We start from the raw sequence: 144179 nt of genomic DNA on the forward strand, positions 1-144179 counted from the left end.
CACATGGCACACTTACGCAAATATTTTGGATCTCCCTTCTTGAAAATGTTCTAGGTAAGAACATCCAAGATTGATATTGGACCTACCTTGAACTATGCCACATAGTTTTCTATAGGTAGGAGGACGGTGATGCCAACAGAGTCTGTCTATTCGAACATATCTAAATCAAAATCAACAGTGATTTGCATACTGTAGATGAATGCAGTGATTTTCATTCAGCCTCGAACCTGCATCTTCTCAACCAGGTGAAGGTTGGGCTGTAAACTCCCTCAACATTTGGTTTGTTATTGTAAATTGGTCCACTATCAGTTCATTCTTTTCAGCAAAAGAACAAAGACCTCTCCATAAAGCACACGTTTTCCAAACATTCAGGCTCCAAGGTCACATGGGGCATTAGCAAGTCATTAGACATACTTGGAAGTCTCATTTTCAAAAGTACTCCAACCTGAAAGGATGTACACTAAACTGCCCTCTCCAATGACATTTATATTTTATCTTGCAAAAAAAACTAATCTCCTGCAAACAAGAGGTAGCAAGAGTGAATCCAATTCCATTAACACAGTAATTGTATCCATGCACCATTGAGAGAGGTCTGGGCTGTTCAACATTTGAACAGCGTCCTCCTAATGAAGGATATCTGCAGCAGATTGAGAGTGGCAAAGTCACACTTCTGCCCTGCATCAAATGAACAGTTATGATAATTACACTTACAGTTTTTACAAGCGTGAAAAGCAAGGGAGGGCGGCCACCTCCACCTCCTCCCCTGTCTCCTGCATACAAATTGGCTTCCAGTGCTAGATACAAGGAAGTAATTGGAACATTTAAACTTTTTGTGATAGTAAAGAAAAAACATGTGTCAACATCAAGCAACCAGCCCCTGTCTTTCAAGGAGTATAACAAATAGAAACTTATACATCATTACCTGTTACAACTAATTTGTTCATATCACTGAAGAGAGAAAAGACTAAAGAAGGGCTACAAAATCCACATGGGTATAGTTATTTCTATTGCACACATCCCTAAAAGTGATGATTCTCCTTGTAGTACTCTTGTTTAAAACATTGTGTAATATTTTTGTTTTAATTTCGTTACTTTAAAAATTCGTTTGAAAATTGCAATTTAACTCATTGTGTTATGCTACAGCGATATTTGGATATGATGTGTTTCATTTCTTTAAATCAAATAAGAAATGTTCTAACTAAAAATATTTATTTAGCAAAAAATGTTAACACTGTCATAATAAGAACGGTGATATACTTTTATATATAATTCAGAACCGGGCAAGTCATTCTGCTACTCTGGCATTCTCCTGGTGGGCTGCCATGACCCAAACACGAAAACTCACATCTCCTTCTCCTGTCGGACTTCCTGCAGTGTGGGGCTGATTTGACCTTTTGTGGCTGTTCAGTTCTTTGGGGGATTTCCAGAGGAATTAGGCGATTTTTGGTGATTATGAACTTATGTGTTTTGAATGACAGTAAATTTATTGGCCATTTCAGTGGAAAGCGTGTTGTCTGTAAGTGACAGTGAGCTACCACCCTCTTGTATTGTATTTGTGACCATGTGAGAATGTACTCCAAATGCACCAGCAGCAGCATCCTAAGCCCGTAGCACTCTCATGATGAATGCTTTTGCTGCATTTATTCCCACAATCCTAATGATTTCTGTGGTGTAACATTGATGGCAGCACTCCCACTCTGAAACTTGTCCCAGCACCACTGAGCACAGGGAATCAAGTTTACCAAATTATTGGAAGAGCTGAGAAACCTTGCATTAGAGCTTGGCTGCATAATACCCCTTAGACGGATACAGATACTGTAGACCAGCTGCAGGGATCCAGTTACACAATCTACTTTTTGTTGCGTGCACCTGGAATGAGCACAGCATTTGTATCATCATGACACCTCCATTTCTGTGAGACTCTACCTGCACCAGTGTGACTAGGGAACCCTGACAGGATCGGGGAGAGCATGGGCTCCAAAAGGGGGCTCGTGGTTCCTCGCAGGGAGCATTTCTTCTATTCTAATGTTGCAGTACAGAAGCTTATGGTATTCACACTCTACTTCTGATCACCAAATATTATACCAATGGTGGCAGAAGTATCTGAAAGCTCGAAGACATGGTGTGTGTGTGTCTTTCTTTCTGTCTGCACTTTTCAGATTCCACAAACGTGACAGCATCAGTAAAGAGGCTGATAGATTCAGTGCTATCACCCCGGCACACCTGGATTGATGGTCAGGTCAAGAAGTAGCCAATCTACTTTCTTTCTCTCATAAATGCAGACCTATTTGCCAAAGTGCTAGTAAATATGTTCAGCACACCTTGATGTCTGGGTGCTCGAGTGCCTATTCTGGTGCCGGTGGTTTTGGCTTCCATTGTCCATCCAGGCTATCATTTGGTTCAGGAGTTTTGCTTCTGCCCTGGTTGTAGAAGCTAGCACCAGAATCTGAGTCTTAAAGAAAAGATGCCTGACTTTACGCTCTATATTAGCCCCCACTTCACAGCATTGCTTACCAGACAGAATTGAGCTCAAGATATACCTAAATAAAAGCAAAGCAATTTAATGTCATTTTTTTGCTCATTTAGGGCACAGTATGCACACACCGATATTTGTTTGCCGATAGGCATGCTTATAGTTATTTGATTAATTAGTCACCATGCCAATGAGCTGTTTACTATCAATTGCCCACCACTAACACATGTATAGCACAAGACTCCATGGTCAGATATTGGCATACATGCCATTTTCTTGCCCATCTGCATATCATTCACTGAATACCCTGCATATACACTTGCCCAGCACTGTGACCTCCACGGTTGCCCCCTTTCTCTTTCTGTTCAGACAGCAAACCTATCTTCAGGCTAATGCTACTGAGCTCCTTTCTAAACAACAATGGACAATGCCCCTTACAGTTCAGGGTAGATTGAACAATGCCAGAACCCCTTTCAAAGGGCCACTGGTTACTGGGCCCAACCGTGGGGTTTGCAGCCTTTAGCACCTGATGTCCCAGGCACAACCTACAATGGATCTTGAGCAACTGGGTCAATACCCCTTCTGGTCTTGTCTCTCAGAGGTAGCTATGTTTGAGCAGGGGGAGTGAGAATACAGATTATTGAACATGACTCATCATAACTCAAAGAGCATGCAGAAATTTCAATAAATCGATAACCAGCCAAACACTTTTTATATCAAAATAGGTATTATATTTCTAAATCTATGCATTCAAAGTGGTATTATAACATACATGAACAACAACACATTACCCTTGAGGTTGGGGCTCAAATGTTCCACTGACAAGTTCCTTTCACATCTGCTCTTCATAATGTGGTAGGAGTTATTCCCCATTCACTGGTGAATACATGTAGGAAATGCTCACTAGTAGGCCTTAACTCAAGAGTCCATGCCAACTCTTAGCAAAGTAGTGAAAAGTGTCTTGGTACCGCAGCGCCATTAGCAGTGAGTCCCCTAGGATCGAAGAGGCCCATAGCCAGTGTTAATCACTCCAGCAGCGAGGAGGCTTGCAGTGTCTCAGCGGATCACTCGACCGTGGGCGCTCACATTGCAGCGGTCCTGATGGAGGAGTCAGCTGCACAATGGAGGCACAGCGGCACCCTTTCATGGGCTCTCTATCCTGAGCTTACATGGCCGGCTCCAGCAGCGATGTGAGGTGCTCCAGTGATCCTCCTGCAAGTTAAGTCTGATGCTCCCCAACAGGAGGGTGGACTTGATTCCGATGCTTCCAGTGGGGACCGCAGTGATGTGGCGATGCACTCAAGGTGTCCTCCTTTAGCTCATGGGGGAACTCCGGCACAATCCTCAATGCTCAGTGGTGACCCACAGGTCACACGATTCACAGTATTTGGATGACGGGCCGGTCTTCGGCCACCCTTAATAGCGGCAGCCCCTCCTGGCATACAGGGTTGCCATAGCGCTATTTGTGCCAGCCCTCTTCACAAGTAAGTCCATATGATGACGGCCCCTTCTGGTGTATGGGGTCACTGCTAGACTTCACACAGTACCCTGCTTATTGCTATTTTCACGGCAGCCTTCTTCTGTCATACGGGTGTTGCCGACAAGAATCTGCACATGGGCAATGACCTGATTGGTGCAGCAGCTGTTTCCTCACCAGCAGTCTATTTCTAGGTCTAGTTGGATCTCGCAGAGTTTTGCTTTGCGGAATTCCATGGAGTGACACACAAAAAAATATGCGAGCGAGCGGAAGTGCTCATCTGCAGTGCTGCTTTTTTACATGCCAGTAGAGCGTTCAATGCTGAAAAATCAGCACAAATAGCACCACCTGATTCACATGGGCATGGCCATTTTGTTTTACATGCTTTCTGTTCTCTGCAATCCTGCCCCTATCACACTGATCCATGCCTCATGGATCTTTTTTTGATCTCTTTGTGCTTGTGTACTATCCTCGTTTTCTTTTTTACTTTTTCTGTGACTTTAAATACTTTCGTTGTTTTATTTCTACTCCCTTTAGTTTTATCTTTTTTCTTCTGTTCCATATTTTCTATTTTTTGTCCTACCCAGAGCAATTGCAGAGCATCTGGGAGCAAGCGGAGACACTAGTGCTGCTTCTACAAGCCCCTCCCCATTTTTTCTGTGGCGGTGGTGGCCGCAATTGTTTTCTATGGGCAGCACCACCTCCTCTCCATTCTGGCAGCAGGTGGCAGGCCTGGGACCGGCACAGTGGGATGCAGCACACCGTGCAGCAGCTGACACACAACTGGGGATATATAATTGACTGAACACAGGACCTGCTTGACCTTCTGGGTGTCGAGGTTGCGGGGCTCGGCGAGAAATTAATTATTGTTTTCTAAATTGCTTATATTATTTATTTCAAATAGCATGCTGCTCACACTCAGAGGTAAGTTAAGTTTACGTAAAGTCACAAATATTATGTGATCCAGCTTGAGCTAACCCAGTGCTCAGTGCTACTTAATCATACTCATAAGTGCTTGCTTGGGCTAATTATTTCAGAAGCCATGCACACTCCTCTGTCCTGTCACTAAGATAGTGTTAATAATATTAGTGAGTTAGTAATCTCAATGCCTTTCATATGTAGCTCATACAGCCTAATCTCCCAGTGATGTGTGCTATGCATCTATGCAATGAAAAGGGAGACTAGGTTGGCCCATCAAAGGGGGTTGAGAAGCAAACATCATTCATTGCAACACATTAGTAGTTCCAAATGCAGTGTAGGAAGTTTGGAATAGGTCAACTTAATACTGGTAATACTATAATCGATCTGATATAGAAAAGTAAAATGCTACTGCGTTTGCCCATCAAAATATTTTTGGGGAGATAAAGTGTACCACTAATCTAATTTCTTTATCTTTTTTATTTCTTACATTAGTACCTGAGGGCAATAGAGCACCATCCAAGGTGGGTGAAGGAGGGACTGCCACCACCAGTAAGTCCTGTTATTATTCATTTACTTACTTTTACCTCTCCCCACATTTAGAATAATTTAAATTTTGCCTTGTTTATTGTTTTAATACTGTCTCCTTTTATTTCAAATCCTCTATCTAATGTTTGTTAAATTCTTGTTATCCTTGCATTATCCTATTTTCCTATATTTCATGTTTATGCAGCTGACTTCCTCCTGTCTATACTAGTCTGTATCTTTCTTCTTTGTTAGCAAGCTTTCCCTCTCCCCTTATATATCTTGTGGTACTGTAAGAATACATTTGTTATACTCTACTGTGAAGATTGCATGCCCAAAAAAGCTAGTATTATTGTTCCCCATGCATGTTTATTGAGAAGAGTTTATTTTTCTTGCTCATGATCAAACAGTTAACATGAGAGAATGGACCACCCCCAATGTTGTGCTATAATTCATTTGTATACCAACAGTTTCCAAGATAGTGCAGCATGGCAGTAAAGTATGAGGCCCCATTTTGCATTTGCCAACCAAGACGATATGACCTTCATTGACCCTTATTCTACCCCTTCATTGCACCTCAATAACTCAGTTATCATAGCTCTGCCCCCCATTACAAAAAGTTGTTGGTTGGCTCAACTACCTGGCTTTTCCAACAAGGTCAACCAGCAGGAACAAACGCCCAAAGCAATAGTTTTGATTGAAGATACTGCTAACCAAACTGTAGTGAGGTATTGAGGTTGTATTTTTTGTTAATAAAAATAATAGTACAGGGAGGTATATCTGGCTTCTAAAATGTGGATTTTTTTTCTAACTGCACAGATCACCTGTGCCAGGGCCAGCGGCAGTGCCAGTGTGCCATAGGCGGAAGAAGCAGTTGGAGGGAAAGTCCTAGCAGCAGCAGAGATGGTTGGTGGTAGGTCTCATTGTCTGCAAATTGGCAAATTAAGTATACTCACTGTGATTGTTAAGCCAGGCTGATATCCCCCCATTATCATTCATCACCTCCCTGCCCATGACATTTCACCACCTGCAACCTAACTGCAGCATGGTTCAATTCAGCACTGCACTTTTGGCTGTGCAGTGTTCATCTGATTCAGTTAAGGCAGCATTTACAAAGTTTTCAATGCATTACAAGCCAAAATCAGGATATGTTTATCTGTGCCCACTGAGTCACATCCTACTAGTACTTTACTCCTTTATTCTTTCCTAAGTTCTTTCCCAGCCAGTCAAAGAAAATTGAAAAATTCTTACTTGGCACATGCCACATTTTTCTGGCCGAGTGATTTATGTATGTATATTTCACGGCCTCCATCACAAATTTACGCCTGTTAATATGTTTCCCATTCGTCAGCTATAGTGACTGTCTAATCCAAAGCTTAGCACATGATGATCAGTGACACCCCACTATTGTTATAGCATAAACGTGTTGGGCCTCATAAATTATTTTAATTTATCATTTTTTTCACCTGACTTTGAATATCCTCAGCCACCTCACTAATCTCATTAGGTTGTTCTGTGCTGAAAGGGACCAGAATACTTAGGGGATAAACAATTATCATATGAGGACCTGGAATAAGATAATTGTTAACATTCATTCATTACGGATGGAATTTCTTATATTAAATCTACCCTTTAAGTCAGTAATATCTGTAGCAAATAAATTGGCTACAACAAATAATGAAACAAAATCAGCAGAGCAATTTATCTGAAATTATATCTGCATCAACTTTGAAATGATTTCCATAGCAATCTAATGTAGAAATTAAAAGGATTGAATAGGCACTAACAAACTGTGAAATTCAACAAAATGGTGATATCTTCCTCAGCCAAGGGAGATGATATCCTAAAGAAAGTAGTCTATAGAAAGCATCTATCTATTATACAAATAATAGGGGTGAAAGTTCAGTGAATCACCCATTGACCAGTTCCAGTTCATGGACAGGACTTCCTGATCCCTGTCGTACCACAGCTTCAATGCCATAGAGGTTGTCGGAAACCTTCCAGCAGGAAAGATTCCACTACGCAAGCATACCAGCCGGCAGAAAACATAGTATTTCATCACAGTTTGCGTTGTTTCTGGAAGTCCAAATCATCAGTCTCTGCACTGCAAGATGGCTAGAGAAGGTGGACAAGATAGGGACCACCCCTGTGAATAATTTGGGCAATTTCACTTCATCGATTTCTGGTTTACACCCCTTGACATCACCAATTTGGTTGGATCACAGTGTCCCATTGGCCTTTTTCAGTAGGATGAGACGATGTAGTAGGTAAAAGTATACAAACCCAGAAGAATTCAGTAATACATTACGTTGCATTTTTCTTAAGATCACTGTACTTTAGTCATTCGATTGGTTGTGACCTTTTAGGACTTGTCAGTTCTTTTCCAAGCATGTGATCTAGGAAGTAAGAATTTTGCTGCAAGTCCAGTTAAGTAAGTTACAGACATAAAAGGAAATCATTGAGTGTTAGAGCATAAGTAGAACATTTCCGAAAGGTTCCCATAGGCTTCCGACTATTCAGTTCCTAAGTTCATACTAGGAAAGAAAAACAAGGTATAGGGGACTTGATGAAACGCAGCCTGGCCACTATAAATTTGTGCTATAATATGAATTACACACTTTTGAATGCATTGCTTTAGTTCTTCAATTAAGCAAATTAATTATTCTCATCTACATCATGTACGTATTAAGTACCCCTAATAAAAACGTAAATACTTCATTATTATTTCGCATATAAATTTGCGAGTCTCTTTTTAACGTTATCAGTTAAAATATCATTAAGGATTTGAAAGCGCATTAAAATAAAACTTTGCATGGCACAAAATATTATAGCATCTGTTTTTTCATCAATATCAGTGTTTGCATTTTTCCTTAACGCATAACAGTTTTATTCTTTTATAAGGTTTTCTATGTTACTGTTTGTTTATTACGTTCATTTATGCATAAAGAAAAACATATCTATATATTTGTGAAACTTCGCATTAGCTTGTTTTGCGGTTAAATGTCATCACAAACCTACGTCTAACATTATGCATTCTTTTAAGATGTGGAATATAAATTACATTTAATTCATGCGTTTTCTAAAATGCGGTAACTTAACACACATTGTCATGTTCATGAAATAATGTCACAACTTTTTTTGGGGGGGTGAATTCACAGAGATAGATGTAAGATAACATCCATGCTCTATCACTATTCTAAAGCAAACCTTTACCTACCCTAATTCCTCTAGTTTACGCTGCAGTAGAGTACGTTTCCTTACTGCCAAGCAAAGGTATTTGGTGAAAAATAACTTGTTGTGGAGAGAGAGGCCTGGGATACTCGGTGACGAACGTGACCAATAAAAGCTAGCTCCTGTTCCTTTTCCTGTACTGCAGTGCATTGCTCTTCCCACTGTCTACTTATGCCAGACAGGATATCTGCATTTTAGATTTGACGTGTGTGACATATTAATATTCATTTGCCTCTTTGGAGTCAGGGTAGAATTGAAAGGCAATCAGAGAAGATCAGGGCCATTGGAATTAAAGTAAGATAATAAACTGTCCATTACAGCTGACCCAGCTGCAGACTGCAGAGAGTAGTAAAGTACCTGATGCGCCAGCATGCTTCCATTAATTTAGCACAACAAGAAGAATACAGGTGCTGCATAGTGCACAATGCCTTACTCATTAATGAGAGGTAATTTATTTTTCTTTTTAGTTTTTTGCACACAAAGTGCTGGTTTTGCTTTTTTACTAGGAAATCCTTTAAAAGAAATTAATCACTTAGTTTGAATCTGGTGGTATAGTATTCTGGCTGATTTCCTTGCAGCCGGTTAGTGCTTCTTTCATATGAGGCATGTGTGGGGGAACCTTGTCTCTGTGATTAATCACATACAACTTTCCAATGGCCATAGTTGACCAGCAATGTACTGCTGCTGTACGACTATAAAAACATGTGTTTGTACAGAGCATTATTGAAAATTTGTCTTTTTTCATTTTTTTCTTTCTTAATATAGCTACTCTTGCTGGTCCACCATCTTGAGAGGACATAGTAGCCCAGCTACGCCAGCAGCCAACAGAGGCCATCCAGGCCGAATATCACCAGCTGGTGGCTCGGGAGGAGAAGGAAGAGGTGGTTTCTGACAACACTGCCCCAGGCCCTAGTTCCTCCAGCCAGCCACCAGCACCTCTATCCCAGACACAACATCAGCAGTGCCGCCAGCAGCAGGGATCCATGTCCCATGATCTGGATCCACGACTGCTGCCACCCATCCTACCCAGACTGCGTCTAACACCATGCACCATGGCACGGATTCACCAGGAGGTGGGAAGCCTTCGCTAGGAGGTGGCAAGCCTTCACTCCAAAATTGATGCCCTCTAATGACCATTTTAATTTTTTGCTTTGGTGGGAGGGACTTTATTGTGGTGGAGATAGTGAGAATTAGTACGGGAAAGTTGGACTTTCTGACAATTCTTCTTTTGGACATTGGTTGGGGATGGGGTGATGTTTGGGGAGAGGGGTGGGCCTGTTGTGGGTATAGAGGGTGGGCTTTATTGTTGAATTTTTTTAAAGGGAAATTAGTATTTTACTTTATGCCTCAAATATTTTTTTGTGTTTTACTTTGCACTGCTGCTTCTTGGCACAGCCTGTTTTAAAAAAAAAAACTCTGCTTAAAAAAGTGTTTACCAGTTAAACCCCTGTCCTAATACCTTCTGTAATTATATTGACCAAAAGGGGGGATTGCCACTGCCTACAACAACCTAGATAAAAAACATCTTCAGTAGAAGTTAGTTTCTAACTAAACTAGTTCACTTCATCCCATAGTTCTCTTACCTGTATGGGTGAAGCGAATCCTGCTACCCCTCTCTTCCAAAACCTTACTGTAGGGTTTCCCAAAGTGCCTTCTTAATGGCAGTCGTAGTAGCAGCAGACTAGTGCGCTAACAGGGAAGGTATCACAAGCGATGTCCCACTCCCACCTAAGTGAACTCCAGCTGCAGGATTAATCAATGGATTATCCATCACAGGCAACTAGATTGAAAGAAAAACACAGAGTTAGTGGGTTATATATTTATATCATAACTTTAGAAAGACTGAAACAAGACTACCGCCATAACACAACAAAGGAGACCTGATATTATGAAATAAACAACCAATTGCAACTTCTGAGCAATGGGTAGCTAGTATTTAATTCAAACTAAACGTAAAAAATCCTTGAATTAGGAGAAGTGGACTCAGAATCAGGAGTGTGCAAGGAAAAGTATTTATGCAACACAAGGCCTGAATGAGGATGTTGACAAATGATGTTCTATATCTAAAATATGCATCCCTTTAATGCATGGGTGGGTAAGTGGGGCTGGTGTGGGCTGTTGTTCAGGTAATAGAAGATCCCACAGTGAGTTGATGTCATTTGGGGAAAGGTGTTACAAAGATAAACACTATACGACACTGATATTCATCAGGGTTATAAGCAGCGAATCATCATTAATCTGTTGTGGAAGGAAATTAAGGAATGTCACAGTTCTATTGAATGCATTGCAAACAGTCCTTCAGCCCCAGAGATCTAAGTCATTAGCCGGGTCTGGTCGCTTAGTGGACTAATGCGTCCACTACAGGGACCAGTGTTCGACCTCATGGTAACAGGTTCAAATCCCGTCTGGTCTCCTCAGTCTTTCATCCATCCGAGGTCAACAAAATGAGTACCATTGAGTTGGGTAACAATAAACATCTGTTATTCTGTGCCAAGTTGCCTACGGGTGAATGTGCACTTTACAAATACACATGTTATGTTATTATATATCTAAATGTTTGAAAAACACAAATTATGGAGGACTGAATTGAATCCATACAGTTCTAAAAATTATAATTGTTCAAAGAAAAATAATACTGTATTGCCAAATTCAGTGGTGCATCTGCATTCTTCACGGAATGCTGTCACTCTTGGGTGCCTGGCTGAACTGGTCCAGTAAGGTAAGCAGGAGTGTTATGGAACTTTCGCCTTACATGCAGAAGAGGAGGCCTGCACATTTTAAAACAGAAATGAAACCTTAGAGTCAAGGATAAGGATAGAAAGTAAGCTTCAGGAGTGTACCAAGAAGACTCGGAGCAAGAGCACAGGCATCTGCACTCATTAATTTCATTTTATGACTCATGTGCGATCAATTATCTGAGAAGTGAAAGCAATTTATAAACAATCACGGACAAGTATCTGCATGTACCGGGCTAATCAATCACACAAATTTCATCATAACATTTAGCCTAGTAAATACATCATGAGATTATGTAGCAACACAAGTCTGTCTCCAGTTACAAACGACAGCCCCCCGACCACAACCACATAGGAGGAGTTTCAAATTTGAGCCAGCACAAACACTCAGGAGCATTTCCCAAATCAACACACCTCACTCCAGTTCACAAACGGAGTAGGCCTCAGAGTCATCGTTGTCATGGTTTCGAATCAGTTCAACTCCGTCCCCACATAAGCAAGATAGACTTGTAGTACACTGCTAATGAAAAACAAGAAGAGAAACAGACTTTGAGTATTTTGTGTAGATTGGTGTCTGTTAACTAAAGTGGCTGGTCTGGTCTCTTAAGAAACAGAAAAAAGTGCGAAAGGGCCAATCATCATCAAGAAAAATGATCTCTTATAAGGCCTCAACTATTGCAAATCATCAAAATGAAGTTTACCAGTTAATTGAACACCCTCCCTCACTGTCTGTCACCACATGAATCATCAATCCTCACTCACAATCACTTAATAATATATCACTCATAGTTTCCTGTTCCAATCCAAGAACAGTGGTAGGTACACAATTGTATTTCCTCTCCTCCTTTGATACAGGATGCACATTGGAACTTGGAAAACTTGTAAATCAAATTATCTTCTAGGGCAGCCCTGCTAGGTTATGTAAAAAAGAAGGATAGACATGGGAAGGAGGCAGGCACTGTCTCCAATGCCCTAAAGGGAATAGGGATGCTGCTTCACTGCACTGCACACTGGTCCAATGTAGTCATACATGTGTCTTAAAATGGTGGGGCTGTAATAAGTAAGACACAAACATAATGTTTCACCAACTATTTCCTTTTTTTCTTTCTTTGTGAAAGCAGTTCGACAATAAATATTTAAAATGTTCTATGGTAGCCTAATCAGTCAGAGTCAGGGTACTAGAGTTCATCTTCAAACTCAGGTGGTCCACTCAGACGTTGGACAGCTAACACACCAGCTAAAACACTTGGGACTGACCAATCAACTTAATCCTCCTCCTGTGGTATTTCAGGAACAGCTTATTTTTGTGGTAGTAGTGTTGGTTAATTTTGATCATGGTCAATGTCATTTTAAGGTGAGAGACTGCTCCTTCTTACTGTGACTACTGTGCACATTGTACTGAACATACACTCAGCAGACACACTGGCTACCAGACAAGCCCGATACTTTATTGACAGCCAGCTGAATGTTGCCCATTGGTGCTTCTTCCCTCATCAATACACCAATTGGTTTTGATCAGCATAGACCTCTCTTTTCCTGTTGGTGTGGTTGTTGCCAGTGTGCTTGTTGCTGGTGTTGGTTGCTGTAAGACAACAGGACTGCCCTCTCTGTAAGTTGAAGGCAGCACCCCGGAATCTCTGCCCAGGAGTGGGACTTTAATTTCCAGCCATTCTTCTTCTAGGTCTCTGGCTTGTTCAACCATCCACGCCTTGTATTCTGAAACATACCCTTTTGAAAAAGGAATGAAAGTGGCCAGTATTTTTTTGTACCATGAACCATGTATTGTGGCACAGATGTACTCTTTGGATGACACAATGTCTCTTTGCAGCCTTGTATTAACAGCCAAGCGAGAGATTAACCTCTCAGCCAAGGCATGTGCATCTGTGTTTTCGTTCACACCTGAGAACCTTTCAGACACCTTTTTTAACATCTCCTGTAGCAGATGCAATAATGGGATAGCTTGGCCCATTATACTGCCCTCCTTGCTGACTTCTCATGTGAAAACCTCAAACAGAAGTAGCAGCTATGCCAGGCATTTGACTAGGCCCCATTTGTCCACCTCCACAGTCATGCTTTTCCCAGTTGCATCCCCTCTTCTTTGAACGACATATTCATTGATCGATTTGTAATGCTCAAACAGATGTTGCAACATGTAATAGGTTGAATTCCAACATGTTGGCAACTCCTATATCAGGGTTCTAACTGGTACTCTATTACCATGCTGATTGATTCTCAACTGCTTCTGGGCTTTAAAAGAATGGCTGAAATTAGTGCAGATTCTTCCTCAGGTATTAGGTTGCTGACTATATCTTCTTTTTTGAGAAAGTCCTGCACAATCAGGTTAATGCAATGCACAAAACATAGGACCTAGAAAACATCACTATCTGCCAAGGCCTAAACTATATTACAGCCATTGTTTATGGCAACTAATCCAATTCTGAGACCTCTGGGTCGCAGCCACTCCAACACCTTGCTGCTAAAGTCTTCCAAGATGTTTGCAGCTATGTTTGATTTCTCCATGGCGAACATGGCTATTGTTGAATGCTGCCAAATGCCCTTCTGCAGCACAGAGACATGTAGATAGTTGTTGCCTAACCCCACAAAAGGGATCCAGTGTGCAGTGATACACATTCAAGCAGTGGTTTGATAACTGGTCCACATGTCTCTCGTAAGGTGGATAGTATGAACCATACTCTGCTGCAAAGCTTGGCCAACCTATTGCAGCACATCATGATGGAGCGCTCGAACAGCAACTCTGGCAAAATAGGTCCGGCTGGGAACCTTCTATTTCTGGGCAGATGGCCACCACAAATTCTAAAAAAACCCACTCCTTCCACAAAAGAAAATGGGAGGAGGTCCACCGCTAACATTTTAGACAGCTTCCTGTTATACAATTGTACCATTGGGTGGTTGGGTTCATAGGGCTACTCCTGCCTAAAAATGCCAGTAATAGTAGCCTGAATTATTTTCCTTTCTGACGCCACTGATGCAGCTGACTTCCAGAGAGAAAAACCCGCAGGTAAACTCAATGTGCACCCTGGGGCAATCACTGTATGCTGTTGATGTGGTGTCTCCATCTGACTCTTGTGCTATTTCAAGGTTGCTGATGTGGGTGATACTGGTGCACTACTGGGGAAAGGGCTGCTTTGCATAAATATGTCACCCTCTTCTTGAACACTTTCACCTCCCACTGTCATCGGAGCAGATTCCCCCCTCCCATCACCTCCACCACCACCACCACCTGCAGCTATTTTTTTAAGGTGGACTTCCCAGTGGATTGCATGATGTTCATATTGGTCGTTTGGCCTCCAACACCATAGTGTGAAAAAGGCTAACCACGACAAACACTTGCACAGCAAATGGATATTGCAATGTTATTCTTCTCCTTAATATTTGTAAAGAAGTCCCAAACTTGGGAGGTTAACTTTTTTCATTGGCCACTGGTGCCACCGTCAATGCCCGAAGATCTGGAGGTAGGTGGGTGTGTTGACAAATCCTTCTCTACAGTGCATAATTCTACTGAGGTAGCAGTGGATGCAGGTTTCAACGGGGGCCTGTACAATTTGGGTGCTAGTGCTGGTGATGATGGTATCAGTGCCACATCCCTTGGAGCAGGTTGAATAGGAGGGGTAAGGTCTGTCTCCTCTGGGCCAGCTTCCATGACAATGACTGTCTCGTCATCCTTATCCCCTTCCATAATTGTAAGGCTTTCAGGAACTTTCCTTTTCCCTTGCCTATCCTGGTGTGTCTCGGACTCATCTGGGGTCCAATCCATATCCAGACCATCAGCATGGGTGCTTGGAGAAGATGGTGGTGTACCATTCCTTTTTCTTGCTGGAGAACTGGAGGCCAATAGTTCTAAAAGAGGAGGTTCCAGGAAGCTCAACCTCTTGTTCTGCTCATACTTTAGGAAGATCTGCCATTGCTGGGTGTGGCCGTTGTCCACTTGGCTTAGTTTCTTATGACGTTTGGGTAGTACTTTGCGAAAGAGACAAATCCAATTCATAGTCACTGATCAGCGGTGTCACCAAGATTGCAGTGGCTGCCTCGCTCACAGACATGAGCTTGGGTTGAGGTGGTGCCGTTGATGCGGAAGTGCTGCTCCCAGCTTGCTCCCCGGAGGCTGGTGTGACAGGCACACCTTGCCTGAAAAAGGTTGTGGTCAGCACACCAGTGGCAGAAATGTGCTTCTTCTTTTCCATACTGGCCACTTTCTAGGCAGTACCTTTCTTTGGGGGCCACCTTGAAGCTGTCATTTGGCAGTGGCACAAGCAGAAGAGATTAGAGGACTCACGTCACATGTTGTATATTCACATCACTTTGTACAGGCCTTCTGTCCGTCTCTTGTGCACCTAGAAACAAACAGGCAAGCAAAACATTTCATGAAACATGCCATTGTAATTGTTGCAGAATGAACTAGTACAGACAAAACCAATATAATTGAATGTGGTTACTTAAGTTATTATCCTAAATACTTAACAATAGAGTATCCATTCCAAAGTCAAACCACATCACCATAATATAATATTTTTCATTTTCAATCAGCATAACAACATAGAGATGTAACTGGTTGCTTTACGTGCATCTACGGGAGACACTTGTGGTCATGGAGGTGCAGGGGAAAATGGAATAATCCTTACAAAATCAATGCTGGTGTGAGTGCATCTATGGCAGGCAGGGGGTCCAGAGGAAATTGAATAATCCTTAAAAAAGAATGCTGGTGTGTGTGCACCTATAGCAGGCAGGGAGAAATCTTTTAAAAAAAATATCATTACTTTTTTAAAAATTAATATTAATTAATTAATTAATTAATTAATAATAAAAAAAACCAAATGAATTCCTGGTGTTGGGAGGCAAGGAAGTGTAGGTGAGAATAAAATGCAGATTATATACGAAACTGTTCATAATATACATATACTACAATGATACTCAAGCATACTATTAAACTGATATTAAGGAAAAGTAAAAAACTGACAAAAACAAAAAGGTATAGCCCTCTCCTATCAATCTCCCTAGAAAATAGTGGTGACAACTGGAAAAAAAGAGGGTGGCTACACAAAGTGGCTCTGGTACACATGGTCAACCAACAACAACAAGCAAGGACGCAAGGCCACAACAAAGAACACATGCGGGCCTATGGCAAAAGCACACTGGCTGGCTACACAAAATGGCCACCAGCCACATGGTCAAACAGCAAGCAATGAGGCATGGCCAAAACAAAGAACACATGCAGGCCTATGGCAAAAGCACACTGGCTGACTACACAAAATGGCCACCGACCACATGGTGAAACAACAACAGCAAGCAGGGAGGCAAGGCCACAACAAAGAACACATGCAGTCCTATATACACTGATGACACAAAATTCCCCCTTGCCATATGGTATGGAAAACAAAGACAAATGGTGACGTATGGTAAACACACACACTGGCCAGACAAAGGAGGTATGGAAACACTGAAGAAAATACTACCATTAGTTCAGCAATGCCAAAAATGAACATTAAGTGAGCTATAAATATTTGACAACAACACACATCCTCCCCAAGGTATCAAATATTACCCCACCAAAATACACTTTATGCAGAAAAAAGCACGAAGTACAAAAAATAAACCCCACATTTGTAAATTAATCCATTGTCATCCCTCCCCTAAATGATGTTTTAAAACAACATATGCAACAGAAACATTTGTTTCATGGGCCCATGACTAGTACTGGGCCTACTCGCTGGATGGCCCAAAAGCAGACTAAGTCACATAGTCAAATAAATGAATTTAACTAACATGAAGAAAATGTACTGAACTAGGCCCCTACTTAAACTTCAGTCCACCCACATCGAATTAAAGTACAATTAAATTCTGGTGCATGCCCTCTATCTAACAAACAACACCTTTATAGAAAACTTTTCAAACTTACTTGTGATATCACAAAATCAAATTCCTTAAACCCAATGGTATATATGCAGCAGACAAAGATAGTGATCCTTCCAACTCAAAATCCAAATGAAAAGTGACCAGGAGATGGACAAACCACTGTGAGGAGCCTGCTGGACAGGAAGCTGGAGTCTCTAGGACACTTCCTTTTTGTTAAAAAAAAAGTAAAATAAAAAAAGGCTTCTTGCACTAAAAAAACAACTTTTATAGTTGGAGAAGAATATTAACTCAAAAACGTCTTTTCAAGTAGATTTGCTACTCAAGTACAGAATCTGCTCAAGATGCAGCCGGAGTCGCTAGTAACACGAGAATTGTGCCGAAAAGCCCCATCGCGACCCAAAGCCTCACTTGCGCCTGCTAATCTCATGTGCGCTTGCGAGCGGCTGGCAAGTCTTGTCGCCCTTTGACAACTTGCACCAAAGCAAGTCTCACATGTGCCAACTGAAAATAATTCCACCATGCGCCAGATGATGGAATTTAGCTGGAACTCGGAGCTACACGCATAGCACGAAGTTCCCAAATTCTGCCAACTTTATGAGCAGAGTGAATTTTTCCATTCAGGCCTATCAATTTCCAGACACCAAATGAGATTTCAGGTATGGGTCTTTGAAGTTTTATGTTGGGTTCTGTTTCTTGTGAGTACACCCTTCTCTTCTCTCTCTTCTTCTTGAAAGCCTGTCTGTCACAGCAGGCAAGAACTGGAAGTTGGTAGTCCAACAATATAAGCCATGAAATTGACTTGAGTTCACACCTAGATGTCAGCCACAGTGAGATGTGCATCAAAAGGTTAATCGCGGGCACCTAACACTGCTCTGTATGGTTGCCTTATCCACCCAATCTCCTTTCTGAGATGTGTCCAGGTCCCTTCCTGGTGATCTCTCGCTGAGTCAAAGGGCAACATTTGAAGTGTACAGAGGGAGTCTCTCTCTTCCTTCTCCAGTGTGTCCCACCCAGCTCAAAAGAATGTAGCAATACACAAATCTGTCTGACGGAATTCCTTTAAACCTCATGTCTTCACCATGCAGCCTCGCCATCCCAAAATGGAACTCAATGTCCTTCATACAATGTACCATTACAGGCACACACACTAACTGGTACTATTAATTCCATGCATTGTGCCACCTCAGGCACACATACAATCAGCACACACATTTATTCAGCACATGCCACTCAGTGCTGCAGCCTTCCAGTGTTATGCCATGGTTTTCTACTTGCAAACACAAACACTGCTAGCACTGCTAGCACACAGATTCACCAAGCATGCTGCACAACACTGCACAAATACTCCCAGCACATGCTTTCACTGCGTAAGCACTGCACAGAAATACATCTCTCATGTATTGTATTCCTCTTCAGTGCATGTGCACCAAGTACACACACTAACCATGCATGCACTACACAGCACTGCTCTATCACAGATATGTACCTTTCCCAGGAACACATACATTCGGAGCAGAGTCACCACTCCTGCGCAGCACTTTACATCTAACTGATGTAGGCCATGGGTGAGTTAAGCATACAGCAGCAGAACTTTAAAAAGGTGATTGAACTGGTAAGTCTCACTCCAGTGACACTGGTTAAAAAAGGCCTGTTCACTCCTACTGATCACACCACAATATGCTAACACCACTGAGCTTGTGCTGCTTAACTCCTGGTGAAGGCAGTAGCATTCCACCACTATGAGGGTAGCACTTTGGGTGCCTTTCCTGGTCCTATGAGTCCTCAATCCATGAGAGAAGCATTTGTCAATGCACGCATGCATAATCCATGTTTGCCTGTGACAAAAAAAGTGAGCATTAGGGATCCAGACAACAGTACAGTTGGGCACTCAGTGCAGAGGTGCATGCACATAACCATGCGGAGAACTTTTCCATCCCAACAAAATGTATATACCATGTACAAATGTGTATCTGTTCCATCAATCCTGAAAGAGAGTTTATGTCGTGCTGTTTGCAGTAAAGGGCCCTGAAGCCCTCCAAGGTAGCCTTCTCTGTTTATTTCTTAAATCATTTAGGCACTAGAAGGGCATCATCCCATACCACTGTAGGTAACATTTTCCCACTGTGGAAAGCTGAAAGTATAGGGTGTTAAAACTTGATTGCTGCTCTTGACAGTTAACACACTTGACGCCATGAAGTCAATTCACCCAAGGAGTGGGCACATTTTGAAGTGTGTTGTTTACACCTTGGACAAAGCAGTCTTTTTTCCTTCGCTATTGCATGCCCTCTCTTGACAACCATCCTCGACCTAAGAGGAGGTAAAATATGTCTGCTTTTCAGAGTCAGTGCTCAAGTCTCAGGGAATTTCTAGAGGGACAGACAGCTGCTGCTGATTTCTTCCTCCATACATCTTGACCCTACTTTAAAACCGTTTCCAGGTGTTGGAGCAGGCTGGGTAAAAACAGCACCTCTTGTGGTTTTTGTTGGACTCTAGTTGGCTGAGGTAGGTACCTTAGGCCAAATAGGGACCCTTGCTTCTAAGTCAGGAAAAGTAAGGGCACCTTCTCAGATAGCCCCTGCTCACCCCCTTGGTAGCTTGGCACGAGCAGACAGGCTTATCTCCAAGGCAAATGTGTACATTATTTGCAACCACGCTCTCAGTGACCCAATGATAACATCACAAATGAACTCCACACGAGTTTCATAAAATAAAATTATATGTTTATATAAAAAGATATACGATGAGACCATATGATAAAAAATCCAACATATGCGTATTTGTAATATTTCACCTGGCCGTTTATTAGGCCAGTAAGCCCTTGTAGGTTCTTGCAGTATTAATGAGCAATTGATCCAATGCAGTCCTAATGCTATGCAGTTCGTAATGCAAGAATCAGGCACTTCGTAATGTAAAAATAATGCAGTTCATTATGCAACAATCAGGCAGTTAGTAATGCCAAAATAATGCAATGCGTAATGCAACAATCAATCAGTTCGTTATGCATAAATAATGCACTTCGTAATGCAACAATCCGGCAGTACGTTATGCAAAAATAATGCAATGCGTAATGCAACATTCAGGAAGTTCGTAATGCAAAAAGAATGCAATTTGTAAAGCAGCCATCAGGCAGTTCGTTATGCAAAAATAATGCAATGCATAATGCAACAATCAGGCAGCTCGTAACGGAAAAATAATGCAATGCGTAATGCAACAATCAGGCAGTTGGTTGCCAAAATAATGTACTTTGGCACCGATCGCGGTGCTCTGGACAGTCTGTATGCCACTCTTACTGACACGCGGTCCGCTACTGCCAACATATGCCCCCAACACGGTTTATGATGGAAAACAAAGTGTAGCTTCACACTCCGGCCCCGGTACTGCCACTCCTCGGCAAGTACAGGCCGCAAGACAGACTTCAGCGGAGGCTGGCGCTGCAAGGTGGGGAAAGGCCGAGAGCATTTCTCTCGTAGCCGGCACCCCGCACCAGGTGCGACACACGCACGCTCGCTGAGCGTTACCTGGGGGTACGATCTCACTCTCCTCTCCTCGCGGCTTGGGCCTCCGATGTGACTTTGTTGATCTTGGGCAGTGGAACACGGGCCCCCCCCCCCCCCGACGGGGTGGTTCGAGGTCCCTCCTTGGCAAAGGCAGGCTCAGGCCAGTGGCACAGCACCTCTGGGGATGCCGGTCCGGGCTGATGGCAATGACGAAGGTCTCAGGCTGCAACAGGGCACACACACACAGCGTCGCTGAGACTCACTTAAGCTCCGGGTGCACACGATCACAGGGCAGTCCTCACAAGGTCTCAGGCTGCACGAAGCACACGCACACAGCATCGCTGAGACTCACTTGAGCTTCGGGTGTACACAATCACAGGGCAATCCTCACGATGGTCTCAGGCTGCAAGAAGCACATGCACACAGCGTCGCTGAGACTTACTTGAGCTTCGGGTATACACAATCACAGGGCAATCCTCATGAAGGTCTCAGGCTGCACGAAGCACACGCACACAGCGTCGCTGAGACTCACCTGAGCTTCGGGTGTACACGATCACAGGGCAATCCTCACGAAGGTCTCAGGCTGCACGAAGCACACGCACATATCATCGCTGACACTCACTTGGATTCTGGGTGCCCCCAATCACAGGGCAATCCTCATGAAGGTCTCAGGCTGCACGAAGTACAGGCACACAGCGTCACTGAGACCCACATGGATTCCAGGTGCCCACGATCAAAGAACAATCCTCACGAAGGTCTCAGGCTGCACGAAGCACATGCACACACCGTCGCTGAGACTCATTTGGACTCTGGGTGCACACAATCATGGGGCAGTTCTTACGAAGGTCTCAGGCTGCAAAAAGCACACGCACACAGCGTCGCTGAGGCACACCTGGAAACATTTATGTTCCTGGGTTTCCACAACAGTGAGCAAGCTCTCCTCAGGCCCTTGGGGACAAGTTACTTCAGGACACAGCACACAGTAAAGTCCTTTCAAGCAGGGGTACACAGCACACAGCAAAGTCTCTTAGCCTCTCCTTGGTTACATCAGTAAACTGCAGGCCAGCCTCAGGACTCACAGCAAGGGTCAGCCCTTTCATTCAGTCCCTTCAGCTGTTTCTTCCTTGGCAGAGGTTCCTCTTGACCACAAAGTAGTTTCAATCCTTTTCAGTCTTGATCAATCCAATGTTCAGAGGTTTCAGCTCTAATAGTTATACCCCTAAATGTCTTTGAAGTCTTTGTGTTTAGGGGGGCACTGACCCCTGTCCAAACCAGTTCTGGGTGTCTCCCTGCCGGTGACATCTTATTCTTTTGATAGTAGGGGTCTGGATCCTCAATCACTCAGCCGGAGATGGAGCCATTGTTTTATGGCGGCAGCCCAGGCCTCTTCACCTCCAGGGGCTACTCCTCCCTCTACACTCCAGATGCAGGTCAGCCTGTTGCTGTCTCACCTCTTCTCCTGGGTCAAGACATTCCCCAGATCCTATCACTTTCAGATCCAGACAGTCAATCCACAACCAGGCAGAGACACACAGAATTGTTAGAACACAAAAAACCAGCCACTTCTAAAAGTGTGGTTTCTAAACACACAATGCAAAAATCACCTTCACAAAAAGATGTGTTATTAAATTGTGAGTTCAGGCACACTAAACTTCACCTCTCCATCTTAAGCCTATGGGAAGATAGGCTGGAAAAATATTACACAGCCTCCCCATTCTGTCCTATGGGCACGATGGCCTTTCAACAGTGAAAAACGAAATGGAGAGTATTTCACTGTCAGGACATGGTACACACCTCAGTACACGTCATACCTTTCACATACACTGCACACTGCCCAGGGGGGGGTTCCTTGGGCCTAGCATAGGGGTGTCTGATGTGAATAAAAAGGGAAGGGTAAGGCCTGGCAAGTGGGTGCACTTGTCAGGACAATAAGGCAGTTTAACAAACTGTGCGCAGGCACTGCAGTGGCAGGCCTGAGTTCCCTCTTTAAGGCGACTGGTGTGGGTGGCACAATTAGTGCTGCAGGCTTACTAGTAGCATTTGTGTTACCTGCCCTGGCACACATAGTGCACTCTTGCTAGATATATGTATATGAGGTCTCTTCATACTGTGAGTTTACAGTGCCATGAAATGTAGTAGTATGTTGCATAAATAGTTTCTTACAGGTACAGCACATACATTGCTGTTTCTTAGTATTCCACTCCAACTGGGAACTATGCATGCCTTTAGTATTCTGCCAAGTGCATGCTGTTCTTTTCTCCTTCCCTCCTTGCACCAGGTCATGTCACATTTGTCTCCGTAGGTGCTCCAGTATCTTTGAATACACAGGTGAGGCTAAGTCACCTACAGTCACTTACTTATCACATAGCAACATGCTACAACTTCACTAGAGGCATTTACACTGGACTGTTTTATCCATTCCAACTTGAGGTTACTTACCAATCATTGCCCCCTGCACCCCTATCGATGATGACAAGACTTTGACACGGCATTCCCATTGGTTGGTACACGCATGCTGATGATGCCCCTTATAGTTTTTATTCTGGACGAATAATAAGTTCATATAAGAATTTGCCACCGTTGGCATTACATAATCATTCAATATTTATTTGTCATGCAATGCAGAATTGATAGAATTAACCTATAAACAGGTTCACTGGAAATATGGGATTCTGAAGTAACGCGTTTTCTGCATATGGGTTTTCTGCCTTTTTCATGTAATTCACTATCTGCTGCTAATTTACAGATTTCAACATAAAAACTCGTCTGAAATAGGTGAAACGTTATGAAGAAAAGTGCAAAACCATGTGCTCCTCAGTGGCGGATCGAATATAAAGCTAGTCAACTTTTGAGTTAAGAGTTGAGAAACCAAACTGGTACTATTGAGGTGAATCATTTGCTAAGACGTTATTTATGTGTGTTAAGATAACAGAATAGAGAAACAATACTGCCACAGAATGTGACACATTATTCTGCATAACACGCCTTGCCTCATAATTTGGCAAACGTGATGCATAATTTCGTGCTCCATTGCCACTTAATCCCAAGTGCCTAAAGGGCAAAATGTAGGACTCCAGTTTTAGGCAAATCATTGCTCCTACAGAAAATTAAAAAGTTACTCAATCAAAAAAAAGGGTAACAACCTGGCAGGTCTTCTTAGATTGCACCTAAAGAGGAGCGCGCCCGGCGGCACCCAAGATGGCCACCTGATAATGGAGCTCTGTTCCGCGGCGGGAGTGCCGTAATTAATATGCCGTTCACGCAATTCTGAAAACATGGGAATCAGACAGAAAGCAGCATCGGAATGCATCCTGCACTGAAGGAAGGTTTGTCATTCTTTTTTTTGGCTTTCTTCATACTTATTTTGGTCCTCTAAACTCTTCCACAGTATTGTGGCAGCCATTTTGTTTTATGGACGTTTGATTCCTCTCAGCACTGGGCTGATTGTGACTGCTTTTGGGGCTTGTTCCCTCATAATATTTAATAGTTTATTGGCTTTGTATTGGCTTTGCCTCCCTATAAACTACCTTGAGCCTTTTCGTCTGCAGAGATGTGTGCAACTAGCAGACTGACTGTCTTTCTGGCTCTGGGAGACTATTGGAGGGAAATATTTGCTTATTGTTGCCTGCGCTCTTTTCTTGACTGCACATTTCTTGACTGCGCATCTCAAGGCTACTTATGGGCAGAAGCAAAAACGTATTACATTCAAATAAGAGTGGCACTTCTAAGATATCCAAAGCTGATTCTTTGTGTACTGTGCCCTCCATGAACTGTTTGTTCTCTACAGCAGATATGACTCAGTCGTCTCTCGCTCAGAACCGCAGTTTTTGCTGAATTCTAAGACGCACTCAACCCCCATGGCTAACAAGAACCTAAAGCAAGATCCACCTTCCCTTCCTAAACTTCTTGCATCTTTAGATACTATTCTGGAAGAGATACACGCTTTGCGCCCATTTATTGAGAAGGCTAACACTCCCCTACAAGGGATGGATAACAAGAGGTCCTCTATGGATTCCCGACTTCTTAGTGGAACAACGTGTTGGCGATATCCCGGATGCTGCTGTGAAGATAGCATCGCTGGAGAAAGATATTTCATGCCTTAATAAATCTGCTGACGATCTCGAAAACAGGAGCAGATGTAATAATCTACTTTTATCTGGTCTTCCGGAGGGCCTTGAAGGGAATTATCTTGTTGCTTTTTTCACATCCTTCTTTCCACAGCTTTTAGATCTTCCTCCTTCGACCAATTTGAACATCCAGCGTGATCACAGACTGGGTCCTCGTCTCTCCTCTACGTCTGCCCCATCAAAACCTCAGGGAGTGATTCTTCTTTTCTTACAATTTACAGACCTTCTTCAAGTATTAAATGCAGCCAAGGCTAAGAAACGTCTTGTCTGGTTTGGTGTTAGCTTGTTTATTTCCCAAGATGTTTCTACAGCAACGGCCATACGGCGAAATGACTTCCTCAATCTTAGATCTGCCCTATGCACCCTTGGAGCTCGATATGGTCTTTTTCATCCATGCCTCTTCAAAAGTGACATTTCAGGATAATACCTCCACATTTGAGAATCCTGCGGACTAAACAAAATTCATTCATTCACATTCTACAACATCGATGGAAATTCATGGCCCATCTTCTTTTACTTGACTTTTATAGTTTTATATAACTATTGTTCTCAGTTATACTAATGATTGCTTCCTTTTCAGGTTGCTTTTTGATCTATGTTTTCTCACTTGAAGTATGTCGACTTTCTTCTTCATCTTCCTTCCTTGCAGGTAATTTGAAATTCGGTTTGTCTGTTCCGTAACTGTAATGTTGGTGTCCTGGTGTGGTGCCTTCTCCTTTGTCGGCTGTGTCATCTTCATTTATTGTCGCCACTCCTTCTTGTTGTCTTCTTCTTCCACGTAAATGGTATGCATCACAGTCGTCGGTTTGACATGTACTGTCCCTTCTGGTTGTATATTTTGTTCCTCCTTTTCCTATCCTCTGGTATCCTCCCTCTCTCCTATCCTCTAGCATGTGTACTATTATATTCTTCTTGGTACATCTGTTTTATTTACCCTTTTCTTTCTTTCTTCCTCTCCTTAATTTTTCTACACTTTTTCACTGTTGTTGGCTCTATTGTTCCATATTTACTGTTATTTTCTTCCATTCAGAGTTGTTACTTGGAATATAAAAGGATTTATTAACCCTATAAAGAGGCAGAGAATTATTTCAAATTTAGCCTCCTATAGTCCTAATTTAGTTTTATTACAAGAAACTCACTTGTAAGAAGCTGAGGCTCTTAAACTCAAATGCAATTGGGTTGGTTCAGTTCTAGTTTCTCCTACTACTACTACAAAGAAAAATGGTGTCATTATTTTATGCCATAAAAAGTTGAGGTGTTCTGTTGTTTCACAAGAAATTGATACAGACGGCAGATGGATTTTAGTTAAACTGCTTAGTCATAATAATATCTCTTTAACTGTCTTCAATATTTATAACCAGATTACGCCTTCTGGCCCACAATTACAAATAAATGCTTGCAACACAAGTATGAATTCTTTATCCCTGGGGGCGATTGCAACCAGATCATGGACCCCTTTATTGACCGTAGTCCCAGGTATGTTTTATCCCTCACAAAACCCACAAACAATTTCACAGTACAATCACACAGGCACATCTCGTAGGTGCTTGGAGACTATATAACCCAGATCAAACAGAATTTTCTTTTTTCTCCCCTCCACATGGCTCCCTAACCCGATTCGATTATCTATTCCTGTCCAAACCTTTAGCTCAAAATCTTATTTCATCTTCGATTAAACCTATTTTGATTTCTGATCATGCTCCGGTGATTGCTGATTTGCTCCGTCCACGGCCCAAATCTTCTAGATGGAGATTTAACCACTTTCTTCTACAAGATGCAGTTTTTTCCTCCTCCTTTGCTTCTTTTGCGGAAGAATTATTTTCTTTTAATGAAGGTCCATCTATTTCTCCTGCCTTGGTGTGGGACACTTTAAAAGCTGCTGCCCGGGGTTTCATCATTGATTTTGTATCTAAGAAAAAGAAACACACCCTTACTCAACATAAAGCCCTGCTAGCCAATATTAAACGCTTAGAACATCAATTTTATACCTCCTCATCAGATTTCACTCTGCAGAAGCTTGTTCGTGCAAAGCTGGAATTTAATAAGATCTCTACAGATAACGCTTCTTCTATTCTGCTTTGTAGCAGCGCCCGGTATTATGGATGCCGTAATAAAGTTGGCTCACTCTTGGCTAACTATCTTAATTCCAGAAAAGAGAGGACTATGATTGATTCTATTCAGTCAGTGGATGGGAAACATCTTTTTTTTTCCTTTTTTTATAATATCCTCATTCGCCACCAATCTCACTTCACTCTGCACCCAAGATGTCTATACCATACTCAGCAAACTGGGAGAAGGTAGGCAAATTGGAGGTGGAGACCCGCCTACAGGTACCAGAAACCTACTTGGGTGCTTAGGAAGGACCAGCTGAGGTAACTCTTCTACCGGCTCCAAGAGCTGGGGGACCCTCGCTGTAAAATTTGAAATAAACGACTTGGCCCAGAGAGTATTGAGGCAGCATAATCATAGGACTCAGGAAAAAAAAAACATCACACACTTCCTGTGCCCAATCCATGTTGCAACAAGTCCCAAAATGCCAGTTTCTTCTTACTGCAAGATCTAGCGAGATCAAGCTTAGAGACCACCACAACTGAGGACAGCCAGTCTGAGGAAGTAGGAGAGGAAGATTCTGTCCATCTTTTGCAGATTTCTCTCCTGGCCAGCATAATGAGATAGAAAAGTAATGATCTAGAAGGGCCCGTTACTTCATCTGTAAAACCGACGATGATCAGAGGTAAATCAATATGAATTGGACAACTCAAAACCCTTGTCAGGAAACAGCCAACTTTGTCCCAAAAAATCTCCAGAGCGGGACATTCTTTGAACATATGGGTGTCAGGAGCTGAGGCCAACCCACATTTCTTGCAACAGACCGGGGGGCCAGTAGAGATTTTGGAGAGCTTTAGTGGAGAGAAGTAGGCCCTATGAATACTAAACAGGTGGTTTCTCTTCAACCATGCAGGCTTTACCATCTCATATAAAAGCTTGCACGAACTCTGCCAAAGATGATCACAATTTTGTGCAGGTAGTAGACCCCCCCACAGTTCCTCAGCGAGCATGAATTCGCCATCCACGGAGTCGGCTATAGCGTGATACCAAAATGAAACTTCCCATCTCCCACAGGGCTTGGCCAACAGCTGATGTTCTAGAAAACTGCCATTTCCTACCAGGTTATTTTGATCTAATTATGATTGTACCCAGCTTTTCAACTGGAGATTTTTAAACCTGGGGAGGTCTTCTCCAACTTTATCTTTAAGTTGATCCCATGAGATAAGAGTGCTGTCAGGGACTAGATCCCCCCAAACCATTAGGCCCACTTCTCTCAAGGGTATTGCCAACCTATCCCTTAAATGCTCCAGAGTACCAGGAGAGTCCCAGATGGGAGACAGGCTGGAAAAGTAACTGAGTGCGGTCACTCCCATAGTTTGACCCAGGTTTTAGTAAATCCTTGTAGGACCTTCAGCTTGATCTTTTAAAAAATTTCGGGTCCCCGAATTTGAACAAAAAACCCTCCTCAACAAGATTGGCGCCTCTAAGCACAGCTAAGAACATAGCCCCTGCTCCGGTATTGACCAGGATTTTCAACAGCATACTCGAGTGCGTGAGTTGGAAAGCCCAAGTTTAAAACTGGAAATCTGGCAAAGCAAGGCCACCCTTCTCTCTCCTCCGCCTCAACTTCTTCCAGGCTATTCTTAGTGATTTGTATGCCCAAACGAAGGAGTTTATATCTCGGCCTGAAATATTAGTTTGTGGTGGGGGTGAGGTTGAGCTACACACTGATTTACTCGGCTGTATTAATTCAAGACCGAAGAGGTATTTAGGAGTTATGTATTCTGTTTTGGTTTCCGATTTAGTTATGTTGAATTTTGATCCTCTTCTACGCAAGGTTCAATCTTTATTTAATAGATGAGACTCGTTGCCATTTTCCATCCTGGGGCGAGTGGCACTTATAAAAATGTCTATTCTTCCGTTATTTAATTTTTTATTTTCTGCCATTCCCTGTTTTTTGCCCAGTGGTTTCTTCTCAAAAGTACAATCATTATTCACAGGGTTTATATGGGCAAAAAAAAGTCCCAGGATAGCAATGCGGATTCTTTACGCCGATACGGAATTGGGAGGTTTAGCCGTACCCAATGTTAAAGATTACTATAGCGCATATTTTGCCCAATATTTAGAGCGGTTCAAATCTGGAATGCAGACCCCAACTGTGTTTATTAATTTTCTTTTTGACAGAATTTGTCATGAGGTTCAGATTCCTTCTCCGTTACATATTCCTAAATTACCGAAACGTACTCGTTATAAGACGATGCTTTGGTTCTTTAAGCGTCGGGATGTCTTTCTCAAAAGATATTCTCTCCCGCAATTTATTATTAGAACCCCCTTAAGAAATGCTCTCCTTTTTTTGGGAATGAAAATTGGAGTCGACATTGCACTACAATGGGCACTTTTGGGATTTCATTCTTTGTCAGATTTCTTAAGGGAGGGGACATGGCTGTTACCTGGAGAGATGCAGCTTATTATTCCAGGTAATTTTATGTTACTTGGCTCGTATGTTTCAATCTTTAAAACGTTGGTACAAGTTGAACCAATAAGCATTGGTTCCTCCAATCAGCTATGGGACGATTTGTTTATGACTTCTAGGACGAGGAAGCCAGGGGTATGGAAACGTGTTTTAGCACAATATACTGAGGACGATCTTAGCCAAAAAGCAATTAAAAAATGGCAAGAACAGGAGAATCACGTACTTACTATCAATACTTGGAAAATTATAAATAAACTGAATTTTAGTGTTCTTCGAGGATCTAATTGGAGAAGAATGCTATTCTTCAGTAAATGGCTTCTGTATCGTACTCCTGCTGCCATTGCTAAAATGTTTGCTAACACTACTGCCACCTGTTTTAGATGCCAGCAATATACTCCTGCAAACTGGTCCCACACTATAGCTAACTGTGTTAAAATTATGCCTTTTTGGAATGAGATATTCGAATACTTGCAAAAGTATTGTGGGATTCTGATTACTTATAATGTTAAATTAATATTGTATGGATACGATTCTGATCTTGGCTTGACAGAACAGAGGGTTAAACTATTATTTATTGCAATGGCAGTTGCAAGGTCATTAGTCCTGCAGAACTGGAAGTCAACTCAAGTTCCTCTTTTTAGTGCCTGGCTCCAAAAAATTAGGAATGTTAGAAAGACTGAAATGCGATATGCACAGCGAATAGGTGGGATTATGAAGTTCAATAGAATTTGGAGTCTTTACTTTGAGTAATGGTCGATTTCCGTATTTCGTAAATTATTTTCTCCATGTTACTCTGTATTTTTATTTTCTGCTTGCCAATTTATGCAAATTATTTTCTTCATGCCATTTATATCTTTATTCTCTGTTCGCCAACTTATGTTATTGTCAAATTGTAACTCTGACACAAGAATTTCAATAAAAAATAAATAAATAAATAAAAAAAAAAAGAGTTTATATCTCGGTGTAATTTATCAATGGCTGATTTTTTAAAGTGGAGGGGAATACAGTTAAAAAGAAAGGTAACCTTAGGGAGTATTGACATCTTAACATGGTTAACCCTACCTAAGATGGATAATGGAAGCAGGGCCCAAGACTTCAACAGTCTCTGACACTCTTTGGCCACCCCGGCTAGATTGATCTCAACAATCTTGGTAATGTCTTGGACAACATTAATCCCCAGGTATCTCATTTGTGAACTAATCTGATACTGGTGCTGGTGCTGTGTCCCTTCATGATTCCAAACCATGATTTCTGTCTTGGCGGCATTGATTTCGTAACCTGAGACTAGGTCGAACTCCTGTGCCTGACTGATCACTGCTGGAAAAGCTGTTGACAGATTAGCTGACATAATTAAAATATCGTCAGCATACAGGGCGACCTTCCTCTCCCACTCTCCAAATTTAAATGGCTGAATATTGGGATAATCCCTAAGCCGTTGAGTGAATGGCTCAATATAACATTCAAAAAGGAGAGGGGAGAGTGGGCAGCCCTGCCTTGTCCCCCCTTGAGATTTTAAAAGGATCAGTGATGTTACCGTTCACAAAGAGTCTGGCCGTTGGATTCTGGTAGATCAGCTGCACAGATCGAACACATTTTGGCCCTAAATTAAATTTCCCCAAAAACTCAGCCAGGTAAATCCAGTTCACCCTATTGAACGCTTTAGTGGCGTCGAGAGTCACTGCTGCTAAAGGTAGAAAATACGAAGACGCCACATCGATAGCCCCTATAAAGTCGTAAGTGAGGTCTGATAGCTGCCGTCCCCTGACAAAGCCCTTCTGGTCCAGGTGGAGGATATCGCCCGCCACACGTCCCAAACTGGCCGCCAATATTGAAGCGAAGATTTTATAGTCCACATTCAAAAGTGAAATTGGCCTGTATGACTGTGGCCTTTTTCCCCTTGACCGTTCGTTACCCCCTTCCCTCTTCCTATTCTTAAGTCACTCCTGGCAGTCACTGGGTTACTGTTGCACTTTTCTTTTTATTTCTTTGGTACAATAAAGTTTGCAGAGAGTCAAAATAAAGGGTAACAACACAGGTGTGGGGTCCTCCAGGTCCGCCTTCTCGTCTCCCTTGCTTGCTTCCCGGCTCCGTTTGGGGAATAGGTGAGCGTGGACCCAAAAGAAAAGAAACAGAACAAACTGGTTTTAAATTCCACCAGACTGCAACAACGCAAAAAGGGGGAGGGCAAGTGTACCGTCACCGGTCCCTAGTGATTGTGCCTAACGTGGGGGAAAAACAGTTGGTGACTTCAGTGACGTCCCTTAAAACGAGCCCACAGCCCCTGAACAAGCCCCGGCTGGATAACAGGTACTCGCCTCGAGCCCCGACCCTCCAGGGCCGAGGTGTTGGGAGACCAAGCCTCCGTTCCGTCAGGGAGTGCAGTGGTCCCGGGCACAGTGCTCCTGGAGCTGTGTTCCTTCGCTGGGTCTCCGACGGTGGTTCCTGGATCGGCTCCTCCGACTTCCGGCTCCTCCGCTCGTCCCGCCGTTCTCCAGAGGGTTGTGCTCTCCCGGTCGTCCTGTTCGGCTTCCTCCGCGTCTTTTCCTCTCTCCGAATCTCCCACCACACCATTCACCGGATGTCCGTCACTTTTAACGGGATTGCTCACACCACCCTGATTAGACGCTAGAGCGCCGCCCTCACTTCCTGGTCGCTCTTCGGCGGCGGCCATGTTGGAATGGTCGGAGCCGTTTTCGACGGAGACATCACCACAATGACCCAGGACATGAAGGGACTTTCCCGGGTTTCAAAATCAGAATAATTGTGGCATCATTCCACGAAGCAGGGAGCTTTAGCCCCTCTTGTAGTATCTGATTGAAAACCTTTGTCAGGATAGGGACAAACTTATCACTCATTGATCGATAAATCTCTGCTGGGAGCCCATCAGGGCCTGCAGCTTTCCCGTTCTTGCAGCGTGATATAGCATCCCTAACCTCTGCTTGGGTAACTTCTCGATCTAACTGTTGCTGCTGTTTGAATTTCAGGGAGAGAAGAGGGATGTCCTTGAGCCTGCTCTGGACATTGGAGTCCACAACCCTTTGGTCCTCACAATAGATGTTTTGAAAAAAAGTCTGAAAGACATCACAGATTTCACAGAAGTGGGCGATCTTACTAGCTTCCCATCTTTGAGTAAGCCTGGTATGTAGGGCACTCTCCAACTGGCCCTTCAAGTTGTCAAACTTAGCCTGATAATCTTGTTGGATTTCCGTGGGGGCTTGACAGGTTAAATTAGCCTCCGTGGCCTTAAGCTTGGCTTCTAATGATGAGACCTCGTCTTTATATCTTTTATTCCAATAGGTTAACCTAATTGTGATTTGACCACGTAGGTAAGCTTTTAAAGAATCCCAGACTACAGATCTAGGAGCCGAGTCTAAGTTGACCCCCCCCAAAAAATCTATTTCCTGAGATAAAAAAGAGATCTCCTCTTCCTCCAATAAAAGGGTGCGGCCGAAGGACCATGACCTGGCGAGGCTTAGTTTTGGACATTCTAACCCCAGCAGAATTCCAGAGTGATCCGAAAGATGTGATGCCAAATAAGAGATCTTATTTACTCTTCCTCTTAACAAATGACTAACCAACACATAGTCTCTTCTAGATTTATGTCGATACTTAAAGTTCCTAAACGAGACTCTCAGCTGCTGACCAGATCTTTCCCTCCATATGTCCGAAAGGGCAAATTACTTCATAGCTCCCAATAAGAAATCCTGTGATTTGGACGGGACCGAAGCTCTATTATTTGGTGACTTATCTAATAGAGGATTCAAAACAATGTTAAAGTCTCCTGCTCGAACTACTGGGTCTGGGAGATCAATCAAATGAAGAAAAATAGTCTTAAGGAAAGAAGGATCTTCCTGGTTAGGCCCATAGTAGCCGACCAGGGTGAGCTGAAACCCCATGATTACAGCTTTCACAATGACCCATCTGCCACCGGGGTCTGCTAACTGGAACAGGATTCGTGCTATGGCTGATTTCTTGAAAAGGATTAAAACTCCTCTAATATTAGCTGACTGGCTAGTACAGGCGTATGGGCCAACCCATTTTTTGTTTTTTAAAAGAGCAACGACCTCCGCCTTAAGAAGATGTGTTTCCTGGAGGACAATGACCTGCGCAGGGGAATCCCCAAGATATTAAATAATCTTATCTCTCATTGGTCTAGTGCGCAGGCCATTGACATTCCAGGACAAAATCTGAAAAGAGATCATGATGGATCAAACTGGAAAAACCAAAGGGACCAACACTAGTACAAAAAGTCAATCTCAAAGCCAGCAAAGTTCCAATGAAAGTTCCAAAATTGTTACTCCCAGAAGTAGGATTGGTTCTATTAACAAAAGGAGAATGAGGACATTTTTATTACAGTTTTTAGCTTGCAACACCTCCCAACCCCCCTGTGCCCCCCACCCCCCCACCCGTGGAGAACCCCTACCCTAGAAATCTGGATAAATGAGTCCAGAAACTGCATCCTGAAGGTCTCTGCCCCCACCACCTGGTATGGGAAAGAGAAAGGAAAGGAAAAGAAAAGAAAAAAAACTTCCAGCCCCAAATAGCGACCTACTAACGTCCGGGAACGCTTAAAATTCTATACTGATCTATATTATTTATGGTCCCCCTATATTTATCCCCCATTTTTAGCTTTTTAAAACAAACATTTATTGATTTCTTTTTTTGAATTTGGACTTAAAGTGTCTAATCACAAGACTGATTTAATATCCCAACTTAAACTAAGACCACGACCGAAGTCCTTCCTTATAAAGCCCTCTTACTGATGGATTCCAGCAACTCGTCCACCTCCTGAACTGATTTTAAGTTGTACATTTTATTGTTGTTCATTACTTTCAGGAAAGTGGGGAATTTCAACTGGGCTACTGCGCCTAACTTCTTAAAATCCTCAAGTTTCTTCCCCAGTTCCCACTGCCTATCCAGAGTGTGCCTCGAGAGGTCAGAGCAGACTTCAAATGAAAAATCTTTAGTCTTCACTGACTTCATTTTTAATGCCGAGTTAAGGATCTGTTCTTTTAAGGCGTAGGTAAGGAAATGTATTAATATTTTCCTGTGTTTTGATCTATTTGGATTCCTGCGGAAGGGGTCTCTGTGCACCCTCTGTACGTCGAGATTTATTGCGTCTTCAGAGAGCTCAAGCTGTAGAGAAGACTTAAGCAATGACATGATATAAGATCTAAGGTCAGAACCTTTGCTCCCTTCTGGAACATTCAAAATGCGGAGGTTATTTCTGCGTGAATAATTTTCCAAGCTCTCCAGTCTATCTCGCAGATCTGCCTCTTCTTTTTTTAGCGCTGTGATATCTGATTTTGCCATCCCGAGGTCTTCTTTTAGTTTCCCCACATTATTCTCAAGGGTTACAATTTTGGGAATTCAAAAGATCTACTTTTTTCTCGAGGGATTCACAGAAACTTCTAATTTCACCCTGGTTAACCACAGATACTGCAAAGCCCTTCTTTTTGTCTTCTGATAATGTGGCAAAAAGAACTTCCAAGGCTGGGGGTGAAGAAGCCGCTGTCTCTAGGGCTCCCCGGATCTGCTAGTGAAACCGGCCGGCAGCGTAATTTGGGGCTGTACCGGAATGCTAACGGACGAGCTAGAGGGACCAGACATTGGTGCGAGGGGGTCTGAGACCATGTTGGGATTCACTTGCGAAGAGCCTAAGTTCATTTCTGGTTCTGATTCTGGCTCCATGACTTTCTCCGGTGGAAGCAAAGTTATTGGGGAACTTGACATGTCAAGGCTCTCCCTGCAGGAACCCCCCTGTGTGGTAATATGCAGAACCTCAGGTAACACTCTAAAATATGAACGCAGTGAAGGGGTGATCTTGCCTGCGGTGCTTGTAGGAATATGCTTAGACCTCTAGGGGTTTAACAGATCTGGCTTTAACCTGGTGGGTCTGGAAAGCAGAAACGCTAGTTAGAACTTGCGCTGGTGGAGAAGCAAGGGAGGCGGGAAAACCTTATGCCTTGATTGTAGCATTGACATTATCTGCTTTAAAGTGGGGATTTTGATAGGGCTCAGGGGTATTTTGAGTCTTTTCAGTGTCTATTTTTAAACTGCTTTTTTTTTATGTTTGCCGATTTTTAGCTAAGTTTAAAATACCCCGGGCACCCTTCTTACCCCTCTTAGAGCCCCTCTTCATGACAAAGGCAGGCTGCGAAATCTTCAAAGCAGGAACAGAGACCCCTTGAGAGGCTAGAGACTCCCGAACAGGCGACTTCTCCGTTAGCCGTAGTTTCAGACTATCGGCCCCCCCTCCTGCTGCCCCTTTACCTGGGTCCGAGGCCTCACCGCTATCTACCCGCTGATGCCTCGTGGGTCTGAAAAAGGCTGCCGATACTGTCTCTGCCACTGTTCCCCCGGAGATACCCTCGGGCAGCAGCTCTGCGTCCCTTGCGGAGCTCCAGGGAGGCCTGAAACCAACGGGGGAGAGAGGAGAGATGCCCCGCATCTCCGTAGCACATCCCCAGCCGAGAAATCCACCACAAATCCGCTTACGCCCAAAAACGGCCCTTGCGAGCCGTAAAAAAGACAAACACTGGAAGAAGGCTCCTGCAAACGCCAAAAAGCACAGAGCCGGAAGGTAAGCTAAAATGCCACATTAGGTCCGGTGGTGCAAGTGGGAACTCTGAGAGCAAGCGGCCACTAACTCGCGGACGCCATGTTCTCCAGCATATAACTTGAGTATCCTCGGGAAACATCTTTTTAAAGATCATGACATTCTGGATGAATAGGCTGGGGGTGAAGAAGCCGCTGCCTCTAGGGCTCGCCGGATCTGCTAGTGAAACCGTCCGGCAGCGTAATTTGGGGCTCTACCGGAATGCTACTGAACGAGCTAGAGGGACCAGACATAGGTGCGAGGGGGTCTGAGACCATGTTGGGATTCACTTGCGAAGAGCCTAAGTCCATTTCTGGTTCTGGTTCTGGCTCCATGACTTTCTCCGGTGGAAGTAAAGTTATTGGGGAACTTGACATGTCGAGGCTCTCCCTGCAGGAACCCCCCTGTGAGGTAATATGCAGAACCTCAGGTAACACTCTAAAATATGAACGCAGTGAAGGGGTGATCTCGCCTGCGGTTCTTGTAGGAATATGCTTAGACCTCTAGCGGTTTAACAGATCTGGCTTTAACCTGGTGGGTCTGGAAAGCAGAAACGCTAGTTAGAACTTGCGCTGGTGGAGAAGCAAGGGAGGCGGGAAAACCTAATGCCTTGATTGTAGCATTGACATTATCTGCTTTAAAGTGGGGATTTTGATGGGGCTTAGGGGTATTTTGAGTATTTTCAGTGTCTATTTTTAAACTGCTTTTTTGTGATGTTTGCCGATTTTTAGCTAAGTTTAAAATACCCCCGGCACCCTTCTTACCCCTCTTAGAGCCCCTCTTAATGACAAAGGCAGGCTGCGAAATCTTCAAAGCAGGAACAGAGACCCCTTGAGAGGCTAGAGACTCCCGAACAGGCGACTTCTCCGTTGGCCGTAGTTTCAGACTATCACCCCCCCTCCTGCTGCCCCTTTACCTGGGTCCGAAGTCTCACCGCTATCTACCCGCTGATGCCTCGTGGGTCTGAAAGAGGCTGCCGATACTGTCTCTGCCACTGTTCCCCCGGAGATACCCTCGGGCAGCCGCTCTGCATCCCTTGTGGAGCTCCAGGGCGGCCTGAAGAGGAGAGATGCCCCACCTCTCCGTAGCACATTGCCAGACGAGAAATCCACAACTAATCCGCTTACGCCCAAAAACGGCCCTTGCGAGCTGTAAAAAAGACAAACACTGGAAGAAGGCTCCTGAAAACGTCAAAAAGCACAGAGCCGGAAGGTAAGCTAAAATGCCACATTAGGTCCGGTGGTGCGAGTGGGAACTCTGAGAGCAAGCGGCCACTAACTCGCGGACGCCATGTTCTCCAGCATATAACTTGAGTATCCTCGGGAAACATCTTTTTAAAGATCATGACATTCTGGATGAATTTACATCTTTGTATGAAAACTTATATACTCCAGAATCACCAGCATCAGACCCTCTTATTGATTCTTATCTTAGCAGTATCTCTTTTTTTTTTTTTTTTTGCAGAGTTTTATATAGCGCGAACTTGACCCCAATCCCATCAGGTATCAGAGCGCTTTACATAGCACCAGTTACATTACATGAGGACACACATTCATTTTTTGTTAGGCACGGGGAGATTAAGTGATTTGCCCAGAATCACAGGATGTTCAGCGTCATTACCGAGACTCAAACCCAGTTCCCAAGGTCTGAGGTCGAGCGCCCTAGCCGTTAGGCCAACTCCTCTCTCTCTCTTCTTCCTCAGATCTTGATTTCAAATCCCTAGACTCGGACATATCACTTCAGGAGTTCGCTGGCTCTCTAGGCTCACTAAAGAAAAATAAATCTCCCGGTCCAGATGGTTTTTCCTTGGAATATTACTAATCTATTACTTCCAAAACTCTTTAATCTCTTTCAGTATTTTTGCACTACTGGAAAAGCAAGTGACACTTTCCTAGAAGCCTCTATCTGTCTCATTCATAAAGAAGGTAAGGATCCTAAATTCTGGAAAAATTATCATCCTATTTCCTTGATAAATGTGGATTATAACATTTTCGCTCAATTATTAGCACTACGCCTTGAATCACTCTTACCCCATTTAATTGGCCTAGAGCAGTGTGGTTTTGTCAAGTGAGATTAACTTCTGATAACTGTCGGTTATTCTTTAAAGTTCTGAACAAGGTGTCTACTCTATCCTATTCCTCAGCTGTGATATCTATCGATGTGGAAAAGGCCTTCAATAAAGTCGATTGGTCTTTCTTTTTTGAGACACTGCGTTTGCATGGTTTTGGACCTAAATTCATTTCCCTGGTTTCATTACTCTCTACCACACCTACTTCTTCTACGGAAGTTAATGGTCTTGTTTCAAATCGGTTTTTGCTTCATCACGGTGTCAGACAAGGTTGCCACTTATCTCCTCTTCATTTTATCTTATCCCTTGAACCCTTTCTATCTCACATTCATCATGACGCTTCCATTTCTGGGTTCCTATATGAAGATTACCACTTGAAGCTCTCTGCATATGCCGATGATATCTTACATCCAGAATCTTCTAACCCCCTGTTATTACAAGAAATTTCTGATTTTTCAGCGGTATTGGGTTATAAAATTAATTCTGACAAAACAGAAATCCTTCCCATAACCAAATGTTGCTCCAAACATCATTTTGACCTAACTGGATTCCGTTGTAATAGCTCTAGAAATAAATACCTAGGCTTATGGTTTACCAACTACTTTTCGGACTTGATTATAATAAATATGAAAGAAATTCTTGATTAGGTTTCCAAACTGCTTTTCTCTTGGAACCCTGTTTTTCTCACCTGGTGGGGAAGCATGGATTCTACTAAGCTGATGGACGCTCCTATCTTGCTATATGTTCTTTCCATGATCCCAGTTCATATTCCCTCTTTTTATTTAAAAAAATTGGACTCCCTTCTCTCCAAATTTTTATTGAATGGTAAAAAATCCAGAATCTCTTTATCTCATCTCAGAAAATTAAAATCCACTGGAGGTATGAATTTCCCAAATTTGTGACTGTATCATAAAGCCTTTTGTCTTAAGCGGGCCTCTTATTGGCTCCATACAGACTTCTCTCCTATCACCCCTTTATGGGTTAATATTGAATGCTGCTTACTTTCCCCTTTCTCTTTCCCAGAGATGCTAGCTTTTACGGCCAAAACTAGTCTCACTTTTTAAACACACTGGCTCATTGTTAAGACCTCATTGTCAACCAAAGAAAATCTCTAGAGACACATTTGTATGTTCTCCTCTTTGGCACAACTGCCTTCTCATTATCAACAACAGAATCTTGTTTTGGAACTCTTGGAGATCTAAGGGTATCATCTGGGTTCGGGACATGTTTGATGGCCTTTCTCCTTGTTCTTTTCCCCAGTTCCAAGCCACTTTTCAGTTCCCCGTTCGTTTTTGCACAAATTCTTGTTAATAATGGAAACAATTCTGGAAGTTTTTAATTCTTTTCCCTCCGAAGACTCCTTGTCTATACAGGATACGCTTATCAGAATTTTATCTTTGTCTCCAAAGGCCTTCTCTCATTTATAAATTTTTCAACTCCGCTGATCCGGAGCGAGCTAAGACTAAGGTGGAACATGCATGGGAGTCCGATTTGGGTTGTGAATGGAGCACTGATTTCTGGAGTAGGATCTGGATCGTAAAAAATTTCTAGATCTACATCTACTACTCAATCTTTGTTTTTTCTATATCACAGATTATTTTGTACTCCCATCTCCATTGCCTATTTTACTCACTCTGATAACAAGACCTGCTGGTCTTGCAATCACCCATTGGCTGATCAATGTCACCTCCTTTTTTCATGTTCCCCCGTAGCTTCTTTTTGGTCACAAATCTGGTCTAGGCTTTTGACTGTTTTTGATGTACATAGTCCTCTATCAAATATCCTTCTCCTTACGGGAAGTTTATCAGAATCACTTGGGTTATTGTCTCATGAACGAGGGTTGTTTGACCTCATTTTAGCCTTAGCCTTTCAACAGATTACACTTAATTGGAAATGCCCAAACAAGCTCTCAGTCAAATCTTGGTGGAACACTGTATGTCACTATCATAAATTGGATACTGATTTTGCTTTCTGTTGTAATCCACAGATAAATAGAGATATGTTTTGGTTACCACTAGCTGTTTATTTGAATAAGATTTCTATTACTCAGGTATCACGTAATCATTCTGAAAACTGCCTACCTCCATAATTTTCTTTTACACTTCTTTGCCTTTTTTTTTCTTAAAAACATTCAACATTATAAAAATGTATATGAATATATTAATTGTATCCCTTTCTGTTTTGATGTATATTTATTGCCATTTGTTCTTCAGCCGCAGAGTATACCTCAACTCTCCCCTTTCTTTCCCTTACATCTTCTTTCCTCGTAAAACCCTAAAATTGTAAATGGCTTTCTACTATGTTTTATGGCATAGTCTGTATCACATATGTTGGCTATTCTTAAATATTGTTACGGCATCGCCCTATGTTGTATAATGAACTTTATGTCAATAAAGCTTATTAAACTTTAAAAAAAAGATTGCACCAGAAAGTGTGTAAACAAATCTATATTTCTGAGGCCCTGTCCTTTTCTGAGCTCTAATCTTATTATTTGCTTTAAATGCAATGGTAAAGACTAACGAAACACCTGATAAATGTAAAGTATTCCCATTTTCAACAAGTTCTGGTAAAGTCAATTAGTCTGGCCTGCATTTTGAGCCCCGAGTAAATCAGAATAAAGGACTCATGCAGTGAAAGTGAGAAAGATATCCATATACAACGCTTGCTTTTACCACGCGGTAGGTAACAACGCAGTCGTTACAACGACTGCGTTGCTACCACGCATGGCATTACATCGCAAGTCGTTTCAACGACTTGCTCTAGATGGCGAGCTGGACTTAGGAATAGTATAAATAACTATTTCTACACCAGTTAGCGCAAAAGCAGGAAAGGTGTTGGATTTAAAATCAAACACATTCCCTGGTGTTGCACGCCACCTAGCGCAAGTCGTTGAAACGTCTTGTGATGTAATGGCACGTGTGGTAACAACACGAGGTTGTAACGACCGCGTTGTTATGTACCTGCGTGATATTGCCAGCGTTGTAAACGCTGTCTCCTATTCATATACTGTGCATTTACAAGATGCATATTTTAGGGCCTGATATACAAACCCATTTTGCAGTCGCAAACTGACTTTTTTAATGTACTAAACCCATTTTGCGATTTTGTAACAGTTTACCCAATCATAAAGTGGGTTTAGAAAGAGTTAAAGAATCATTATTTTGAAGGGGCGTGATTAGAGGGTCTCTTCGAAATAACATTTTGCTATGATATGTGTCAATGAAATCCGGTTGTATAAAACACTCACAAGTTACCTAATCCCGAGATGGATGGTTACTTGAAGGAAAATGAGCTGCATTATATATATTTTTTTAAACTTTACTTTATTTACATGCAGTTACTGACATGGCGGTCTGCTGACTTCAGCAGGTCACCATCCCTGTTATAGCAACCAACCATTGTGAGTCACCTTTTGTGACCTACCTCATGCATATTGACGAGGTAGATCAGATTGCGACTAACCTTTGTGAAACGACCTATTAGTACACAGGGGCTGATTTAGATCTTGGCGGATGGAATACTCCTCCACAGTATTACAATTTCATTAATTGCCAAGATCTCAATCAGGCCCATAATTCGGTTGGCAATATTCTTTTCCTTTGGCAAAATTCAGTACAAAATTTGTAACCCCGTTTGGCAAATCGTCAATTCCATATATCAGGAACTGAACATGAGACGATTCAGAGTACTTTTACCATGAAAGGTGGTCCCTCGTACATTGCAATGCTAGTACTCCATAGGAGAAGAAAGAAAGACCAAACAACCTATAGCATGAGATAAGAAATCCTCTTATGGGTGAATTCAACATCCACTGTATGTATTTTTTTTAATAATTGGTAACACTAGTTCTTGCGACAGACGAGCTTCCAATACAGACCTAAAAAGGGGATATTTCAAGAATCTATACAAAATACTCCGATTTCACTGAGGCAGGTGATAAGCCCTAGAGGGACCAGTATATTGAATTAAAGGGAATTTACTCTGAACTGCATTCAGACTGAAAATTTGTGGTTCACCTAGAGTTGAACCACACCAAATGGGAGCAGCGATTGAAAGTTTATTTACAATTCAAGGTGCATTGCAGAGGGAAAAAATAATTATCAAAATGCCTAATGATCAGTTTAGGAAATTAGCATAATACTCAATCAAATGCAGCAAGAGAATTACATGAAGTCAAAGCAAGAATAATCCAAAACAAGACGAACCAACAGACGTTCAGCAGGGGGTCAGAAGACTGGCTCACCTCCAGATATTCTAGTTTGTACAGACACATATACAATAGATGTCAATGGAAATCGCACAGTCAGCATACGGCGAGTAAAGCCACATGATTCACATTTCAGAATTGCAAACGTCACGTGGGGCCACAATTCTAGCACTAGCCCCTAACGGAATGCTCGATTCTAAACTAATGTCATCAGATGTGGCAGTACAAATTTAGTTACCCAAAAAATGCAAGTCACACAAATGAAGAGCTACTGGCAGGAACCGGCTTGAATGTTGCAAGCCTTCAGACGTGCTTCTTCGAAAACAGCTTATCAATACAAAGCATCACAAATGTACATTTTGGTTACATGCGTTGAACAGAGAAATGAAAACACAAACATCATGGCTGTGTTGGAAACAAGATGGAGATGAGGCCTGTCTATTTTGGGCCTTTTGGAGTCAAGCATTGGAAAATAAATTTCTGTCAAGTGCAGTGTTTTCGTTTTAGTGCAGAAGTGTTCATAATGGTCATAGAGCACACATTTTTAAGAAATGGAAATCAACTTATTTTTTTCTTCTTTTTCAGAGTTTTATATAGCGCGAACTAGACCCGAATCCAATCGGGTATCAAAGCGCTTTACATAACACCAGTTACGTTACATTAGGACACACATTCATTCTTTGTTAGGCACGGGGAGATTAAGGGGCATATCAGCAACACCCGGCGATAATTATCGCTCAGCGCTCTTAGCGTGAGGATAATTATCGCCAGGTAACGTGGATTTTTATCGCTGAGATAGCGTGCTATTAGCAACGCTTATCTCCTCAGCGATAAAAATCCTCACGCTAACTGCCTAACGTGAGATTATCGCTGGAAACCCAGCGATATTCTCACGTAGTGTGGCGTTAGCTTGCTGATAGGGACTCACAAACTTAGCCATGATATCCACCTTCCATAGGATATCATGGTTAAGTCAGTCCTGAAGCAGGCGTAAGGAAAGTAGCGATAACAGGGGTTATCGCTACTTTTCCTGACGCTATGCTTCATAGCGTGGGGCTTGATGATAGGAGAAATGTTGCTTAGCGACAATTCTCCTGTCATGTTAGATCAGGAACGCCGACTTTGCATCTCATTAGAGATGCAAAGCTAGGCGTTAGGAATCCTGACGCTAACTCAATGTTTCACGCGTTAGCGTGGCCTTGCTAATTAGGTGATTAAATTATTGCTGCTTTTCGGCCAAAACCGGCCCCAAAAGCGGCGATAATGTTTTATCGCCAGTTTGTAAATATGCCCCTAAATCATTTGCCCAGTATCACAGGATGTTTAGCGTTATTACTGAGACTCGAACCCAGTTCCCCAGGTCCGAGGTCGAGCACCCTAGCCATTAAGCCAATTCCTTTCCCCTTTGTCACATGTTTTGATATTTATGGAGGACTTGTGCCAAACATGGAGATAAACAAGGCCTCACTGCACTATGAAGAAGACGTGTACCAAAAATCTCATAAGGTTTACATATAATTGGAATGCACTCACAACCAGATCCTTACCCATCTGATTGGATGGGGAGGGTTAGAGGTAAAGGAAGGCGAGCAGCATCCTTACCCATCTTCAGTCCTATTTATTTATTAAGCAGTGACCCCGGATGTTGCAGTGGTAGTGGACTATAGGGGTCCTGTACATTTATGTGAAGATGGCTCTGCTTTAAGTACTTTGCAAGAACTAACAAAGTCATTTCATATTTTTTTTATGACGAGATTCCTAAATATAAATGCTACAAAATCAAAGATCATGATTATGGGATAAAACCAACCAACCTTTTCAGCATTAGGGGTAAGGAGTAAATGAAATGAGAGTAGCAGAAATGTTTGTCTCTGTAGATCCCGGATTTTCTGCTGAGGCTCCCTGGCTACAAAATAACTTTAAAATAGAATATTTGGGGCCAGATGTACTATGCATTTTACAGGCCGCAAATGGCCCGATTTGCAGAGTCTGGCCATTTGTTACCAAAAAAATGCGTTTTCAAAAGTACAAATTGCAAAATGTAATTTGGTAACTTGCTACTGAATCACATTTTACCTTTGTGGGTCGGTATTTGGAAGGGGCATGTTTTGGGCATCCCTTTCAAATGCTGAATTGGTATGGAATTCATTACTGTTTTGCGACCAAATTCCAGTTGCAAAACAACAATACTTTACCACCAGCTTAAAACTGGTGGTAACGAATTTGCAAAGGGGAAGAGGTCCCTTGTGTTGCGTTGTGCGGTGCCGGTAGGCCTCACGGCGAAATGTTAGTAATGTGGACATACTCACACAGTGCTTGTAGTTGAGTGGAAATACCTTTATTATATAACCTTGGGCTACGTGTCGCCAGATGGTGAGTGGCGTTTACATCCAGTGCACCTGCCGCCGTAACAACAGGACCGCTCTTAAAAAATGAAACTTTAAGGTTTTACTTTTTTAATGTATCCCATTTTCCTTTATGGAAAACGGGCTGCATGAAAAAAAGAAAAAAGATTGCTTTAGTAAAAAGCAATCACAGGCATGGTATCTAGCTGACCGCAGCAGGCCACCATCCCTGTAATGGCTGTGATTCCAAACGGGTCTCAAACTACAACCTACCTCATTAATATTCATGAGATTGATCAATTTGTGAACCACCAGGAATCCCTAAATGAAACTCAAAGAATTTCATACATTAGGAATACCGATTTCCTAGTTGTGATTCAGAGAGAATAGCAATTAGGAAATCAGTATTCCTTAGGTTGCAATGGTAGTTTAACCCCTTCTATGCTCATGACGAGCCCAGCTCGTCATGAGGCACAGTGGAGCTGTGCTCATGACGAGCTGGGCTCATCATAACGGTCGCGCCACTCCCACGCGTAATTGATTCCCCGCCTGTGCGGGAGAATCAATTAGTTGGCGGAGTCGTGTCGAGCCCAGCTCGTCATGAGCACAGCTCCACTGTGCAGCATGACGAGCTGGGCTCGTCACAAGCACAGCGCCGCCGCCCCCCCGCACCACGGGGGAATTACCCCCGCGGCGAAGGGGTTAAACAACCCAAACCATAATCTTTCATTGGTCAACACAATTACTCAAAATGCTTTCTTCTGGACAGGAGATTAAAGCTCCAATGTCAGAGAACTTTCTCACAGCATGAAGGAATGTGAAGATTAATTCATGGCAACACCCTTCCTACAATTACCCTTCAAAAATAATGGTCCTACTTTGAACTAATGTCATGTTATTTTCTTCACTTTTCCCATTAAATATTTTTTCTACTTGGACCAAATGCCAAATAATCCCATTAATGTATAATAGTAACAATATTGGCATGTATTTCTTACTACATAACATCTCTCATTATTTGCCCTGGTAGTTTGAATTCAATTCGTGGCCTGGAGACCATGCAAAGATATTTAGGATTTCAAGAAAAAAAAAAGAAATTCAACACCTTTCCTCTGTAACTTAGCCCTTATTGACAGTTTTAGGGGCATATCAACAAGCGGCAGCGATAATTATCGCTGGCTGCCCTTAGCGTGAGGAATTTTATCGCCGGCAATCGCAGATAATTATCGCCATGCTAGCGCTGTATTACCAACACATAGCGCAATGGCGATAATTATTCCTGTGATAGCGATGTTTTCCATGGAACATCGCTGGTTTTCCACCGATGTTCCACGGAAAACGGTGATATCCTTGTTGATAGGGCTGGGTGGTCTCAGCCCTATAATCCACCACCCATTGACTAACATTGTTTAGTCAAAGGAAAAAGAGGCGTAAGGAAAGTAGTGATAACCAAGGTTAGCGCTACTTTTCTTATCGCTATGCTTGTTAGCGTGCCCATTGATAATTGGAGAAATGTCTGTTCGCGACATTTCTCCAGTTATTTTGGGACGGAATGCCCACTTTGCATCTCATTAGAGATGCAAAAGGGCGTTACAGGAAAGGGCGCTAAGGCAAGGATTCACGCAATAGCGTGACCTTGCTGATAGAGCGATAAAATTATCGCCACTTTTCGTCCAAAAACGGACGCAAAAGCGGCAATAATTTTTTATCGCCGACTTGTTGATATGCCCCTTACAGACAACCTGGTGCCCTTCCCAGGCAGGCCACACTAATGGTGATACCCTAGACCATAGGTCGCGACACCTTTGCATTCAGACTGCCAGGACCATGAACAAGCCTCAGCGGCATCAGTGCTGAATTCATCACCCAGCTCGCTGTCGAATCCAAACACTACGCTCTTCCTGGGAGATCTCAACTTCCACCTGGATGACTCCACTGACAACAACTGCACCAATCTCCTGTGAATATAGGACTATAATCGGCCTCAAGAAGGTGGTCACTGACCCCACACACAAAGCAGGACACATGCTGGGCCTGATCTTCACGTCCAGTAACAGAATCAGATACAGCCACACCTCAGAACTCACCTTCTCAGACCACTTCATCGTACACTTCCCCCTCACTGGACCCCTCCCCACTGCCCCCAAACTCCACAGCACCCCCCACCGCAGATTTATCAAGGTCACTCAGCAACAATGAACCAATGCCCACAGCACCACACAGCCCAACATCACCACCAACCTGGACCAGACAGTAGAGCTCTTCAACACCTGGATCATCAGTTGCCGCCAAACAAGATGCTCCCACCAAACCAGCCAAACCACACAGACCCACCAAATGAGCCAGCTGGTACACAGCAGAACTCAGCACGTCGAAGCACAGTTACAAACAACTGGAAAGAAGATGGCCCACCAGCAGGAACCACTCTGACCAAGCCACCTACAAATCAGCCCTCAAAGACTAACACTGCCAGCTCATGGCTGCAAAGAAGGAGGCCCTGACCCAACAGATTGAGACCAGTGCCAGCCGAACCGAGAATCTCTTCAACATCATCAGAGAGTTCACCTACCCGTCAGCCCCAGAAAACTCACTCCCCTTCTCACAGGAACTCTGCAATGCTTTCACCTGCCCATTCCACACTAAGATGGCAACCATTTATAGAATCTTTGATCCCCAACACTCTAACCTTCTCAGCAACCCATCAACCACAAACACTGACCACCTGCTCACCACGTGGGAACAACTCAGGATGCCGATCACAACTACTCTTAAGATCTCCATCCACTCAGGAGCACCCACCGACCCATGCCCACATCGACATTTTAACCTCGGTAAAGGCGAGATCAGCCACCAGCTCACCACCATCCTCATTGCCTCCATACCACAGCCACTTTTCTTGACACATGGGAACAGGCAGAGGTAAGACCCCTCCTCAATAAACCTTCAGCAGACCCCAGGGAGCTCAAGAACTACCGCTACATCTCTCCGCTCCTGTTCCCTGCCAAATTCCAGGAAAAGGCCATCAACCTCCAACTCACGGAACACCTGGAGAGAAACAACCTGCTGGACCTGTCCCAATCAGGTTTCAGAGTCAACCACAGCACCGAGACAGTCCTGATCGCCACAGTAGATGACATCTGCACCCAACTCAACACAGGAGAATTAGCCGCTCCTATCCTGCTGGACCTCTCTGCAGTTTTCAACACTGTTTCCCACCACACAGTCATCAATCGACTATGTCAGATTGAATCACAGATGATGCGCTCAGATGGATGGCATCCTTTCTCACAGGATGCACCCAGAGAGTCCACTTACCTCCCTTCACCTTGTAACCCAAGCACACCATCTGCAGCGTACTCCAAGGCTCATCACTCAGTCTAACACTCTTCAACATCTACATCACACCACTCGCAGACATCATCATCATCTCCTATGCCAACGATACACAGTTCGGCCTCTCGCTCTCAGAGTAGCCCATCATGACAAAGACCATCCTCCACAACTATATGAAGAATGCCTCAGCGTGGATGAAAGACAACTGCCTGAAGCCCAACATGAACAAAATGGAGGTACTGATCTTCGACACACCAACATCTGGAATAACTCCTGGTGGCCGGCAGAGCACTGACCAACCTCCACGCCAAAAGACCACGCCTGCAACCTCATGCTTTTCAAAATATTCAGATGGTTCCCCATCAGCACCACGAAAACTGACACACAGGCCCTCATCACCAGCCGATCGGACTAAGGCTTCTTCCATGTGAGAAGCCCGATTCTTGCTTCTTCCACAGAATGAGCAGCTGCACAGGCACGTTCAGTGATTGACTTATAGGGAGACTCAGCACACTCTGTATACCCTCTTGACTAGCATACAGTTATTATAGAGCTATTATTACATGCAACTATGAGTATATTCATTTTTTGGTAGTGTAGAACTCATTGAGATATCTGTAAATACCATTGACAAAGGTGACGTCTTGCACCTCATGTACTCTAGTGAACGCAATGCGAGTGAGCAACTTTGGGTACAAGTACAATTCTAAGAAAACCTCTGTGTGCCTTCCTGTCCTCAAGTCCTGATGAAATTGCCACAAATTCCTTTCACAATTAAAGATGTTGACCTCTCCTAACCAAGGTCTGTATATATATAAAAGTTTTTAATAAGTACAGGGGATGACATGATTAGTAAAGCTCTCACATAACCCCAATTCATTTTTAGCCACACATCTGTGGGAATAAATCCACTCACAAACAGGCCATGATGACAACTTCCTCAACTTCATTACAAATTTGGAATTAGTGCTATGGTCAGCTATAGGTAGGCTGTGTTAGCTTGAACCACAACTGGCTTTTTGATGACACGCCACACATCCTTGGATTATCAGGCCCTCTTTCTTTGAAGCTAGCACCAATGATGCGAAGCCAGGGTCACAAAAACCTTTGTATCAGTGGTCCTTGAAATCGCACCCAGGAGGTGTCTCCTCTTACATTTGCGTTGACCAACTGTTATTTTCACTTTTGACACAAGGGAATCACATTTTTCACACTGCTTGGCTGCCTGTGAAGAAGTCTATTTTTTCCAATATATTAGTGTAAGTCCCAGAGAATAAGTACTTTGACCTCTTGATCTAGTGTTTGTAGATTTCAAGTATTCATGTTCATCTGTCCAACTTAAAAATAATCTTTTTTTTATTTACACTGTATTGACAGTCGGTCATCTGACTATCCTAATCACTTATCCAGGAGTCCCATGGAAGGTGTGAAACTTGGGTAATTGCCCACTTTGTCCATGCCATATTGGCTCTGGTCACTGCTTAATCAGCACTGTCAGCACATGACCTATGAACTGCTACATAGGACCAAGAGGAGCAAAAGCTGGTGCTCACACACAATTAACAGAGACCATTGCAAAACAAAAACCACTATCTGTACACATGGGGCCAGATGTACAACCATTGGATTCTCTGAAAGTGGCCCCAACCTGCGCACTGACTTTTAGCGAATCCAGTGGTATTCTGAAAATCAACCTATGTGTGTCGGTTCACAAAGATACAGAATCACTGTGGGTTGCAATTCAACCCACCTCATGAATATTATATGTGGCAGGTCGCAAACTGGAACCCAATGCAATTTGCTGCCATCAGGATGGGAGCCTGCTGGGTTCAGCAGACCCATATGTCTGTGACTGCTTTTAAATAAAGCATTTTCTATAGAAGCATCCAGTTTTCCATAAATTAAAACAGGATGTGTTTAAAATAACAGAGAAAAGTTTGTGTAAGCGTAGCCTTCTGCTGCAAATGTTTTTTGTACCATTCACAAATGGGTAAGCAGCCCCTTGGGATCACTAACTGTTTGTGAATGGGTTGCCACCTCCTTTGAGGTGTTAGTAAAATATTAATGTTTGCGGCCACATTTTGGTTGCAAAACATTCACACTTACGATAAGGAATCGCACTTTGCATTGTGTGACCTAAATACGCCTCTTCCAACTTGTAATTCCTCATGATTTCCTAAACCCATTTTACAATTCGGTGACATGTTATTGAATCGCTAATGAGTTTAGTACATTGGAAAAACACATTTTCTTGTTTAAACCAGCAGATTTACTTAATAGTAGTGTTTTCAGACAAGAAAACGTGTTAGTACATCAAGCACATTTGAGTCTGAAATTCTCTCTAGAGTTTGATATAGCCTCTTCTTATATTTTGCACCCTCACTAAGGGGCAGATTTATCATACTGTTTCTTTGACCTTGGTAGCAAGGGCAATGCAACAGTAAAGTCAGATTTACCAAGCAACACAGATTTACCAAGCAACACAAGGCCACCTTGCATGGTCCTGCAGTGCTTGGTAAATCTGGAGTAACGCAAGGCAAATATAGTCACTGCCTTACTTTACTGTGCACCAGAAGGCCTTGCCATGGGTGGAGCATGGGTGTTTATACACATCCACCTATGGATTTTGGCACATTCCCAGATTTAACATGAGTGGTAGACCTGGGAATTCGTGAAAATGCTGTGTATTCCCAGAGGAGGCATAACCAGGTGAAATATGTTTATTTCTCTTTGTTTTTTCCTCTTTCTATGTGTGCTGCATTTTTCAGCACATGTACGATGAAGAATACACCTCAAATAATTGTATTTGTGCCCCTTCATGCACAAAAACAATCCCGCTTTCAACGCAGCCCCCTTGCACCATGGCGCAAAGGTGCCTGCGTTGGCCTAAGGCAACACGTTGTGCACCAGCGAAAAGAGAGGACAGGGATGCACCATTTATTGTTAAATATGGTGCATTCTTGTCCTCTCCCTTTCAGGCAGTGCAGCAAGGTGTCAATACTCAAAAATGTATTCCTGGACCCTCCGGCCAGGGCTAAAAATGTGGAGGATGGTGGTGACAGGAAAGAGTAAGGAATTCCTACAACCCTCCTAACTGCCAGTTCATCAACATGTTTCTGCCGTATTGATGTCTGCAGTTATAGGTCACATCGGCATTCGGCAGGACCTTTTTTGATCCCACTGGTAATATATAGCCCTCAATACCAGGATATGGTATTCCATAGGAATCAGTTGTCCCTAAAACAAGGGTGCCCCTACGTAACTTGCTCTAGGTTTTCCGTGTTTTACCATCAAATAATCTAAAACTGGCGAGAACGAGGGAGAGCCCCTCTGTAGTCACACATTCGTCAAGGTGGGTGTCTGCCCAAGGATTCCCCCAATTCTGCCACAACTGTAAGTTCTTCACACTTGGGCTCTCATGTTTCTATTCACATCCTTGTTTGTTCAGTTATTCCGAGGTACACTCAAGCTCAGAGCACTCACAATATCATATGCTTGTAATAACGGCAAGTCCCTGAGACAAAAGATCATTCCTAGGCCATGTACTGATTCTCTTGCCAGGAAGTTTACAGCCCTCTCAGAACTCTCATGATGGATAACCCCCTTAAGGATATTAGCCTAAACGTCAAGGGTCTCAATGGCCCAATCAAACACATGGCAGTATTTTCATACATGGAGAGTACAGGGGCAGACATATGCTTACTTCAAGAGTTGCACCTCCTTCCACAAGATTATAACAGGTTCCAATCTCGCATTTTCCCACATCAATTCCTTTCCTCCACGCACACTTAGAAAGCTGGAATGGCACTCCTCTTTTCGCATCTTTTCGCAGACCTTTAAAGGGAACATAGGCCCTAAAGTGGCAGAGGTGAAGGGCTGCCTCCTTGCATTCCAACTGACCCTCGGCCCTTGATGGTGGTATCTATCTATGCCCCGAATAAGGGTCAAGAGGCATTCATACAGACCGCGCTCACAGAGGCTATGTCTTCCCAAGAACAACGGGTTCTTGTAAGTGGGGATTTTAACTTGGTCTTAGACAATCACCTCAATAGGTCCACATCCAGATATGGACAGGCGGGAGCATTGTCAAGAGAGGGACACCAGGGGCTTTGCGATATGGGTCTCCAAGACACCTGGAGAACACTTCACCCCCAGGGCCGTGAATAGTCTTACTTTTCACATGCACATAAAACGTATGCATGATTGGATGTCTTCTTAGGCACAAGAGACATCCTCAATCTCACCTCAGACTCCGAGATACTTCTGGTCGCATTGTCAGATCATTCAGTGGTCTTACTGACACTTAGCTTACCACCCACACGACTGGCGATTAAGGGACACGCTACTGCAGCATCCTGAAGTAGTGAACCAGGTTGGACAGGCTATCTCCGACTATCTAGCTCTGAAGGACACCCACAAAGTCTCTACAGCTACACTTTGAGAGACTTTAAAGGTGGTCATTCACTGGGAATTCATTGCTATCTCAGCCATAGACAACAAGGTTCACAAAGAGAAGAGAGACCTTTTGCCTAGATGGCATCCACTAGTGCACAGGAGCACCAAGGATGTGGTGACAACTGACAGGTGCACATGCACAGTTAGCAAGAATCGACCTTGACAAAGCCGAGTACATAGCACTTCAGTTGCGCCATGATTTTTGTATAGGGGAGAGCAGGGAGGCCATCTCTTGGTCAATAAACTGCTTGCGAGGCAGCAAAACCTGGGAGTGCGCTCACTTTGTGATGCTACTGGAGTGAATATCACTGATGACAACTTAATCGCTGAACATTTAGAGACTTCTATGCAGAACTATACACTAACCTGTAGATGGGACTCTGAGGCTAGCACATCCTACCTAGAGGTGATCCACATATCACCTCTCACCCAGACCAATCAGGTGCGTTGGAACAAGACATTAGGATAGAGGAGGTCATTGAAACGCTCTCTTAACAAAAGCAGTCAATATCCCGGGGACCCGACGGATTCTGACCTCTGTTTTATAAGACATTCTGATCTATGCTTGCGCTGACCTTGACTCGATAATACAACTCCTTTACGGCTCCAGGAACTATTCCCCCGCTCAATGCCGACTGCCCTAGTAGCTGTTATTTCTAAACCCGGCAAAGACAATCAGCAGTGCTGCTCATATCATCCAATATCTCTTTTAAATGTGGACCTCAAGCTTTTCTCTAGTATCTTAGCAGCCAGGCTGGGTCCATGCATGCCATCTATTGTAGATCCAGACCAAACAAGTCCCCAGCGCCAACCGAGCGCAAACGCATAGCGGGTTCTGCACATTATAGAAAACGCTTTGCGTATGTCCGGCGAGTTCATGCTCTTAGCCATCGATGTCGAGAAGGCCTTTGTCAGGGTTCATTGGCCCTTTTAAAAGCAAGTACGGGCCCACTTTGAGTGGCTGAGAGATTTCACACTTGGGTATTCAACTGTTATCACCTTCCCTAAGCATTTTTAAGGGTAAATGGCCATGTATCCACTCCCTTCTCCATTGACAGAGGCACATGGCAGGGGTTCCTGTTGTTATCACTGCTGTTTGCTTTATATATGGAGATCTTTGTCCAGAGAGTCTGAGACAATCCTGAGTTCACTGGAACCACATTCGGAGGAGAACAACATATGATTAGCCTGTACGCTGATGACGTGCTGGTGACCCTGGACAAACCGACCTCAGCTATGCCACCTTTTCTCTTCAAATGGGAGGCGTTTGACCTCGCCTTGGGCTTCCAAGTAAATGTCGCTAAATCCCAGGCCCTGAGTCTCTCTCTACCCCCTGAAATTGAATACCAGCTTGTAACTCAATACCCTAAACAATGGGCGAAAGACACAGTCCCCTATCTGGGGATTCGTTTAGTGTCCTCCCTACAGAAAACTGCTGTCATCAATTATCAATCCCTACACAGGCATGTCAAACTAGAACTGGCTCGGTGAGGGCACTTCCCGATTTCAGGGCTTGAAATAGTTGTGGCCATTAAGATGACTATCTTACCCAAAATTCTCAACTTATTTCAAACACTTCCCATAACACCTCCGACAGGGATGATACCTAGGTTACTAACTGAAGTCCATCACTTTGTTTGGGCCTGGAAGAAACCCCGAATAGGGACAGATGTGAGCTATCTCCCCCTACCGCTGGGGGACTGGTTGTCCCTGGTTAAATGGAGGAAGGGAGGATCAGAGCGACATTGGCTCTTCCAAGACTGAGCAGTAGCGGGAACCTCTCAGTGGAAGATTCCCTTTCTGAAAAGATCACATTGACACCCGAGTTTATACCTCTTGCCTCTTACCAACGCAACTATGGATGCCTGGGATCAGTGCAGTATTTGTTGCGGACTGTTGGACCTTCCCGCCCCGCTGACACCTTTATTTGACAATCCGGACTTCACACGCGCAAACAACCCTGCAGAGTTCACTAAGTGGAGCCAGACCAAATGCCGCTTCATGGGACATATGATAGATGAGGAGGGGGTAATCTAGTTACGGGTGGACTTTGATCTTCCCGAGACAGGACGCTTACAGTACTTGCAACTACACCACTGGCTACTTCACCCAGACAGTAAGCCCACCACCCAGAGACATCTCACTGCCTGTGAAAAGTGTCTGATCATGAAAACATCTGATTAAGGCTGATCTCTGACCATTACTCCTTCTTCAACTCACGAGACATACACATACACCTAACCAAACACAGTGGAAGAAAGAACTTGGGAGGCAATTGTCCACTAAGGATTGGGAGAATATCTACTATAGGGGTTGCAACACCACCTTTACTGAAACATTTACTAAATTGGTGCCATATTGGTACCTCACCCCAGAGCGGCTACACAAGATCGATCCAACCAAAAGCCCAGACTGCTGGACGGGGTGTGGAAAGACCGGGTCTATGGTACACCTCCTGTGGGAATCTCCACAGATACTGGACACAAACACTCAATGACATTGACTGCCACCTAGACACCCAGCTTCCCAAATTCCCCTCTTATACTCTATTAGGCCTACCTTATCCTCTCACTTACCCCCTAAAATCATTGCGGGATGGCAAATTGGAATTGCTTTGGGGGCAGCTATGCAAAATATATTTACAAACAGGGAGAGGACACACATACCTACTCACCTAGGATAGCTTCACCTCTTGTGGTATATCCTTGGAATGGAAAAGATTCCACTCTCCACTATGAACAACGGGGCACCATACGGGGTCCTTTGGAAGCCATACATATCCCTGATTTCCCAATAATTTGTTGAACTGACATGCACTAAATACCTCCGCATACTGCAGCTCAATGAACTAACTGCAGCCACCGGCTCAGAGACAGATTCATGAAATGAACTGAGAGTTGTGAATAATATAGCCACGAAGGAAGCTGAGTGACTTGGAGCATTCGAGGGGAGGGCTGGGGAGGCGTATCAATTGTTTTGTTATTATTTACATAAGCCGGATCCTGTAGATTTGATGAAAGCTTTGTATACTGAATGTCATTCACCGTGCAAGTTGGCATAAACAAATACAAATATTTAAACCATAAATTAGGCACTATGTGCCATGGTTTGGGCAGTGCGTCCTCTGGTGGGGCAGCATCTGCTGGGTGTGAGGTTCATGTGCTGATAGCTAATAAGGTGATCCCAAGTCAAATGAAACATTCATGCAGTCCTTGTTAGTTTTTTATACATGACTTTTAGTTTCCTGTTAGCTTTGACCTCAGTGTTTCAGGGACAGAGCTGATGTTTGCAGAGCCTGCTGAATGGCTGTTCCAGATCTTGACTGCTTTGCAGTACTAACTTGTTCACTCAGGGAGCATATTTACTAAGATTCCATGCAGTGCGGTGCAATAACGGAAGTTGCATGAAAGGGAATGAGCTAAACTGATCATATTTACAAAGATCTGGAACAGTTTTGCTCTTAGTAATGCTGGTGCGCTTGTGACTGCCTAGCTCCAATGCAGGCACCCTTGCACGGTGTCACTAGGGTGTCTGGGTTACTGGAAGAATTATTTCTGTGCAGGGATGACCTTCCTGCACAAAAACAATTCTTAGAGGCACATTTCTCTTACTGTGTGAGCTGCAGAATGAATTACTCCTTGTTAGACCTGGCATCCTTGGCGTGGTTTCCCCTTACTTTTTGCCTCTACCTCCTGTATTTTTGACACTGTGCTGGATTTCGTTTTTGCTGGTTTAGATGCTTTGGGCATTTTCCCACTGCTGAGCAGTGCCAAAGTGCAAGTGCTCCCTGGTTAAATTGTACTTGTGATTGGTTATCCATGATTGGCATATTTGTTTCATCAGTAGGTCCCGAGTAAAGTGCACTGAGTGTACCAGGGCTGGTGATTCAAATGCTTCTAGTGGGCCTGCAGCACTTATTGTGCCACCCACAGGAGTAGCCCTAAGATGGTGTCTTAGGCCTGACACTGCAGTGCCTGTGTGCAGTTTGTTAACTGCCATGTTGACCTGGCCAGTGTCCACACTTGCCAGGCCTGACCCTTTCCTTTTTCTTACACATAAGACACCCCTATGGTAGGCCCAAGGTACCCCCCTGAGCAGCGTGCAGTGTATGTAAAAGGTAGAACATGTACTAGTGTGGGTAACATGTCCTAATAGTGAAATACTGACAATTTCGTTTTTCACTATTAAAAGGCTATCTTGCCCCATAGGACAGAATGGGGAACGCTGTGTAACATGTTTACCTGCATTTCTTCCCATTGAAGCAAGATAGAAATTTGGAATCTGGTATTCCTGAACACAGAATTTAATAACACATATTTTAGGGAGGATGGTTTTTAAATTCAGTGTTTGGAAATAGCACTTTTAGAAAGTGTCTATTTTCTTGTTCAACCTTTCTGTGTGCTTCTGCCTGTTTGTGAATTGACTGTCTGGTTTGTGAGTGACAGGGGCTGGGGTGGCTCCAGGAGGCTGGGTGAGTCATCACTAGGCTGAATACACCTATCTGCATTTGGAGTGGTGGGAGGAGTAGCACCTGGGTCTGAATAGAGCTGTGCCTGCCTTCCACAATGCTGGTTCCACCTCCTGCGGTGCGTCTGATAGCCCTGGCCCACACTCACAAAGGAAGAACATGTGCACTGGCAGAGTGCACCAGGAACTGGTTTGAACAAGGTCCAGGACCCCTCACACATGAAGAACAAAGACCTTTGGGGTATTAACATCAGAGCTGAAACCCCTTAGCTGTAGACTAGGAAAACTTTGTGATCAAGAAGGAATCACTACCAAAGAAGAGCAGCTTAAGAAGACTGAGGAAAAGTGCTGCCATATGTGTCTGGGGGCTGACCTGCAGTTGCTGTTGTTGCTGAGGAAGAGGACTAAGGGACTTTCTGCTCTGTGCTGTGTCCCCCTACTTGAAGAGGAACTGTGCTGCGTGCTTTGCCCCTCTGAGATGAAACTGTCTCCAAGGGCATGAGAAGAGCTGGCCTCCTGTTACTAAAACCCAGAGCTATAAAAGTTTCCAAGATTTCCAGAAGCGCTGTGTGCCTGCGCTTCTACCCATCTGAAGTACTGCGTGGAGCCCGTGTTTCCTCATATTCTACAAGGAGAACTGCGTGCCTGCACTTCACCGCAGCTGGACCGAGTTGCCAGCCAAGCGCCTGAGTATCGTGAGATGAGATGCTGGGTGCCGCCGAACCGTGACCAGACGGGATCGTGGTTTGCTGTTATCCCCGAGATCCTGAAGGCGCCGTGTGCCTGCAATCACCGCCGCTGGCCCAGAGTCCACCGACGTTGGAGCCGAGCCACGCTGGGATTGGCGCCAGCGTTGAGTGTCGTCCGGCAATGAGGGGCTCGTCCAGGAGGAGTCGCGCTGAGTTCTGTGAGCGCGAGGTATCCCCTAGCAACGGGGCTTCCCCAAGTTCATCGACGAGAGCAGAGCTGCGCCTGAAATCGTGGAACGCCAAAGAGGAGAAAGCTGCCTTGCGGAGATGACAGCGTGGACTGCACAGCCCCGTCATACTCACAGGTAATGGCTCTGATCAGTGACTGGAGCCTGCGCCCAAGACTGTTGACGAGCGCGCTGCAGGCGGGCCGTGTCTCGCTTGCTTAAAAGCTGTGTCAGCTGGCTCACACTCGCGCAGTGAATAGAGGTGATTTGTAGGAGTTCAAGAGAACTGAGGGGTGGCATTATTTAAACCCTGCAACTCCCCGATAGAGGTGATCGGTAGGAGTTCAAGAGAACTGAGGGATGGTAATTGATCACGCTTTCATACACAGTACAGAGGATTACCACATTTGATTCCTAATGTGAACTTTTAACAAGGAACCTTTTCTAAGGAGAGACTATCTATGTATATTGGATTTTTGTCGTTATTGGTCTTGCCTAAAATCAGATAAAGATATTTATATTTTTATAAATAACCTGTGTGGTGTCCATTTGTGGTGTTTCACTGTGTTACTGTGGATGTTGATACAAATACTTTACACATTGCCTTGGGGATAAGCCTGTCTGCTTGCGCCAAGCTACCAAGGGGGTGAGCAGGGGTTATCAACAGTGTGTTCCCCCTTACCCTGACTAGAAGCAAGGGTCCCTATTTGGTCAAAGGTACCTATCACTGCCAACTAGAGAACCCCATTTCAAACACTCCTCTTTATATTTCTCTTGGGTAGGCACATCATTTTGGCAAAACTCAAAGTTTACAAATCTTTGTAAGTCTGTGTTTGTTTCAAAATTCATGGGTAGATGCACAGGAACACCCATGTAATGCTTATCCCAAGCAAAGTAAGCCAAGGCAGCGCTATGTACTGCATTGTGTTGTTTGTATTTACTAAACCACAATTGACTTTGCATGGATTAGTAAATACTAAAATGTGACGAAACCTGGACCCAAAGTCTCTCAATTTATTGCTTGGGTAGCGCACTAGCACCTGCTACTCCTTTCCAAACACAGGACCCAATTACAGGTCTTCCAGTAGAGCTGTTGACTGAGTGGCTGAGTGGGTGGGTTGCGGAGGTGGTGATGGGAAGTTTGTGGTGAGGAGTAGAAGAGGATGCTCCCTGTTTGAAGGTGATTTATTAGTAGGTGCAGGTAGGTACCTACAGCTAGTTATTTGTGGTCACAATAGCAAATAAGGTCCAGTCAAGTCTCAATAAATTAATCCTTGCTCAAACCTTGGTAGCTTAGTTCACGCGCAGTCAGGCTTAGATTTGGAGACAAGTGTGTAAAGCAGTTAAAAACAACAATAACAATGAATAAGTAAGTCACAACACACAATAAAAATCCAACACTAATTTATAAACATAGGAAATATTTTTATGATTAAAATGACACCACAACCACAAAAATCCAATGTAGGGACCTGAAAATCTGAATTTTTAAAGATTGAATGTTTTCTAGTGCCTAGAAGACAAAAGCAGCAACATGGGACATCTGGTCGTGCTTGACCGGGACAAAGTCAAAGTTTCAGGCCAACTGCAATGAAGCGTGGGTTGGATAGGATGAGCGGTAGGACCCGTTCAATTTTTGCCTTCTGACTTTTTGGAGCTTTTTCTCTCAATGTCAATCGAGGCTCCTCGTCAGACAGGGTTCGCAGTTCGACGATGGCGGCTTGCTTCCATGTGATGCCTGAGAGGCTGACAGACTTCTTGGTTCTCATCAACAGTGATGAGCTATGGAGCTTTCAGTGGGGCAAGCCTGGATTTCAGGCCAAGTCATGGTTCAACGGTGCAGGCTTGACTCTCGACGATGGGTTGTCAACTTATGGAGATTTTTATCTACAGTTCTCCAAATGGTTTCACACTTCTGGATCATCTTCCAGAAGGTACATTTTGGGTCCTAAAGTGTCCACAACAAAAATCCAAGGTTCCAGAAGCTCTGAGCTCATAGGAAAATTCTGACTACAAGACCCACAATGCACCTGGACAGATCCTTCAAAGTACAGGTGAAGCTGGTCAGCTGGGATTTTGTAGGTCGAGGTGATGCAGATGGAGCTCTCTTTGCCTGTTGCTTTCAGGGAGCCCACTCCTCATATTTTCAGCGAAAGTCAAAGTCACACTTTTGGTGAAGCCCAACGTGTGGGCGGGTGCAGTCCTTGATAGTGCTGTCCTCTTGGTGCAGACCAAGGGTTCAGCAGGACAGTCCTTCACCTTCTTGATTCTTCCAGGCAGAGATCTCAATTGCTGGGCAGCTTTCCCACAGGTATCCAGGTTTCTGGGTTGGCAAGACAGGGGTACCCCTGACCAATGGGGTGCAAGGTGCCACCCTCTCTGATGACCACTTTCCCTGAAGTGTGGCATTTCCTTGTCCCAGAATGCACAGTTCATAAAAATCCATATTAGAGAAAATCTCGCCAGGAGGTTCATGTCTGGCTAACCCAACCTACAGATGTGGCTAACTTTCCCTAGCACTCCCCTCCCAGCCCCTCTGCTAATTCAGAGACAGAGGTTCCCATCTAGGGGTGCAGGAAGTGGGAGGGGGCCTGAGTCCTGTCCTTACTGTCTTTCTCCCTTTGAAGACCAGTTTGGCTACCCAGCCCCCTTCCTGCCTTTTGCTCTGCCACTGCTGGTCTCCTCCCACCAGATGTCTCTTTGTTTCCTTGCAGGCCTGTTCACACCTCATCAGAGCAGTTTGGCTCAGGTTGTCAAAGGCCAATGAGAAGAGGCTGCTCCAGAGCTAAGTTCAGGCACATTAGAAAAGCAAGTTCTATAACTTATTTTCTGTCATAGTTACAATAAATACAACCTTGGCAAATAGTTAGATTCATTTTAACTATTATTTTGGCACTTCTAATTATTATTTTAGCTCACTCCTGTCAATAGTTAAATGAAGTCTTACCATGTTAGCCTATGGAGCTAATGCACCACCATGGAAAAAAACGAATGTTGGCAGTTTTTTCCTCACCAGGGCTTTTAAAACATATTTAATGAAGTCCCTGCTTATTTTAACGTGGCACCCTAGGGGTGACTTATACGTAAAGATAAGGTAGTTTAAGATTTTGGAAGTACCATTAATTTCAAAGTCGAATCTAAACATAGCTTTATTACAAAAGCAGGGTGCAAGGCAGGGCTGGCTTTTAAAATGACAGGAGGCACCACAGCAGCGGACACGTAAGGGCATTAAATCGACTGAGCATCTAAACCTACATGCCCCACCATATACTAGGGGCTTACAGGTAGGTTGTCATACCAGCTGTAATTACACCTAATTACCATATACTTTTTAACAGAGCACTGGCCCTGGGAGAGGTTAGCAGGGCCCAGGGCACAATCTGAGTCAGTAACCACCAGTATCAGTCAGGAAATGGGGGTGGTCAGAGCAAAAAGAATGACTTTCTCACACTCCCTCAGTCTCAAACCTATTGCCTTTGTAAATGTTTGTTTTAGAAACGGCGTTGAGCAAAGTAGCCTGTCTCTCACTTTTACATTTTAAGAACAGGTAGAACTTTAAAATTGCTTTCAAGCCGCACATTTACAAGCTTTTCAGTAAGTTCTTGGGCTCCCACACTCTTTACAAAAGCACTATTTATTCTGCCATAAACGCTTACAGCAATTTGGTACAAACTGCCAAGCGCGTTAACAAGACACATTAACGATGAACACAAAATGCCGGCTGCTGAACCACCAATCATGTTTTTATAGGTGCTGAAAAAAGTCAGCAGCTAATATTTACTTATAAAGGTTGTGAAGTCTTAGACGTCTCTGAGTTGATGAAGAAATTACTGCTTTGCAGAGTCTGAAAGCTAAATTAGCGCCAGAATTATCTCTCAAGCCTGGGCCCGGTTTGAATCCCTCCTAATTATCGTCTTGTTTTGCGGGGATTGATGGGCTGATAGTCGGTGAATGTGCGGCATTGAAGGAGCGCTGTGCACTGAAGGAGCAGGCCCCCATCGCCGGTCTGCAGACGTCTGCTAAACTAGGCGGCAATATTTCTTGCTTTCTCATTATAAAAGAAATAAATAATAAAGCGCATTGGGCATAAATAACTGAAGCACAGCTGAGGGTGATTTACTTGAAATGAAATGAGGCGGAAATAATGACCATAAAATACTCTGCCTAAGTGAACCGGCTTTAAATATTTAATTTCGACTAATTATTTTTCTCAGAAGTTTACTCTGTAAAAGTCCCTAGTTAACCCCAGCTTCCCTGCACATACATTTCTATCACTACATCAGGCGACAGATTGTTTTTTTTGCTAAAAAAGAGGTACTGAAGGGATACAAACGTGAATATATTACTAAGCTTGTCTGCGCTGTATATGTCTTCTTTCACTATGAAGCCATGATTTTCTCTTCTCCAGGCACCCTCAGGAGGCACACGAAATATTCCAGTAATACTCGGCTTTTTCACACTTGATGCAAAAGGCATTGACTGACCTCCATAAAGCAATTTCTTTTGTTATATTGATTCATGCATCATGCATTCAGATTAATGGTCCAAAATCTATCAACTGCTGTGTGATAAAAAGCTGAGTTGGCCCTACCATGATTCAAAGTTATGGCCCGGCCATGATCCGGACTCATGACCGGCTTACAGATGTCACCGTGCTGACGTAAGCAAGAGGGAAGCAAGAACTGCCATTGCCTATATCGCAGAGAAACGTGTGTGCACGACCTTCTACAGAACACAAAATAGTGCCACGTGGGATGTTGCGTTGCCATTGGTAGGCGCTGGCTCTCATTTTCGAGGATCGCAACTTGTTTTTTAATGTTGTTCATTGACCCAAGGCAAGAGAAGCGGATAAGAGGTACATTTTATTCTACTATGTTTAGTTACTACTCTTCACTTACTTCAAGTTTTAGTCTATGTTAATGTTAGTAATTATTGAAGCTAAATGTGACTCAGAATGGCAATATGTCTTTCTGACAGGCCAACTCTACCAAGGACTGTATATACGGTCCAAATATTGACTGTCCCGACTTCTTTACAGAGCTGTGGAGCCAGATAGTGGACTTAGTACCTGGGTCCATCATTTGGGGCGGGGACTTTAATGTTGTGCTTGATCCCAGGTTAAACAGATCGGGTGCCTCCCGCCGCCCCCCTTCCAGAGCAGCAGCACAGATTCACACCTTAATGCAAGATTTCAACTTAGCTGATGCTTGGAGACACATGCACGGGGATCGCAGGGAGGGGACTTGTGTCCCATCGGGTCTGGGAGCCTGGTCACATAAAGACTATTGGCTGACTACCAGTGATGTCCTCACTTGGACAGTTAGCAACACAGTTGTTCAACACTCCCACACACTGTAGAATCATGCCCCAGTACTTATGGAAAATGCTTTCCCTTTAGCAATAGCCTGTGCATTCACTTGACGTTTGCCTCCGGGCGCACTTCGCAACCAAGTGTTTCGCGCCGAGATTCACACGGTCATTGTAGAATATTCTTCTGCCAAGGAAGTCTCGTTTAACTTCTCACAGACTCTTTGGGGGGCCTTTAAGGTTGTGATAAGAGGGGCCTGCATTGTGAAGCAGGCAGGTGTACTGACAACAATAAGGTCAAGACTTGCCCAGCTCGAACAGGATTTGCTTACACTCAAATTCCCTTCCCACCTTAACGTATATAAACGAAAACATCACAGAGTATAATGAGCAAGCAGCTTGTGAGTACCACAGTTTTCCCGCAAATCTACAGCACGACAGTGTGAGCTGGCAGTACCCTGGCTAATATGCTTTGTACTCCCAGGGCCCGTGATTACATCATGGAGATTCTGGATGGACAGTAGGTAAGCCAAACTTCCACAACAGTCATACTCAACACCATGACCTCCTTCTACCCCCGTCCATACCAGACTAATGGTGAGACACTAGAGGGTGACCTAGCTGAGTATCTCGACATGATCCAGCTCTTATGGTTTGATGACGCACACCACCTATATCTGGACTCGCCTTTCACAGAGGAGGAAGTCCTCCAAGCCTCCCAAATGACAAAGCACCCGATCGCGACGGATTAATAACTTCTTTCTATAAAGACTATGCTACCCTATTAATTCCCCACTTGCTAGCCATGTACCAGGCATCTTTAGAGGCCCAAAAGATGGCCCATCACTTCAGGAAGGGGTAATCATTTCCTAAAGATAGGTAAAGTGGCACACTTCTGCAATTCATAAAGCCAGGGATACTGGCAAACTTATGCAAATCCTACAGGCCCCTTTCAATGATAAATTTGGACAGGAAAAATCAGTTCCCTATTAAGCGGGGTATCTGTCAGGGATGTCCCTTATCCTCAGTGTTATTCGCCATTGGTATGCACATAGAGGGCTCAATTTTAGAGCACACAGAATATTAGTCTCCATGTACACAGATGATGTGGATTCGTACATTTAGGAATCCCAATCCAATCTCGATACTGTTATACGTGGGGTTATTTGTTTCAGGGGCTGTCAGGTATCAAAATTAATTGGGTTAAATCCACCTGACCTAGCACTATATGCACTGTGTTCCCAAGCCCAAGATGTTCATTTCTGGTTATATCTTACCAAATTTCAACCACATGTGTCCATTTAGGCCGACTTAACCCACCCCACTCCTCTGTCCATGGCATTATATCAACCATACAAGCATATACGTGCAGAGATTACTACAGTTGACTGTGTGAGATGGACTTGGGACGTACTGAGACGCCGCGCTGAGCTTCAATGTATATACCTCCATCCATTCCTATTGCTAACAATCCAATGATATGGGCACCATTGAACATGCGCAATCTCTAGAGCACATAAAGGGAAGCGGTACACACTCACAGACTTATACCCAGGAGGCCACTTTCTTCCCCACTTACACAGCCTGATACCCCCCAACCAGCGGTTATGGATGTACTTTTATACCAACAGATTCGAGCTACATGTCGCGCACTGCACAGTACATTCCCCATGCCTCCACCCATGTTATATACCCTGGAGCATTTGTTAACCAATGCCTCACACCATAAGCTGATTATGCACCTGTACGCTATCTTGCAAGACAAGGAACCTATACGTATCACCAGAGCCCAAGCTCAATGGATGACAGACACAGACCCGTCCATAATGACAGAGCAATGGGCGTATTGCTGCAAACAAACACAGATTATATCATACATCTATGCAATTATGCCACATGGGCCTGAGAGAAGAGGCAAAATGTGTCTGTTGCTCGATGCCCCAGGCCTCTTTCTTACATCTTGGAATGTCCCAAAATTGCGGACTATTGGCATAAAGTGTACAATACACTCCAGCATAATACTGGTCACCCTTTAACACAGACACTGATAGTGAGCCTCCTGGAGTACGTTAAAGAAGTGCCACTGGAGCACAGACATCTAACTGCTATGCTCCTAATACTGGCTAAACATCAATTTACCGAACACTGGGGGGTAAAGACTGAACCTTGGGCTGAACTGTGGTTGCAAGACACAGGCTACTGTCATGAACAACTAGCTGCCTATAGTAAATTGCTACCCCTATGGCCTGACCTAAAGATATATGGGAACCACTCCTGGCATACCTGAGATTGCTGGAGGCCCCCACACCACATTCTCAAGCTGACAGCACTAAGGAGATACAGTCCAGGGGAGGCCTCAAAATGAGCAGTTTAGCAACTGGCTGTAATGTGTGTCCTGTTTTTTGGACGTGAGCTCCAATGTAATAAAGCTTCTCTTGGTGTCTCCACAAAGGTGGCCCTAACAGGCATCAACATTGATTTGTGGAATGTCAGAAAAAACAGTGTAGGGCGGGATATGTAATTTAGTGGGAAACAATGATACTAACTGTACATGACCTCTTTACTCTCCTATCCTCTTCACCTCCCCTTCCCCTCTCTCTCTTTCTTTCCTCTCCCCCCCCACCAAGTTACTTGCCTGCTGTAGCTGTAGGACCATTGGAAGTGGGCCTGAAGATGTTCCGCCAGTCCACTTGAGGATCCAGCAGAACTGACATATCTCCTCTGCTGCATGGTGCAAACCCGACTAGAACCGATGCATCGCCTCTGCTGCGAGGATTCTCTCAACACATGAACTCCCCAACGACCTCGCAGCTCACATCGAACTCGCTGTTGTGAGAAGTTTCACAGACGCAGACCCTTGCACCACAAATCTCCTGTCAACAGTAGCCTCGACAACGATGCATGTTCTCGCATCGCAGCCTTGTGGTTCTTCAGAACTGACACATCACCTCAACTGAACCTAGCATCCTCGACACTGGAATTTGCATTGCAAGCCCTCATCAACTGAATCCTCAACAACAATGCAGGACCTCTCATCGCAGCTCCACAATTCTTCAGAAACAACAAATTGCCTCAGCTTGCCAATGCATTCTGGACATGGGACCTCACAATGCTTCACAACCAGGATGTACTCTTGTTCAGCTGGCCTACTGGGATCTCTGTATCAGGACCGTACACCATCATGGTCAGCCTGAACTTGCAACGTTGTCCCCATCCAGCACAACCAGTTATACTCAGTTCCTAATTTGTTTTTTTGGGTGATATTTTCACTGAAAATGTAAACTTGCATGTCTCCAGTTCTATTGATTTGACTTTTGGCCTCATTGAGGGGCATATTCATAAGGATTAATAGCCGAGTTATCGGCACTTTATCGCAGCCAAAGTCGCGCAAAATGTATTGCCCCATTCACAAGCTGGTGCAAATGGCAGATACCACCAGTTTTCCTGCGAAAGCAGCCGCAACTATCGCTAATGAGATGCAGAGTAGGCGTTCCCGGGCAAAAATCCATGACAACACCACACCTCAACATTCTCAACGACCAGCCACATCGGCGATGAGACCACAAATCAGGTGATACGGTGCGTTAACAGTATGAAATTAACACCTGCTCTGACCTAGTGTAAAGTCGGACGACAACCTGCACCATCAAAGGGAGCCCAGCCCAGAGCCCCACATGAAGAACAACAGATGTCATGGAGCCACTTACCATGCATCCCGGAGCCCCGAGAGGGGAACAACATCCAACGCCACCACCCCCAGGACCGCCCCCCCCACCCCCCTACCACCACAGAGGCAGCGCAGACAAAGACAGCAAACCTTCTGGAAATGCACCAGCCTCACAGACCCAACACCAGACAATGTCAATGCCCACTACAGGTTCAAAAGGACAACCATCCTCCACATCCTGAACTTTATTGCCCACAGGCTGACGGTACCAACACAGCGGACAACCACCATCCCTCCGCAGACAAAGCCACTGGCTGTGCTGCACCTGTTGGCCTCTGGTACCTCCCAACCAGCAGCCGCCAGAGTCGGAGGAGTCTCACAGCCAGACGCATCCAAATTCCTCACACCTGTCCTGGATGCCATCATCAGCGAGGTCCCCCAGTACCTATACGTCCCCCACAATGCGCAGGAGCAGCTGGAGACCAAGCAAGGACTATACACCATAGCTGGATTCCCACATGTGTTGGGGGCAATCGACTGCACACATGTCCTACTTGTGCCCCCTGCCGACACTGCACACAATTACTGCAACAGAAAGCACACGCATTCCATCAATGTGTAGGCAATAGTGGACCACCAGGGACTCTTCACCAATGTCGTCGCCAACTACCCAGGCAGTGTGCATGATTCCTTCATCTTCTGACAGTCCAACATCAACCAGCGCTTCCTGGATGGCACCTATGGGAATGCACTGCTCGTGGGCAAGTACCAAATTAACACACCACACACCTCAACTCCACAATCATGCAACTTTGGCAATGCACAAGTCACAAAATCATATACAACATGCCAAACAACATGCCCACCCAACAGACACGACAGCACAACTTACTGTGGCAACCTTGGTGAGCCATGTACATGAGCCATCAACGGCATGGCACCTCAGCCACACAATAGTGGAGAGAGGTGGGAACCAGGCATGTGCGAAGGAGGCAAGTGACCCATGAAGGAGAATGTACACAATGCCAAGTGTGGCTGAGATGTGCTGGACAGACTGCAGTATGCAGACCACAGACATATCCATGTCTACATGCACTGCTGGTGTTTGGAGTGTAGTGGACAGTGGACACAACCATGTCACCCCAGGCCAGTGGGGAAGATCGCGGAAATGGAGCCTGTGACGTCCCCCCCTGTAAGCGTGTGTGGAGTGGGCTGGCCCTGCGTACGCCAGGCAAGCGTAGGGGTGTGAATAAAAAGCACGTAGCTCTGGGTGTGGTTCTCTTCTGGAATGTCCAACGTGTCTGCAAGGGCGGCACCTCCCACCCCACCACGAGGCAGATGCCGTCACTGTGAATGGTGTGGCCTGCGATCCTGTGTGCCTGCTGCACCCCGAGCCGCTAGTCCCTGAACCCGTCATGCCTGCCCCAGCGCAGCCAGGCCTCAATGCTCACCTGCCAACACCGGTGTGTCTCAAAGAGGGCCCACCACGTGCCGGCACAAGCTTCAAGCCCGAGGCCCGCGACCTTGGCATCCTCCTCAGACCATCATGGCTTCCACAACACAGGCTCGCTTTACTCCTTTCTCATTGACGTACGCTACCCCTGCCTCCAGCCTACACTACGGGCAAGTAACTCACACATTTGGAACTGAGTCTTGATTTCTTCATGGCGGAGTTCATATCATTGTACGCAAGGAGACGAGTAAGAGGAACACGCGGTTCAGTCCGGAGGAGAAAAGGATCATCTTTACGGAGGTGATCAAACACTGCCGACAACTGCACTGGTGTCACTAACTCTGTGCATCGCGGGCCAACGACACGTGGCTGTGGCCCCTGCTGATCGCTACCTCGGGCCTACACTGCGGTCAAGTAGGTCATACATTTGGAACTGAGTCTTGATTATAAAATGGCCGAGTGCACATATCAATGCAGTGTTTAAATCCCTATACTCTCTTCGATGTGGTGACACAAAGTATGCACATGGCATCCCAACCACAGGTGTATGTGGGCCCTTGAAGACTATGCCTTTGGCCTATACTGCGGTCCAGCAGGCCTCACACCAATCCAATCCAGTCCGTACCAGGCAGTACACGGCATCGTCACTGGCTAAACACCGGCTCAGCTCTGGTGCTTCTACCTCCGTCAACCACAAGTCATCCCCACATGCCATTTCAACGTCATGTGTTAGAGTTCCAGGATGAGCTTGCGGAACAGCGTTTGGCCCGTGCTGACCGCTGCCTCTGGACTACACAGCAGTCAAGTAGGTCACACGTGTGGAACTGAGTCTTGATTATGCAATGGCAAAGTACACACTTCATGGTAGATTTTATGTCACTGTACTCCCTTTGATCTGGCGCCAGCAACTCTGTGCATAGCATCCCAACGACACGTGTCTGTGGGCCCATGAGGACCGCTGCCTCCGGCCTACACTGCGGTCGAGTAGGTCACACATTGGGAACTCAGTCATGATTTATTTATGGCAGACTTGATGTCATTGTACTAGCCTCATCGCAGACTGCATCCCTTTCAGCTCCAGGGCCACTAAGTCTGTTCACCGACATCCATGGACACTTTCTGGTTGAACCTTGGTAGCGACTGAATCACGACTGGGGGTTGTCTTCATCATCATGTCGGTGATACTGACTTTGTGGCAAAAACTCTGCAACATGCCTTGGAGGACACCTTCCACTGTCCCCCGCAAACCTCCACTACATTCACCTTCGACATCGACGAGGACCCGCTCAGCTCGCGTGGCCCTATCTCACAGCACCGCAAGTCACCGTCCCGTGGCGGTGTGCCTGTGCCGTCCGTAGTGCATCCAGGGCCACTAATTCTGTGCAGCTCAAGTCATGGCCCCTGTTTGATAGCATATTGGATGGCCTCTGGGTCGATGGACTGGGGGTCATCAAGGCCATGTGTCTGTGGCCCTGCACTATCCGCTGCCTCCAGCCTCAACTGCGGTGCACTTGGGCTCAGACATCAAATCCAGTCCTGACCTGCCCGGATGTCGCATCAATCAGGATGCACACGCCACAACCGCCAGGACCAACTCCAAACAACAGGTGCCAGAGTCGGAAGTGTCTTACTGCCAGACTATCAGAGTTGCTCACACCTGTCCTGGGTGCCATCATCAGCTTGATACCCTGCTCAGCTCTTCATGTGCCACTAACTCAGTGCACCACAAATCATAGACGATTCTGCTTGCATGTTGGGTGTACACTGTACTTTCGCCGGCTACCACCATAATACTTCACAGTTGTTTCTGTTATACTGGTGTTCTCTATTTCCGCTTTAATTGTGATCACTGTTCAAGTTGTTGCCCGCACCAACAACTCCATGCGGGACAGTGGACATTTGTACTACATGATGTAGGTAAGGTTGTACATGTACATTTTCATCTCACAGTTTCCTGCTATGTCAGATGTGATTGGCCATTTTCTACGCACAGGCGGACCCAGTTGTGTCCTCTATTCTGCAGTGTAAATGTTGCACTGTGTACCACGTTGTCGTCCCTCTGGATGTGCTGTCATTGCTATGTGTGTGTGCTGCATTGTGGGCGAGTTGCACCTGCATCTGTGGTTTTGCTGCCCCTTATCCCTTGGGCGCGGTGTGCCTTTGGCTTTTGTGCTTTTAAGGTGCTTTTAAGGTGCTGTGATGTTTGCGACTTGGGTCATTTGTGCTCTTGGACGGTTTGAGTACTCTTGTGCATTATTTGTCTGCAGATGTATTGTTGACGTCAGTGGTTGTTTGTGCATGTGGATGTGTCAGAGTGTGACCTGCTCCTTTCCGGATGTGGTCCACACTCAGCCATACGCTGAGTTCCAGGCACCTTCTCCGCCGAAAGTATCATCCCTACATTTAGGTGTACTCCCGTATTGGCTTCTCAAGCCATCCTGACTCCTAAAACAAAGAGTTAGTTCTCTAATGAGCTAAGTGTCCTTGCACCTGCAACAGAAACATGGGAACGAGAAACTTTCCACTTCTCTGAGATTTTCTAACGTCCTGAAACCCAAAGCCTTACCAAGGGAAATCATTTTCGGCCTACAATATTTAGCTAACATAAGAACTGAAGAGGCCTTTCTCTTAAACGTATATGCGATCACGCCTTTACACAATTTAAACACACACACTTCTACAATCACATTATAAGCATTAAATTCATTATTCTTCATACATGAATAAGCAAACTACACGTGCAGACTTTAATATGGTGCACGTTTAAACCTAAGGCATCACATTACACAAAAGCCAATCATTATGCATTGACTAAAATACGTTGCAGTTAACTACGACATAAATGGCATAGTTACATTTCTAATCACTCTATTATAAGCAGATTTTAATATTGCATTTCTAAGTCACACATTAATAAATACCATTAACATAAGTGGGTGCTGACTAACGGTGACTACGATGCACCCCTACACTTTTCTGAATTACGTGGCGCTCTTTCAGCCTCATCACAACTTTATTCACATTCGTGTTTTGCATTTTTGCGGCGTTGCGTTGATTTTAATGTGGTCATTTGTTATCATTGGACTATCGCATGGTGCCGCCAGGTTGAGAATACTACGTTAACACGGTGTTGTTTTCCCGTGATAGACTGCGATATGCAAAGTTGCGTTAAGCTAAACTTGCGGTGGTTATCTGGTTGGTTAAGCCTGATAGTTCTATGCCAAGCTACCACAGGGTTGAAAAGAGGTTAATTTGCGGTTTTCTTGTGCCTCGCCCTGACAAGGATTGCAAATGCTGCTTTAGTAGGGTTGCCCCACCCTCAACCAGTACCCTAATCTCTTACAATCATCGAATGGCTGGTGTTGTTCTGTTATGGTATAACCATTGCTAATGCTCCCCAACTTGAAACACCAATGGGAAACAACGTTTCACACAGGATCTGTATATAACACTGGAATGGCCCAAGAGATCGTTGTTATAGCACATTATTGAATCTCAGTACGCAGATGCAATTCACAGTACAGGGGTCTAGCAGGAGTTCCACAGTCCAAACAAGTAATATCTAACATTACCTACCCATCACTAGCCTGAAGACTCTGAAAACAGATCTGGAAACGGTTGAATAATTCCAGGGATGCAAGGAAAGTTTTGAGGTGACACTGCAGAAGTCATTTCAAGAAGCACTGAAAACAGATACATTTTGAGAAGCTTTTCTTGACATCTGGCTTGAAGATAATCTTGACTGAATAGTCAGGAACACAGGTGAAGACTTGAGCCCAAGCAGAGTGTTACACCTGGCTTTTCCAGTGGGTGTATCCCCAGACTTTTTGCTTTTTGGCCTTCTGTTTCTGACCTGATTTTGTTGATTTTATGACTCTGGGCATTTTACCACTGCTGATTAGTGGATAAGTGCCTATGCTCTCTCTGTAAATTGTTGTTATGGATTGGTGATTCCATGACTGGCATATTGGATTTACTGGTAAGTCCCTAGTACAGAAGACTGTGTGTGCCCAGGGACTGTAAATCAAATGCTGCTAGTGGTCCTGCAGTACTGAGTGTGCCACCCTCATGAGCAGCCTGTAAATGTAACTCAGACCTGTCACTGCAGTGTTTGTGTGCAGTTTGGTACTGCCATGTCGAACTGGCAGGCGCACCCACTTGCCAGGCCCTAACCTTCTCTTTTCTTACATGTGAGTCACCACTAAGGTAGGCCCAAGGTACCCTTGTGGGCAGGGTGCAGTGTATGTGAAAAGTAGGACCTCCCCTGATGTATGTAGCATGTCCTGATAGTAAAATACTGCCAAATTAGTGTTTCACTATTGAAAGGCTATCTGTCCCATAGGATAGAAAGGGAGTTCATTTATAACATCTTATAAATATGACTTTCCATTGGGATATATATGAAGATAAAGTTTAGTGTGCCTGAACTCAGAATATAAAGATGCATCTTTTAGTGAGGATGATTTGTACATTCTGTGTTTGAAAATACCACTTTTAGAAATTAGGTATTTTCTTGCTTAGCCATCCTGTGTGCCTCTGCTAGGTTTGTGGATTGACTGTCTGGCTTTTGAATGACAGGGGCTGGGGATGTGCATTCTCTCAGACAGCCACCGGGGGGTTGATGTGAGTCCAACCTTTCCTGAATGAGTCATGGCTTGGCTGAATAGACCTGGGCTGCATTGAGAATAGGGGGAGGAGGATTCCTTCACACCTGAATGGACCTGGTCTGCCTGGGACAATGCTGTCTCCACTTCCTGCCGGGCAGCTGCACCACAGAGGAAAGAACTGGTTTTGGATGGGCACAGAGCTTCTCTCCTACCAGACAACAAAGGAATTTGTGCTATAAAAATAGAGGCCCAGACCCCTGAACTTTAGATTACTTCTGGAATTCATGAGGAGCCTTTGACAAGGAGAAGAGCTGGAGAAACTGAGGACAAATACTGCGCCTTTGCTGTGTGCTGTCTGGATTTGGCTTGCAGTGGCAGTTTCTGCCAAGCCATAGGACAAGGACTTTGCTGTATCCCCTGCTTGAGGAAGATCTCCAAGGGCTTGAAGTAGAGCTTGCCTCCTGTTTTTGAAGTAACAGCGATACAAAGACTTCACCCCCAGCTCCCCTGAACTCCCTTGCTGACAGTTCTGAGCTGCCAAGAGGTGCCTATTGCTGTTCTGGGCCTCTGGAGGTTGTTCCTGCTGTTGGGAAAAGTAACGCAACGAAGAGAAGCGCGACACATCTACACCTATTTCTGGTGCATAGCCGAAGAAACAGATGCAGTGCCTTCCCGCAGCTTGAGAAATCGCCGCACGCCACATCGAGAGCACCGATCTCCGGAGTCTGAGATTCCTGCTCTGATTCTAAAGCAGGCGCGGCTCTGAGGCTGCAAAAACCAACACATGGTGGGACCGCGGCTGCAAGAACCTACGCATCCCCGATCCTCACGCTTCACATCTGAGTGCCTACAAGAATGCCAGGGCCGCAGTAAGAAACCGACGCATCATCTCCCCACACAGTTAGAAACCAATGCATCACATCCCCTTCAATAAGGAACCAACGCATCACGTTGATTTGGGCTTGCTGGTTAACACTGTCGATGTGTGTTTCTTTATCTGTATTTTTCACTGTCCAACATGCGAATTGTTCTGTACGGATTCTCTGCATGTACTTGTGCTGTGCGTTGATGTCCTCTGAGGCCTGGTTGCACTGTACAAAACTGCCAAAACAGACTAAAATAAATAAAATAGACTCATGAGTAAGTAAGACAGTGCCCGCTCTTCTCGCCAATGAAGCCCTTGGCTATGTTCATCAAAGTGTAATTTCTAAAACCTCTTTTATACTTAAAAGAAGCTAACGGGATTCACACCAGCCAGGTACACTTGGCGAAAAAAATATAGCAGTCTCTTTGTATAAACTAAAATAGCATTTTGCAAATACAGAGAGTTTGGCAGGGGGCCGTGGAAGCGCCGAAGGGATGAGGCCAGGTTAATTTTAGAAGAAGCCCTCCCAGGTAGCACACAATGCACAGCCTCTGAAATGATAAGCAGATGCTGTGCAATCTGTATTTTACAAGCTGCTAACAGTTTTGTAACATTTTTGGAACCTGCATGCGTTGGAACGCGTCCAAATCTACCTTTGGCTGTGACTGTGCAAATGTGGGGAAATGATGAATTAATCTAACAGCAAATGGGCCGCATTAACAAACTCTAGACATCTTCTTGCTGTGGGACTGGGCTCGTGCTATGCTCAGCACAGGATGCTCCTGCTGGCTGGCTGGTGATGAATACTGAGGTCTCTCAAGGCTTGACCTCCTCACCAAATCACAGTTGGGCATTTTGAAGTTTATTTTTCGGCAGCAGCTCCTTGTGAAGTTTGTGATTTTTACCCTTTTCGAAGTTTGCACAATTTCACAGTCTTCAACTTAATCCATGCAGAGTTTTACTTTGAATTACAAGATAATGTTCTGTCAGTCAGTCAGTCAAAGTATCTTTATTCGGCTGACTTACAGTCATAAAAATTGTACATCATAAAAAACATTTAAAACATAAGTTAAAAAATGTATTGCAGACAGTAGATGATATGTTTCACAACGGTGGTAATTCATAATCAGGATGTAGTAGAAGTAATCAATAAATTAACGTTTCTACAAAATAGCAGCATGAACTGGGGACAGAATATAATAGGTTCATAACAAACCCCTGTCTCACAGGCAATAAGATCCAGAGATAAATCGTTAAAACAGATAAAATCATTTCCCAACAATATCACACAAACGAACAGCTGCAGAGATGTATCTATAAATCATTAAACAAGTAAATTCATTATTTATGAGTTGGAGGTGATATAAGGCTGGCCGACACTTCCTGATGTTTAAAAACTTTATGAGAGGGATGATGAAATCACACCTTGGCTTAATGTAAAGTTGACAAAAACGGAGCGTGCTCTGCATGGGCTTGGAATCGCAAGGGGACAGATCCAGTTTAGCGTCACAATAAGCTTTGAGGAGATAAGAGACCAGGAGGTGCAGAATACCAAACCTTAATCTGATGAGCTGAAACAGTTTGGCATGACTAAAGTAAAAGGAGAGGTAAGGCTAACACCTGGAGAGCGTACTAAGAGCGAGTGTTCTGAGACTCTCTTTTTTGCCATCTCCAAGTTTTCTCTAATTGATTTTAAACAGGTTAGGAGATCCTTTTTCAGTTTTACTTTTGGGATCTTGGAAATATTAGCTGGATTATAAAAACAATCCACCAGCCCCAGTGACTCTAGTTGATTTTGTATATAGCTGAGCCAAGGTATCTTCGACATATAATCTGGTTTAAAACAGTCTAAGAAAATTGCGCGATTAAGGGCTGGTTCGACCTTCGCCCAAATGGAATGCTACAATTAAGTTGGTGCAGTTTTGTATACGGAAGGACAAGTTCGCTATGAAAGACAGTAGCGGGAAGACTATGGGGGACTGTCAACAAACATCTCATGAAGGTGTTCTCAGCTCTTTGTAGACCCTCCGGGTTACAGGAACCCCATACTCTAGCCCCATACAAAATGACAGAACACGAGGGAGCCTTATAGATGTTAAGTATTGTGTTAATCGGTCTTGAGCCTAGCTTTTTCGTAAATCTGAGTACTGCCTCCAGGTTTTGATTAAAACTACTGATCCTTATTTTGACAAGGTGGTGCCAGGTGCTATTCTGATCGAACAAAATTCCCAAGTAAGAAAACATCGGAACATAGTACAGCTTTTCATTCTTAATAAAAACATGATTTTAAAATGGTGGGGCATTTGCCCACCACCATGGTGTAAGATTTGCTATATTGGTCTTTAGACCCAATCCATTCATAAAATCATTAAACCTGGGCACAAGCTTCTGCAAACCCACACTAGTTCTAGTAATTAAAACACAATCATCTGGATAAAGTAATGGCAGGAGATTTCTGGTACCTATTTTGGGGGCATCCACATTCCCATGATTAATGTAACTTTCTAAATCATTAATGTATGAACAGAATAAAAGGGGACAAGGACACAACCTTGACAGACCATACGATTCATTTTTATTGGGGTGGAGAGTTCCTCACCCTCTCCATATTTGACCCTCCCAATCACATCTTGATGCATTTTGGCTAAGAAATGGACTATGGATGGTTCAATGCCTAAGTTTAGCATCTTTTCCCATAATCTCCTTTTCTGCACCCAGTCAAAAGCCGACGTAGGGTCCATAAATGTACGGGCGAGAGATCCGGACTTGGCTATTGTGTACTTACTTATGACCAGGTGCAGATTAAGACATTGTTCGATGGTTCCCAGACCCCTCCTGAAGCCATATTGTACATCTGAAAATTCCCACTTTCGGTTACCCAGGCCTCCAACCATTCTAATATGACCCTGCCCATCAATTTACAGGTACAGTCGATTGATGAGATGGGCCGATAGCATTTTGGGTCCGACCTATCCCCTTTTTTAAAAATGGGGACTATTATCACAGATACCCATGATTTAGGAGGGCCCTGGGAAGCTATACAACTTAAAATATTGGTCAGAAGAGGGAGCCATAGAGCAGAGTTAGCCGAAAACAGGTCAGCTGGGATTCCGTCAGGTGCCTTATTCTTCACTGTTTGGTGTAATGCCCTTTCAACTTCATCAAGCGTTGGCGGGACCAACTCTGACGCCCTGTGGTTTAAATTGGGATAGTGCTCACCTATGACACTGTATAAACAGGAAAAATGCTGTACCCACACATCAGGCATAATTGTGACATCAATACTGCTATTGTGGGAACTCTGGAAGAAATGCAAATTTACGGTTTTCCAGAAGAGTCTGGGATCTTTGCTTTGACAAGCTACGTTCAGTTGTTCCCAGGCTTCTTTTCTTATATCTAGTTTGCATCTCCTTAAAGCCTGTTTGTATCCATGTCAAAGATGTTTTACCACCAAGTTATACCATTTTTTTTCCCAGTGCCTTTACAAGTTTGTTGTGAGATTGTGAACAGTCACTGTTAAACCATTTACGTTGCTCCCTGGGTCTTAATCTATTGTCACTTCGTAGAGTGACATTAATAGGCTCAGTTATTGCGGCAAAGGCCTTTAACATGGGTGGCGGATTTACACCAAGATTTGTCTCATATTGGTGGTCAAGATCTGTTGGCGAACGGAATCTGAATTAATGGTAGACAACTTGCGCAATAGCCCCTTGTTTTTATTGTGAGTTATGGGACATAGTTGAATTCTCCCAGATGAGTCGGCAGTTTGAGTCTCTAAATAAATGGCCAGTGGATAGTGGTAGCTAAAACAGACCTTAAGGATAGAAAAAAACACAGATTGAGGTTTAAAATATTCAGAAAGGGCAATAAAATCAAATAAAGTGCCTTGGCCTCTCCCCGTAAACAAAAGAAGGTCCAGGCCTTCTGGTTGGATAAGATACTCTGTGAGAAAAAGAGAGAATTTTGAAAGCAATGAATTAAAAATATTCCCACATGGGTTGTGATAAAAGTAGCAACCGCCATCTCTGGCCACATCCAATAAGCAACATGCAGACTGCTTTGATAAGGAACATAATTTACAACTTAAGTCACCCCCCCAAAGAACAATAACATCTGTATCTATCTCCTGTATGTGTCTACTTAATGAGTTCTCTAGGTCTTAGGCAATGGCGGTATTGTTGGGAACAAAATTATTGTGATAAAAATTAACCACGACCAGTGGCACAGTCAGTCTAAAGAGAACGTTAATAATTTGAAAGTGTGGTGAGTGGAGCTGGGTCTTACCTACTCTGTCTGATAGTGTTGTCGGTACCAAGGTGAATAGGCCACCCTTGAAATGGCCACCCAGAGCTGCATTAGCTGGAGTGTGTATGGAGGCATAACCCTTAATATAAGCTTAATATATCTATGAGTAGCCCAACGTCCTCAAATTTGAATCAGGAAATCCCTTTAGGAGAAGGGGCCTCAGCCTTTCAAAAAGAACTAGCGAAGCTAAGAATATCGAGTCGCTTACCACAAAAAAAAGAGCAGCAAAAACCAGACGGGGAGGCCGTAAGGGGAAAAGGGGTCAACAAAATGCCAACAGAAAAATCAGAAGTTGTAACCAGATCCAAGAGACCCTAGGTGCCCAGTCTCTAACAAACCTGAATATCCAGGTCCTTGATAGTATTAGTGGTAATTTATGTGACACCATCAGCCATTGTACTTTGAATAAGAACAGTTCTGAATTGAAAATTGTTAATCTTTTGAATAAAATATTGGATGCTGAAGAAACTAAGTTACTGTGTAAAGGTTTAAATTTTGGACAACTCAAAATGGAGATTTTACCAATACACATGTTGATCTTTATAAATTCACAAGGATTTTAAAACTTAAGAACTTTTTTTCTAAACAGCCCCCTAAACAGACAAAATTGCTAACCACGAGGGGGGAAGGTACACATACAATTGCTGATGTGCACAATATTCAATGTCTTTTATCCATTTCTGATAAGGGAGGTCCTGATATGCCTTCTCTGCTTAGGGAATTGGACATTACTCAAGACATGGCAAATAGTAGTTGTTTATGCCCTAAGTCCAAGTTTGTTCCTGTGGGTGGATACCATCATAATATTGACACATTTCATAAAAAAGTATCAGATGATCTATGCAAATTGGAAATCTCAAAAAAGTATGGTGGCTGTTCTAAAATGAACCTTACCTACTCTGAGTGCCAGGCACTACAGCGACTTAAGGGGGACCCTGAAATAGTCATTCGTGAGGCCGATTAAGGCGGAAATGTTGTCATTATGAATCGCGGTGATTATCTAAAAGAAATTGATCGACAACTTAGTGACAGCAAAAGTTATAAGGAGATAATCGAAAACCCTATCCCTAGCGTTGTAATTAAAATCAATGCAATGCTATGTGAATGGAAGGATTCATGTCTCATTACGGAAGAGGAGTATGGCTATTTAACAGTGGATTCTCCCTCCTATCCATGTATATATATTCTTCCCAAAATACATAAAGGGGGCAAGTTCCCATCTGGGAGGCCTATTATATCTGGGGTGGGTTCACCTACCGAGAAATTAGCTGAATACGTGGATTTAAAGCTACAAAAATATGTTTTGGGCTTGCCCTCCTATGTCAAGGATAGCAAGGACATTTTGGTGAAGCTACAGGATTTTGAATGGTCGGATGACCTCCTGTTTGTTACTTTCGATGTAGAAAGTCTTTATACCTGCATTGATAGGAAATATGGCATTATGGCGGTACAGTCCTTTTTGAACAAGGAAGGTGCCGAACTGTATGCACAAAATGAGATGATTGTCCATATGATTGACTTGATACTACTAAACAATTTTTTTCTTTTTAATGACCATTGGTTCCAACAGATCAACGGGACCGCGATGGGTTCCAGGTTTGCTCCCTCTTACGCCTGCCTCTTTATGGGGTGGTTTGAGAGGGAGCATGCCTGGGCCAGATGTGCCTCCCCCTGGACATAGTATATCGTGTATTGGGGGAGGTACATTGACGATGTGATATGTTTATGGTCAGGTTTGGTTGAACAATTGGAACAATATCACCTGTATTTGAATGAGAATTTGTTTAATGTGAGACTTACCATGTCATGCCACAGAGAAACTATCAATTTTTTGGATATAACTTTTTATGTCCAGAATGGGGTAATTCAGAGCAAACTTTATCGCAAGGCAACATCGTGTAATTCTCTATTACACGCATCAAGTGCACATACCAGCTCTGTTATTAAGAACATACCTTTTGGGGAACTGACCCGCGTGAGAAGAAACTGTAGCGAGATGGAAACTTTCCAGGCGAATGACCTTGAGACTAAAAACAGATTCCTTAGAAGAGGATATGATATGAAAAATCTAGACAAGGCTGAAGCAAGGATTAATGCAATTGACAGAAATGCTACATTGTGTAATAGATCGAACAAAAAACACCCACGTGAGAATACAGCTGGTGTTAGGTTCATTACTCAAAATACTGTGCATAGCGATAAGATTTTCAATGTTTTTCGCAAAAATTGGCACCTTCTAACAGTTATTCCTGGATTAGAAGAACATCTAGGTACTCGACCATCGATTACATATAGGAAGGGCAGGTCAATACGGAATCAGCTATGCCCCAGTTACATAACATCAATACCCAGTGGTGAAACATGGCTACCCCCTAAACCTAAAGGTTTTTTTAAATGTGGAACTTGTATAATCTGTCCTATGGGCAGAAATAAAATGACATCTTTTTCCTATAACACCAACCATAGATACTCTATCAATCAGTTCTGTAATTGTAATTCTACATACATTGTTTACATTCTGGGCTGCCCTTGTGAAAAAATCTACGTGGGCAGTACCATTGGCCCACTGAAGTTGCGCATACAGGAACCTCGTAGGGCCATCAGGGATAGGGACTCAAGATATCCCATTACCGAACATTATAATGCGGTACATACAAACGATAATACCTTTTGGTTTCATGCAATTGAACACATCCCGAAACATAGGAGAGGTGGAAACAGAGAGCTTATGCTTAGAAGGGTGGAAGCCAAGTGGATATGTCGCTTGCAATCGATTCAGCTTGGACACAATACCGATAGCGAGATGCATTATTTTTTGTTAAATGCGAGCCACGAGTAAATTGGTTGGAATGGTGATATTAATGAACTTTTTAGGAATATATAATATGTGGTAAGATTACCTGCTATGTTTATTTCTATTTTGTGATATACTTTGGTGGGTATTTAGGTTCATTCATCATATTATATATGGTTAGTTGGAAATGTAAGGCGTTACAATCTATAGTCTATATGGCTATAATCCTAATCTCTTTCACTATTTCAGCAATTAGTTAGTGGGTTGCGATCCAGCAAATGGTTTAAACGTCTCACGGTCTGATCACAACAAAGATATACGACACAAATTGGTATATATTTTATATACCATCGATATTGTCCATCCTTGAAGGGACTTAATCCCTATGACAACAAGAGTAATCAATTCTCCAGTGCCCTAATATGTAAAGGAGCCAACTTAATGCCATACATGGCCATTAATAGTCTTGGTCTATATTTTTTACATCTGTTCCCAGTCATTTGGCATTGGATTTGGACACACCTACTCTGCCCTTCATGAGTGATGTCACTTTTCCCATTGCAGACACTCGGGGTTAATGTTGGGTTATTTTGTTAAAATTCAATATTGACATTGCTTCATTTATGCGTGTGTACCACATTGCATTTATTACTAGATGACTATGTTTTCATTTGCACATTTTACGAAGCGTATGTGGCCCCATATTGGGTATAAGAATGGTCACTGGTTTGTTTTTTGTTGTTTTTTTTATTATTATTTTTAATTTTCACTTTTCAACGTACTGATCTTGATATATTTCCTGAGATGAAAAATGTCAGTATGAGAAACTCGATCGATTTATGTATGGAGCGGCACAGATAAGGAGCGCTTTATAAACATGCGTTTCCTTTGCCAATATTCTAAGATGGCGCTGATTTTGCCGTCCTGTTTCAACAGAAGCGACAATGCGTGTGACGTCAGACGCAATTCATACGTCTCGACAAATCACATGATAAAAACGGTTCGCAATGTGGTGTTCAGTTGCGGCCTTCTTCCCGGACTATGGGCATGTTATCCTGATATTCGAGCGTCGACTGAAACGCGTATTTAAGAAAGTGGTCCTGATTGGTAGATCTTCGTCTTTAGGGTACTTTAAAGTAGATTTGGACACTTTATTTTCCCTTTTTTCTGCCCACGTTTGTGATTTGCTTCTGAGTACTTGCAATACAATGAAGATCCACGCTTCTTATATCCCAGTATTTTTGCTCTGAGTAGGAATAGATAGCGTATTGGTATTTATATACATTTGTCCGTTGATTAAAGGAGATATCACTACTTATATCAGAGTATTATTTCCTTGACAATTGACTTTTAGCATGGTTTCTTTTACCACGAGTATATTACCATCTATATTGAGTCTGTATGACTTGACCCTTCATCTTCTATACTTCCGGTACACTCGACATGGGTCTATATAAGTGATACTAGTGTAAGAACAGGGAGGATACGCTCTCTTTAGCCTTCTTTTAGCTTAATTTGTGTACTCCTTTTAAATGTCATTTGTGTGCTTTTATCAGAATAGTGGAAATGATATTTTCAATCGATTATTTTTGGTTTGAAAATATGGACTTACTATCGTCTACGCCTTTTAGAGATATACGCTTAAAACATTATTATAAATATACCTATGTTAGCTACAAACCTACATATGTGTACATGTTTGTTGTGACCAGACGTAGAACAATACATTTGATGGGATGGTAATAAGTGTTGTTCCCTATTTTTAGATATCCTACACTATACTCACCTTCCATTGGTCATTATTGGATGATCCGTTTTTTGGATGTTACTAGTGAAACTTTATTAAAATCGATAATTTATTATGGTGAGACTTTATTTACTTTTCTACTGATTTTTTTCGATTATATTAATCACTCAGACTTCTTTATTAATAATCTATTTCATTCGAAGCCTACTTTGTGCATATATTACTTTACTTTTTGCCCCCCCTTGTCCCTTTTTTCTTTTGTCTTTTTCTCTTTCTTTTCTCTTTTTTTGATAATAATATATATATTTTTTTCATTAACTAATAATTCTTTCTTTCTTAGATATTTCTTCGATCCTTTCTGGCCTTTCGATATTCCTTTCCCTTTCTTTCTGCACTCTTTGTTTGTTATTTATAGTTGAAATGATATTGAAGGTATTAACCTGATTATGATGTGATGACTAATGGCGTCAGTTTTATATTACTGTGTTTTTTCTAAATGTGTTTCAACTTTGTATTATAAATACATCTATATACTGTGATGACATGTAGGTGTATTTGTATGTTTTGTTGATCATGGTCTGTTTAGATATATTATTATGATTTTGTGATTAAGGATTTTGTGCCGTTAATGTGATATGTGTTAATTGTGTGTATGCTTTATTTTATGTCTTATCTATGTGGGTATTTATATGTTGGTTTATGTTATTTGTAGCCCTGATGAAGTTCCACTAAATGGGACGAAAAGCGTTGGCTGTTGTCTTATGTGTTCCCAAATGAAATATAAAGAAGAATAAAAAGGATTAATTTTGAATAAGTTGACGTATACAGACTTGTGACTTCTTTCCTGGTGCCGCCTCCATTTTTCTTCAAAAGTTTGTTCTTGGGGCTTCCCAGTGAGACCTATCCGCAGCAGATCTCGGAGACGTCTGGCACAGGAGTTTTACACTGATGGGACTTTTACATTGATGTGCGCAACGATAGTCGGCTGTGGGGTCTTTTGTTTGCCAAGTATAAGCTTAATATAAGCTGTCCCTCTCATCCAGGTTTCTTGAAGACATCTGATACGATAACCTTTTATAAAATCAAGCCATTATTTAGATTTCAGCTTGTTTGATAAGCCAGCAATATTCCACAAAATGCTGCTGTGAATAATTGTGCTATTGTGACTGCGGGGTGCTCCCTCATTGCTTGTATGAGCAATTATCTCGCAGTCACCCTGAAAATTCTTGTCTATGTGAGGAGACAATGAGAGTTGGACCTGCTCAGTTGGTGGGACGCTGTTAGATTCCGTCAGTACTAACCTTGTTGGATCAGGGAGGATAGGTCTGCCTGCATATGCCAAATCATTTTGTACTAGTTTTTCAGGCCCGCCAGTACTACCCTCGGCATTTGTCTGATCTAAATCACAATTAATGGTCAAGGTAGTTCCATGCGCCCAAGATAATGTTCACTACATTCACCCTAATTTTTAGTTACTTGTAATCAGTAATGGGTCCGGAAATCGGAGTTACAGCACCCGCTGGTATTATGAGTAAGGCAGTCACAGGCCTAAATAGTTTCTCCTGGGGGCTCCAGCTGCTCAAAGAAGCCAAAATCTAGTGCTGAATGAGGCATAACTAGAGTTAAGGTGGACCCCAAGGACCTCAAGAACTTCCGGCCCATCTCCCTACTCCCGTTCCCGGCGAAAGTCATCGAGAAGATCGTCAACTAGCAACTGACCTCTTTTTTGAAGAGAACAACATCCTGGACCCATCCCAATCCGGATTCCACAACAACCACAGCACCGAAACAGCCCTCATCGCCGCCACCGACGACATCAGGTCCATTCTGGACAACGGGGAAACCGCGGCCCTCTGCCGCCTTCGACACCGTCTGCCACCACACCCTTCGCACACGCCTCCACAACGCAGGGATCTGTGACAAAGCCCTGGACTGGACCACCTCCTTCCTCACCGGCAGAACCCAGAGTGTCCGCATCCCCCCATCCCGTTCTAAAGAAACCAAGATCATCTGTGGCGTACCCCAAGGATCGTCCCTCAGCCCAACACTCTTCAACGTCTACATGGCACCGCTCGCCAACATCGTCCAATCACACGACCTCAACATCATCTCCTATGCTGACAACACCCAGCTGATCCTTTCCCTCACCAAGGCTCACACCACCGCCAAATCCAACCTCCACGAAGGAATGAAGGCCATCGCCGACTGGATGATGAGCAGCCGCCTGAAACTCAACTCAGACAAGACGGAGGTCCTCATCATCAGCACCACCCCCTCCGCCTGGGACGACTCATGGTGGCCAGCCGCACTGGGAGCAGCACCGACGCCCACCAACCACGCTCGCAACCTGGGGGTCATCCTGGACTCAGCGTTGTCAATGACCCAGCAAGTAAACGCCGTCTCCTCCTCCTGCTTCAACACCCTCCGCATGCTCCGCAAGATCTACAGATGGATCCCCACCGGAACCAGAAGGACGGTCACCCAGGCTCTCGTCAGCAGCAGGCTGGACTACGGCAACGCTCTCTATGCGGGAACCTCAGCCAAACTCCAGAAACGACTACAACGCATACAGAACGCCTCATCCTCGACATCCCCCGCCACAGCCACATCACAGCCCACCTAAAAGACCTGCACTGGCTCCCCGTCAACAAGAGGATAACCGCCAAACTCCTCACTCACGCTCACAAAGCACTCCACAACACCGGACCAGCGTACCTCAATGAACGACTCACCTTCTACACCCCGACCCGCCAGCTTCGCTCTGCTGAACTCGCCCTCGCCACCGTTCACCGCATCCGACGAGCGACCGCCAGCGGCAGATCATTCTTCCTCCTCGCCGCTTAGAGATGGAACACCCTCCCCATCCGCATGCGACAGACCCAGGACCTGCTGACCTTCAGGAGACTCCTCAAGACCTGGCTGTTCGAGCAGTAGCAGCACCCCCACCCTCCCCCTATCGCCTTGAGACCTTCACGGGTGAGTTGTGCGCTCTACAAATGTACTGATTGATTGATTGATTGATTGATTGATTGATGCACTTCATCCTATTCCAGTGAGACTCTAAACTTCCATCTTAGCATGGGCCATTTTTCTGACTCCTGTAGATATCATTCCAGCCAGTAAAGGTATTTACGCAAACCAGGATTACTGGACCTACTAACAGGCACAATGAGGTGCATTGCGCAATAATTTTCACCCTAATCAACTCCAGCCAAGCAGGAAAATGTATGCAGAATTTTCCACTTCAAGTTGATGGTTAGCTGAGTATTACTATGAATATTGAAACGCATGCAGAACGTTTCTCTACAAGGTTACCTTCACCGGCGGCCAGCACATGTATGTGCGGTGGGGCGGAGTGGGATGGGAGGGGTTTGAAGTCGACAGACGATGGAATAGGTATATGTACATAAATAAATACCACCTATTCGATCGTCTGTCGGCTTCCCCCCGCTGCACCCTGCCCCTCCTCACCGCACTTACCTGTGCCGGCCGCTGCTGGTTACCTTTTGTCGAGGTCAATGATATTGTGCAGGGAAAACACAAAGGTTTGTGGGAAAGCTAACGAAGTCACTACAAAGTACAAAGGGTATGGTAATTGCTGGATGCTATATACCATATATATTCTAGCATTTTGAGCTGGGTTAGTGTCACAAATGTGATGCTAACCAAGATGTTTTTGAACTAATTTACTTTCCAGCGCAAAGCTTGTTTTGCGCTAAAAAGTACCCTACCAGTAATGCAAAGCGGAGCAAAGCATTGCTTTGTATTCCTTAGAGCCAAGGGGGGCGTTACATGGATGGTACATGGGCGTTCGCATGCAACCACCCATGCCTTTTGATGCAAAACCCTATCCACAAACAATTGTAGACAGGGTTTAGCACCAAAAGTTAACACTATCTGAAATGAGGCGTGAACAGGAGAAATGTTTTCATTTCTCATATCTTTTCCTGTTTTGCATGCGTACATGCACTTTACAGCACACATACAAAGTGGAAAAAGTGTTTGATCTTGTCTAGGCATAGTATTTTGTACAGGAAGATTACCCTTTCTGTACAAAATATATGATAGACTCAGGCACGCCCCTTAGCACTTTGGCGCTAAGGTGTGTGCCTAGCACACGTCAACTGAAATCAGTGCTAGGAAGAAGGGAGAAGAAAGTCATATCTCTGTAGAAATGTCACTTTCCTGCTCCCTCCTTGTCATGCAACGCAGCGCAGCCTCTTTTGGAGCTGCGCTGCGTGGCTTTTTAAAATATTCTGGCCCTCAGAATCAATCAGAAGTCATCTCAGGAACTATTTTTCTGCACGGATTCCCACGTTTCCCCATTCAGGAGACCTAGTAGAGTTGTAGCACCGTTTGGACATCAGAAAATGCTGACATCCATTAACATGAAGCCCTGAAGAGCGTCCCAGTACCAGTGGCCTGGGACTTGAAACGCATTGGCTCTGGCACTTTGTGACACGGAGGAATTGGAATAATTATATTGTAATATGTGAAGGATTTGTTATGAATAATATTCCCCACATGTATACCTAAAGTATTTCCCTGTGTTTGGCGCATGTTTGGTCAAAAAACAAGATAGCAACAAGATTATTTTAGTAGTTTTTGCGTTATGATGCAAATGTCAAATGTTGTTTTGTGTATAATCATTGTACATAGTAATTTTGTGTGTTTATGATCGTTGTCTATTGTGAATTGTTAAAAGTATTGTGGTCATGTTGTTTGAAAAACGAGTGTCTCCCTATTTTTCATGCATTTGAACTTTTTGGATAAACAAAACAGTGAGAATCCAAAAATGGAATGGTTTAATAAAAATTCCATTCAAACAGAAAAGTTAGCAGTCTATTTGGTGCTCTAAAGTAATAGAAGCAGAAGATAAATGGAGCCAGGTCCCCTTATTCGTGTTTTCACTTTTTGAAAGTTGACTTTTTTTTGCCTTAGCCATTTGGTGCCTGCATTCTGTCTTTGGTCACATGAGTGGGTATAGTTGCAGGTGGGCTTTGTGTATTCCTCCTAGACTGCCATACACAATGGGAGCTTAGGGGTGACTGAATAGGCCACCAGTGGCTGGATGGGAGGGAGAAGCTGAGGCTACCCTTAATTACACCTGAATAGACTGTGTCTTGCAGGGCATCTGTGAACTTCAGTCACGCCTCTAGACGTTTCTCCCCACTTTAGAGGCACACAGGTGTATAAAAGAAGGAACTCAAACACCACCACTTCAGTACACTTCTGGACCTGTGGACACTCTGCCAGGAAGAAGGACTGCTCTGCTGCTGAAGCAGTACTGCCACTCTGCTGGACTGCTACTCTGCTGGACTTCTGATTTGCTGTGCTGACCTGCTGCCTGCTGCTCTCTTTCTTGGGCGAGAAGGACTGGACCCGCATCTCTTGCACCCGGAACCCAGAGTGCCTCCTCATCTGAATCCTCAGTTACATAACAGGCTTCCAACAACCATGCACCTGCACCTGGACTCTGCCATCTCTGAGACTATCATGCCAAGTGGTGCCATCCCAGTCCTGTACCCTTGGAAGTGGGCCAAAGGTGCTTGCCAGTTGACCTGACTCATCTTCTCTGCTGAGTGGTGCATCCCCAAGCTGAACCAATGCATCTCCTTGGCTAAGAGGCGCATCCTCGAGCACAACTGACTCATTGCTGCTGCGGCATGGATTGGACCCAGCACAGAAGGCCTACATTCCCCCCTGCAGACTTCGGAACTGACGCATCACCGAAGGCACAACGCAGCTCCAGCCCAGGTCATTTCACCTCTTGTTAACCACAGCCTTGATGAGGGCACTCAACACTGCAGCGTAGCCACGCAGCCCCACAGAACTGGCACATTGCCAGCTACACACTCAATCACAGGTGCCAGCACTATGCAATGCAAGCTCCGTCAACGGGATCCTCAACGTTGATGCAACAGGACCTCGCACCGTATCTCGGAACCCACTCATTTTTTCGGCTGTGGGGCGCTTATTTGACCCAGATCCACGCAACACTCGCAAACCAGGATTTAAGGTACTTTGTTCAGCGGGCCTAACTGGGTCCCTGTAGCCAGGCCTCACTCCAACGTAGTCGGACTGAATTTGTGTCTTTGTCTTGGTCCGGCACAACCAGATATCCCTTGTTGGTGCTTTGTGCTTTTTGGCGTTATTTTGACTTAAAACTTAAAGATTGATTATCTCTGGTTTTACTGATAGGATGTTGGTAGTTTTGTTCTTGTTTTATTTAGTAAAAATTCCTCTATTTTCCTAAGCCTGGTATGGGATCTTTTTGAGTGGTGTTTTCATTGTTTTACTGTTTGAAGTTTTGCACACATACTTGACACATTGTCTATAAGTTAAGCCTGACTCCTCTGTGCCAAACTATCAGAAGGTGAGCACAGATTAATTTGGTGTTTGCTTGTGCCATATTCTGTTTAGGATTGGGGTTACTGCTTGAGCAGGGCTCACACCCCAGTCAACTAGTAACCCAATTTCTAAAACCACCAAGCTATATTTTCTTCATTTTGTGAAGGTCAGCTGGGAGCATGGCAGCCCACACGCAATGCTAAAAAAACTGTAAGTCTCTTGGATCATCAAATACATAACCACAGGAGGGCTCATCATATTTTTTTGAAAGCACTCTCAGCTGTGACACCTTGTGGTTGTTTCCATGGCTGCATTTTGTTGCCCGATAATATTAAAAAGACTCAAAAACATGTTTATGTTTAAAAAAAAACTTCATTAAGCACATTTTATGATAAACACTTTCATTTAAACATTGCAATATGTACATTTATGAAACATACATTTGATTACAATTATTGCTGACTTTTTGACAAAAAGTGTGTGAGAAATTGGGTTGTTGGTTGAGGAGGGTCTGACCCCTTCTCAGGCAATAGGATAACATTGGGTTACATTATTGCATTTAATGGATGATATCTTTTGTTTGGGAGCAGTTAGAAATATCATGTTTGGTGGCATAGGAATTGTAATTCTGAATCCTTGTCCTGGGTCACATGACTAGATGTAGTTGGCAGTTGCTTCATTGCTGAGGGGAGTCACAGTTCCTAAGGAGGAGTAATGAAGAGAGAGATAGGTGCTGTTCTTTTAAGATAGTAACAGGGGACAGTATGTCCTTATCTTGATGCCCTCACACACCCCGAAGGATGTCATGCTTCATCAGTGGGCGGTGCTCCTCGTCGGGCCAGTGCTGCAATGTCCTATGGTTCCCCGAAGGGTCACTTTTTCGGAAATCTTTTGAATGATTTAGCCGTATGGGAGTGTGCAGGTCTGAGTTGAAGAGGTGTTAGGTGCAGTTTTGATGGATGGCTAGAGGGGGGTAGAAGTAGGTTTAATAGGAAAAAAAACCTCTGTCATCAATTAAAAACCAAAAGGTTGTGTGCTGCACAAGGGTGATGATTGCCCTCAATAGCTAGACAAGTATCATGTCCGTTTTGGACATGAAGAGGGTCGACATGTTTCGCTCAGTGTTGTGCTCTCAGGAGGATATGTGAGTGCTAGTGCAGTGGCCTAGTAAAATAACATAGTGCCACCCATTGGAGTTGTAAAATGATTTAATCTAGAACGACACAGGAACAAGAAAAGAAAAATATACAGTCAATGTAAAGGAACCCGATAATGGGATATTATCTCTGTGTGGAGCGGAGTTCCCCCATTGGTCGACCGTAAGCTCACAGTGCAGCCAACTACTCTTTTCACCCAGGCATGCAGTTACCGGGTGGCAGGTGTGGGCTGATATAGTAAAGGTGGTATAATAAAGTTGTGACAGACGAACAAACACAGAGCTACATCCTGATTAATATGCTGATGTCATAGAACACTCACTGTGGAATAATACATCACATAACTCTTAGAGCGATGCATAGTAGGTACGTGAGTTTGTAATAGTGCAGAAGAAGGCCAACTGGGGCTCGTGAAAGTATCAAGGGTAGATTAGCATATGTGGTAAACCATTGATGGCAAGACCTCAGACCACACTGTGCTGACTGGAGGTTGTTTAGGTAGACGGTTCTTACCTATTCAATGTGAGGACAGTGTCCTATAAAGTTCGGCTTATATGTGCAGGGAACTTAGCATTAGTCACGGCATACACACCATGGTATTGCTGGAGCAAGCGGGGTGCAGGAGAGAAGCTGTACTTACAGATACGCCTATAATAGCAGTTGCTTGAACCCACCGACCTCTTGCCGCCTTGGAAGGTGTTCAGTGCGGCTCCTTCCCTATTTGTGCCGAGCGCCCAGTGTGGCAAGGTGACGGTATAGTCACATGTGTATAGATGTAAAGGAGGCGCCATCTTGGAATGATGTTAATGTGATGATGTTACAATGGAAAAGAGGTGGTTCATTGTTAAAAAGCACTGCCGGTTAGTGTTACATGACCTTTGCTGAGTAGCCATGTCGCGTATGTGAAAAAAATAGACAAATTTGAGAAATGGTATGAAAATATGCAGGAACGATACTGGTATTTATGAGGTCATGGGGGCATAATGACATGTTTACTAGTTCCTTGCCAAAAACCAGGGAATGTGGTACGGTCATGGCTAAAAAGGGTTTGATTGGGAATCATAGTCAATAGGCCATAAGGGTAGTGAAGGCTTATGAGTTTGTAGGGGTTATGATGTAGCTATGGTTGTAATGAATGCTTGTGGAGCATTGGGGTATTGGGAAAGTGTTGCTCAGAGGGATAGAGTTTAGGTCTGTCCAAGTGATCTCATCGATTAGTCTATTAATGTTAGAACGTAGTATGAACACCCACCGTTGTTCTTTGCGGAACAGGGTAGTGGTGTTCCAAGGAATGTTAGCCTCGAGGATAGTCCATGTGAGTGGATCAGTGGTGTGGTTATGTTCGATAAAGTGATTATTAATTTTTGCCGTGCTGCGGCCGCAGTGGAATTTGCTCTTGTGTTCCTTTATTAAAATTTTTACTTGTCTGGTTGTCATACACACGTAATACAAGTTAGATGGGCATCTGATCAAGTAGACGCAATTCTTTATGTTGCAGTTAGTATGTTGAGGTTGGGTCCAGGTCAGATTGCCTATCTTGAGGTTTGGTTGGTGGATGCACAGGCGTTGCAGTTTCCACTCGGGTAATGCCCTTTAACAGAGGGAAGGCCCCATAGGGTGGTCTGGTTAGTTAATGTTTTTGTTGGAGGTCTGGTATGGACCGGCGTGTCTTTTAGGTTCTGTGTTCTCTTGAAGGCAAACCTGGGACGTTCTAAATGCAGGTCCCCTGTATTGACAATATTCCAATGCTTGAGAATAATGTTCTTTACTTGATTAGTAGTAGGGGTGAACTTTGAGACACAGGTCATGATGTCTTCGGGTGTTTTCGTGTTGATTTCTAAGAGCGCTTCGCAGTGGTTATTCAGAGCTCTCTTCCTCGTGTTTCTAATGACTTTTTTTGGGTAACTCTTTTTCTGGAGATTGTTGCTGAGAGTTTACTCTTGCACCTCATAGTCACTCATCTTGCTACAGTTCCTTCTCAGTCACAAAAAATGTCGATGGTACATTCTCATGGAGTGCTTTAGGATGGTGACTGTTAACGGGAAGAAGGGTGTTGCAGTCAATTGGTTTTTTGTATGTTTTGGTTTTGAGATTACCTTGATACAGTGAGATGAGGAGGTCCAGGTAGGGGAGCTCCTTATTGGATTTGGAAAGGGTGAATTTTAGGTAGGGATCCTTGATCCTTGGTGTTGATCCAAAGGTGGAATTCATCGCATCTTTCCTCTGTCCCTGTCAGAAGCCCAGGATGTTGTCAATGTAGCGTTTCCATTGTACAAACTCTGTCAGGTATGGATTTGTGAACACATGGCAGGATTCAAAATGGGCCATGTACAGGCAGGGCAGGCTGGGTGCAAAAGTGCTGCCCATGGATGTTCCGTGTTCTCGCAAGAAATGCGCATGCGCGGGCGCTCGCACAGTTTTCTCAAGGATTACCCAGATGGGGAGAAAGAGGAGGAGGGCAGCCCGGGGACGCCGCAGTACAGGTAAGTGGTTTTAATTTACTTTCAAGCAATGTAGAATTACTTGTTAATATTGGGGTGGAGGCGGGGCTGGCCAACTCTGCTCCGCTGTGGAGTGTGCAGAGATTTGCCTTCTCCGCTTTCTCTGCGTAACGCGGATGAGGCAACTCTCCGCACACTCCGCTGGCGGAGCGGAGGTCTCCGCCCGAGCTTAATCGATTCTAGAAGAAATCCTGGAGTGACCATTCTAGTGTAAAAGACACTTATTCCCCCCTACAAATTAGAGGAGAATTCCTTCCAAACCGACACGAAGTCCTGCAGGCTGAATCTTCGACATGCAGTGGTCTGATGTCCTCGAAGCAAAGACAGGGTCCTTCATTCCCAACCATCAGGTGAGGGGGCTGGTTCTTCCCAAGGGGGCTCTTGGCTACATACATACATATAGGCATCTACATGCTACACATACAGATGTAGGCTAGGTATATTTAGGCAAATTACTTAGGGCGCCTTTTAGGAATATGCAAGTGCTACTGTTTTTATCTGAACTGGTTATGTTAATCTTATTAGCACTATAGTAGAAATGTATCTACTATTTACTATATTGGTACTTACAATCTCTTTTGTATTCTTCTGTCTCCTGATTGTCGCAGCACATATGGTTTACACAAGGTTGTCGCTGGACCAAAAATACTTATTGAAACGTCCTAAGCAAACAAGAGTGTCTCAGCGAAACGTACTGTACTGTTTTCCACGATCCCTGAGTAATCAGGATTGTCATGTTCAGTGGTTCCCTTAAACTACTTACACCACTGTAAGATACAAGGGGGTGGTAGTGGCACTGTAGAGCTAGCTGGTCTAATGCCTGACATATCCTGTGGGGTTGTCCGGAACCAGTCGGGACACCAAGCCCTCAGTTTATGTCATCCAAAACGCGCAGGTCCTGGGGATTCCTAGGAACTACACGACACTACTTCCCCCCTTATACAACTAAGAAAGCAACCCGCTTATAAATTTCGTCTCATCAGTTGCCGTTTTCCCTACCCCTGTCAGCCCTACATCTTTCTTTTCCTGTTTGCTCTCTTTTTTCAAGGACCTGTTTTGTTTGTGCGCACCGGGTGGTCCTCCGTACCAACACCAGTCCCCAGTCTCAACACCCACAGATACATTTGTGAGTGGGCCTCCCCACTGTCCAAAGGCTCCCTAGCCCCGACCCCTACCAACACCATCATCGCGCGGGCCACCACATCGTACTGGTGCTCCCTGTCTTTGATACGTTTTTGCCTCAGGTGGCTGTGTGTATTTTTGTGAATAAGTATTTTTGTAAAGTGCACTTTCACCACAACATGTTTCAGCTTCTTACCAGGTGCCAAGGTCAGTGTCCGCTCGGGGGCCTACTGCTTCACCACTATCTGCTGCTTCCAGGTCTGTCTTGTCCTGCCACCTGTTGCTGGGCCCTTGACTCCTGAAATATACTAGGTGCAGATGGATTAGCAGACCTCTTCACTGCACCTTCCTCCGACTATTGCAACACTTCCTCCGTTGTTTCGCTGTCCTCCCGCAGTTCTCCATACTCTAAGCTGTCTTCATCATAATCCAGCAGTGACTGCTCAAACTGGACCCCTGACTACCTACGGACCTTATTCCTAATCTGATCTTGAAAATATTCACATTCCAGAGTGCTATTATTACCTGAAAACCTTTTTGGGGGGGCCGTACCTTGCCCTTCCCACCTTTATACTGAAGCGGGACGCATAGTTCCGTAATCCATCCTGGCGGAGTATGTGAATCCTTCCGCCTGCTGCTCCTCAAGGGATGTGATGAATCCTCTTGTGGTCGTGATCTCCCAGTCCATTGCCAGATTCCAGCAAGCCGCATGGGCCAAACTGTCTCTTCCCCTCAGCCCATTGAGCCACACATAGCTCTACCAAGACTGCCCCCCCCCCCAGACCGCATGCCAACCTGGAAAAAAGAAACGTGACCCGGTGTGCTGGTAAAAAGACCCCCCCAGCTCCAGGCTCTTCTACCTTATCTGCCACCCATCTACTTGGCAGTGCGCTGTGTCCCCCAGACATAACCCGGCATAGCAACCTGGCCTCACCGTCCCCTGAGACAGTGCTTCGTAACCCCAGCTCTACCCTGGTTTGCCCACTCTCCTGTACACTTTACTTGATGGTTTGACAGACCAGGTGCTGGCTGTACTCCCCAACTTGGGCCTCCCTTCCCCTGCCCCGCCTTCCCCATGTTCCTCCCCCTCCCTATCACTCCATGTTAAGCCCTCCCACGCAGGTGTCAGATGGGCCTTGCCCCTTGACATCTCCCTCAGCTCCCCATGCTCCCCCATGGGCTCCCTATGATCCCTAGTCAACCTTTCCAGGATTCCCTTGCTCAGTATTGACATGGCCCCCACCGGGCCCCGTTCAGCCATGAGACTTTAATCCCAATCCACCTCTTGTAACTCCCGGATGACTAAAATCTAGCCCTCTGCTTGCTGCTCTACCACTTCTGACCCTGCACCCTCAGCGACCGACTGCTGATGCACCTGCCTGAAATCTATTGCATGGGCGGGCTGTGCTTGGAGCCTACTCCAGCTCTTCTAACACCCCTATCACCCCTCCCTGCAACCTGGTCTGCCCACTTCATCCCCTCTGCAGTCTCCCTCGCGGCCCCCACCCTCCATCTTCCACTAAGCCAGGAATCGAGCATGTCGGTGGTGGCCCAACTTTTTTTCCCTTCGGCCAAGCTTCTTTCTCTCTCTTGGTAGGCCTCACCCTGCTGCACTTGCTTGTTGCCCTGCGAGGCTTCTCGCCGGTTCTGTGAGGCCTCGCCATTACTCCTTGCCCCCAACTATGTTTCCAGGTTGATAATTACCATTAAAGCTGATTTAAGTCAAATAGTAATATTCAGAAATTATTGGGTAGTCAGCTTAAGGATTCCCCTAAAGTTGGGTAGAATAACTTAAAGGCTCAAGGGACAACTGATAGACCAGGTAATTTTTTATTTTTAGGGTGCCATCGCGTATCATTCATCTATTCATTAGAAAGTTAAGACATCTTTTTTTAAAGAGGATAAAAAAGGAATTGTCATGAAAATTCTAATAAACGGGGGAAGCGTTTTGCTTGTAGTGGGAGGGACGCCAAGGAAGTTCACATAATGTTAGGGGTGGGTGTAACTCACAGAGTTTTACTCTGCAGAATTCTGGGGAGTTGCATGAAAACTGCACGAGATTCCAAGGAATTCTGCAAGTGGGCAGAGTTTGGCACCTCATGCTGTTCATGCTTATTTTTAGCACTGAGAGCTTGCTCAATGCTGCTAAATCAGTGTGAACTTCACCATGCAGTGCACCAGAGGGCACTACTTCTTTGCCACAGCTCGAGTCGATTTTCTACTGGAGTAGAAGCTTTCTCACCACGAAAGTTTGTGACCTGTCGCAACTGGTCGCATTGAGAAAATCTTGCCAGGTGCTGTTCTACCCACCTCTACTTAATATAGCTCTTTTTGAAATAGTTAGGCCTGATTTCCCATTTGAAGATAGTACTGTAAAACCAGGTCCACATGAGGTCATGAAAAAATAAAGGTTATGAGTTACCAAGCATTGGGGCACCTTACACCTCATCGGGTGGAGAACACCGGCAAGGGGGGGGTGGGGGTAGAGAGGGAGTGGGGTGGGGGGTTAGGAATGGCTTTGTTGCGAAATTACTGTCTTTGATATTGTCCCCACTGGCCTGGTTATCCTTCACAGGAATATTGTATGTAACGTGGACTTCATGCTGCTATAAGTTGGGCAAAACTAATAAAATTGTTTAAAAAAAAAAAAAATGAGTTACCAAGCATGGTGTCACATTTTATGATTGCACCTCGTTAAACAAAGGTGCATTAAGTACTTCAGCATTAGTGTGCAACATTCACAGCCCCACTGACAGTAATTGTACACTTTTAAAATAAATATTGAAGATGAGAAAAAGGGATGATAAATTAAAGCTACTGAATATAAAAAGATTGCTTGCCATTTAAACCCTGAAGGAAGTTCATTCTTTTGCAGTATAAGTAATTGGTTAGTTGGAAAGAGGTAACTAACATACATCAGAAAATTGGAATGTTGGGAGCTCCATTAAAAACAACGGGGTGCTCTGTGCCTCTAATGGCCAGAACTCCAACATTCCAATGTTGTCGTTCACAGCTGTGAACAAAGGCCTCACGGAGCCCAGGGGGATTTTAATCCCCTCAGGTTCTGTGATACCTTTGTTTTATTTGTTAGAACATTCTGCCCTCTAGTTCGGAATGTTCAAATATTTATAAGGTTTTATATAGCGTGAACGTGGCCCACGAGGGTATCAGAGCGCTTTACAGTATACAGTTATTAAACAAAAGAGATAAGGTAGTATGCAAGCATATGATGGTCATCATTTCAAAGAAAAGAGGTATATAGTGTATGGATAACATATGTGACCAGTAGTCAAACCATAATACATGGTTATTAAACGTTCAGGTGGTTGAGGTCCTAAACATACATATAATATTCTCCTTCAATACACAAGAGGTAGGCAGTGAAATGTAGATCATGTAGGAGACTCGCGGTGTACCTAGAATTCAGTCTTAGGACGTGAATTTATTCAAAAGGAGTATTTTTACTTCTTTTTTGAAGGCGGTAAAGGAGGAGATTCCACGTATCCCAGGAGGAAAGGAGTTCCAGATCTTTGGAGCAATCCCTGAGAAAGCTCTGCAACCAGTTCTCTTTTTATGGAAGGATTGTGGTTTCAGAAGTATAGAACTCGCGCTGCATAGTTGTCTGCATCCTCCTGAATGCTCCAGCTTTAGAGCTAAGTAACTGGGTGTATTGGTATGCAGTGCTTTGTGGGTCATGCAAGCGACCTTTAGGTGTATTCTTGCCTCGTAGGGCAGCCAGTTCAAAGCTGTCAGGGTCGGAGAGATGTGGCTATTTCTTTTTGTTCCTGATACCAGTCTTGCCACAGCATTAAGCAATGCCCTCAGCAGAGCCAGCTTGTATTTGGGTGGACCGCAAAGAGTGGTGCTTCCATAGTCTAATCTTAGTAGCACCAGGGCTTGCACTGCCGTTTTTAGGTCGGCCTGTGGGAGGAAGGGTTTGAGTTTCCTTAGTATATTCAACTCCCTTGGTGGCATTAGTAATGTGCGCCTGCATATTCAGGTGTTTGTCTATGGTGACTCCCAGGGATTTCGCTGAGTCAATGATGAGGGGAGCACAGTCAAATGAGGTTAGGTGTTTCAGCCATAGATCTATCTTAGGAGTGTAATTGGGTGGGGAGATGAGAAGGAATTGCGTTTTATTTGTATTAAGCATGAGATGGTTGCCAGTGAGCCAGCTTTGCGTGTTCTGTAGAATAGCGTTGAGGGAGATGAAGTCTTCTGGAGTGGAGATTTTCAAAAAAGCTCCATAGCCCTCCGTACCTGGGCTATACAAGCATAAAAGTCCTCCTCCCTTATTAAAGACCCTCGCCTTGGGCTTGGGCCTTTAACTCTGGAGCAGGCATTTATAAGGCTATATTATAATCTATTTGAAAATGATTACCACTCCTGTTAGTGAGGTTAAAGATGAATTAATGACGAATAAATGAATGTTGGAATCCAGATATTCAAAATACTTCAAAACATAACAGATAGCGAAGTGTATTGGTGTATCTATCACTTAAGTCGATAACGTTTTGAATGAATGTTCAACTTTGACACTGCGATTGGGATGCAATGTAAACAGGAGGAATGAGGTACACAATATGAAAAACCTACCTATTGTACATAATCATAGAGAAAAAGGATTATACATTGGAGAAATAAACACAAGGCTCTAGAGACACTGATTTGGTACAAACTAGTGAAGGATACATAATCCCATCAGCAATGTCTCTGCTGAAGACAACAGTCAACATTTTTGAGGTTGCCTTCAGTGATTATTCCGACAGGGGGGCGAAAATCTTCAGATTTTAATCTTGACTGCCTATAGTTTAGGTTATGAGTTACAGAATGGAGATGTGAGAATGTGTATTATTAGTTGGGGTAAACGAGCGTCCAGCACAATTAATAATGTCACTATTTTGTCAAATCTAATAAAGGTTTCAGTAATTTAAACCTAAGCTTAACCCCTGGTAGCCATGGCACTGAGCAGACGGGTTTAACTGAAAAAATCTTGTAAAGGATGTACTAAAATAGAATGTCAAATACACAACACAGTAAAAATCCCACTCCAATTTACAAAAATAAAGATTAATTTAATTAACAAAATGACACCAAAAGATAAAATTCTTATTAGGGAATTGGAGTTCCCACATCGAGGAAATTCAGATGTGGGAATTTCAGACTAATTATTCTTGCGTGGAGCAGTATCCTACTCAAGGATGCCATTCTGTCCAAGTTGTAATCAGGGCCTAAATAGAGGAATATCCTTGAATTTAAAGTATGGCATGACAACACAAATTTCATTCTAAGAGTTACATCACTGAGAGCACCATGCATAGGCTTTGACTAAAGTTTAAGGAAATGATCCCCGATACAATGAGTAGAAATTGATTTTCTTACACTTGGTGTGGGAATGCCATCTTCAGATTGGATTCTAAGAAACGACCCTTACTTGTATTTAATGTGCACAGAGGGAACTACCAGCACAAATGCACGTAACCTCCTAGAGCCCTGCCTGGGCTAAATGAAGCAACTGATCCCTCATCGGGACTTCCAAGGCAGCTGTGATATCCACTTCATGTCCCTGCCTGCTCTTGGGTGAAGGTAGGCTTGGGGGAAAGGCCTTTCTGCATGGGCTAGGACGCAGGAGCAGACCCGGGCCCCTGGGGGCCCCAGCAGGCGGACCTGGGACCTGAATTTGCCAAACTCAGAATCAAGAATCGCGTGACGTCGAGGGGGTCTGAGGTACCCTCTCTCTAGTAAGCTGAAGGAAAAATGCCCCCCTTTTTTGTAATCCGTGCGCACTGAGTGACAGTGGACACAGAAGGCATGAATGCGCTCGGCCTTCTGGAGCCCTGGCTAGGATCGGGGAAGCAAATGATCCCCCATTGGGACTTCAAGGGCAGCCTGGCCATCTAGCAGTGCCATTGGAAAGCACTTTGCGCGACCAGATCGCCAAGGGGTTCAACGAGACCAGATGTCTGGGTTCAAAGAATGGCCATCTGGTCACGCTGTGCCTCAATAAAAGAGCTTCAGCTGTTTCCTGATCAGGACCGGGACTCTGTGGCCCGGAGACTCGGAGCCCCACCTGAGCCTCAGGCACGGGGCTGCGAGGGGGCCCCTGACAGAGCTCTAGCCCATGGGACCCCGTCCCATGCACTTTGCAACGCGGCAGACCTTAGGACGGAGCCCAGGGTGGTGGGGCCCACCCTCCAACTCAGAGTCCTCAGGGGCCATGGTCAGAGCATCTGACCACAGCCATGAAGGGAAAGACTACCCGGGCCCAATGGGCCCACATCCTGGGCCCTTGGCAGGGCGGCAGGATGAAGGATGGAGCCCAGGGCAGGAGGGCCAGCCCTTGGGCCCGGCAGGAGCCTCGAGGCACATTCAGAGCTCCTGGACATGGCGGAGGCTGTCCCTGGGACTTGGCCATGTGGTGGCCCAGAGGACAGAACCCAGGATGTGGGGCACCCACCGCAGGGCCTGCTGGGGCCCCATCTGGAGCTTCTAAGCTAGGCTAAACAAAGGAGCCCTCCCCGGGCTCGATGGACCCCTGTCCCAGGTATTTGACAGTGTGGCAGGCCGGAGGACAGACCCAGGGCAGGGGTGTCTGCATTGGGGCCTGGTGGGATCCCAGGGCCGTGTTGATCTCCCGGACCCAGCCGAGAAGGGGAGGCCCTCCAGAGCCCACAGGAACCCATCCCAGGGCCTTGGCCATGCTGTGGGTCAGAGAATCCAGGATGTGGGTCACCCACTCCAGGGCCCGCAGGGGCCCCGGTCGGAGCTTCTGAACTAGGCCAAGCAAGGAAAGACCCCCCCCCCCCGGGCCCAATGGACCCCCGTCCAGGGTATTTAGGAGAGCAGCAGACCTAGGGACAGAGCCCATGGCAGGGGTGTCTGCCCTGTGGCCGGACGGGGATCCAGGGCCGGGTCAGAGCTTCTGGGCACAGCCACACCGGAGAGGCCTCTCAGGGCCCACGGGAGAACATCCCAGAGGCTTGGCCATGCTGTAGGCCAGAATACAGAGCCCAGAATGGGGGGACCCCCACCTCGGGGCCTGCTGGGACTACTGTCAGAGCTTCAGAACCAGGTCAAGCAGGGGAAGCCTCCCCGGGCCCAATGGACCCACATCCCTGGCCCTTGGCAAGCTGGCAGACTGGAGGACAGAGTCCAGGGTGGGAGGGCCCGTCCTGGGGCCCAGAAGGGGCCCTGGTCCGAGCTCCTGGACCCAGCCGAGCAGGGGAGGCCTTCCAGGGCCCGCAGGAGACAGTCTCAGAGGTTGGCCACATGGAGGGCCAGAAGACAGAGCCCTGGATGTGGGGCACACACCCCAGGCTCCACCAGGCTCCCGATAGGAGCTTCTGAACAAGGCCAAGCAAGGGAGGCCTCCCAAGTCCCAATGGACCCCCATGCAGGGTATTTAGCAGTGCGGTAGACTGGAGGATAGTGCCCAGGGTAGGGGTTTCTGTCCTCAGGCCTGGTGGGGCCCAGTCAGAGCTCCTGGGCCCGTCCACCCTGGGGAGGCCTTCCTGGGTCCATGGGAGCCCATCCCAGGGGATTGGCCAAGCGGTGGCCCAAAGAACGGAGCCCAGGATGGGATGGGCCCCCATCCCAGGGCCCACCGAGTCCCTGGTCAGAGCTTCAGAATCATTCCAAGCAGGGGAAGCCTCCTCGGTTCCAATGGACCCCATCCCAGGCCCTAGGCAGTGAGGCAAGTCGGAGGATGTAGCCCAGAGTGGGAGTGCCAGTCCCAGGCCTGGTAGGCCCCGATCAGAGTCCCTGGACCTGACCGCACAGGGGAGGCCTTCCCAGGCCCGTGGGACCCCATCCTGGGCACTCTGCTACGCGGCAGGCCTGACGACAGCGATCAGGATAGTGAGCGCCCACCGCAGGGCCAGCTGGGCCCCCAGTCTTGGGCCATCTTGTCTCTGGCTGCAAACCCCCAGACCACAAGTGGGTCCTGGGTACCTTGTCCCTAGTAATCTGCAGGGAGCCATATACTTAGTCCACCCAGCATTCCACCAGGTCTCCCAATGCAAATGGCAGGGGAAGCACTACCCCTGCTACCGAGACTTTTCTGGACATGCGCAGAGGACGTAATGGTTACGTTCTCCACACACGGCCACCGTGGCCGAGGACGTAACCGTTACGTCTATGGCACAGAAAGGGCTAGAAACTCGATGCAGCTGCCAGGCGCAATTTTAGGTGCTAGATGAAACACCGACAAAATTAAATGTGCCTAACACAAAAGTTTCACATATGACTTTCTCTGGTTGAATATTTTTTATTCATAGGTAAAACATTATTGTTTATTGCCTGCACATGTAGCTTATTTCCAGAACAGCTTAGGAAACATTTCATAGAATTGTGCGCAAACCCCGAAGAGAAAGAACTGGTACTATAAAAACACTCCTCGGCACCCCACTGTTTTCTGTGAGCTTCTGCTGAGACGTGTCCGTCAATTACATTTACAGTAGACGGGTTTTAGATAGCTCTCTTTTCATTTCCATCAGGCACAGTTTTATAACCCTATCAACAACTGGAAGACAGGCGACAAAGCACAGTTGCAAAACCTTCAAAACCGGCATAAACTCAAAACACGCCATTTCTTCTTTTATTTCATAACTTTAAAGCCCCTATTTCCCATGTGCCAAGCAGAGAGCTACACAAGTATATAAATTATCGAAAATATAGTTTTGAGAACGAGTCTCAAAACATGTCGTTTTTTTCAGGAGACTGCAAGACACTGTAGGACAAAATATGTCATTTTAATTATTTCTCCCCTGGAGACTTACATCTCTAAACCCAATTAATTTTGCACTTTTAAATAATAGTCAACCTGCTCAGGCGAGAGGAATGGAAACACAGCATGCTAATATCAAGCTGCTTAAAGCCAGGTCAAACCTCATGTTTCTGCATTTCCCGACCTGCCCCTCCTTGTTGTAGGCACAGGAAAATAACTCCCCAGACTTTAATTAAATAACTGAGATTTTGAATACATAATTGTCTACTCCTGTGGCCGGATCACGAAACAGTTTTGAACGGCACTTTTTCATGCCCTGGGTGGTAAGTAAGGCAGTGCTCACGTCTAACTTCCTTTACCACCCTATAATAAAAACACGATCCTGGAGGTGGTAATATGTGACAAGAATGTTTGTGCATACTTGCTGTGTAGAATTTTGTGGTGGTAACGTGTTCTGTTTTTTTGTGTTGATATCTTTTTGTGTTGTATTATTGTGATGCAATGTTGTGTTGTAGAGCAGGTGTTATCTTGAGTTCTGCTTTGACTATTCTGTTGTGCTATGCTGTTATGTTTTAATTGTGTTGCTTTGTGTATGGTATTGTGTTATGCTCTGTTACTTGCTGTAGATATGGCAACATATGCCTCTATATTTTCAATCAAAAGCAGCACATGCCTTGTTATGTTATGTATGTTATGCTATGTTATGTTGTAACCATTTATAAAGGGTGCGGCTACTCCAAGGAGTGTCCCGGCGCTGGCAGAGGGGGGACAGACGCAGACAGGTACTAATTGTTGAAAAGGTGCGTTTTAAGTTTCTTCCTAAACAATGCTAGACTGTCTATCAGCCGCAGGTAGGGAGGGAGACTTGAAGGTTCCTGTGAAAAGCAACCATTTCCCTGAGCCTAGGGTTGTAAAATAGCGTTGTTCCATTTCCTCTGCTATGTAAGACACCAGTAGCCCAAAACTATGGCAGAGGCTGTGTTTTATCTAAGCGCTCTCTCCCAGTATATAAATCAGTTCTCATAATAAATTACTGGCCACAAAAAGTAGGTGCACATTTTGTGATAGCTTTTTGTGGCTATTTCATGGTTTTTGTTGCCATGAGAACTCTTCCAAAAACGCTTGTGCCTACAAACACACAGAAAACGTTATTTTGACTTCTCTGTTTAATAATCCTCCTTAGCCTGACTTGGATGATGAAATTCAATCCCAGTATTGACTGGTTCGAGAAGTCTGTAGTCCTCAGCTCCAAATACTATTCTTAAAACTGTTTACAGCCAAACCTCCACATTCACCATCTAGTAGGGAATGATTCTCAAAGAGGAAACCTATATTTGGGTGTAGAATGGCCTGAGACAGAATACAGCAGCTAAAAATGACCACAGATGGGAATCACCAATGACATCCTCTATGTACACTTTATAGATTCTATGTTAAAACGATGTATTTTCGAAGTAATGTTACATTTTCAAACGTAGCTGACAACTGTGCAAGCCAAGGAAAGGATTGCATCCATCCCATCTCAAGCCGGTGGCAGAAAAATGTGTTCACTACTAATAAGGTATTATGGTAATAAACTTATGCACAACAGCATGGTGCATGCTGGCACATCTAGCTACACAAGACTTCAAGTCACAGAATGCTTACTGTTTTGAATAGAGAGTTATAGCTAGTATAAGGTACGGTATCCTTCATAACATGGTAAACCTTAGAAGCATCAAGTGGCTAGTTTATAGAGTTCTTGCTTTATCCTTGGATTTTGGTTCTTACAAGGAAAGGTTGGCCAAATACAGAATGGTCTTCTGTTTGGATTCTAGCTCATACAAGAAAAGATGACTGAGCACAAACTGGGCACGGTCTTGAAACAAAGACTGGCCTGCAGAGAATAAGGTAGAAAGTAAAAATAGTATGTATCTGCCAACAGTGGTCCTTGCAGTAGTAAAGACTAGTGATCTCTTTCTTTAAAACTGCACTACATAGAAAGACACTTAAACTAAGGGACAGATTTACAAGGGTCTGGCATTGCCCTTGTGTCACATAAGGCAACACAATGCAACGCAGACCTTTAACTTGGATTTACCTAGCCATGCAAAGCCACATTGCTTGGCTATGCATGGTATAATAGATCCAAGGTAATGCAAGGCAGCGCATTTCCTGCCTTGCATTACCTTACGTCAGGGAAGCGTTCTATGGGTGGACTCTGGGCATTCCCACACATCCACCCATGGGTTCAGGTGCATTCCCAGGTTTACCATGAGTTGTAAACTTGGGAATGTGTCAAAATGGTGCGCTCCCAGACCCAGGTGTAACAAGGAGAAATATTTGTATTTCTCCTTGTTACTTCATTCTTAGGTCGAGCCTCAGCCAGCGCGCAAGTGCTGCTCTGGCGATAATCTGTTGTAGTACAGTACGGGAGAGAAGCCCCGCCCACTCCCCCACCCATATTTTTCATTGGCTTGTGACTTTGACCTTCGTAAATGCTGTCTTCTGATTCCTAAATAGGCTTGTTAGTCCCTTCTTAGTATGGCCATGTCGTCATTTGTATCCTCCCATGGCTACTGGCCCCTTTACTTGGTTGTTACACGGTACGTGTACGATTTTCTTTTTTTCTCTTATAAAGACTTGAACACTAGGTGCGAGTGTACTTCACGACTAGACCAACCATTGTCAGCATTAATGAGTCTACGGTTTGTTGACACATCAATCATGTTAGATGCAATCCTTAAACTGCCTAAAGAAGTGGACGGAAGAGTTAATTCTGGACTCTGTGTCTCAAATGACAATGGTAGATTTCAGTCACTGGGAAACTGAGGCCCCAACCTATTGCAGGATGCCTGCCAACATCTGCAAGAGGTGCATGCAGCCAGCAATGATGACAGCGCATTAGGCAAGGCATGGGGTAGTGCCAGCTAGCAAACAAAAGGAAAACTGCACCCGCATTTGACAAACACGCTCCTCGCTCACAGAGAGGGTTAAAAAACTTCATAACAACACTTTCACTTTTTTTACATTTCTTTTACTGTGGTTATCTTTGTTCCAGGTGTATCCTGTTGCCCAGGTGAGGATGCTTTCCCCCACTCTCTCGAAATCCCTAAATACTTGTATTCTGAAGTGCTGCTGCTTATTTCGTCGCTCGCACTATTCTTTGTCTTGCTCCCGTGTTCTGATAAAGCTGCCCTCGGGGATCCACCCCCTACCTGCCGCCTGCCTCAGCATCCCTTCCCCCTCCTCTCTCCACATATCCAGGTGTGGGGAATTGGGTCACCCTGACTCAGCCTTCTCTGCAGCCATCAGCCAATCGCGCTGAGCTCTATGCCCATGTAAGGAGCACCTGTCCTTTAAGGGAGGAAATGACGGCACAAGGGTGCTGTACAGAAAGTTCCCCTGCCTGAATTGCAGCAAAACAGCTTATCTCCTCCCCTGCTGAGTCCCAGTAAGAGGATTAGTCGAGGCCAGGCCGAAGGCTCCCTGGAGTTACTGATCACGTTACCTTATGTTATATGGTACTCTGTGTTATGGTACGTCACGAGATGGGCTGGTACATTCCATTAGGGCCATTTAAGGTACGGTATAGTAGGGTAAACTATGGTGTGTTACGATATTATATAGTATATGTTGGTACTGTATGCATTTTGTGTTATGTTATGATATGGAGTTGGATCATACATTATATTATACCGGTTTGTCATAGTATGTTGTGAGTATGGACGGTATATCATGGTACAGCACAGGATGACAAGTTATGGTATATTATGTTACTGCCTGGTATTTTGGATTATTGTGCAGTATGTTATGATGCAGTATTGTATGTTATAGTAAGTAACGTTATAGTTTGATATGGTATGTTATGGCAGAGTTGGGTACTTTATGGTTCACTATGTTGTGGAATACTATTGCGTGTTATGGTATAGTACGTAGAGTACAGTATATTATGGTACTATCTGTTGTGTTCTGTTACAACCATGCGCGTGCCATGTGCCATGTGCCCTGCTTGGTGCATGGATTCTTGGCTGTCCGATATTTTAAGCGAGAGATATTCTGCTCCCCCAACCTGAGTGATGGATGGAATGGGACATGAGCTTCAGAGACCACACATGCCAGGGAAATGTAGGAAGAGAGGCCTGCCAGGCGAATGAAGGGAGAGAGCCCTGGCAGAGCACATGCAGCGGCTTGTGTTTAGTCGTCATGCATGCGCGGTCACGTGACGGGCCAGGGCCTGCGGGTAGCTCTCAAGCCACATCGGATCTGGCTTGAAGAACAGTTCTGAGGTGCGCCACGCCTTCCATTTCAGTCCGCATTATGGTGACTGCTTAATAAAGTACTCTTTGACACTACATGGATACTTTGAATTTTTCATGTGTGCTCCTTGCCTGTAGTGGGCTTCGAGGGCAGCACCGGGATATGAAAGCTTACATGTAGCATGAACACGCAGCTGGCCCTTCTGTGTTTGTGTCATGCCTTCTCCTCTACAGAGGTATGACTGCACTTCCCAGTGAAAGAAGTCTTTTGATTGGAAGTGAATTTATTTAACATGCTTATAGGTAGGCTACGTTAGAGAACATGCGTTTGGTGCCAAGTACCAGTTGGTTGTAGCACTATCCCGGGGAGCATACCACTCCAACCGAGTCCATGTGGGCCAGTGTTCCTGCGCCTGAAGCAAGCAGACGGCGAGAATACCATGGCCAGTTTTACCAAACTCACCCGGTACAATCACTGGCTCCAGTAGCAGAGGACCAGCTAGGATCCTGTCCCATGCCCTCCTGCAGCATGTTCCCACGCATTCCTGACCTACCACCCACCCTCAGCACAGCGACCAGCCTGGGCTGCCAGCTCAGATTTACCACTAAATGTGAGTAGAATAGTCTCCAGAAGAAATTCTCCAGCTTTTCATCTGGTAATTCTGTGCCTTCGAAGTTATTCCTCATTCTGTAGACTGAATATCATACTTCATCATTACAGACCCATGCAGGTTCCAGACAACTTGTGATTGGGCCTTTAGTTTTGATGCTGTTCTTGTTTCCTTAAAAATAGAAATAATCATAATATTAATAACACCTTATTTTTTGTAGCTTCACAGCATACTTCTGCCGTTTTTAAGCACTGTAATTAAAAAGTTTCAATTGCTCGGTTTGTTGCTACTCAATTGCTGGGCTGGTAGGAATAGATTCAGCCTTAGGCTTCAAACTCCTGATTAGCAGCTCACCACGTATTTCAGCAGTGAGTGTTTTACCCACTGAAATCTCCTGATGGCAACAAGGGGAGGTCCAGACAGCTCTTGGATGTGAATGGACCACTTGTTCGGTAGTCCTAGTCGATGGAGGACATTTCACCCAAGCAGGTGGGATGTCAGACATTTGAAGGTATTAGCATGACAGATGTGCACTGGGACTCATTCAAACCCTGCTATTTCCGTTCTCACTGCGCAGGTTACATGACTTTCCAGAACTTTTCAGTAGCATTAGTTAGGATCTCAGGCTTGAGTATTGGTTGCTCCATAGACTGGATCCAAGGCCCTTCAAGGTTCTCTCTCCTTTTTAGGTCGAGCCTGTATTCGAGTATCGACTTGATGCCCCGCACACTCTCATCCCTAATTGTCATTGGCTTGTGTCATTGTCCTTCGTAAATGCTGGCTTCTGATTTGTTAATAGGCTTGTTAGTCCCTCCTTAGTACCGCCTTGTCTTCATTTTCAATCTCCCATGAGGACTAGCCCTTTTACTTCTGTATTTACACTGTATGTTATATTTAGTCTGTAAGCACTATCGGGCACATGCATCAAGTTAGGCAATTACGATTCCTTAATAGCGATTATTATGGAATCGCTATTAAGGAATCGCAATTGCCTATGCATGTAGGTTTGGCAAAAATATTTGCGATTCCTACACATTCCTTAATTGCGAATCCCAAATTGCGATTCACAATTAAAGAATGCCTTCCCATTCATTCCTATGGGCCTAGAGGCCCATAGGAATGAATGGGAAGGTATTCGCAATTTGCGAGAACCATATAGGTACTCACAAATTGCGAATGCAATTTGAAGGGTGCTAGGGGGCCTTAAAGGCCACCCTGCTGCACCCCCAAAGTTGGCATTTATGCTCATGTGGCGCAAACATATGCCCTAAGGGCATATGTGTGCGCCATATGGCACTTTGAAAAATGCACTTTTGTGCATTTTTCCAAGTATTTGCAAATTACCATCAACTTGCAGTTGATGGTAATTAGCATTTCCTAAATGCAAAGTCGCATTTAGGAAAGGCTTTGATGCATCCCAAATAGGGAATCACAATTTGCGAGTCCCTAAAATCATTCGCAATTTAGGTAATCGCAAAATTTGCGATTACCTATATTGCGAATGGGTTTTGGATTTGATGCATCGGAAATGGCATTTTACCGGCCGCAAACTGCCCGATTCTGCGATTCGGACCGTTTGTGGCCGGTAAAATGCTTGATGCATGTGCCGGTATTTTCTTTAATGAGTTTCTCCTACTGCAGGCACAACATGCTTTTGAGCAACATTCAGCGCGCCATGCACGTTTTCACTTTCTCAGCAGCCCGGGACAACATTCAGCGCGCCATGCACACTTTCACTTTCCAAGCAGCTTGGGACAATGGTGACCGTTTCTTTGAAATTAAATAGGTCGTGCTTTTACAAGAGTTTGGGCTATTGGCATTGTAAATTACTTTGGGGCACACACATCAATCCCACATTTTGCGATTTCTAAATAGCAAATTTTACCAATTCACTATTTAGAAATCGCAAAATGCAATGCATGTAGGAATCACACACAAAAAAGTGATTCCATAAAATTCCATATTTGCGATTCGCAAATTGCTAGTCGCAATTAAGGAAATGATTCCCATTCCTTCCTATGGGCCTAGAGGCCCATAGGAATCAATGGGAATAGAATGCGCAATTTGCGAGTACTCCATAGGTACTCACAAATTGCGCATGCAATTTAAAGGGTGAAAGGGTTCCAAAAGGATACCCTGTTGCACCCCTAAAATTCCAATTTTTACACGTTGCGCACACACATGCCCCAAGGGCATGTGTGTGTGTAAAATGTGACATTGAAAAATGCACTTAAGTGTATTTTTCAATGAAATCACAAATTACCATCAACTTTAGTTTGATGGTAATTTGCGATTCCTTAAATGCAATCGCAATTAAAGTAATCGCAATTTTAGCGATTCCTTAAGTTGCGATTTTTGCATTTGGGATGATACATCCCAAATGCAAAAAGCAATGATGCATGTGCCCCAATGTCTTTTATTTATGTGTTAATTATCAAAACAGATAAATAAAAGGCATTGTATTTTACCATGCCAATAGCTTAAACTCTTGCAAATGCGAGACCTATTGCATTTCAAATGCTTGTTCTATATGTGATATATTCTGCATCACATACAGAAAAGGGAATATGCCCTTCAGGGTGGTTTTTGTGCAGGAGGGTGCCCTTTGCTGCACACAAACAATCCTGCTTGGATCGCCGTCCCACTTGCACTATGGTGTCTAAGCTGGCGCTAGGCAGCACAAGGTGCACCAACGCAAGTAGGCAGCAGAAATGTGCCATATCTTTTTTAATATGGCACATTAATGATGTCTCCCTTTCATACAACTGGAGCGCAGCTAGGTACCGTGCTGCACTGCGTTGTGTGGAATGTTAAGAAATTTGCCCTTCTGTCATCCACATTCTCTGAGTAAAAAGTGGACTCCTTGAGAAAAACAAAAGAGGCTAAACTGAATGAGATACTTGTATTCTACATTTCAACGCAGTAGTCACTCACAGTAAAAGTACTGCTGGTGGAGAGTGAGACTGGATGAAGAGAGGATGATGGAATAAGGATGCCTGGTGGAAGATATTGGAAAAACGGGAACAAAAAGCAGATCTAGAGGGACTGGAGGAAACAGTGGCTGGTATGGCATGCTGCAGGGAGTGCTGGCCTACATCAGCAGCAGCTCTTCTGCTATGGCAGAGGAGCGTCGCCCCCCTACACCACCGCTGGCCAGCTGAGGGAAAGGAAAAATACGATGATAATAAAACAGTATTATGATGATTTTATTTTTCCTCTGGACGGAGCAGTCTGTAGGGGCAGGGCCATGACAGGAAGGGAAGGGGAGGGGTGAGTAGCACTGCTGTCAGTGTGCACGAAGTTTTGGCCGGCCGTCTCAGGACTGCCAAGCCATCATGTGCATTGACAGCTCCCCAACCTGAGCTGCATTGCATGGTGGAGAGAAAAGCAAGCATAGGCACCCAGTCCCCTGTGGAGCGGAAAACAAGCCCGCTAAGGCCAATCCCAGCATGAGAGGAGAGCTGGGATTGGCTGTCGGGAGTCTGGGAGCCTCAGCATGTACACAGCAGGAAGGATAAAAGCGGCAGAGCAGCAATCGGCGAGGAGCAGGTATGTTATTTTCTTTTTTTGTTTATATTGTCATCCGTCTAGTGGCGGCTCTTCCGCTATGGTGGAGGAGCGTCACCCCACTGCTTTCAAGCAGTACGAGAAGCAAAAACATAAAATGATATTGTGCTGCTTTTTGTGCGGGCAGGTTGCTTTGCGCTGCGAGCAGGGCAGTGGAGGAGTGGTTTGCCCAATCGTAAGTGCGCAAGGACTGTTTGGTCGCCCATCTCGGGCCCCCCAAACCAGTCATGCGCACTTTCCCACTTCTCCATGCAGGCAGCATTACAGCCTGCATGGAAAACATGCCCCCCCTCCAGCCTCTGGCTGAGCACCGTGTCATGACGCTCAGATCAATCACAAGGCTGCATTGCAGCATTGTGATTGGCTTAGAGGAGGGAGCCAGGCTGCCTGCTTCCTGTTCCTGAAGTTGGAGGCAAGAGAGCAGGAGCACAGAAGTGGTACCCGACTGCTGCAAGGTAAGTGTTTTTTTTAAATTCTCCCTCCCGCCTGCAATTGAGACCTCCCGCGCGACCCCCATGTTTTCCCCGTGCTCGCCCCCCACCCGCGAGACATGCCGGCTGCCACTGCATCTGTCCATCTTCCCCGCCCCATACCCCTCCCCTGCCACTCTGCCGCAACACCAGCCGCTACTTGCCTCCATGAAGGAGTAGGCAGATGGGATCAGTGGAGGGACATTGGACCGAGAGGATACATTGCGCTGTAACAGAGAAATGAAAAACCAAAAGAAGGGGTATTGGAAGTATGAGCAGGTAGCACCAAAAGGCAGCAGGCCGCGTGGACATGGCGAGCTGGAGGCAAAGGATCAATTGGAGGCCAGTGTTGAGAGAAGGAGCCAATAGCATTGAAGCACGTGTGAATGGATGGGGGAGGGATGCAGCACAGGAGACAGGGGCCAGGTGCATGATGGGTGGCTGCAGAGGAAGATGATGAGGACTGCTGAAGGAGGGGTGACCTAAGAAGTTACGATCTCGTAAGAGAGCAAGGGGGATAAGACAAAGGGAGGACATTAAAACGAGAGGGTGCCGAGGAAGGCATGAATAGCAAACAACATCATTTATGGGCAATTGAACCCTGACATTTCAGGTGCTTATTTATTCATATTGTTCGGAGCAAGAGTCGGAATAAAAAGTACATTCAAATAATCAGAGTTTTCTTTTCTACAGTCAAAAACGTCTGGCAAGCAAGTGGGCACCCAGCTCTGAAAATGCACATTATAGAGCCCAGTGAGTGTGACCAGAAAGAGCGGCGCTTCAGCACAGCCTCTCAGCCCACCTCAACCCAGGCAGGGCTGTGCACTAGGAACACGAGACGCGCGCTGACGGCTCCGCGTCTGATCGGCTGCTGACGTCTGCTTCATGGCTCGCCTGCGCTGACTTATTCTTCTGGCTTCATTGTAATGTTCCTTTCGAGAAACAGATTTGGAATGAGGCCGCACATAAAAAATGTATACGAAATATGAATATTGTTGTCATTCTTTCTTCCTATGCGCTATAAAAGTAAATCGCCTGAATGTTGTACCGTTATTACTGAATATTTAATGCCTGGCGGTGGTACTCAGTTCTGAATATTGCCGTTTGATGTCTGTTTTGTGTTTCAGGTTTGATTTTCAAAAATAGACTTCTTGTTATTCCTGATATCACAGCAGCCATCGGATGACGGCTGTCCTGGCCCTAATTTCCAAGCAATCTTCAGTATAAGGCAAGAGGCATTTTTGTACAGTGCTCTTTCATTTCCGAGAAGGTCTCTAAGCGCTATTGACAGACTACAGGTCAACTTATGCCCACTCAATGACATCCTATCAACTTCAGGAAGAAAGGCTGCTTGATCCACTGAGATTCAAACCTGTGAGCACGGGGACAAGGAAATATCCCTGCAATGAACACATTAGTTCGCTGAGCCACTAGAAACATCCACACAGGTCCTATCTCCCAACTCAAACCACTGGTTGCAAGTGGTGGGCACCAGCAAATCCTTTTTGGGAACCGTGACTTACTTTTCATCATCATCAGACTTTGACAAAGAGCATGAGTGAGAAAGGAAGAAAATGGAGAAAGAAGGATGAAGAGAAAGATAGACAAACTGTGACAAAGGGAGAAAGCTGGCATGAAAAACACCGGCAATGAAGAAGCAGGAAGCATGGGGTGGTGCAAGAAGGAGGCCACGCAGCTAGGCAGCCTTGGTAGTGGGCAATGCCAGCGTGGGTTTCCTCAGAAAACGTTTGGGTGCCTGCCTGTATTTATTTGTTTATTTATTCATTTTTTTACAAACTTAGTAATTTGTATAATAAAAAAGGACTTGGTAATGTGGTCGCAGTTTGAGCACCGACGTGTAGAGACTGTGGGCCCGATGTACGACAGTTTGATTTTGCGAGTCTCTAATTGAAATTTTTTGGGACACACAATTCGAGACTTGCAAAATCAAATGTACTAATGTGTTTGCAACACATATAACGAATTCCAAATGACTCTCAAATTACCTGCCTCATTAATATTCATGAGGCAGGTCACAATTTGCGACCCATTGGGAACGACTGGCATTCACAGGGATGGTGGCCTGCTGGGGTCAGCAGACCACCATGCCTGTGACTGCTTTTTCAATACAGCAGGTTTCTTTTCTAATGCAGCCTGTTTTCCATTTAATGGAAATGGGATGCATTTAAAAAAGAAGGATGACAAGTTTTCTTTTCATTTTTTCAGAGTGGGCAGTGGTCCATGCCTGCTCTGAAAAAATGTTGGCACCCCATTTACAAAGGGGAAGGGGTCCCTTGGAGACCCCTTCCTGTTTGCGAATGGCTTACTACCAATGTGAAGTTTTGGTGGTAAACTGCGAATGTTTTGCGACTGCATTCACAGCCTCAAACCATTCCTACATACCATTGCGACTCGCTATTAGGAAGGAGACGCCTTTGGCACATTCTTCCTAACAGCGCTCGCACACCCCATTTTGCGAGTCAGTAATAGGTTAACAACTTGCAAAATAGGGTTGGTACATTTAAAAACGCATTACCAGTTGCAAATGGCCCGATTGCGACCGGTAAAACGCTTTGTACATCTGGCCCTGTATTTTGCGATCCGACTGTTGTACTAATAGGCTGGTTCACAAAATACCAAAAAATACCAAATAGCATCGGGTCTCAATTCAACCTACCTCATAAATATTAATCAGGCAGGTCTCAAAGTGCGACCCACTATGATTGGCTACAGTCACAGGCGTGGTGGCCTGCTGGGGTCAGCATCCTACCATGCCTGTGATTGCTTTTAAATTAACAAAAAAAAATATTTTAATGTAACCTGTTTTCCAACAGGAAAACGTGATGCATTTAAAAAATGAAAATGAAAGCTTTTACAAACACTTCTTAGGTGCAGTGTCTGCTCCTAATTTTTTCCCATTTACGAATAGGATACCGCCTCCTTTGTTGTGGTAAAATATTCATGTTTTGTGACTGGATTTCAGTTGGAAAACATTATTACATACTATAATGACTCGTTATTTGGAAGGGAGGCCATCAAAGTGCCCCTTCCAAATACTATTAATGGTTTCCTAAACCCATTTAACAATCTGGAAAACCATTTTCCGAATATTAAATGGGCGTAGTACATACAGTGCTACATGTCTAAAAGGGTTGAGCGTTTGCAAACCCTCTGATTTACCGAGAGAACGCATTTGCGAACGGAAAAGCCCTTTGTACATAAGCCCTCCTCCGGACAACCCATGTGTGATGAATTCACATAATGAACGGATTAAGCGCTCCGACCTCCGTTCCTCGGCTTCCGAGTCGCTTTAAACGTGTGCTGCAGGATTGCTGATTCGTTGGAAACAGACAACCTGACATTTCGCTTGTCTTTGCATTTTTTACGATGATATATTGGTCCGCAGGCAGAAATCCTCAAGCAATGCGACTGGTAATCAGGGTTTCTTCTTGAATATGGAAATATTGAAAGCGTGCAGTTTGTCGTCAAACTGACCCCTGACCCCTGCCTTTACGCTCCTTGAACAGGGCTTGTTAGATATGTGCTTACATAGGCAGCGGCAGCAGCGCCACGTGACCGCGCTGCGCACAGAGCCCGGCATATGAGGGGCACTGACAAAGTAACACGTAATGCGGACTAGCAGGCTAATTAATCACGCTGGCACTTATAAAAGGCACTTATAAAACGGCTTTGTTATTCCGCACGAAAGGTCATAATTAACCTCAGTTATGAAGAGTCCCAGGCTGACTGGGAGTGTAAATCACACAAAATGTGTGCTTGGCTGGCAGAATTGCTTCCTAAAAAATCAATTTTCATCTGCAGTCTTTTTGACTGGATCATCAGTCCGGTGGATTTTTTCGTGCAAAGCTTATTCAACAGAGGCCTGAATGATGGACCCGCGCTCCCGCCTCTTCGGCGCAGCTCGGGGACGCTGCTTCCTTCTCTGTCATTGGTTCCTGCGACCCTGACCCATTACCAGCTCCTCAGGTGGCCCACCCAGCCCCTTAGACAAGCACGTTTACGGTTTCTATTATTTTAATCCTTGTACTATGTCCATGTCATAGTATAAAGGACCCCAACTCCCCACATGGAGACCGGGGCATATTATACTGGATTGCGCTGGGAGCCGCTTTCTAAAGGTAAACCCAGCGCAATAAAGGAAGATGTGCCCCCTAATGGTGAATGCACCCCCCCCCCCCTCAGGGTAGCTGCAAACTCGTGCTGCCCTGGGAGCAGCGCATTCAAGTGAAAAAGGGAGCGGCTGCTTTAAAGCCCCTCCGTGTTTTCACAGTGCAGGCGGCAAGCGTCCCATGCTTTTAAAGGGGATTAGAGATTCCCTTGCAGGCAGGTGCAGTCAGTGACTGCACCCACTTGCAAGGGAATGTCTGGGAATCCATGGGACATATTCCCCTCCCCCAGAGGGCTACCACTGATAGTGCGCCACCTTTAAAATGGCGCACTGACAATGCGCCCCCTGACAGCTTCTTTGTCTCTGTGCCCGGGTCTGTAATATGGCGCGGGCGCAGACGTAAAGAGATTTCCTCATTTGCATGGGACACACCACCATGAAAATGAGGGAACGCCGCCCAAAGATAGCACTGGCGCCCTATGTGCCCCAGCGCTATCAGTATTACAGAGAGGACCGCACAAACGTCCGTGGACCCTTCTGTACTACCAAAGGGCCCCGGGGGGATGCAAAGAAGGTTCTTTGTGCAATACGGCCCCTGCTGGTTACCTGCCACTAGGATGGCTTCGGGTAGTTTTGTAGCAAGTTCATATTTTTACTTTTTAATTGAAAATGTTTACCTGTGTGAGGCATGGCCATACTGAGCAGGTAGCGTTACAGGAAGCAGCAGTGCAGGTAGTGCTACAGGGTGCAGCAGTGCAGGTAGTGCTACAGGGTGCAGCAGTGCAGGTAGTGCTACAGGGTGCAGCAGTGCAGGAAGTGCTACAGGGTGCAGCAGTGCAGGTAGTGCTACAGGGTGCAGCAGTGCAGGTAGTGCTACAGGGTGCAGCAGTGCAGGGTACGATCGCTGCTCAAGTGAAAGGATGGAGTGGGGAACAAGAGAAATTTCTGTGCCACGCCGTGCAGTTGTCCTAGGGAATTGGTAATCCCTGTCCTTCAGAGCGGGAGCAGCGGTTTTTAAGGAAACTTGAGGGGGGTTCCTCTGGAAAGTCCATAGAACCCCTCCCCCCACCCAGTTAGGAGCCCTCAGAGCAAGGGCCTGCCGCCCATGCACAGTGCCAAAGGTGGCCCTCTGGAGTTTGTCCCCGCACCACAGGGGCTGAGTGGGAGAAGCACGCACGTGTGTAGGATCAGGCAAACACCAAGTGATTGTTAGTAGCGGCTATTTTATCTCACGAGATGAGAGTTTGCTAAACACTACATAGTTACATTTTTATGGCCTGTGAAGTGTGCTCAGAAAAGCAATCACGCAGAGCAGAGTGAGGAGACTGATACAGAGGAAATGATTACAATTTCCAAAGATGAAAGGTTTTAATGAATCAATCAGTAAATACTGTCCGTAATGAGCCGCAGGACAAGAGATGGAGGCTAGATAAGGAGTTGGAGGCAGTTCCTAAAGAAAAATATATTCAAGGTAGGCAACAGCAAGAATTGTTGAAACACATTAGGCAAGTGATGAAATTTGAGAAAAACTGGAGCAACAAGAAGAGGAATTCTTTACTCTGTCCAGAGCATCACAGACTGATTCATTGCCATTTCTCGAGCTAGTAAAGCACATTTGTTAGACTTGGGGGTCTCTAGTTGGCACAGGTATGCACTTGTGACAAATAGGGACCCTCTCCTCTAGTCAGGATAAGGGGGTACACTCCTAAAATAACCCCTGCTCACCCCCATGGTAGTTTGGCACGAGCAGACAGGCTTATCTCAGAGGCAGTGTGTAAAGCGTTTGTGAACACATACAGTAACCAAGTGACAACACTACAGATGGACACTACACAGGTTTTATATAAAAAAATAAGTATTCTTTCTATAGATTTACCACAAGACCATTAAACGACAAAAACACACAATACTGTTACTTTAGATGGTAGGATTTTGCTTAGTTCTCTTAAGTTCTTAGATGCAACACTTTAAGTCAATGTACCTTTTAGATGCGACACGCAGGGCAACAAAAGTGTTGCAACGATGTTGATGCAATGAAGTTTTTGGTGCAGAGAAATAAAGACGTGAAGATCTTCCAGATGCGGCATGCTTCGCCGATGTTGCGAGAAGACTCGACTCGATGCTTCAGCGGCCACACCATTTACGCGATGCGACGACAGCGGCCTTGGCAGTGGCACTCTTCTCTGACGTTTGCAAGACGCTTCCGCTCGATGCGATGTTGCAGCAGTGACACCCCTTTACGCGATGCGACGACAGCAGTTCCGACGGCGGCACGCTTCTCCATGGATGCGAGGCGTTTTTCTTGATGCGGTTCAATGCGACAACTACGATGGCTGCGATGGCGACACGCTTCTTCCTCGATGCGAGACTCTTCTCTTGATGCGGTGCAATGCATCAGCTATGATGGCTGCGATGGCGACACGCTTCTTCGGTGTTGCGAGACACTTCCTGGATGATGCGAGACACTTCCTGGATGATGCGAGACGAGATGCTGCAGCGGCGACACACTTTACGAGATGCGACGACAACAGCTGCAACGGCGGCACGCTTCTCCTTCTTGAGTCGAGCTTCCATCTCCTTGCGACACGCAGTCCCTCAGAAGGCCCAACAACAGCAGCAGGCACTTCCAAAGAACTCTGGGGAGCTGGGGGGTGAAGTCTGTTGTTCCTGAGACTTCAGCAGGAGGCAAGCTCTGGAGATCCTTCACAAGTTGAGCAAAAGTACACACAAAGTTCCTTTCTCCTCTCTTTGGCAGTAAGGCAACCACTGCAGGCCAATCCCCCAGGTTCAGGGATAGTTTCCTCCTCAGCTTCTTCTGGTTCCTCCCTCAGCAGAGGTTCTTCTTGTTTCCCAAAGTGATCTAATTTCTTGGGATCAGGGTCCCGATATTTATACCCAGAAATCCTTTGTCCTCTGAAGGCAGAGGGGCCTTTTCCCAGTCCAAACCAGTTCCTGAGCACTTTGTTTACCAGACTTCTCCTTCCCTTTCACAGTGCAGGGCAGAAACATTAGACGCCCCACAGGAGGTGGAGCCAGCATTGTGGAAGGCAAGTACAGCCCTGGAGCACTTTGTTGACAGGAGTCCTTCTGTTCATTCACTGTGTAGGGAAAATACATCAGCCGCTCCCCAGGGGGTGGAGCCAGCATTGTGGAAGGCAGGCACAGCCCTATTCAGGTCCCAGGTGCAACTGCTCCCACCCATCTAGATGCAGATCTCTCTATTCACCACTGGGGCACCTCACCCTGTCGCCTGGAATTCCCCAGCCCTGTCACTCAAACTCCAGACAAAGGAATACACACAGCCTAGCAGAGGCAGGTTTGAATGGTTAGACAAGAAAATGCCTACTTTCTAAAAGTGTTTTTTTCAAACCCAGAATGTTGTAAATTGATACTTGTATAGCGCACTACTCACCCGCAAGGGTCTCAAGGCGCTTGTACGAATACCGCTGTGGAACCCATTCTGGCTTTCCCTGTGAGGCGTCCACTCCTGGGCACCCCCAAGGTGGAGGCCAGGCATCCTTAGCGTTGTGGGGCCGTTGTGGAGATTAAGCAAGTTATTGCCCAGAGGTGCAGAGTGGGACTCCATGATTGGAATAGGCACCGAGGCGAGAATTATCAGGTCCGTGGAATTTTTGAGCTCAAGACCCGCCGAGGCGGGGAATTGAACCCTGGTCCCGTGCTAGACCTCTGCATCAGGGTCTGCCGCTCTAATCATTGAGCCACACTTCACTAAACTTCACTAAAAGATGTATTTTATCATTCTGAGTTCAGGCATACTAAATTCGAATTTCTACCATGTTCCCTGAGTCAGTTAGGATTATAAAATGTAATAACCAAACTGCCCATTCTGGCCTATGGAGAACAGGTAGCCTTGCAATAATGAAAAACGAAAATGGCTGTAATTCACTATTAGAACATGCCACACACCAGGGCATGTCCTACCTTATCCTTACAATGCACCCTGCCCTTGGGCCTACCATAGGGGTGTCTGATATGAAGAAAAGGGAAGGTTTAGGGACTGGCAAGTGGGTGCACTTGCCCAGTCAGCCTGACAGTACCAGACTGCACGCAGGCTTTGCAATGGCAGACCTTAGACGCATGTTTACAGGCTGCTTCTGTGGGAGGCACAACCAGTGCTGCAAGCCCACCAGCAGTATTTGGATTACAAGCCCTGGGCACTCCTGGTGCACTGTACTAGGGTCTGACAAGTAAACCAAACCAACCAATCATGGAATCACAAATCATACTTCAATTTACAATAGGGAGCACTTGCACTGTGGCACTGGACAGCAGTGGCACAGTGCCCTGACCAACTAACACCAGCAAAAAATACATGAGGCACAGCGAAAAATGGAAGGGAGACTCACGCCAATGTGCCAGGTCTAACAACATTGTTGTAAACGAATGAAGGGAGGGACACTTACAAGGTCTCATCCACCAGGACATCAGCTGCTGCAGCAGGAGCCTCTATAGCAAGTAGAAGACTATTATAACTCAAACTGTGGAAGATACACCAAACCCACTGAGCACTGGGTCGCTGTCTTCGGTTCTGTTTGGCACTCAGTTAAACAATATGGTGAACAACTCTGCAGAAGAAATGAAAATGCTCCCTCACTTTAGAGCACCAATGGGGAGGACAACTTTGTTACTGAAAAAACACAATTCAGAATTTTCAGGAGTCGATCCGTCCCTTTCACACCAAGGCTCAAAGCCAGGGAACTACACTGTTTGATTAATTCCAGTCACAGAAGGGTACGACTCTCTAGAACTACAAAACCTGACTTTATGACAGATAATGTAGGGGGCAGTATAGCCAACTTTTATAGTCACCAGAAGATGATAATAAAAGACGAGGGGGTGTTACAAATAGTAGAAAATTGATATTTCATAGACTTTGCAAGAAGACATCCAACACATTGGTTTGTCAGAACAACAGTACTCAAAGTGGAAATCAAAAAACAAGCTATTCTTACAGGGTCCACAGCCTGCTGCAAAAAGAAAATTATATCAGTGCCTGCTTCACATAGAGGGTTATCTTATGTTATGTTATGTTATCTTACGTTATGTTATCTTCTCTTCTCTTATCTCATCTTATCTTATCATATCTCATGCACTATCACCAGGGAGGGTATCATGGCGCTCAACTGGTATGAGTCTAGCCAAACCTAGGGCCTAGTGGGGCTACTCAAAAAGCCAAGGGCCCGATTCACAGAACTAACTTAAGACAAAATCCTAAACTTACTACCATTTTGGTATTCACAGAAGGCACTTACTCATTTTGGTATTCACAGAAGGCCCTTACTCATTTCGGTATTCACAGAAGTTAGGAGTCCTAACTTTAGGACTCCTAAATGCCTTCTGTGAATACCGAAAGTGTTAAAATTAGGATTGTTCTCAGTTTAGTAGTAGTATAGTTAGGACTCCTAACTTTAGGACTCCTAAATGCCTTCTGTGAATACCGAAAGTCTTAAAATTAGGATTTTTCTCAATTCAGATTCTTCTGGAATTCAAGTGAGGAGGAGGCTCTTATTTGCAGTGGCAGGTCGTTTAACGCTTTAAGAGCATTGTAGGAGAAGGCTTGGTCAGTTGATATGGTTTACTGTAGACGTGCGATTTATGCGACTAGGAGTCCGGATGAACGAAGCGGCCTGGAAGGTATGTGAAAAACGATGCGTTTGTTGAGGCGTGCTGGGATAGTGTTATGTAGTGCCTTGAAAATGTAGGCAATGAGTTTGAAGTGTTTTTAGTTGTGTATGGGGATCCAGTGGATAAGGTGTGGTGTGATGTGAGTGCAACATGTGAAGTTGATAGCCATCCTGTCCACTAAGTTCTTATTAGTCTGCAGCCTTTTGGTGAGATTTTTGTTGATCCTGGCACAGAGGGTGTTAACATAGTCCAGCTTGTTTGTAATGAGGTTGTGCATGACTGTTTCCTGGTGCTGATTGGGAGCCATTTGACATTCTCCATCAGCATCTTCAGGGAATGGAAGTATAAGGTGGTGATGTTGTTGACTTAGACAGTCTTATAAAGTTTACTGTCAATAATGGTCATGAACGTCTTAGCAGGGGTGGTGGGTGTCAGTCCTAGCTCTGTTAGCCACCAGATGGAGTCGTTACTCAACATCAGACAATTGGCCTTAGTGGTGGGCAGTAAATTTCGCTGAGTTTTGCCGACTTTGCGCTCTGCTTGAAATGCGGAGTTCGGCAAAAACTCTACCAATGCCGCAAATTGAGGTTTACCATCCATTCCAGTTTCAATGAAGAGCTTCACATTGATATCTCAGGGCATGCTCTACAGCAGTACTTCTTTTACTGCGAGCAATAGATCGCCGAAGCACCCTTAATTATGTATCCATTTATTTATCACATAATGTGAGGATTCTGCTTAAATATAATTTTTATAGTATCGTTATAATGAAGTTTCTTTTTATTTGTGTAATTTAACGCAGAACGACTCACACTTGATAAACACGTTCCTTGTAAAGTGGATTGTAAGTCGGTCGTATTGTTCTGCTCCTTTATCTGCTTACACAACACTGTGACATGCTGAAGAGCCTGACTCGCATACAGCTAAACAAAGATATTTAAAAACAGCACTGTACGACTCTGTTGGTTTCTGATCCTGTTTTTTTATGTAAGAAGTTTGGCTGGACGGAATGTGCAAATTCTTTATTAGTGCACGAGTTTCCTTTAGTATTTGGCCATTTAATCAAACATTTTAAGAGCAGCCATAAGCTATGAGAGTGCACACTCAATTGTGGGATATTGTGTTCTATGCTTTCAACTAATTTTAACTATATATTGAAAGTTTGACACCCGGAATTTGTATCGGAACGCAGAGCTGCCTTTTTAAAAGGCTGTGCACTTATTAAATACCTTACATGCCTGAGCTTTTCTCTGTGTTGCTCCTCATTCTCTAGACCGTCACCCGTGAATTAAAGTGGTGCTTGTGCAGCGGTGCTACTTAGATACAGAAGGAGCCTCACGGGGAAGGCACAGCTTCTGATTGGTGTAATGATAAATCGAAAGAGAGCTGCGGTTGGACTGCAAAGGAGGCGATGGCCGGAGTATTCATTCTGAATGGCTGAATAAGGACTTCCTTTGTGATTGGCTACCAAGAACGGGCCTGGACGCTGCTTACTGTATCTATTGGCTGGGGGTTCATTGCATGGCTAGGAGGCTCGTGTTGCTGTGCAGTACACTGGCGGGATGTGAGAGGTGGGGATTGGATACCAATCAGCAGCGAGCTGTAGGGAGCAGCAACAGTACCATTACTAACAGACAGAGCAGCAGCCTCCGTGTAGATCACCACTTGAAAAACAAGGGAGAGGTAATGACACTACCACAGTGCGCTATTTGAACAGTATGTCCTTTGGTGGATTGGTCTTTATTTTGTGTGGGTTTCCTTCAGAGTGATGGACCGGAATTCCACCGCTCGCAGAGCTCCGTGGAATCTCGCAGAGTTTTTCAGTAACTCCATGGAATTCCACAGAGTGTCACTCTGCGAGCTCCACCGCAGCCTAGTCTTCATCCAGTAGTTGATTTCAGTCATGCAGGCATTGAACTTGATCTGGGTACTGTCCGTGAGGCAGAGAATGAGTTGAATGTCATTGGCGTAGGACAGGAGGTTGATGTTGTGAGAGTGGAGGATGCTTGCTAGGGGGATAATGTATGCATTGAGGCGGGTCAGGCTCGGGTAGGATCCTTGTGGAACTTTGCACATGAGGTCAAGGGTGTCTGAGATGTACCTTGTCGGCCTGACTGACTGGGTCCTTCCAGTCAAGAAGGAGCAGATCCATCAGAGTGCATGTCCTTGAAATCCAATGTCATGTAGGCGTTGGCCGAGGATGGGATGGGAGACAATGTGAAATGCTGCAGAGAGGTCCAGGAGAATTGAGGTCCGCCTGGCTGTCTTCTTCATCCAGAGTCATGCAGATATCATCTATGGTGGTGATGAAGGTAGTTTCCATGCTGTGGTTTGGTCTGAAGCTAGACTGAATGGTGTAGAGGTGTGGGTGAGGAGTCTGTTGATGATGTTCTTTAAGGTCTTGGCTGAAAATGAGAGCAGGACAATTGGTCTGTCGTTGGAAAGCTTTGAAGGGTTTCTTCAGCAATGGTGGGGTAGTTGCATGCTTCCACTCATCTAGGAAGCTCATGGTAGAGGTGGAGGCATTCAGAATGGGTATGAGCATGGTACTCATGTGTTGGAGTCGTCTGGAGTGGGCGTGGTGGGGCAATCATCTTTTTGGTTCTGAAATCAGAAGGAAAGTTCAGATTAGTAATGGATTAAGGAAAGTTCAGATTAGTAATGGATTGAAAAAAATAACAGATTTGTCGATTACACCACATTTAGGATTCTAACTTTGCACATTGAGGTGAATGATAAAAAGACATAAATACACTATCAACTTAAAAAGAAAGGCTAGGAATAGCAAGGAGGTTGAAGAACTGCCACTGTGAGAGGTCGACATTGAAAAGAAGATTGTGCATTCACACTATTAGAAGGGCAACCTAATTTCCTTGTTCCCATTGAACTTTCCAAGTACCGCATTGTCCAAGATTTAAGGAAGGTACATTTGATTGTAATTCCATGTTGTCCTGTGGTACCGAATCCATCTGTGATCCTATTCCAAATTTCTTGTGAGGCTGAATGGTTCACTGTCATTGACTTATGCCAAGCATTCTTTTCGATACCCCCCATTAGGAAAGGCAATTTTTCTTTGCTTTCCGGCTGGAGAACCGTGTGTTAACATGGTGTCGTATTCCACCTGGGTATACAGAAAGTCCATCCATCTGTAACCAGTTTTTGATAAATAACCTTGAGAGCTTGGTGGTGTCGCAAAGGTCAGTGCTTGTGCAGGATAAATCAATGCCCTCCTGAGTGCTTCTGAGACTAAGGAGGGTTGTAGGGATGATACCATTGCTCTATTGAACCACTTGGCAGGACATGGACACAAAGTGTTCCTGAGCAAACTTCAGTACTGTTTGCCCGAATTTCAGTATTTGGGTCATTTCATTGAGAAAGGCAAGAGAAAAGTGTCACCAGATCGCATTGAGGTGATCATGAAAATGAATCCGCCTACCACGCAAAATGAAATCAGGATGTTTCTGTGAATGGTTGGCTACTGACGACAATGGATCCCAAACTTCTCACTGAAGGCAAGCCATTATAGAGACTGACACACAAGGATGTGAGTGATCTGGTACCATGGGATAATAACTGCTTGGTCGCTTTCTTGGAGCTGAGAGAAAGCCTGTGTCGCGCTCCGGCTCTAGGAATGCCTGATTACAACAAAGCATTTTCATTATTTTTCCGGGAGAGGGAAGGTTGTGCTCTATCTCCACTCACCCAGGTACATGGGGTTGCCAGTAGACCAGTGGCTTACCTTTCAGCTACACTAGATCCTGTAGCTTCAGCGTTGCCCAGATGTCTCAGATCCATTGCTGCAACTGGTGTCAGCATTGAAAGATGTGAAAGTATTGTGATGGGTCATCCTCTTACTGTTTATGTTCCACACTCAGTTGAGCTTCTGATGACGAGAACCCAAACACAGCACCTGACCAACAGCAGGATCACTAGATATGAGCAAATTCTGTTGGCCTCTGAAAATGTCACATTTAAGAGATGTTCTGCGTTAAATCCTGCCACTTTGATGCCTATTCCTAATGTTGAGGGAGAAGATTGTGAGGACCATGACTGTCTAGATGTGACAGAACTCTGTACCAAACCGAGACCCGACATTGTCGATGAACCTCCACCTGAATCAGACCAAGTCTGTTTTGTTGATGGTTTATTCCTAAGAGACAATGAGGGCTTCCTGAGAGCAGCATTTGCTGTTTGTACTATTTCTGGAATTGTGGAAGCTGCTTGTTTACGGGGAGTATATTCTGCACAAGTAGCCAAAATATTGCCTTGACACATGCATGTCTTGCTTCTGATCAAATCCGAGTCACCATCTATACCGATGGCCAGTACGGTTTCAGTGTACTTCATGACTTTGGACACAGAGGGGGTTCTTAATATTTTCATGATCTCCCATCAGAAATGGAGAGTATGTAAGGAAACTGTTGGAAGCTTTGCAGCAACCGAAGGAAGTGGCAGTTGTAAAGTGTGCTGCCCATGGGAAGGGGGAAGATTTTGTGATTGTGGGGAACAGATAGGTGGACGAACATGCCCGCTATTGGGCTATTCATGCTTGCATTTTTAATGGGGACTATTCAGGCGAGAGCACAGAGAGAACCGAGCTCAGCATGATGTTAGCCATAACAGATACCTGGGATGAGTTCAGGCCTCTGCAGGGAGAAGTATCAGACCAATAAGAAGCTGGTTGGATCAAAGCAGGGTATGAAAAGAGAAATGATGGCATTTGAGTCTCAACAGATGATAGGGTAGTAATGCCAGATTGTTTACTGAATCCTTTGGCAAGACAGATTCATGGAGCAGTTCACATTGGGTGAGATACAGTGGTGTGAGTGTTCAGACAAACGTGGTTCAACCTGAGGTTTCGTGCATTTGTTGATGCACTGTGTTACCAATGTGTTACGTGTCAACAAATGAATGCTAGAAAGAAAACTGTGGTTGCCTTGAGTCGCATTGTAAAGTCGGGGGGTCCTTTTAACCAAATTCAACTGGACTTCATTGAGCTGCCTAGGTGCAATGGGCTGATGTACATTCTAGTTGTAGTGTGCATCTTTTCATGGTGGGTGGAAGCATATCCGACTAGGAGGTGTCATAGCCTCACAGTAGCCAATTTATTGCTGAGAGAGTTGATTCCACGATTTGGATTTCCAACTTCATTGAAATCGGATAGAGGAACTCACTTTCATAGTGAGATCATGAAGCTGTTGTGCACTGCCTTACATGTTGATCAGAGATTGCATTGTAGCTACAGGCCTGAGGCATCAGGCATTGTGGAGCAAATCTACGGGACTCTAAAGAAGAGAATGGCAAAGGTGTGCACTTCGACGTCTCTGAAGTGACCTGCTGCATTGCCTTTAGTACTGATAAGTTTACGCAGTATTCCAGATAATTGGACTGTCCCCAACTGAGATTCTCATGGGGAGGGCGATGGGCTTGCCTGAGGTGCCATCCACAGGATTGATAAACATTCCAATGGTTTGGTCCTTGATTATTGCAAAGGATTGGCTGATGTGGTCCATTCTGTGTCTCACCAAGTTGAAGCTGCAACTGAACCGGCCTCCAAGGACCTTTGTCATAACTTGTGCCCAGGGGGACTGGGTACTAGTCTGGAAGCATGTGAGGAAGAACTGCCTTGATGCACATTGGTGAGGTCCCTACCAGGTAATTTTGGTACTGAACACTGCTGTGAAGTGCAGAGGTTTGCTGAACTGGATTCACGACTCCCGTACCTGCAGTTTCAGGACCGTCAGGAGAAACAGCTCCTCTCCCTGAAGAGAATCCAGCCTTGGTTGCAAGGCCACTGGCAAGGGCAAGCCAAGCTGTGGGGGTTTCTGAAGAAGCTGTATACCCACCAGGTTGAGCTGAGGAGGGTTAACGCTACACAGGGCTCAGGTGCAGACTCGAAGGGAGATGAAAATGTTGCAAGTGGTATAGAGTCAGACTCAGTTGAAGAGACTGGTGTGGAAAGTGGTGAAGTGCTGCAGAAGAAAACTGAGGTTGCAAGGGAATCGTGGCCAGTGAGACACACAAGGCAGAATCTGAGACTTGCACCAGAAAGTGATCTTGTTGACATATCTGAATCATCTGAATCAGATCTAAGTGACACAGAGCAAGCACAGGGGAAGATCGAGGAGAGTGAGAGTACTGTGCCAGTGATACGCTGCCCTGGAATTACCTGTTTGCAGATGCCAGGAACAGTGAGGTCCGGTAGAGTGAGGTCCAGATGAGTGAGGCGAGGAACCTCAGTGTTGATCATTGAAATTAAACTGTTAGGGCCTGGAGTAGAAGCTAAAGGAGTGTTGACAATGACTGTAGCAGAACTCCGAGACTGAGTGGCTTATGAAGCTTGATTTTGGAAGATCTCACATTTTCAAATTTTGGATATCAGCCACCAGCTCAAGTTATGCAGCATTTCATATTGAACTTTTGCAGCGTGTCATTGAGGAAATTGGCTCTGATCTCATAAGGGATGTGAATTGAACTGTGAACTGTAAATAAAAATATCTTGCTCAAAGGAAGATAACCTAGGCCCGAGGGGAAGTAGAATGCAATTAGGGACTTTTCCGTAGAAGAAAAAAAGAGGGCTTGGGAAGTCTTCCAGCTGTGTAAATAATTGATCCATGAACTGATTGAGAACTATTTCCACGACATCAAGAAACTGTGTATGAACTATGTTGTGCAACAAGTGAGAGGCAGAGAAAGAGACTTTGCATTAATCCCTTTACAGTTGCAATACAAACTCATTTAAAAATGGAGTCTGAAAAATTGAATCGTAGGCGTAAATGTATAATAGGTGCACTTATAGTAGGAGTAATTGTAGTCATAGCCGTAGTCATTATTATGTCCGTTATAGGTTCACACAAAGCTGAAGTTGATGGGGTGGGAGTATATGAGACGCCCACACCTACCACCTCTAGCACAAAAGAGGGTACATTAGGAGTTGACAGTGCTTTTATCAATCAGACTAGTTGTTTGTTGCACATAGATTTGTCTGAAGGCAATTATACATTGAATGCTACTGCGAAGTTGTTGTTTGAGTAAGTAAATATGAAGGATGTGAAAGATTGCTACGTGTGTATGCAATTACCTCCGTCAGTTGAGGAGGGTATCAGGTATCATCACCTTCCTTTAATGTATTTGTAACACTTGTAGTCTGTTACTTAACGTGTTTTATAATAAAGGTCATTATGAATTCTATTTCTTGAATTATGATGTGTTGCTATCAGAGGTTGCAGCTTACAAGCACCTGAACAAGTATGATTATTACAAGCAAGAAGAGAGAATGGGAACGTATTTCATACCTACTGTTACATTAGACACAGCTTATCCACATATACATAATTTGAGATGTATGTTGACTAACATAGAAAAGACATTTGTAGATCAAGTAGAACATAGACATAGGTAATTAGTAGTTAAGTTCAACAATTGAAAAGTAAATGTTGAATGGACGAAAGAAGAGTTAGCTCACAAGGCTAGGGGAAGTTACGGTCCAATAGCTTTAGATTGGGAACAGTGAGGAAAGCTGTGCATTAGTCGTGTACAGACTTATTATGACAAAATATTTGTAGGACAGAGTGTGTGCGATCATATCTTCACAATTGAGACCACTGCAAAGAAGTTCTTATAAGAAACAGTACAAGTGGTACCAAATGTGTATTATGTGTGTGGGAGAAATGCGTATGTCCGATTGCCACTGAATTGGTATGGCACATGTTACATGGCTGTTGTGTTCCCTAAAATATACCATGTGGATGATTTGAAGACTTTGGAAGGGAAGTCATCCCATAGAGAGAGACGTGGAACAAGTACAGGAGAGATTGTAGGAGATGTGTTAGAAGCATTGATACCAAGTTTAGGAGTGGTTTTAAATGATGTTAATATTAGAAAATTGTCGACTATAGTGGATACGTTGTCAGTAAATACAGCTCAGTCATTACTACTCGTAGATGAAGAGATGGTCTTGATAAGAGCTATGGTGATGCAAAACCATCTTGCTTTAGATTTGTTGTTAGAAAAAGATGGCAGAGTTTGTAAAATGCTGAGGGTTCAACAGTGCTGTACTTATATCCCAAACCATAGCAGGGATCTGAGTAAGTATTTAAGTAACATCACTAAGACACATAATGAGATACATGATTTGGCAACTGAGAGAGATTGGAGCAAAGTTAATAAAAGATTTGAAAGGGTTGGAAGTTGATTTGCAAGCCTTGGAAAAGTAATTCTTGGTTATATCCTGAAACCAATAGTAATAGTTGTGGTATGTATCATCTTGTTGAGCGGAACAGTGAAAGCTTGCAAAAGGCATCAGTCACAACAGGTTGAGAATTCTCTTAGACAGTGAGAGAAGAGATTGGAGAGACTGCAGGACAGTCACTATGAAAATCTCAAGAACTTGGAGAAGTTTTGAGAGGGAAGACTGGCTACAACCTCTGATTAGGTCAGTTCTTTTTACAGGGATTTGGAAATGAGTATTATGACACTAGTCATCAGAGGGGGGCACTGTTAGGGTGTGATTCTGCTCTTTCAATTGTAGGGGTGCATTATAATCATGGGTAGTTAATGCCTGCATATAATCCTATATTATGTTAACATTGGGTCATTAGATCGTATACTTTAATAACGTTAAAAGTGAAGTGCTAGGTATAATTCAGTGTAAACATGAAAAAATCAACGTTGCCATTATATGTGGTTAGATGAAGAACCCTTAACGTGTAGATTTGTGCAAGTAGATAGTGAATATTCACACAATTGATGTTCTTATGTAATGTGCTGACTGAACGTGCTCAGCAATAATGCTTGTTTATATGTGTGCTTTATGAAATTATGTGCCACTTCTTATGTTGGCTAATTTCTGTAGGCCTGAATTGCATACCTCCCTGAAAGCTATCAAATTAGACTCGCTAGTAAATTTCATGTGCAAGTGGAATTTGTTCTTTCTCACGTTTCTGTTGCAGGTGGAGAAATTCATACTTGTTAGTTAGAATAATGTCTTTGTTTTAGGAGTTAGGCTTAGGGAGGAGAAGATACATTGAACAGCGATGCTGATAATGTGGGATGATGTTCTTTCTCATCAGAGATTGCCTGGGAATTAAGGTAATCGAGCCAATGCCTGGGAGCATCGCTGCCAGGTGGAAAATATTCTACAAGGAAGCAGATTGCTTGGATGGTGTGATGTTGCGTTGCATTTTGGGATGTTACCAGAAAGCTCATGTATTGAAGTTAGGGACAGAGTCTGGAGACTTCTGCCTTGCTTTGAGACAGAGAGCATCTTAGAATGAGGTCTGTAGCTTTATGCTACTTGACCCATTCAACGTGAATGCACTTCTTAGGAAGCCTTTACATGCTGACACCTTTACAGAACTTGCCAGGGAAATTTAGTAGGATGTCTCTTTAAATGTAGTGTAGGGATAGACTATTGCTCTTCATTTACGAACCGCCAATGAAGGGAAATTTGGACGTCTGAGCCATCCTTTTCTGTATTCTGATTTTGCAACTGATTATTCTGTGCATGCTGCACCGTCTAAATTTCACTCGTAGGTTTGGCTTTGTATTAGTTCCAATGTATTTTACACCCTCTTCTTGAGGGGCTTGTATGTCCAATTGTTCTTGGCTTTGTAGTAAAATAACTAAACTTGATTGGGTGTCTGTGATTCTTCACAGTCATAGTTCATCGGAATAGTAATGATTGATTGGCTAATGATTTTCCTCCCTTCCACACTTTCATGCAGACAAGAAGAGACATCAGTCTAGGGTTCCAGAGTAAATCTAGAACATGGAACCCGGCTCCTTCACTGTCTTGGGTGGATATTAAATGAGTTTGCTATTTTCTAATGGTCTGAGAGGTGACACACATTGAGGTTGCGCAGGCAGCTGACCTGTTCAGATGTGCTCTAATATGAACTCCATCATACCCATCCCTCTAGTCCCCAGTATGAGATTCTATTGCTAAGGAGAGCTAATGACTCCTGAAAGAATACCCTTCTACACCTACTTTGACTACATTAGGCATTTTATATTATTTTAATATTTTACTGATAGGGACAATACCCACACTCACTGTAGGCAGATTGAAGAGGGACTTTGGACCTGACAAAAGCCCCAGATCCACAAGAGCTGTACAGAGGAGTCAGAAACATGTCGACCTATACACAAAGACAAATAGTTCCCTTCTTTAAATCTTTTAACATTACCAAGGTTCCACCACAAATAAGACTATTGCCAGCATTTATCTAATTGTAGGGTTTCTTCTTGTTTTCGGTCTCTGATACCCCTCACATTTACAGGGTAAGCTTAGTGATAGTATCTCACAACTACACCATTTCAATCATCGCACCCACTTGTGCCTAGGCTTGACGACACAAGTGAGGTGCAGGCCTAAGCATGTAGAAAGCCCTCACCCTCCCCAGTGTGTATGAAGGCTCAGTGTCCTATATGTAAGGGCATTAACACCACAAACTCCCTTGACTTGTAGAGAGTAGCACGTAGATGTAGTGCTCACTTTATTGTGGGTATCCTCTTTTTGCTTTCATTTCCCTTTAAAGCACCTCTTGAACTCATAAGCTTGAATAGGGAGGTAGTGTTATGTACCCCATTAACTCCTTTGGGGGTGAAATAGGCGCAAACACCCCTGCCTGCCTCACAATCGTCAACCAGAATATCATTTGAAAGCGGCTTCAATTGTTGGGGCCATTCTACTGCCTTTTTCTGTGGGTGAACCCCAAAAAAGTCCACCAAGTGGTGAGCGAAAGGTTGCAGTGCCTTTTATTTCACAAAGACAAAACTTGCTGCCATGACGCGGCCACCTGTCTATCACATTCTGTTTCGCTGGAGTGGCTCCTGCCATGGCTATATAAAATTATAAAAGAGTAAAAATTACTGTAACCCGAAGTTCACATATTTCCCATTTTGCGTTATACAAATTGCGCTACATTTTCGCCCTCTAGTAATATATTGCACAAGAACTGTAAAACTGTGGCCGAAAACAATTGTCTGCTTGAATCACTCTCTGCTGATTTCTCGTGTATCTTTTTTTATGCGAGCTATGTATGCTCTTGCACGTAATTGTCCAATGACATTTTGTAAAATAGATGGAATTTTGTGTACTTTTTGCAAACGTTATTTTTTTCTGAAATGAGTGCAATTATTTACTCCCCTACTTTAAATATGGGGGGTGGGAGCTGGTCAACGCTGGGACTGGGCAGGCTGTGCTTCCATCGCCCCAACGGTGGAAACACAAAAAAAAAACCTCAGTTTTATCTCCCTAAAAACATGGGGGCATATCAGCAACAACCGGCGATAATTATCGCTCAGCGCTCTTAGCGTGAGGATAATTATCGCCGGGTAACGTGGATTTTTATCGTCGAGATAGCGTACTATTAGCAACGCTTATCTCCTCAGCGATAAAAATCCTCATGCTAACTGCCTGACGTGAGATTATCGCTGGAAACCCAGCGATAATCTCACGTAGTGTGGCGTTAGCTTGCTGATAGGGACTCACAAACTTAGCCATGATATCCACCTTCCATAGGATATCATGGCTAAGTCAGTCCTGAAGCAGGCGTAAGGAAAGTAGCGATAACAGGGGTTATCGCTACTTTTCCTGACGCTATGCTTCATAGCGTGGGGCTTGATGATAGGAGAAATGTCGCTTAGCGACATTTCTCCTGTCATGTTAGGTAAGGAACGCCCACTTTGCATCTCATTCGAGATGCAAAGCTGGGCGTTAGGAATCCCCACGCTAAAGCAAGGTTTCACGTGTTAGCGTGGCCCTGCTAATTAGGCGATAAAATTATCGCCGCTTTTCGGCCGAAAAGCGGCGATTATTTTTTATCGCCAGCTTGTAAATATGCCCCATGGATTGGAGCTAGGGAAAATAAATGATCCTTTCTTAAAATGCTTTATATCATTTGGCGAGAGCGGGACTCCTGCCTTCCTTTAAGGGCAGTGGACTGTGCGCAGTGTACTCAAAAAGCTAATTTTCACTGGGTCACTTTCACTAAGCTACTTAAAGCAGTGATCGCGGGCAAGTTTCTTTTCTGCTATTGACGATATTGTATGTCAAATGGTCTCATTCGGTGTGTCATATAAACTCGAGCCATAAATAATTCATTTTTTAATCTCTATTCAGTGGGTAAATATCATAAAATGGCTTAGAATGGGTACATTATCTCTCTCTATAAAATGTCAACATTGTGCTACAACCAACATTCAGCAGTGAATATAAGACCCTAAAATCGATGGGAGTCAATCTAGAGAAAGCCGAGGTTCAGCCACATAACAGAGGCTGCCCGTATGCTTTGATGCATGTTTGCACCCAGGCTGTGACTGTAAAATGGTCTTTCATGTTCTAACAGCAACTACAAAATAACATCCAATTTCAGACAAAATGTGGGGTTACCATAGCAGCTTATTTGAATGGGAAAATATCCGCACGCCCTGCAGTAAGTGCTCAGTTATACAGAGGTGGCCAAGTTGCATGCAGCAAGAAACACATGCAGAGTCCATCACACCATCCAGCTCTTCCTGGTGTTGTAAGCAGGCTTTGTGTGGAAAGGCACTGAGAAAACCGCTTTGAAATTAGCCTTTCTGAAGGCAGCGTATAGAAAATGAGGTTACACTTGCATTGCTGTTTCATAGTATAAAACGGGAGAGGGGGCGTGGCTTATTAGGAGTGCCCCAGAGGGTAATACGACCCAGAGTTCGAAATTTACCAGGTGCAATAAATTCCACTTATTTGAGGAATAGTATGCAGATCTTAGTGCAAGTCCGGGTAAGTAACAGGCATTTTCCCTTGTTTAATTCCTGCAATTATGGCCTCCCTAAATTTAATTGAGGGTGTGAGCATCTTTGCACCTGATCATATGGTGTGATAAACATAGCACCAGTTATAATGCAGTTCTACGGGCCTGTGATAATCAGGCCAAGAATGATTAAGAATGCAAGAATGAGGAAGTCTTGTTATTATATCAATTTAGTACATGAGCTAAATGTTCACCAGGCCCAGTAGAAATATTCCTTGTGTCGTGTACAGGAGGTCATGGCATTTCCGAAGTTCCTCGGCATGTTAACAGTGCGTCCCCTCCGACCCCCCCTCTCTCTGTCGTTACAACGCACACTTTTACAACGCATGCACTTACAACGCATTTTTTACAACGCAAAATCCATTACAACGCATTCCATTACATAGCATGACACTACAACGCATTTTTAAAAACTACGTTTACAACGCATTCCATTACAACGCATACTACCTTTACAACGCATACCATTACAACGCATAATATTAAATTGCATTTAAGGTAAGTATTAGATAGTATAGGGGTAAAAATTACTTTTCTAACTCCAGGGGGTGCAACAGTAGGGTAAGTGTTGGATAGTATAGGGGTAAAAATTACTATTCTAACTCCAGGGGGTGCAACAGTAGGGTAAGTGTTGGATAGTATAGGGGTAACAATTACTATTCTAACTCCAGGGGGTGCAACAGTAGGGTAAGTGTTGGATAGTATAGGGGTAAAAATTACTATTCTAACTCCAGGGGGTGCAACAGTAGGGTAAGTGTTGGATAGTATAAGGGTAAAAATTGCTATTCTAACTCCAGGGGGTGCAACAGTAGGGTAAGTGTTGGATAGTTTAGGGGTAAAAATTGCTATTCTAACTCCAGGGGGTGCAACAGTAGGGAAAGTGTTGGATAGTATAGGGGTAAACATTACTATTCTAACTCCAGGGGGTGCAACAGTAGGGAAAGTGTTGGATAGTATAGGGGTAAAAATTACTATTCTAACTCCAGGGGGTGCAACAGTAGGGTAAGTGTTGGATAGTATAGGGGTAAAAATTACTATTCTAACTCCAGGGGGTGCAACAGTAGGGTAAGTGTTGGATAGTATAGGGGTAAAAATTACTATTCTAACTCCAGGGGGTGCAACAGTAGGGTAAGTGTTGGATAGTATAGGGGTAAAAATTACTATTCTAACTCCAGGGGGTGCAACAGTAGGGTAAGTGTTGGATAGTATAGGGGTAAAAATTACTATTCTAACTCCAGGGGGTGCAACAGTAGGGTAAGTGTTGGATAGTATAGGGGTAAAAATTACTATTCTAACTCCAGGGGGTGCAACAGTAGGGTAAGTGTTGGATAGTATAGGGGTAAAAATTACTATTCTAACTCCAGGGGGTGCAACAGTAGGGTAAGTGTTGGATAGTATAGGGGTAAAAATTACTATTCTAACTCCAGGAGGTGCAACAGTAGGGTAAGTGTTGGATAGTATAGGGGTAAAAATTACTATTCTAACACCAGGGGGTGCAACAGTAGGGTAAGTGTTGGATAGTGTAGTGTAATATTATGCGTTGTAATGGTATGCGTTGTAAAGGTAGTATGCGTTGTAATGGAATGCGTTGTAAAGGTAGTTTTTAAAAATGCGTTGTAGTGTCATGCTATGTAATGGAATGCGTTGTAATGGATTTTGCGTTGTAAAAAATGCGTTGTAAGTGTAGTGCGTTGTAAAAGTTGCGTTGTAAAGGTTGTTCCCCCCCAGAACACATGTACACACACTGGGCAAAGGGGATGGGAATCTCTCTCCCTTGCTGTCACATAATCAGTTGTTCATTGGTATAAATGTGCACCATTCACAAAAATGCAACCATTTTAAAAAATGTGAAACTTTGGTTTAATTCTCTTTTATTGGTACATTCCCTTTCTCCCCTGTTCACCCCTACACTTTCCTCCCTTTGTTGTCATCTGTGTTCTGTATTGGAATGTTGACATGAAGCTTGCCGTAGAATGTTGGAGTGACAGTGAGAGAGAAGGTAGTTGAAGCAGCTTTGTAGAGGACTCTGTCCAGAATAAAGCTTTCTACTAACCTTATGTTGTGCGTGGTATTTACTTCAAATTACTTGACGAGGATGGGATCGCTGTGCAGGGGGCAACTGTGAGCCCTCTCCCCTGAATCTTGATTGCTGCTGATTTACTACTGTAGAGGAGCATTGCGACGTTCGCGCTGCCATGTTGCCTCTGGCTCCTGCACGAAGTGCCAACAATGCAGTTAATCTTTTGTGGTTGTTTCCCCTTCTAGACACTTAGAAGAGGTCTGCGGAGGTGTGGCACCTGTGCAGGTCTTGACAAATGCAAAAGGAACAATTGATGGACAGAATGCTGATCAATGTCAAACATTCACCTCATGACAGAGATCTGGGCCTAAATCCATAGTTTTGTTGCTACCCATGCCATTCCAGTTTGAACCCAGCCATATGCAAATCAGTCTTGACCCTGTTACCCATGGGAACAGTCCAGCCCAACTGCCAGGATATGTCCTCTTTGGACTGGAAACAAGCATCCTGGGACCGGTTTCTATGCACCACCCTTTGTCAGCCAGGCTAATTTGACTCCAGGGTCATGGAGAGCACAGAACCCGTGTCTGGGCATGCCAGTCCCACTCGGGATGACAAATGCAAAAAGAACAATTGTTGAACAGAATGCTGATCAATGTCAAACATTCACCCCAGTACAGAGCTCTGGACCTAAATCCATCATTTCTTTTCTCCCCATCTCATTCCAGTTTGAACCCAGTGATATGCAAATCAGTCATGACCCTGTTACCTATGGGAACAGTACAACCTGAACTGATAGGCCAGGTCCTCCTGCCTGCTATTCACCATTACTTTGCGGAGGCCTGCAATTAACGGGTCGGCGCTATCTGCACAGTTGAACTGGCTCCTTGATTATCCCCGGACCATGGAGTGCGCACCCCGACGTCTATCGCAGCCTTCTAACTCGACCCTTCTACTGCGCTATCTAGGGCCTGTTATTCCTATGGCCGGGGAGACTCGCGCTGACGGACCCCGGCCGCTGTGTCAATGCGGCGGCTGGCGGCGCTGCGTTGTTCATCACTGCAGCTGTGAGGGGCCTACCACATCACACTTCCCCGCTTGCAGTGTGCTGGAAATAGCGGGTGCAGCATCATCTCCATTCGCCCCTGGTTTCCATTCTGTTGTGTGTGTCATCGCTGTGAGATCTTGGCTGCAGGACAGACTACCCTTTATTTTGCGGGCTGGACCACCCTTCCTGCCCTCCCTGGACCACAGCCTGAAATCCCTCCCCCCTTCATCACATATCATGAGCTGGGACACATCTCATCATTACGGGGCTCCCTCCCCTGCCAGCACAATGGACAAGCCAGACAAGAATCAGCCTCGGCTAACCGAGTTACGAAGGGGCAGTAAATCCTCGCAGACTGTAGCCTCGGACTCGGAGCTGGACTCAACTGTTCCGACCCCCATAGTGCTGGAAAAGTCACTGGCTGCAATACAGGCCAGCCTGCAGGAGATTGATGGCAAGATTGAAGCCCTTAACGGCCGGATGGACCATTTCTCTTCGAAATTGGACAAGCACGCGGAGAGGCTGAACAGCGAATATCGGACGCCGAAGATGGCCTCCAACAAGTTGCTGCCAAAACCACAGATATTACGAAACTCTTGGCCGTCATTGAGGCAAAGAACAAGGACATTGAAGCGCGCTCTAGGCGCAATAATGTGCGCATTTTGGGTCTGCCGGAATCCACAAATGTTGGGCACCTAGAAGACTATGTAGAGATTCTCTTGCGGGATGTCTGTGGAGCGAACAACCTCTCCTCCATGTTTGCCATGGAGCGGGCACACAGGGCTCTGGCGGCGCGCCCGCCACCTGGTGCTCCCCCAGGCCGATCATCAGCAGATTATTGAATTTCAGAAACAGAGATACTGTGCTGCGTGTCACTCGCCAAAAAGGTACAATCAACTATCAAGGCAATATCTTATCGTTTTATCCAGACTTTACGGCTGCTGTGCAGGCGGCACGAAAGGAGTTCCAGGGGTCAAGAAGCTGCTCATGAAAGAACACATTCAATATGCTATGCTTTACCAGGCGCAACTGCGCATAGGTGCAGATGACAATGCCAAGATCTTCACGAACCCGAAGCAGGCTATGGAACACGCCAAGTCTCTGCGTCGCAGGCACAGCTCTTCAGCCCCTATGTCGGATATTGATGACTGAGTGGAAAGGAATCCTACGATCGCATTATCATATCCAACTGCTGATGACTCTTTATTAACGCATCATGTTGGATCGCAGGGCGGAACTGTATGCTTGTTTTGATGTGCCCACAAGGGCCTTTGCAGGATATCGTAATCTTATGTTGCATGTTTGGTCGTATAGCGTCCCAGAGTTGACGTTTCATAACAGATTCATGTTTTTATGTTTGCCCACTGGGCACAGGTGGGATGCAACGCCCGTGGCCTATGAGGCTGGCAGGGTTCCCTACCCTTGATTTACCACACCTCACATGCAAAATATTGTAGACATGGTACTTTGCACACAATGTCCTCCGTCAAGTGCATATTGATGGGCTCAGCTGGGTTACTCGTGGGTAGGAGACTATCACATCCCTTCGGCGGCCCCCCTCCCGACCTCATCTGGGAGCAGACTCTGCCGCTACGTCTCCCAATGGGTGTACCACAACCGATGTGTGGTGCTATTTTGTTCTTGTTGGGACTGTTCACATTGTTGGGATTTGTCTTTGGCAAATTGAGATTGCTAAAGTGGGTGGGTGGAGGGAACGGGTTCTCTTACATTACAGTTGTAGGTACTGTGATCAGAATGCATGTTGCAAATGAGATCACTGTCCCTGTTCATGCGAACCGCACACAATCCAACATTCAGGGTGTGTTCAACGTATGTGGTATTGACAATGGGTGAAACGTATAAATGCATAACGTGGAATATCTTTGGGGTTAACACCGCCAAGAAAGTCCGCCAAGTGCTAACATATCTAGATGGACACATGGTGCAAATCGCTCTCTTACAGGGATCACACCTGAGTAAGCAAACGGAAGCTAGGGTGGCGCATAGGTGGGCGACGTTTCGATTGGCCTCTTCATATTCCACCTACTCCAGAGGGGTGTTCATTCCAATTAAAAAGGGAGTATCATTTGTGCCCATACATACTTGCACAGATACGGAGGGTCATTGAGCCATGGTACAGGGTACGTTGGGATTGTCCTTAATAACAATAGTTAACATGTATGGTCCCATGACAGATGACCCGACACCCTTTCTCCAAATGCTTAATGTTTTGGGGGGGTGGCCTGACTCCACAGTCGTATGAGGAGGCGACCTAAACACCCATCTTAACCCACACGTGGATAAATCCAATCCAACAGGTGCACGCACTGTCAGGGTGGCCCAGTGTATCAGGGATGCCATGGTAGAAATGGGTTTGATTTACGTTTGGCGCTTGCGAAATGCAGAGGTTCTGGAGGGCACACACATCACCCCTGCATTCAATAGCTGGTCTCGGCTTGACTATTGGCTGCTGAACGGAGAGGCTAATGGGTGGGTCACATATGTCCACATTCTCCCACGCACATTATCTGATCATAACCTCGTTTCTCTCAGCATCTGCATCCCTACAACCCCCCCACCGCCCTTTCACCTGGCGATTTCGGGCTGAGGCATTGCTAGATCCAACATATAACGAAGCCATCAGAACAGCTATTGTCCAATATTTTGACTTCAATATGGGATCAGTTGACAGTCACATCATATTGTGGGAGGCATTCAAAGTGACGATACGAAGAGTGTGTATTGGTACCACTGCGGGGATCCTCAAAGACATTAGGGGCCAATTGTCAAAAACGGAACAGACCCTGGGGGAATTGGAGAGACAGTATCTACACTCACCATCCTCAGATACGTTGGCTCGCATACATGAATTAGTGGCAGAATACAATACTCTGGCTGACACTGAGGCATGGTATATAACAAGATGTCACATGGCCCGGGCTTATGGTGAAGGGGGACGACCAGGTAGGAGTCTGGCCTCTAAGTTGCGCTTCAGAGCTGACCATCACGTGATTGACCAAATAATTGACCCTCACGGGACTGCACATTTTACCCCACACGCCATAGTGGGTCAATTTCCACAATTCTACTCGACTATGTATACCACGAGGGGTGGGATGTACGACGAGGCAATGGATGAATACCTATCTGACACGGCATGTGCATGGTTATCGGATGCCCACAGAGAAAATCTGAGCCAGCCTATTGACAAAACTGATGTCAAAGAGGCCATTCTCTCCCTTCCCAATAATAAAGCCCCCGGGCCTGATGGCCTAACGGCAGAGTTCTACAAAGCCTATGCAGATCTCCTCGTACCCCACATCTTGGAAATGTATGCAGAGGCCAATGAGTCCGGGATCCTTTCTCCTTCCCTAAGACAAGCCCTAATCATCACCCTTCTCAAAAAAGATAAATCACCCACACGTTGTGAATCATATCGCCCACTATCGCTGATAAATTTAGATGCAAAAATACTTGCGAAGATTCTGGCTACAAAAATCGAACCTCTGATGCCTCTTCTTGTTCTCCCAGACCAGACCAGAGTGCTCCACCTCCCATAACTTGCGCACCATTTTCGCTATGTTCCACGTTCTTAATCCTGAGTTATCTGCTGCTGCCGTCATGCTGGACGCGGCCAAAGCGTTTGACTCCATAGAATGGAAGTATATGATGCGCATATTGCACAGGATGGGATTTCCTCTTATCTTGACGTGATGGATACAGGTCTTATATACAGTTGCTTCAGCGAGGGTGCGCGTGGGTGGACTCACCTCAGAACCTTTTAATATAGAAAGCGGTATTAGACAGGGTTGTCCCCTATACCCCCTTCTTTTTGCCCTGGTTTTAGAACCGTTAGCTTGTAAAATCCGTCAATGTTATAGAGTTGCTGCTCTCAATTTCAATCACCGACCGGTCGGAATTTCCATGTACGCGGACGATATGGTCCTGTTTGTCCGTGCTCCCCAACTTCATTTGTCTTCACTTATCCGAGAATATATTAGATTTGGCCTCCTCTCCGGAATCCAGAGAAATCAGTTATTATTCCTTTAACGCTGGTCACATCACCTCCACAGATAGAATACCCATTAGTATGGACCGCTGACCCAGTTAAGTACCTTGGTGTTTGGGTACACTGAGATCTGGACACCATGATCAAAGAGAATTACGGCCCAGCCTACAACACCTTGGGACAACAAGCGGACAAGTGGTCCCGTCTTCCGCTGTCCCTTGCAGACCGTGTCGCAGTAATTAAAATGATCATACTTCCACGGTTTTTATACCTGTTTTGTAATATCCCGATCAAACTCACCAAACATTTTTTTAAAACAGTGCAAACCCAGCTTTTGAGATTAGTGTGGGGGGGACAAACAGTCCAGAATTAGCTGGCGTACCCTAACGCTTGCTTATCATAAAGGGGGGTTCGCTGCTCCCGATTTCTATGTCTATTATCTCTGTGCACAGGCCTAATACGCTTTTTACTGGTTTAAAATGCACGATTATATTCCGCACGTTGCGGTAGAGGACGGAGATGCCCATCCCGTACCACTGGAGAGTGTCCTCACACATACACACAGGCAGACGCCCAGGGCTGAGATTAACACAATCGACACCACTATTGCAGCCTGGCAAGCGATTGGCAAATGTGCGCACAAACTCCCTTTATACGCTCCTGCTCTGCCCCTGGCTGGTCATGCGACTTTATCTGTAACTCAGGAACACGGGCCTGTAAAAGCTTTCAGGGAGGCTGGCTTCACACACATGAGCGACCTTTATCAGGGGGGGTAGCTACATTGACGGTGATGATCTGGCCTACATTAAAACCCTCACTCCACTCTTTCAATACTCCTGCTATCGTTTGAAGCGTGCAATCAGAGATTACTACCCCGGCTTCCCTGCTGAACTCGCTATACTCCAATCACTCCAACGATTGATAGTAGCCCCGGCTAAGAAGAAACTGAGTACCAAATTGTGTAAGGCGGTGCAGGATGAAACGGTACGAGGGCAGGATAACAGTCTAGGGCATTGGAACTCAATCGTGAACTCCCCGATCACTCCAAAAGAGTGGGAACAGATTTGCATGCTGACAGGTCGTCTTACGCCGAATGGCAACCTGCGTATTATTCATTTTAAATTTGTGCACCAAATGTATCACACCCCTGTTAAACTCTATAGAATGGGCCTCAGAGACTTTGATCGATGTAAGCGCTGTGGTCAATCCAGTGCGGATTTCATTTACTTTGCATGGCAGTGTGACTCTGTGTTTAAATATTGGGAGACTGTTGTTACACGTATACACGCTATGACGGGTCAGGCTCTGCAGTGCACACCTCTGGAATGCCTCCTTGGTTATGTTCCCCACTTAAAAGCAACTATGGGTAGGTTTGTTAGAGTGGCCCTCCTGCTGGCCAAAAGGCGAGTTATGTTCACTTGGGAAAGTAAATCTGCTCCAAAAATAGACAAATGGATTAAAGACCTGGTATATTGCCGTGAGCAGTTGGAACTATACGCTGAGGAACTGCCGGTAACATCCAGACCTACGGATATATGGGCTCTGCTAAGAGAGTATCTGTTGCTCCAGTCCCATATTGCTACTGTGTGACTGACTGTAATCTGTAATGTTGGGTTACTACATCACTTGGAATGCTTAAAATACGCCGACAGGGCAGGACCGTTACAATGCACTTCTTGCATCATCTGATTACTGAAATGCACCTTTCAATGTTTTATTTTATATATTAATGTTTTAGTTTATATGGTATTTTGATATGTCTGTACGCTGTACGGTGCTGCAAAACTTCAATTAAAAAAATAAAGTGTCTGCTCAAACTGAAATAGAAAATAAAAGGAAGTAAAACAGGTTGAACAGCATAGAAAGAGTAAAAGAGGACAGTCATTGATTCTCTATTGCTAGCAATACACACTTGTATGCATATGTTAGCAAATGTCCCTTAAAAATATAAAGCAGACAACAATATGTTCAGTGTGGCCAGAGCAATGTGCAGAAACGAAGAACCCAAAATACTTGAATGCGTCATCATTATGTGGTCATAGACCTGTGCAGAATAGACATTTGTCAGAGTTATTCCTAAGGATATAAGAAGAAAGTTGTCAGAAGGAAAGCAAAGAAGACAAAAAAGTTTATGTTCTATTATGCATCTATTGTGGGGTCTTCATTTCCTTAATCTAAAGCATCCTTATGGTAATCTATAATGGAAGTTATAACCATTGCCTGTGACTACTGTATTTATCGTTTTTGATGAAGACACTAATGTACTCGATGGGCAATTGATTGTGTTGATGCCTGCACAGGACCTGGCTTCACAAGGTGGAATCTTTCAAATATCTACAAATCATGTACAATGACAAAACAATACTGTCTATTATATCATAGTGATGATGCTCATGTATCTGATACCTTGTTAGTATCGGCTCTATAGATTGATTCACATTTTGTTACCTTATGTCATGGTCTCCTGCGATATATTAGAGGTCTTAGTGGAAATTGACGCCACTGTTGGTTTAATTATGCTTGATATTCTCAGCGAAATATTGTGGAAATCCTCTCTTGAGTAACCTAAACATATAGGGAAAACAGTGCAATGATTAGGGTATCCAAGTCTACATTATGTCCCCGTTTGTTGGCTCTAAAAAATTTGCTACAATGTAGCGTGCAGCGTAAGGAGCAATATTGTAGAGTCGTATACCTCTTTATATAGTTATCCTTGTCAGGCGTACTTGGCCCTCTCGCTGACAATGCAGCCTCCGTGTTACTCTTGTGGCTTTCGGAGTATCACATTAAGAATTTCTTCGCAGTGTGTATTTCGACTCTAGTGAGAACCACGGCGCGAGCTGAGAGAAATGAAATAATATGGTGTTCAAATAGCCCTTAATTCTTTAAGTTGGGCAATATTTAATTATACATCTTCTAATATCCTACTACTACGGTGTGGATATTTTAGAAAAAAGGCTCCCTAATGATGCAAAGAATTTATACTCCCGTGCGTTTCATACACATATATGCATGTTAGGGTTGTACTTCTATAAATCCTACAGCATTATGTGAATGATGATGACTGTCATATTTTTGTAAAACATTGTGAAAATAATTGAAAAGATTTATATATTTTTTATAATGTGAAATACTAAAAGAAAAAAGAAAAAAATGAAATAAAATATGTAAGAATAAGTAATCATTCTGTATGGAGAATAATGTTCTTTATGCCCCATGTTTGAGCTTTAGGAAGCCGCAAATGAAAGAAATTTTGGTCTAGAGGGAATGTCAGTTTT

Source organism: Triturus cristatus, chromosome 6 (assembly GCF_964204655.1).
Source record: "Triturus cristatus chromosome 6, aTriCri1.1, whole genome shotgun sequence".
NCBI lineage: Eukaryota > Metazoa > Chordata > Amphibia > Caudata > Salamandridae > Triturus > Triturus cristatus.